At 39.3% G+C, this 125,630-nt stretch overlaps 5 protein-coding genes across 9 annotated transcripts; all 5 read right to left on the reverse strand.

Moving 5' to 3' along the window:
• Positions 1 to 3,615: 3,615 nt before the first annotated feature.
• On the reverse strand, positions 3,616 to 6,003 carry LOC129095397 (toll-like receptor 2). The gene is made up of 3 exons (XM_054603820.1): positions 5,767 to 6,003; positions 5,633 to 5,646; positions 3,616 to 5,110 (listed from the first exon to the last, which is right to left on the reverse strand). The coding sequence occupies exons 1-3, from the start codon at positions 6,001 to 6,003 to the stop codon at positions 3,616 to 3,618; spliced, it is 1,746 nt and encodes a 581-aa protein (XP_054459795.1).
• Positions 6,004 to 8,615: 2,612 nt separating this feature from the next.
• On the reverse strand, positions 8,616 to 42,327 carry tmem131l (transmembrane 131 like). The gene is made up of 34 exons (XM_054603819.1): positions 42,098 to 42,327; positions 41,309 to 41,382; positions 38,249 to 38,292; positions 29,854 to 29,925; positions 27,142 to 27,265; positions 26,864 to 26,980; positions 25,105 to 25,209; positions 23,376 to 23,453; positions 21,847 to 22,006; positions 20,625 to 20,683; positions 20,434 to 20,539; positions 20,206 to 20,308; positions 19,797 to 19,941; positions 19,441 to 19,611; positions 18,743 to 18,812; positions 18,520 to 18,643; positions 18,338 to 18,407; positions 18,119 to 18,228; positions 17,899 to 17,968; positions 17,571 to 17,704; positions 16,578 to 16,720; positions 16,255 to 16,441; positions 15,929 to 16,114; positions 15,101 to 15,250; positions 14,425 to 14,980; positions 14,182 to 14,294; positions 13,782 to 13,951; positions 13,396 to 13,602; positions 13,221 to 13,299; positions 12,653 to 12,759; positions 12,370 to 12,502; positions 11,420 to 11,490; positions 11,173 to 11,306; positions 8,616 to 9,172 (listed from the first exon to the last, which is right to left on the reverse strand). Exons 1-34 carry the CDS (start codon positions 42,219 to 42,221, stop codon positions 8,864 to 8,866), a joined length of 4,605 nt encoding a protein of 1,534 aa, XP_054459794.1. The 5' UTR covers positions 42,222 to 42,327; the 3' UTR covers positions 8,616 to 8,863.
• Positions 42,328 to 44,125: 1,798 nt separating this feature from the next.
• On the reverse strand, positions 44,126 to 57,503 carry mnd1 (meiotic nuclear divisions 1 homolog (S. cerevisiae)). Its single transcript, XM_054604661.1, has 8 exons — positions 57,328 to 57,503; positions 56,780 to 56,845; positions 55,896 to 55,953; positions 53,563 to 53,711; positions 52,348 to 52,422; positions 52,105 to 52,219; positions 47,986 to 48,030; positions 44,126 to 45,408 (listed from the first exon to the last, which is right to left on the reverse strand). Exons 1-8 carry the CDS (start codon positions 57,328 to 57,330, stop codon positions 45,302 to 45,304), a joined length of 618 nt encoding a protein of 205 aa, XP_054460636.1. The 5' UTR covers positions 57,331 to 57,503; the 3' UTR covers positions 44,126 to 45,301.
• A 587-nt stretch (positions 57,504 to 58,090) lies between these two features.
• trim2a (tripartite motif containing 2a) lies at positions 58,091 to 85,822 on the reverse strand. 5 transcript variants are annotated; one of them, XM_054604256.1, is made up of 12 exons: positions 85,674 to 85,822; positions 68,356 to 68,534; positions 66,744 to 66,981; positions 65,875 to 66,026; positions 65,500 to 65,680; positions 63,409 to 64,132; positions 62,448 to 62,551; positions 62,018 to 62,185; positions 60,814 to 60,994; positions 60,316 to 60,386; positions 59,944 to 60,084; positions 58,091 to 59,551 (listed from the first exon to the last, which is right to left on the reverse strand). In XM_054604256.1, exons 2-12 carry the CDS (start codon positions 68,487 to 68,489, stop codon positions 59,399 to 59,401), a joined length of 2,247 nt encoding a protein of 748 aa, XP_054460231.1. In that variant the 5' UTR covers positions 68,490 to 68,534; positions 85,674 to 85,822; the 3' UTR covers positions 58,091 to 59,398. The 5 variants fall into 5 exon arrangements, with proteins under 5 accessions (XP_054460231.1, XP_054460232.1, XP_054460234.1 ...); XM_054604257.1 differs by lacking the exon at positions 85,674 to 85,822 and adding an exon at positions 78,965 to 79,049; XM_054604259.1 differs by lacking the exon at positions 85,674 to 85,822 and adding an exon at positions 77,785 to 77,920 and having other exon boundaries at positions 60,826 to 60,994.
• A 10,222-nt stretch (positions 85,823 to 96,044) lies between these two features.
• fhdc1 (FH2 domain containing 1) lies at positions 96,045 to 111,573 on the reverse strand. The gene is given in 12 exon segments (XM_054604757.1): positions 96,045 to 98,476; positions 99,338 to 99,502; positions 99,667 to 99,784; positions 100,481 to 100,551; positions 102,932 to 103,039; positions 103,545 to 103,615; positions 104,734 to 104,834; positions 105,758 to 105,843; positions 105,954 to 106,056; positions 108,780 to 108,841; positions 111,042 to 111,316; positions 111,319 to 111,573. Coding segments are annotated over 12 exon segments (3,546 nt in total). The 5' UTR covers positions 111,515 to 111,573; the 3' UTR covers positions 96,045 to 96,286.
• Between the last annotated feature and the right edge of the window lie 14,057 nt (positions 111,574 to 125,630).

A 125,630-nucleotide genomic window follows, 5' to 3' on the forward strand; every position in this document is an offset into this window, starting at 1 on the left:
CGCCCGCTGGTTGTGACGGAGACCGAGTCGCTGTAGATGTCACAAGCTTCCTGATCACCAGAGCAGCGACCGAAATACCGCTGCACGTCACGGCTGATGAGATCTGCAAACCTCAGCAGCTGTTTGGTGACATCCAAAGCGCAGTGGGAAGGATTTAAGAAAACCTCCAAGCATTCCTCCTCTTCCTCCTGAGCTTCAGATTCTTCATCCTCCTCCTCCTCCACCTCCTCATCTACCTCTCTTTCCTCCTCATCTTCTCTCACCTCTGGTTTTTCCTCCAGCATCTCCACATCTTGGTCTTCCTTGCATGGAGAGTGCTGGAAAATCAGGGGGAAGTAGGCTGGAGTCGGGGCCTGAATGAGGAAGTTTCTAATGACGCCTGCCGCCATGTTGGCTTCTCAAAACTGGAGAGACAGTTAAAGAAGAAAAATAAAGTAAGAATCATTAATAAAAAGCAGTTTGTTGACAGGATAAAAGATTTAAATTGGTTGAAGAAGCTTAAGTTTTATTACCGTAGCTGCCAGTTTCAGGTGAATATCTGTTGAAGTCCGAGGAAAGGTCCGTCCTGGGTCACTGATGGATCCACTTTCCTGTATGTGTGTGTGCATATGTACTACTGGACCGTCAGGCTCGCCACTGTATATATACCTCAGCACACGGCTGCAGACGTGTGTGTGTCTCCCGTAGGATGAGGTAGCTTCCAGAACAAATATTTGCATGCCGGATTGGCCAAACACACTTTGTTTACTCTATCACTGGGCAACCGGGGAGGGGGTCCAGGGCTAATGGATCCTCTGCTAGGAGATGATGGAGAGTCGTAACACACACACACACACACAAGCATCATTGCTTTTTTCCGTCCCTGTTATCAGGCTAGTTAAAGGATAAAAGAGCGTGAAATCAAATCACATGCTGTTTTGACTTCTAAAGGGGAACACTCTGAACCCACATCAGAAGACTGAGATACAATGCAACCTGGTCGGACGTGACTCTCCTCCAAACATGATGCATTATAATGTTCTTAAAGTGGGAAGAATAAAGACACAGCATCAAACAAGAGTCAACCTGAACTGCCAATCCTCGTCTTCAAAAAGATCATTGTGTGCTCAGACACCCGTGGCTATTGAATGACTTGCTTAATAAAAAATTTGGACAGGTTTTTGGAAGAAAGATGCAGGTGATGTTGGATGAGGTGAACAAAGTGCCCTCGAGCAACAAACTGCTACTGATGAGCAGGTTAACACTTGGCATGGCAGGGCTGGTTGCATCATTGTACTCAAACCCATTGAGTGATAATGAAGGTCAGAATAAAGTTTATAGGCCTGTATTATTGTTTGTTTTTGTTAATGTTAACACATTTTTATAATGATACCAAAACCTTAATTGTGTTAGCAACCATCAGCATAAAAAACAGGTGGCAAATATTTAACTTTATCTAAAACAGGTTGTCACTGTAGTTTTTAGCGAGTTGTACTCAAATACTGTTGGGGACTACTTTCAGCCGTGTAATAATACACATGCGGTGCTCCATTGAGTATTTAAAGCAGCAGGACGGTGTTTGTGATCAACACAAATTAAAACGACAGTGCCCAAGTTTTTTCGAAATTAAGAAACATGTCACTCAATGCAGCGGAAAGCTTATTGCTGTGTTTTTAGTTATAGTTATTGGGCAACAATAGAGATTTATAGCAGAGGGGAATAAGTTTGATCAGGCTTACACACACACACAATACTTAATAAAAATGATCAAATCGTTTGTTTGTTTTTGCTGAGAGAAAGAAAATTAGAGAATATCATCTTTAGAATTTCAGAGTTGTACAGTAAGATAACATGATTATTTTTTTTGCTTCAAAGTTACAAAAAAAACTTGAAAATTCACAACAGCTTTCTAATATTTCCAAACGAAAAAAGTAACATGTAACTGTAATTTCTTTGGGAAATATTCCTGTCAAGGTCAAGGACAATTTATTTATAACCAACTAGCTAGGAACGTGTTCCTATTTTCAATTTATTTATATTTAGTTAATATATGCTGTTATATGTATATTACAAACAAAGGTAAAAAATGTATATAATATAATATAATATACAGTTAACTTTCCAAACATGAATAAATATAAGCTTTTATTTTAACAAATAAATTAGGTATAGTGGATTCGGATTCAACTTAAATTTGAGCTGCCAAATATTTGTAAGAGCCATGTTGCTTTTGGGAGATAAAGTCATGCTGGTTTACTTTACTGTAGATAACACAGAACAAAGTAAACTTATAGTGTGTTACTGTATGTACTACATGTTAGTGTACACATGTACTTATACACAACGTGTCAATCATTAAAGCAATGATTAAATGATTTTAACTCTCACCAACTAAATCCTGCACTTCATAAGATTTTACCGACCTTCAGACATCTGTAACTCTGTAAATATGTGCATGTGCTTCTGTTTATATGTGCATGTGGAGCATTAATGTATGTTTGTGTTTGTGTGTGTGTGTTATCAGGACACCCTGACTCCCTTGGCCTGCCTGTCATCAGTATCCAGGCTTCTGTGTTGATTTTAGGACTAAAGATCAATAGCGGCAATATGTCAGCTCTCAAGAGCCTGACAATGAATTACACACACTTTTAGGCACACAAGCACATGAACACACGCACGCGCACGCACACGCACACACACACACACACACACACACACACACACACACACACACACACACACACACACACACACACACACACACACACACACACACACACACACACACAACATGAAATTCATCATATAAATACGAGTGTATGGAAAAATCATTCCAGATATAACCATTTAGCAACATTTTGAAATTTTGGAATAATATACTGTAATTGTGTGTGTGTATATACACAATTATATATATATAGTTTCTCTGACATGATGAATAATTCATACTTATAGAATAAATTCAGTTTGTGAGATTTTAATTTGATCTATTTAACTAACTTTTCATGTCAACCCTTTCAGGTTAAATGCTCTCACACAAGTTGTATCTGTCATTAAACGTACATATACGTAAACGTAAATACATACTTTCACACTACATGTACTTTCCTCAAGGGCTTACTGACGGGAATTAACTTTTTGCTTAGTCATTTTAGATAAAAAGTACACATTAACTGGCCCCAGTTACAGCATAATAAGGCTTCTGCAGCTGTAAAGCATCCCAGGGAATCAGAGGGAAAGGCTAGATGTAGCTTAACCCTCTGATGTTAAACAAGACAAATATGCCCTGACCTTTGTTTAACCAACATACACCCCGAATAAACAACCTATTCCATTGGGTACATACATGTAGCGCTTCAATTGGCTAGAGGTAATCGCTAGAAGGAATTTAAACACAACAAATTAGTAGCACAGAAAAAAAAAGTGTAGGAGGCAGGGTTGCCGGGGCAGTACGCATCGGGGGAACCTGGACGGGATAATGATTTTAAAGAATTAATGGATGGATACAACAAATATTGGGCAGCCAAATTATTTGACCTAAAACATTTTATTGAGACTCATTCATCCAACAGAAAATTACATGCAAACATTTTTTTTTTTTTTTTTTTTTAAAAGCTGCAAAGCAAAACTCTGAAATTAAAAGTTCACATTGTCGAACTGTAAACCGTTCCCATTCTCAGGTCTTTTAATAGCCGATCTCAAGCTGTCCCAGAACCTGGGGATCTGGTCGTCCTCATCAGGCCACTCCAGGTACGTCCTTGAGTTCATGACTCTCCGCAGCTTGCAGAACTTTTGGGGGATGGTCTCTTTGTCGATGGGCTCCAACAGAATCAGCACCACTGTGTCGTCGTTTTGGTCGAACACTCTAAAATGGGAGTAGTCCAGCTCATACTTGCACCATTCGCTGTTGACAAAATGCTGAGAAAGCACAAACAGAGTTCTGTGACTCTTCTCGATGGCGTCCATGATGTTGTCCATGATCCAGCCTCCGGGAACAAAGTCTCTCTTGTGGAGGCAGAGCCGAAGAGGAGGCTCGGCCTGCTCCAGCTCCGGGACCAGATGTGCGTCCACCCAACCAGAGTCCATTTCACTGTAGGACACAAAGGCGTCATACTCAAGCTCTCCCTTTTTTAACTTTGGCTTCCTCTTGGCCCTCAGCCAGTACCAGGTCATCTTTATATACCACAGGACGCTGTATTTGTGGCACAAACCAGCGACGAGCAGAAACACCACCAGGATGCCCGAGCAGAGTAAAGAAAGCGCTAAAGCGGTGTGGCATTCAAACACCGACAACCTCGCATCTGCCGCAGTCTTTCCTCTCACGGCGTCAGGGGAGTCACAAACGTACGAATTGGAACCATCTCCGAATGTGACTCGACTGTTCTTCAAATGACTCGACATGAACGCTACAAAGTCACATGAACAGACGAACTTGTTATCACCAGCCTCCAGCATCTTCAAATCATTATAATGATTCAGACTTTTGCTGCTGAACGTCTGTAAGTTGTTGTTCTGGATGGAGAGAAACGTGAGTTGAGGGTATAAAACCCCGTCTGGCAACCTAGAGATCTTGTTGCCAGAGATGTATAACTCTGTGAGAAAAGGTAGTTCGATGTTGAACACGGTCAATTCATTGTCAGATAAATCGAGGACTCGTAAAGTCGCCGGTAAACAAGTGGTTACTTGTGGTAAATGTGTTGATGAAAGGTTTAAGAACTGGAGACTCGTCGGCCAGTAACAAGTCTCAGGCATACTATGAAACACATTCCCACTCATGTCGATGTTTTTAAGCTTATCTAGTTTGGTGAAGAGCTGGCTGTTGATCGACTGCAGGTGATTCCTGCTGACGTTGATGGTCTGCAGACTCCAAAGACCACGATTACCATCGCACAACATTTCGCTGAAGAGCAGATCACTAAGCAAGTTGTCACTGACGTCTATATAGTCCAGCTTTGAGAAAAGAGCAAAGTACCCACAAGGCCAGAGGAAAAATTTGCAGTTTATCATGGACAATCTTCGCACCATGGTCATCAGACTTTGCAGGAGAAGGATGGCTGGGAAGTTGTAAAACTGAGGGAGAGCAATGTTTTTGAAGACAATGGCCTCCAAATGTTTCATGTGTCGGGGAACTCTAATGCGTAGCAAACGATCTAGGAGGATTTTAGTATCTGCAAGTGTCAACTCAGTCAAATTAGAATCTGACAGAATATTCAGAAATGCCACGGAAGCCAAAACGGTCATGTTAACATCTTTGAAAATAACATTTGTAGTTCCGCCATAGTGCGCCACTTTGAATGGGAGCATTTGATTCTCTGTGAGGAACTGTGTGTCGGTTAACTTCAGGGTTGTGTTTGGGTGTACGACATCCGAAAGTACAGCTTCTACGAGAGTTTGATTTCTCCAAAACGGACCATTCAGACCAAGTGTGACATATTTAAGTGGGCCAATTTGTCTCAAACTTCCTCCTGCGTAGGCCTGCAGATTCTTTCCATCAAAAACAACCTCGTCAAGACCACTGAGGCCAGAGAAGTCACTTTTTCGGACAGATTGAAGGTCAGGTCCTCCAAAATGTAGGGTCTTTAATCTCTTCAGAGGCTGGAAAAGGTTGCCTTGACCCAATGTTTTATATTTGTTCCCCAAAAGATTCAAGTGCTGGAGAGAAAAAAGCTTTTCAAACCATCCAGTGGACAACATTTCCAGTCTGTTTGAGGACAAGTCCAACTTCTCCAAATTGGTCAGTGGGAACAATGCTTCGTCATGGATTGTTTGGATTATGTTGTTATTCACGATCAAAGATTGCAAACGGGCAAATGCAACAAAGTCATTTTTCATTATCGTCTGCAGTCTGTTGAATGAGAGATCAAGTTCAGTGATGAGCTTTGAAGGGGCTTCAGGGACCGTCTTCAGGTTTTGTCCTGAGCAGTTACAGGATGTTTGCTCACAGCTGTGACACTGTGCTCTGGAGAGTGAGAAGTTTTGATGCACAAGCAGCAGGACAAATGTGAGAAATGTCAGGATTTTCATCTTGAATCCTTATAAAACAAGAAAAAGAAAAAAGCAAAGAAAACCAAAATCAGGGCTTTTTCTTGCATACTGTTGTGCAACACAATCTTAGAATACAAACTACAATTGTTGGCTGTGGATAGAATTGACATACTGTATATATGGTCGTATATATCAAACCGCCCCTCCTTCATCTGAGATACATATTCAATTTAACACGTCTAATAAATGACTTTAAAAACAGAGAGAAAATCAATACTTTTGGGGGGAAAAACATTTGTATTTAACCTTAACTTTCACTAAACTATAGGTGTTTACACAGTAGACATTTTGACATAGTCATAGTAGGTGCTAATAATAACATTGATGGCTCTGTGTCCCAGTGAGCCTCGACAGGGTGACAGTGAGCCGGCATGCACAATACCAGGACCCTAAATAGAATTTGGCAACCATTCATTTTATTATTCACACCTGTGCTTTTCTGACTGTGACATTTATAAATGTCTTCCAGGAAAAAAAGGCCACTTATTAACTGTGTGTGTGACTGAAGTTGTCAAATGCTTTTTCAGTGTTTAAGGGATAATACCAACATGTTGTATGGTCCATTATTTAGCCAGAGTTTAAATTAAATGTGTGGTTTTCCTTCGAAAAAGGTTTTCATCTATTTTATTCTACTTGATGCTCAAATAACAAAAGCTCCAAGCTCTTTAGTTAAGCCCCACTGTTGCTGTCTTTACCTACAGTTCAATAATGACACATGAATCTGAAACACCTGCATCACAGGTGCGGTTACTAGAAAATAATCCACAACTGCCAACCAATCAGAATTGGGAATTTTCTGTGGCCATGGTATAAAATCAAGTAATAAAGTTATATTTTGGCACATCATGATTTTACACATGACTTTCTTTCTACCATATTTAATTGTCTTTATGTAAACGATGCATCAATAAGTGAAAAACATAATTGTTACTTTTGCTTTCCCATTTACAAAATATCAGTTTTTATATATTATATGAGTTTTTCATGCATCATTTTTACACATCAAATAAATAAGTTTGTAATAGCTTTTAAAAATGTGACAGTTTGTCATCTATAACACTGAATAAGTATATGGTTACTTGTATAGATCATTAAATAGGAATGAAAATAAAGCAAAAATACCTTTTTGAGTCTTGATGTCTCACAGCTGAAGTCTCCTCTCCCTCTTCCTCATGTCATGACAAAGATGCATTCACTGATTTAAATGTTTCCTGCATCACTTCTCTAGTTTGCTAAATACTTCCTCATGTGTCAAAATACATTCTGCTACATTCGGGTATACGCCTACAGTAATGAAGGGCACTTGTATATTTTATATGAACTGAATATTTTTGGCAAAAAAACAGGCGGAAATTACAAAAACCATGTAAATTCTTTTGAATTGGGGCCGAGAGAGAAATAGAACCAGCATCACTAGATGCATCAAGTAAGACTCTCAGCTGTCTGTAGGTGTGAATGTGAATTTGTCCATCTGTCTGTTTTTAGATAAATGACAGCAAGGAAAAGCTGCGGCACCCCTTTGACTCTGCACAGGGACAGTAAATATAAAGCATTGATGGATGGATGCACATAGTATTAAGATACTATGGATGAAACAGGGCCCACTATTGGAGATGTCCGTCAGTCCAGAACAAGATAAAGTATCTTAAACACTTTCCTCGTCCTATACTTTGTAAAAAGGTATCTGGAGAACAAACAGCCAGTTTGCTTTGACATTTGCTGTTAATATTCCTCCGAGGATAAATTATAGGACCAAGACAAATGTTACATTTAAGGGGAACTCCACAATCATCCATTTCACACATCGAGATCATTTTTTATGTATTGAATGTAGTTTAAAAAGACACAACAAATGTCACCAGGCAGAGAGAGATGTTTTGAGCAACATTATTGTAAATCCTGGTTTGAGTCTGTGCTTTTTGGTTCAGATTTTCCAGTTTGTTTTGTGAATATTTATGTACACGCACACAACCAGTGGTGGACTATTATAACCATCTTGTTGTTGTACCAGTCAAGTTGAGGTTTAGATCCATGGTTGTCCAAAATGTCATCACTTATTATTTTATCTTTTTATACATTTGTGTGAAATTGTCATTATTAGAATATGAATTATTGAGTTATGGCCAAAAAATGTGTTTTGTGAAGTCACAGTTAGCTTTGACCACCAAATATTATTTGATCTATTCTTGAGTCCAAGTGGACATTTGTGGTAAATTTAAAGAAATTCAAATGAGACTACAGATAAAACAACCTGATGACATAATACCTCAAGATCACTATCGCAGCTGTGTGATACGAAGGGCACCGGCTGCATGCGGGGGGGCACCAGCGAGCAGAAGGTATTCTAGCACCTAGGGCAGTGTACATGGCACTGCTTCACCTTTTCTCCACTGGAAGTACAAGTATTTAAGCCTGTTTCTGTGAAAAAATAAAGCAGAGGATAAAACAAAAAAAGACGAGACATAAATGGACTGGTGGGCTCTGAAATAGTCAAAGAGTGAAGCTAAGAAAGAAAAACAGACATAGGTAAAGAGATAAAGTTAAATACTACATTAATGTAATTAAAGAAAACCTGTTGAAGTACAAAACCTTTTTTTTTTATTTTCTATGATCAAAACTGCAAAACATCTAGAAAAATATACAACAAATGCTTATAACCTTTCACAACATTTAACATTTGAAAATGGGAACATAAAAGAGAAGGAATATTCACATTTTCCCCATTAATGATAAAAGAACATTCATTTTTTATTTCCTTTCTTTTACATATCAATGTTTTTATACGTTTGCAATTATCGTTTTAGGTCTGCTGCTTTGTTATTTTTTTTTTTTTGAAATCTTAAACATCTCCGCAGTAGCCAGAGTCGTTGGAGAGCTGTGAGTTGGAGCTGCGGTTGGAGGAAGAGTTCCATATGTCCAGGTTCATGTGGGGGCCGAAGGGGTTGAAGCTGGAGTACTGGATCGGTGCGCACCGCCCCTCTGGCTCCCGGGTGAAGGGGGAGTGAGGCGGGGTGACGGGGGACACGGGGGACATCGGGGCCGATCGCTCCGGTTGGAAGTGGCTCTGGTAGGGCTCGCTCTGAGGCGTCCAGATGGAGCCAAACAGACTGGACATGGGGGAGAGGCTGCGGGTACCCGAGAAGTATGGCTGTGGAGGAGGGAGAGAGAAAAGATGATGTTAGATACTTTGTGTGATGTCCTAAGATTGGACATCCATGATATTCTCTAACCACACCTGTCACTGGGTTCCGCTACCAATCGGTCTGTTCCCTTCACTGATGACGTTTCTCTGCTTTTTATTCACGTCTCTTCTTTTTCAGCCAAAATAAAACGACCTTCCCGCTCTAGTTTCCCTCAATCCTTCAAATCCAAATCTCTTCATGAGTCGTAGTGACTAGTGGTTAAGATGCATGCTGGGTAACAGCAACGTCTCCTGTTCAATTCTGGCTGGAGAGTTTTTCCTTTCCTGTCAGTTTTCTACACTTTCTAACATGCAAGAGCACTGAAATATTTATCGGTTACAAAGACACTATAAGTAGATGTTAAATGCCGCTTGTAACATTTGGAATTTAACAAGTTATTCTCTTGTGCAGTTATTTTAAGAAGCTGTGGAAAGAGGTACTCACGAATTATAGTTTAGTTTGAGGAGTGTTTTTAAACATCATCACATAGTGTTATTAGAATTATGACTTTATGGTATTAGGATCATCCCGACAGATACTGGAAGTTTGAGGCAGTTTTTAGAGACCAGTATTTGAGAGTAAAATAAAAAAAAATAAAAAAAAAGAATCTTACATCAGCCACCTTTTATTTAACACAGTTTTGGCTAGCATCCCTCAATTTTGGTTGAAATGATTTGTCCTGAGGCAGTTTATTTTACAGTTCTCAATAAACTTTTACTGAAGTAAGCAATTGTTAATTTAGAAAACCTCGAACAAGAAATTACAATAAGAACTAGAAATTTAAATGCGACAAAAAATGTGTTGCAATTTCTTTTTGCACATGTGATAAAATGCAAACTGATGCTGATATTGTATCTTTGATCGACAAGTTTATGAAAACCCACTTTCAGTAAAACTGAGTCAATTAAACCGGATGACTTTGTTCCTCATTTCTACTCTGACACGAAGAGCAGAATGATTAAACAACAGAGACGCCACTTTTGTCTTTAGTGTGTGTGTGTGTGTGTGTGTGTGTGTGTGTGTGTGTGTGTGTGTGTGTGTGTGTAGCTCTTATTGCCCTGGTTCATGTGAGACACTTGCGTGCCTGTCATGTGTGCGGCTTAACGAAGTTCTTTTTTTGTTAATCTTGTATTGTAACAACAGAAGTGCTGCTGTGCCAATGCATGTGGGACTGTTCATAGTAAATGTTTTGAGTGACTCCAGTGTAACTGTTACAGATTTAGTTCTGTTATTTCAAACAGTGTTTCTCTATTTAAATCATGATCTTAACCGTCATTTTATGGAAAGACCCTGCATGTATCTTTTTTTATTACACAACTTCAAGCACATCCTGAACATCTGAAATTAACTTCTCATTTTTTGGTCCATTTATAAAAAATTTAAACCAGCAAGAGGATGCTAGATTTAAAAAAATATCCAGCGGAAAACCCAGACCAGCGTATTTTTGTACCAGAGCACAAAAAGTTGCTAACTCAAGCAGGTAACTCGCCAAGTCAGCAACACTGACAGCCCAAGAAATAAACCAGTACTCATTTTTGCCTTATTCAAGGATAAATGCCAAACATTTGCTGGTTTCAACTTCTCAAATGTGAGGATTTGAATTTCTAAGAGTTATTGATGCAAGTAAACCGAACATTTGTTCAGGAGAAAAACTAGTATTTTTGAGGGTTTAGGGTTGCTAAGTCACTATTCTACAAACACCTTTGGTTATTTCTCTGAGTAAACTAAGTATCTTTAGGATTTTGAACTGTTGATCAAACATAAAAAAAACATTTGAAGATATCTCTAGGGTTCTAGGCAATGACAACAGGAATTATTTACCATTTTCTGTCACTTTATAAACAAAACAAATCATTTTGATATATAATCTGAAGATTAATCAATACTGAAAATAATCATTAGTACAACCCAGCTCCACCCCCTGACTATGATAATTAATGTTGAGTTCAGTACTGTGAGTCCTCACCTTGCTGCCCACACAGGCTGCTGTGTCCCAGGTTGAGGTTGATTCCTGAGGCTGCTCCTCGCTCCAGCAGGTCTGATTGACGTGTGCATTCTGGGCCTCCTGACCGGGAAAACCGCTCGGAAATGTTCCATTACCTGTGAGATGATTAGAACAAACAAGTGCTTGTCAATGCTTGTTCCAGTAACAAAGTAAATACATTTTAATTCTATAGGTAGTTATAGGAGAACTGCATGAGATGAGTTTGTACCTATGTAGTTGCTTTCCTCACAGTAGCTGTAGGGACTGTTGCACTGGCTGTTGGCACTAGTCCAAGTGAACCTGCAGGGAAACAAGGAAACATTTGATCCAACGGTTTTAACAGAGAGATAAAACCGCAACACTGAAACACAGAGACACATAACTGCAGCAGTAGATACACAGTATCTTACTAAAACAGCTTTTTTTAATCAGTTGTAAAGGCTGTTTAGACAGAGAGGGGTGAAGTGGCATAAAAGTAAGTTTTCAGATTAATGCACACATTTACCAAAGCAGCCGCCATTTGTATTTAGGAGCTTAACATAAGAAATGAATTAAAATTTAATATGTAATAATTTTGCCTCAAAAGAAGGAACAATGTTCAGTCCAGTTTTTAAACACTAACTCATTATCCTCCTATGATAAGATTCGATTATGAGAAATGCAGATATCTGTTTATAGAGACTACGGCAATAGTAAGACATTTTATAAAGAATAAAAACAGCTTGAAGTATGATATGAATACGGTGTATACACTATAGGTCAGATATACACAGTATAGAGAGTAGTTTATACATGAATAACTTAGGCTTCTTTAACGCTGAAACTGAACCCTACAAAAAATTAACAATTACAGAGTGTTACACAATGTTATTAAAGCTAACATTAGCAAACAAGTTCCTTTATTCACATGCAGCCGACACAACAGCATTAGCATTCATATGAAGTCATGTTTCTGTCCGGTATTCACTCGTTTATTAGCTGTTCTTGTCTCCGCCCACACCGAAGAATATATCTGACCTTTCAGATTAAAATAAGTCAAACTTTTTTCTGTTCTGTTACAAACTAGTATGTAAGTTTGGTTATGAATTTCACATTAAAAATAACCCTTTTACTTCAGTGATGATTTTTTTTTTTTTATTTATTTTTTAGAATTTTAACAAATCTCTATTAATCACTGACCCATTGTACGACGCGGTGGTTGCTGGCTGAGGTATGTAGGGCAGCGCTTCGGTGGTGTTGTATCTGAACTCGTTGGTGAGGGGGATGGATGGAGCCGACCACGTCTCTTCAGGCAAATACTGACCTGTCAGGTCTGAGGAAGCAAACAACAACTTCTAATCAGAAATCAGACAAACGTAATGCACAAATAACACTTGTCGAAGACAGGGACAGGTGTTTATTTTAGACTTTGATTTTCCTTAAAAACAAACACAAAGTATGTATTGACTATGAATGTCTTTACCCATGTTTCTGTCTACTCCTGCAGCAACAGCAGCAAAACTTGGGGCAAAGCTGGGCGCTTTGGGATCTGGGCTTTGGCACTTGTCTTTACGGTACAAACTGTTCATGCTAAACAGGGAAAAAGCAAAAGTTACAAGTCTTAAAAAAAATTATAATCTGACATTTTTCATCAGCAACCCGACTATGGTGCAATTTGGATAAATAGAAACATCAGATTTTACTCTTTTATTCACAATTTTAGTAAAAATCTAACACAGACACCATTTTGTGGAAATATAAACACTAATAGAATAGAATGAATAAATAGTTGTTTACAATATGACTGTATTTTTTGAATAGTTTTAGTGCGTTTTTATTTACCCAATTTTTGTTAAATAAATGTGCTTGGTACAATCAACATATGATATACATTTCACAAATAAATTAGTATCAATCTTTTGCTGACAACTGCTCAGAAAAGAGCATGTAATTCAAGCCAGTTATTGTGTCCAGTAGAGTGTGTGTGTGTATCAGTGTGTGTGTGTGTGTGTGTGTGTGTGTGTGTGTGTGTGTGTGTTTTGCTGATGTACCTGAGAGCCTTGTAGTTTGTATTCACGGTCTGGTAGCAGTCTCTCTCTACTGGGTAGGCACCGTACTGCATGGAGTCCCCTGTAAAAAACAATAAGACAGAAATCTGTTAGAACCAATGTCAAAATAATATAGTTGGCCGTTCTCATCTGTGATAAAAAATTGTGTGTCCCTTACTTTTTCTGGTTGAGGTAGTGCAGGCGTGTGTTCGGGCGTTGGGGTCTTTGTCTCCCTCTATGCTGCTGGCGCTGCTCCAGCTGCCCCAGCTCCCTCTGCTGGCCCTCACACTGCCTGACGAGCTGCCGGAGTCCGAGCCCGACTCACACATTCCACCACCACGCCGCTCTGTGGCACACTTCCGTCGAGTACGAACAGGACACACACCTGCCGGACATCAACAAGGGCAGTGGGATTAAAATCAAGTGCTCGGATTTAGTAGGGTTGCAGAGAAGTGTGTGTGTGTGTGTGTGTGTGTGTGTGTGTGTGTGTGTGTGTGTGTGTGTGTGTGTGTGTGTGTGTGTGTGTGTGTGTGTGTGTGTGTGTCGGGTCATGAGGATACACACCGTTCTGTTTGTGGGGGCTCTCAACAGTCAGTCCAGGCTTTGGTGCTTCGGACTTGGAGCCGTTGCAGCAGCGGTTCCTGTTGCGGGGTCCACTGAGGTTGCGGTCCCCTGTTTTCCAATCAGGTTCTTTCTCCCTTTCAGGTATCACTACCACATTGTGCTCAGGAGCACTAGGGCAGCAATCAGACAGAAACAGTTAGAACACATCGTATCTTACTTACTTACGTTTGGTGCTTTATAACAGTGATGGTCGTATTTAGTTTAAATGCAGTTTGATGCTCTTTGCTCACTTTTTAAACAATACACAACAAAGACTATAATTCTAAGGTATTTTACCCTGGAGAATCAGAATATATATATATTGATTCATGGATGAAAATGTAGTTAAAGTGAGGTCTACCTGGAGACATTTTCTGTCTTTCTGCGACTCCTCTTTCCCTTGTTATTTCCCGATGCAGTGCCAGTCTCTGCGATCTGTGCTTTCTTTTTCTGGCCTTTGCTCTCTTCTCTCAGCTGGAAACAGAAGAACATTAAGTAAAGATGGTCGTTATTTTTCAATGAGAAGTCATTAGGATTATAAGTTTTCCAAAAGACAGCAAATCTAAATGAATACAGACACAGTACAATTCAGCAACTTCCTTACCTCCATTTCAGATCTGTCCCTTTTCTCAGAGCTGACCTTCTCTGCAGACTGCTCAGTGCAGCTCTTCTCTACAGGACTGCACAGTAACAGGCCGGGTCTCGGTCCTGGACCCACTGTGACGTTAGCTGGGAAACCAGCAGGCATTTCCATGGGAAACATAACTGCTGCTGGAACTCTATCTTCTATAATGCTTATAGGGTCTTCCTTAAAGTCTGCAGATGTCTTTTTATCCATCACACTGATGAAAGCTGGTTCGTTGTTGTTGCAGATATCAGGGTCTGGGGTCAGAGGAGGGTCCTGTGTGAAGTCTTCATGGTCTTCATCCATCGTCACAGCACCAGGCAGTGCTGTGGATGAGCTTGCCTTGACTTTGGTGTAGTAGAGTGAAACCTTGTGTTTCTTTTGTTGTTGGGCCGGGGTGGTTAAGGAGCCTCTCTTTGAGGATGGCTGAGGACGCGGTGCAGGGATGTTGGCCAAGGCTGGAGAGCCACGCCCTTTACCCTTGTCTGAGGTGTGACAGATGTCAACATAGCTCTTACAACTGCCCTTCGCTTTACTGCAAAAACAAGACACAAAAATGACAAATTTAAGTTATTTAATCCACTTGCAATAGTCTTTATGCAAATAGTTGAAGTCTCACACTGTGTCTACTACTACTGATAAACGTTGGACTTACTTCACTCCATTGGGTGCCATATTGTTGACTGGACCGTTATCCCGGGACAGGACAGAGTTGTGGTTGCTCCTGATGGTGGGTGTGGAAAACTCACTCAGGATATACTGGGCCTGATGGAAGGCCATCAGACACACACCAAACAGGGAGAAGCTGAAACACAAACAGGTACAACAGACAATAAGTTACACCTCCGATATGAAAGCCAAAAACTAGAAAAAATAATGACTTATTACTGTGAATAGTTAAACTAATAGATTTACAAAAAAATGACTGGGACCTTAATCTGGCCCCTCCTTGAAACAAACTTTTATTAATATGTCTGGTTTGAGTGGCTGTGTTTTTGAAATCATGTAAGCTTGTTATAATCCTCAAAACAGAGAGTATTTGGACGAACTGTTGTAGGTGATACTTAAGACCTCTGGCATCTTAATATTGCATATTGCATAATTGTTTCATACTCATAGAATCTAAAATTCTCAACATTTGTGGAAACTAGAATTACCACCTTGCAGTTGCATGGCTCCACCAACAAGTCAAGTTGCAGATAACATCCATGTCTGTCCAAGATGTCATTACTCATCACATCAATCATTTGATCCTATTAAACATCTACCACAAATTGTCATTAGCATATGTATTCTAGTGTTATGGCCAAAAATGTGTTTTGTGAGGTCAGAATGACCTTAACCTTTGACCATCAAATCCTGAGTCCAAGAGGACATTAGTGCCAGGGACGTTCTAATCTGGACTAAATATTATTCAACACATTATTCACATGTCTTGTGAAAGGGATCAACAATGATCTAAAAAGTACTAAAAGGTACCAACCATGTGAAGATGAGGGTGACCATCCAGAAGGTTTCCTCCCAGCTGGGGCCAGGAACCACCTGAGCGCAGAGAGGCAACATGTGGTGGGGCAGCGTCACATTGAGGGTGAAAGGGAAAGAGGTGCCGCGTGACGTCACCAGGGTGAGGTCCCGGATCACCCAGGATGAGGTGAAGTCTGGGGTGAAGCTGAGGACACAGACAGGTAGAGAGTAAGACACAAAGAAATCAACTGAAAAAAAAGTAGTAGTATTTACCTCATAACTTTATTCAAACATTAAGTGTCGAAATCTTTTGTAAACCATAAAGCAGGCTAAAATTCCACTTACGCGATGGTGACCTCAGAGGAGGTGTTGTGGTCCAGGCTGAAGGGGCGACACTGCAAGACCTCAAATCCGAATCCCTGACACTTATATCCATTAATGTTCATTGACATGACCGTCAGAGGAAGCTCTCCTGCATTCTCCACCCTGAAACTCTTCCTGATGGCGAAAAGCGGCTTGTTGGTGCGCAGGCCTGTGAGAGACAAGCAGTAGCGTTCAACTTCTGTTTGTTTGATTCCCTTATCTTTCTGTTAAAAGTGAATACGTACCAATAAAGTTTATGACTGAACAAGTCATGTAGTGATATAAAGTTTAAACATTAATCTCACCATCACGACATTCCATGAGAGTGGATTGAGGAACATTGAAACGCAGAGAGGATCCTGGGCCGGGCAGTTTGCCTCCAATTCTTAGCAGCTCTTTGGCCCCGTGGCCCTGCACCGCCATCATGTCAAACACCGTTAGGTTGTTCCTGTAACAGGGTTAAAAAAGACAAACAAAGACCATGGTTCACAAACTATAAAAATCCCATTTAGCTGCTTTGGTTTCAAGGTCCTGGTACTGCGAGTCTCATTGTCATGGTTTACGTGAAAACTTGAAAATAACAAAGCCATCGTTACTGCTCGGGTGGGTTATGTATTTTAGAAACGTTTTTGTTAAAATGTCTTATTACAAACCGACATCAATCAATAAATCAAATGCTTTGACATAAAATAAATGGCTTTATCAGGACTGTTATAAGGCCATATAAAATTGTAAATTCCCACTGCGGGACTAATAAAGGATTATTTTATCTTATCCAATCATTTGGGCCGAATAAAATGATTGGACGGCCGACCTGTCTGTCTGTCTGTCTGTCTACCTGCCTGCCTGCCTGCGCACTCTGCTGTGAGCACTAACAATAGCCATGTTCGTTGTTTACGTTTTATTATGATCATTTTGGCTAATTGGCTTTGAAGGGAGACCTGGAGGGACAGGCTGTCAGTGTTCACCACTTTTCAACTTTCTTACTAGATTTTAAGGGACTTTTGGAGCTAGTGCTGCTAGTTACTTTAATTGGAAAAGAGTTTGCAAAATTTGGCTGATTGTTTCGGCTGGAAAGTGTTTAAAATCTATCCTTCTTCTGCTGGTTTCTTTCTTGTTACCCAACCAAGGTTTAATGTTATTAGTAACAACTTTGCTCTATGACACCTAAAAATGTCTGCCGTGAAAAAGGTCTTTGAAATTCTCCACTATTTCAAACATCTCTTCCAAAGTTCCGAAATCCTCTTAAATACACATTTGAACATGAACAAACTCATCCTACTAATATGAATCAGTACCTGATGATGATAATTGTGGTGGTGGGTTTGTGTTCAGAGGGAGTGAAGACCACAGCAACTTCTCTGGCCTCCCAGGGCTGCAGCAGCAGACGCAGGACACCCTCTCCTGTTATGCCCTTCACATTTTCCCACGCCTGCACACAAACAAACAGAAACAGGGGAAAAAAAGGTTTTGAGGGAAATCAAAATAGGCAAGACTGAAGTACAACAAGAATGCCAACAAAGTAAGATGATAATCACATGTTGGGAGCCAAAAATCAATGAGTAAATAAGAAAAGAATAAACAGTTGCACACCTTTATTTTCAGAGGAGCATCCTCAGGTCTTACCTTGGGCGGTGAAGCCAAGAGAGAAAACTCTTTGGTGCTGATGTTGACAGAAAGGGGGCTGATATTAAACCTGTTGATCAAAACGGAGAATACTGCTTGACAAATCATCTCAAGGGATGTGCTGGAGGAACATGGTACAATACTTCAAACAGTTGAGGCACAAAACAACTGTTGTAGACTAATTCTGTATAATACCAAACATATGCTCATAACAGCGTACCATTTGTTTAGGAGGTCCAGAGCCTCCAGGGGGGCCGGGTACAGGGAGAGGATCCGAATCTCTACAGAAACCACTGAAGACGAAGGATTCTTCAGCATGAATGTCTTCACCTGAAACAAAGAGATGTTTTCTTTTTGCTTCAGACAAATGTCACAAATTATAAATACAGCTTTAAATATATATATCATGTTAAGTGAGGTGTCATAAAATGTCACCCACCATGCTCTCATTGACAGGTGTAGCACCAAAGTCCAGAGGTAAGGACGTCTCTACGGGGAGCCTGGGCCACCTGATAACACAAAAAGATTTACAAGACCAATGATGTTAACTGTGTGTAATGATGGATAATAACACACATAATGGCATGAAAAATAAAGCTGCTTGTTGCATTTAAGACTGACCTGCAAGACAGTTTGTCTTTGTGGTTCTGCCATCGAGAGCAGAGCTCAGCAGCCAGTTTGCTGTCTATGGCCCAAGACGAGGGGAAAAAGTCAGGGAGGAGGGTCCGCTGCCAATCTGAACGCCCTGATGGGATATAAGAGAAAATGAATATATTTAGAACACTGAAAAACTAACAAAAACAATGACTTTTTCTCTCACAGGAGAGGTAAAGTGGAGTCTCACCTGTTTCAGACAATCTGAGAGGGCAAGGTCGTCCACAGTCAGGTTCCCCCTCAAACACCACTTCCCCCTGCTGATGACAGACACATCATCTTTTACCACATCTGATTCCGCATACTGAAACCACAATCCAGCACACTAACTAAGTGGAAACCGCTCTTAGAGATCAACCCCTTATATGTCTCAAGAAGCTTGGGACAGAATCATTCCTATACAAATGCGGTTTAAATAATTTGCTTGTAGAAATCAAGTAGTCTGCTTACAGAGTTCATTTTGGGTCTTTCCATACATGACAATATATGGTTACCCTAATTAAAAACTATGGTAGGCAACATATCTGCTTTCCAGCTGGCTACATGAGGCCGTTGCTGCATTCACATTGATAGTCATGATTTTTCAATGGAAATCCAATGCGCAAGGCGATTAGCCGAAAACCAAACAAAGTTCACCCCAAGTGAGGCCGTGGTGAGGAAAAAGCACAAGAATCATCAGCAAGCAAGTGAAGCTGTCCGTTTTTTTCGTATTCATGTAATAAATATACAAATGTCAATTAGATGGTTATCTGCACGAGAAATTAAGAAAAATTTTTAAATTACAATGATCCTCCGCTTATTGTGATCAATTACACCCAGACAGACCTGATCACTATAATCTGTTCCCACTGTACTAACTACTGTAGTTACTAAGGCTGGTATCTTTACCTTGAAAGGAGAAGAGTGGAAGTAAAGGGGGATGTGCAGGGCTGTGCCCAGGCTGGTGTCCAGACTCAGGGTGAACACCTGGTTAACAGGCAGAGCCCTGCTGAGCAGCTGGAGGGACAGGAGACGCCAGCAGCCCTGAGGAACTGTCAGTGGAGCGCTGAAGTTCATCACCTGACAGACAGGGGGCAGCAGAGACATTTGTATCAAGTCTTGTTCTGAACGTGGTATGGTAAAGGGTGAAGTGTGCCAGAATACACTTGGCATAAAGTAAGACAACATTTAATCATCATCATTTTCTCATCATCATCATCTAATCAGATCTGCTTCCTATCATTATTTGAGCTAATGATGCATACCTTCATTACTCCCTGCAGCTTCTGTGAGAGGCTGACATTCATCACAGTGACGGGTAGGAGGAGGGAGTTCGTCAGCCACAGATCCACCTGGTCCGCATCCCTTTGTTTCACCTGGAACAGGCTCAACAAATCCCCCATGGTCCTTCTGCAGAAAGAAACAACAAAATGACACCATAATCCACCCAGTAATTCAGTATCACATGTGAATGACACTTCCCTTTCATTAACAGGTTTTAATTATTCTGTAACAGAATTATCTTCATTAATATGTGGCCACCTGTCTCACCTCAGACAAAAGTACGGGGCGCTAGCTACAGTCAGTGTTTTCAAACAATCCGGCTTTGGCAATCGAGCTCGGCTTTAACTCTAAAGGTTTTTTAGCACGGCAAAGTGTGTGTAATGACATTACCTGTGTTTGATATGTAGTCCAGGGAAGCTGTAGGTTGTCCGGTTTCCCAGAATTTTCAAACTGATATGATTCATGCATTTCCCATCATGGCCCGGCGATGAACCTGATATATAAAAACAGAACTGTTGTTGACAAAAAATTCCAGGACATTTGGGTTGACTGCATATTATCCTTATAAGATATAATGTGAATTGAGAAGAAATTATTTAAATAGAAATGCGTGGTCACCTCTGCAGGCAACGGTAGCGACTTCAGTGAAGTTTTTTGCCTCTGGTCTCAGAAGAACCTGATTAAAATCCAGGCTGGCTTCCACTTTTGATAGCACCTGCATGTCCTGTGGAGTAAAGCAATCCTGTCAAAGCCCATAAATGACTGACTATAAACCCCATAATATAGCAAAACAATGAAAAACACCTCACCTTTACAGAGAGCTTCTTGCCTCCAGAATTTAACATATAAACTCCTATTTTTGGTTCCCCTGTAAAAACAAAAAAAAAGAGGTCATACAAATAAATAAGTGTAAATATGTACAGTTTAACATACTAAACTAATGGCTGGGTCCACACAGCTATATTTGATCCTGATGTGTGTACACGTCTAGATTTTCTACTCTGGAAAGGTCTCCCTTATATGTCATTAAGAGATCTTGCCACGATAAAAAGGGAAAATAAAAAATGACCTCCATGGGCTTTGCAAAAAAAAGAAAAAAAAGAAATGAGACTATACAACAAGTTATCATCTGCTTCTGACAGAAGTAATCTAATACTGCATGTTAAAACTGTGACACTATGAAAAGTTCTTAGAAACACAAATTTGGTTTGCTGATGTGGTTCAATAACAAAAGACAGAAAGTCTGTGTGAAAGAACATCACGACAAAAATATTGACAGTACTTGAACACCAATGCAGCTGCTTTCATTTGATCTTTGGTCTCTCTGTTAATCTGGACAGTGAGCCCAGGAGAGAACTGATGTCTTCTTATATTTCTTTCATCTGACAGCAGCAGAATCATTAACATTATTTCATCTTTTCCCCCCAGAGCCAAAGTAAAACAAAAAAAAGGCACCTCATTAAGTCTACCTCTAGCATCCAAATATAATCACTATTTCAACCTCTTGAACTTGTGCTTCAATAGCGTTCCACCACAGAAACAGGTCTAAAATATAAGACATATACTGAGGTTATTTGAGTGGAGGTTGCTACCCATCTGCTGAGTCAGTGATATCGGTGAGAAGAGGTGTCTGCGAAGCTCAAAGGATATCAAAAGACAACACCCACCCCAGCCACAGTCTTTGTACCCAGCTGCCATCTGGCAAGATGATACAGAACTATCAGCTGCAGTTCCACCAGACTTCAAAGCAGCTTCTTTCCTCAGTCTGTTTAACTGTCATATTTATCTCTCACCCTCTCCATCTAATATAGCTTAGCTTTTTTGGCTGTGTTTTTGCTATGTAGCCAAAATGGGACTATGTTGTACAATGACAAGAAAAAAGCCTTGTAATCTTTTAAAAAAGCAACAATACACTAGTGTCAGTCAGTATCAAGCTGTGCGGTATATTTTAAGTGACGTTGTGCAACACTGGCACATTCCCACTGCTAATGTGCATCCAGACTTTGGGTCAGACTGGTCAAACAAACCCACCTTCTGCAGCCTGTCCAGCAGTGGGGGCCATCAGCAGCACCAAAATGTGCTCAATGACGTAAGGCTTGAGCTTGTCCAGTTCAGTGGGCCGGTCACCACGCGCAGACAGATTAATCTGCAGACTGAGGCGTTCTTCGCTCTGGAGGCAGGACCCCTGGGACTTGACAGGAAAGACATACCAGTCACGCACCAAACAGAAGGACAAGCTTGATAACAAAGAGGAGCAATTTGAGAATTAAGAAATTCAGCAAATGGGAACAGACACAAACAGAGATAAAGAAGACAAATAAACAAAAAAAATAGAGGTTTAAGAGATAAAAGGGAAAATAATTTTAGAAATGGTTGAGGAGACGGTGGAAAGAAAACAAATAGTGTTGTTTTTTTTTGCTGTGACAGACAGAGTAACCAGATACTTGCTGTACAGAAACAAGCAGGCAGTACCACCCCCCACCCTGTGACTAACCGCCTCTTAAAGTTCATAAGTCTGTACTGGGAGAGTGAAAATCTCTCTGAAAGCCAGGGCTCATCTCAGTGGACAAATCATCACTTGACGACCTGTAGACGGACGCCTTGCCTTGGTGCCACCGGGGCTCAAGGACGCAATAACAAACGTAATCCCTTGAAACCGAGCCCACTGCTAACTGCCTCTAAGGCTCATTTAATCTGTGAGCAGCATCGACACTGACAAAGGCCAGCTCTCAGTTATTCTAGCGATGTCTTGAGAAATAACGGAGGAACAGGTGTTGAACTTGGATACGAGCCAAAGGTCACAGCTGAGACACTCATGCAACACAACGCCAGAATGATTTCAGTTTGTGTAATTATTACGATATCGTTAGGTTGTCTGCAGCCGCCCTTTTTGCATCATGTGTATTGTGCCACAAATGAACACTGGGAGCCCTGCGTTAATTATAGCTTCTCTGGAGAGAGCAATTAAAAGTCTGGCTAGGGATGTCACCCTCCTCGGGGGTTCTGGAGGAAACAGAAGGCGCTCGGATGACAAGCCCGGCTGTCTGTTTAAGGTTTAGACTAGCTGGCCTTCTGCTCAGAGGAGAGGGCGTGACGAGAGCAGTGACAAACACTCACTACAACGTAGGAACAAGCTAAAATAATTAGCAGGATCACACATCACAGAAATTAATTTGATTAAATGCCTTCCTGGTTTCCCCCCCCCCACTAAGTCTACCATATGCTCTTACTAAGACTGTGGAGTATCGGGGTGAAATAGTTCTGCTATGTCTCCACAAAAACACAACTAGTTTGTTAGCTAATCGTGGTCAAGTATGCAATCAGAGTGTGATGTGGAAACTTAAAACCTTCTGTGCACAAACACTGAGAATTGACTTTACAGTATAGTGGGAGACATATATTGTTTTGAACTGATAAATACGGCTTATTCGTAGGGGTAGTGCCATTTTAAGAATTTTAATAACATCTTTGGGTGTCAAAATCATTATAAGACACAAAAAAGTATTTTTTGTGTCTTATAATGTATTTTAATATGTCTTAGAACAACTTTGAATAAGTACCTGAGGATTGTTGAACATGCTCTTCGGTAAGCTGCACTCCAGGAGGAGACCCAGTATAGTGATGTTGGAGGCATCTTCCTGCAGGATAAACAGCATGAGAGATTATCAGCAAGTTGGGTGGCCATCTTTTTCCATTATATACAAAACATTCAATGATCAGTAGCTATCACAAGCCCACACATGACTGTACTCTAGTGGTGCTAGCCATGCACTACACATTCACATTATAGGAAGTCAATGAAACAAAGCAGCTTTGGTTGGTTTGGTCACTTATTGAACAAATTAAATGAAACAGAGTAATGTCGGTCTTATCTCACAGGTCTGCAAACACAGACCACAGAACAACTGAACACTCTGGTGATATAAACTCCTCCAATCTTTAAACATAGTTTAAATATTGTCTAGGGAATCACTAATTCAAAAGCTGACCTTGCAAGGGGGGGGATATTGGATAAACATTAAGTACATCTGCATTCAAACTGGCAGGCTATCAGTTATAACACTAAAGTCTCTACTACATCTACAGTAATTAAAATTTCATCTTTTAGTAACAAAATTAAAGTGCTGAATTCTATGTTTTATATATAATTTATACACTATCTGGTCCTATTTAATAGCTATTTTGTTCTTTCCAGAGAAAATACAGTAATTCTGTTTGCTCGACCCCAAAAATGATGCAGCGGTGGTGTTCATTGGGGTTCAGATGGCATGTTAAAGCATAATGTAATGCTTTTTAGCCAATTACTCAAACAACATATGGCCAATTCATTCTCGATATGGTCCGTGGTTATTACAGCCGCTCAGTACTTAGTTCTAGCAAACCTGGCATGGTAATTATGTCTAAACTGGGTTGATATTTCCATTTCCCCCTCTGTTGTTTCGAACTGAATACCAATGAAGGGACTTCCTCTTTTTTCAGGCACATAAAGTTTTATCACACATCACAACTATTTAATGACTTTAAAAACATATCCTACTAACAGACAAAGCTCTGCTGCCACCAATAAAATATCAGAAATGATTCATTCTTTCAAAATATATGTTTAATGAATCAGAAATTTAAATAAGGCAGAAAACTAAAACACTATAAATTTGGAGAAAGTGTACAGACTTGATGATTATAAGTATACGGTAAAGGTGGAGGACGTTTTGTTATCTATATGTTGAAACATGGGGAGCTTGAAGAGATGAAAAACGAATGCATTCAGCATAAGCAGCAGTCTGACTGATTATGACAGCTACAGTCTCTCTGCAAGCTGACATTTTGCAACTGCACACCGTACTTCCTGTTGTGGAGGCGAGGACTCCTTTCAGACGACGTCTCACACACACTTTCAATGCTTCTAAAACCGTGCACTAACTTGTCATTGGTTTTCAGTGTTTTTTGCACAGCTTTAAAACATGTGTGCAAATGAATTATTGTACAAAGCATGTGTCATTTTAAATGGATAGTTTGTGGTTATACTCTGCAAACTAACATTTACATTTTTTAAGCATGGAAAAAAAAAAACGGGTTTGTGTGACTTCCTCTATGCCGCCTGCACACACATTCAGTAGATTGACCACAGCAAGAGCTTGTCAGTGTGCATCACAAAGCCTCTGTGTGTGTTAGTATGCAGACGTCTGTTTATCAGCGTGGCAGGAAAAGGGAAATCAGCTGTTTCCAATGATGAGCTGTTAGTTGCTACTATGTATGGACTGCACAAACAAAGACATTTCAAATACATACCTGAGTTTGGGTCAGCTTAATGCTCTGGATGTGAGGGAATACTAGCAGACTATCCTTTCTTTGGACAGACTTTAATGAGCCCTGGTGAACTCCCACACCAAATACCTGGAAAAGGAAGCGTTCATGTTTAGAAAAAGGATTCTCAACACCATGCAAATCATAACAAAGTAGTAATGTTGTTTAGCGGTTCTTAACTGAGCAGTCTGTGACATGGAAGCTGATTATTTTGATTATGAAGAAAGAAAAAGAAGGTAAATTGCTAATAATGTAGCACCAGAATGCATTCAGCATTTTACAAATACATTTGACTGGTTTTTATCTGCTTCTTAAGGGAAACACAAAAAAACAAAAAGAGGGTGAAGTTAACACATGACAAAGGACTAACAAATGCTAAATTGGAGCAGGAGAAATATAGAAAAAATACTTTTTGCACACTGTTACACAAGCATGTCAAAGTATGGTGACAAAGAACCATATTAAACGTGTTCAAAATATAAACTGGCCTGCATTTAAGCTGACTATAGCAGAAATGGCAGACATTAAGCCCTAAAACCCTTGCTTATTCATTTAGCTGAGTTCCAGTCATTTGCATGTTTCTAATGCACAAAATTAAATTCAAGCCATATAACAACAGGTTTATAGCACCATAATTTCAATTGTACAGAAAATTGAATAGAAGGAAAAATAATGACTCAACAATTAGTCAACAGATATACTTGTTTTGAAAAAAATGAACCCAAGGTTTGTGTTGCTGGTCTCACTGGCAACATAAATAAAACAGGCAGTGACTGAAACATTTACATGTATTTGAGGCGTGTGAAGGGAGTGGCACTGTTTGAGGCAGTGCAAGGAGTCCAAGTGTCTGCACGTCTGGGCGTGTTCGCTTGCCATTTATAAGCTATATGTGAGGAACACTGCCGTGCTGGTTGAATGTGAGATGAGCAGACACTCACAACTGCAACAAAATACACATTTCTAATGTATTTGGAGTAAATCTCTTTATCTCAAATGTATTGAATTTGGTTCCTGTGCTGTTGGGTAACAGCCGAATAGATAAACTAAGTGGTAGCACAACCAGCTAGGGTGGAACAACAAGGCAGACTCAGGGACTGGAGTGCAAGAACGAGGAAACAGCAGCTTGAAGTGTGTGAACGTAGATTTACAGACTGTATTTGTATTATTCTATGTTGTCTACTAAGGTGAAGTAAAAGCAAAAACATTTACAATGTGATAACAAAAGCACTAGTTGTGTGAAACGCTTTCTGTATAATAATGTCTTCTACTTTAACAGTGATCTTCCTGTGACAATATTGATGTGCTTTTCAGGTCCTGATTGTGCAATGTGAGATCAAGGGCCGTTTTAAAAAGTTAATTTACATGATTTACAATTACCATGAACAATGGAGTTTTGCACTTCCTTTGTTTATAAGTATGTGCATGCGGGAGGGAAAGTGAAAACAAACATGGTGGATGCCAGCTATGTTCTGAGAAGCAGTCTTAAACCAGCAGTCTGGTCAGAGGCTATTTTGGATCACAATACAAAGAAATGCAAAGTCTTATATGATTAAAGTTTGTTTTGGCAACTCTGTCATAGCAAATTGAGGTAACACATCCAACATGTGTGCATTTTTTCCCCCACTCTACTTTCTCGACATAAAAAGGTGAGGAGAAGAAGGATCCCGAGTTGGGATTTCACCACATTATCCCAACAGAACGTGATCTGTGCGTATACAGCCGGAGGTGTATTAATGGAACTGACCTGGTATGACAGTAGCCCATGGGCCGATGTGTTTATAAATAATGTGTTTTCTACATTGCCCTCCTCAGACGGGAGGAAAATTAGTTTAAAAGATGCCTTCCCTCTGGGTGGGATCACCTAGGACAGAGAGGAAACATAGGACATAAAAATCAGACATTTCTACAAAGACCAAGGCACACATTTGAGAATTAATACTTTACATTGTTACTTGTGAATATACAGTATAGTGCAGCTAAAGGTGTACACCCACACACAGGAATGCATACATATACACTTACTCTTCTGTGAAAGAAAGGTATGTAAAACTGCCTGCTGGATGTAAACATTGACAGCAGTGTCACAGGAACTTCCTGGCTGGGGTTGTGTATATATATGGTTTCAGCTCTCGGCAGCCACAGCGGCCTGTAAAGACGGACAGAGCAGCAACATAAATAACAGGGCTCTCAACGCAACCTTTACCCATGGAGCACCATGGCATGATTTAAAAGGGTACCATATGGTTAACACACAATTATATAAGGGTTAGCTTATTCATGAGGCATCTAAGGAGCTTTGATCAAATGTATTGGTTGTGGTGGTCATTGGTAATATTACAAATGCATAATTAATTAATGTTAATTTTACATGAAGTCCCATTTCTCCACATGATCATAGGTTTTAGGTAATGTATAAAAAAAACAATCAAGAATATTGAATTTGTGATCTTACTATGTGTCCAGTGCAACACAGCAATTAACGTAAAAAGCAAAAACTGCTTCATTCTTTATGTCACATTTAATATGTAGTACTAGGGAAAACAATTACATATTTTCATTTTCATTTAAATAAAAGTTAAATTAAATTTAAATCCATTATGTGTCAGTGTTTAAAAGTTGGAGATTGGTTTAGTATTTCGGTCACTGCAATAAATAATGCGATTCACTGAATAACTAGTGTTTTGCAATCTGTCAATAATCAAAAGCCAAAAGAGGAAAAATCAGCTATTTACCTCTTTGTCAACAGATGGGAAACAAACTTAGCAAATAAAAGTTCATCTGTGAAAGGCCCCAGTGTAATAAGTCAAACCACATACACAAATAAGGACATAGGGGAGGCTATGAAAAAGCTGTGGGTTACATCAACACACAGATTAGCTCTCTGGGTTCGGTCATTGCTGCTATAATCTTTGACAGTGACATGTCACTACTCAACATGTTTTGCCTGGTGACACACAAACTAACTTCTAGTCTAAACCGCAAACAAGCATTTGCCTAAACCTGTTCGGTCTGGTCCGAGCAGTTCAAAAGGAGCAGCCTTTTGAGTTTGTTTTTTTACCCCACAAGTTGCTCCGATTACAAAGAGAACTTGACATCATATTTATACAAGATGAATCGTTAACCATTAAGATAAGGATTACACAATACAGAATCAATAAATGAACGGCAAATAGAGGAGCCTTCACAGATCCGGTGCAGCCAGTTGCATTAAAATTAAAATGAGAGCGTACCTGTTCTGCAAGACGTGCAAATTAAAAATGCGTATCACATGCTTGCGGTCCAGATGAGGAGGAGGCAACCAATTAATACATAATTGTCACATAAAAACATGATTTTATTATATTTCCAATTCGTCTAAAATACAAATCTCTAACTAAATTTGAATGAGTGCCCCTTCATGAAGGGTGTTTTATAAAATTTTCAATTTAACTTCCCTTTTATGTGGAGTAAGGTCAGTTCCATTTGGACAACTATCACTACACACTCTTGACATTTTCTTCTGAGCTGCCTCAACTGATGCATCTCTCACTTCCTGTTTGTATTTGAGCATTTGACCTTACTTTCACTTTAAGCCACTTTTACCAGAATAGAGAGAGACGGTCTTAGATCAGACGGGTCTAATCAATAAATTCTCCTTTTTCATTCCAGCGATCAATCTGGTCAAGTGTGCAGTGTTGTAGATGAATTGTCACACTGCATTGAGAGCTTCTGCCTTATAAGCACAAACACATTTGTGGACATGGGCAGACAGGATCTCTCCTTAACCTCGTCATAATGCAGTCTGATGCAGATATTGTCTGTAAAATAATAAAAAAAAACAGCAGCAAGCCAGACAGACACAGTGGTTGTCTGTAAATTTTACTTTGCCTTTCATATAGATTTATTTTGTATTGTTTAGTTAGACACATCAGCTGTATCATTGTAGATCTTTTAATATGTCTTCATTTCTATTTTCTATATCTGTGCTTTACAATAAATCGAACACATGATCTTTAGTCAGATCTTCTGGATTACATGTCTTATTTACTTACTACTCAACACTTCTGGTGTTATTGAATAGTATATTTAACACTGTTCACGAAGGCACGGAGAAAAGGAAACCACAGACCGACGTGTAGGATGTTTAGATTCATATTCCTGTTTTGCACTAAACTGCAAATTTCCTGAAGCTATGTTACGGTCTAAAAACATTTACCCAGTAATATGAGGATTTTTGGTGATTTGCCTGCTTTCTACATTCCAAATGTATGACACAAAGTACTACAAAATAGGAGCCCCTTGAGACTGTTTGGAGCAATGAGAAACTGCAGTCCAACCACAGCATTACGTCTGATATTCTCTCTGTTTTGGCAGTATGGTGGCAAACAGTGAAGTTCTTAACCCTTCTGACTGGGGGTCAACCCTCTCCAGTATGTGTCTGGATGCTGGGAAAAGGGGAGCTTACTGCCATACTTGGATATCCTGTCTGTTCTTTAAGGTCGAAGGGTCCCTTGCTTTATGAAATCTTCCCTTTCTGTGGCATTCCTCACGGCGACAGGTCACTTAATGTGACGATAGTCCTATTTTAACTCGGTGGAGTTTTCCCAAATCACTCAAGACAGCGATGGTGACATGAAGTCCATTTTGTTATTGGGCATATAATAAACGGGTTTCATCATTCTCAGAACAAAATGAACAACATCTATGCTTGTTGAGGCATGTCATATTAAACTAGGAAGTGAGAACAGTACTTACTGCGTCCCAAACTCTAACGCTGGGGGCTGAAAATGCAAAGGCCTCCCATTCTCTCGTGTATATAGAGAGGAGCTGGTGGAGGGAAGAAAGCACAAGAGAAAAAAACATGAGTCCAAACAGTATTTGAACATCATCAGTTTCATTATATGAGAGGAAAAACATGTATTTTTTCTTATATATATATATATATATATATATATATATATATATATATATATATATATATAGAGAGAGAGATAATATTTAACTAAAACCTTAAGACAAGAACATTGTGTCCCCTTTCCAACAGAGCATGTGACAGTTCACAGTCAAGACTTTTACTTCCTCAGGCTGCTTCTCTAACCACTAACTTCCCTGCCTAACAAAGGGACTACGATCATGCCAGCACAGAAATTAGATCACCAGCACACAAAAAGGGGAGGAAAGTACTCGAGGCCGTGGAGCTCAATATAAATAAAGCCTTTGCATATGAAAGATATTACATTACACTACACTAAAGGTTGCAACTAGAAACAAATGGCTCAATTGTGTTACGTAACACTTCATTTGACTCTATGACTAATACTGAACACATCATCAAAAAAAATACAATATTACAATATTACACAGTACAAAGAGATTCATACTTTCTAAACAACCAATGACCATTTTTTTTGGTTTGGGGGCTCATGTCCCAGACCTCGATCCTGTTCCTCCAATCCCCTCCAAACTTGCCAAACTCATTCAAGGGGCCGGCCTAGTTTGTCAGTGATTTTTTTCGACATTACATAAGATTTTTTACTTCATTTTTAATGTTACATAAACAACCACAGCTAAATACTGTCACCTTTCTTTATTTTTCATACTGTACACAAAGCAGCTACTTCTGCTCTGTGTCAAAATGTACGAGAAATAAAGCAGAAGAAAAAGAAACAATGAAAGCAGTTAAACTAACATTTGCATCATGCCTACAAAGAAGCGTAATTCACTGTCGGCAAGTTGAGACACTGCCAAACACAATGATTGATGTCGGGTATTAAATCTACAGGGAAGTCAACTATGAATTCTGCAGTATATTGCTGCATGCTAATAAAGTTGCAAGCTAGCTAGCTCAGAATTTGTGTTTAATGCTTGTTGCGGCAGGCTAATGCAGTCTCTATTTATAGATGCTCAATCCAAGACTAAGAAACAGACATTCTGATTATTTTCCAACATATCCCTTTGTTTTCATTAGTAACTACATCCTAGCTCACAACATTATTTTTGATATTTAATCAAAGCTATAGAAAAAAAGTCTTTAAAAGGGGTCTGGATAAACTCCTCTATGGCATCAAGCTGGGCGTCTTTTTGAAGATGAAGGCTAGAGTACATACTATTGAGGGTCAGATGAGGGGATTAAGGCATGCCGATACTCTGCTGCTCCTGCATGAGACTGTTGACGAGCTGTAGCACATGAGGTAGAGCGCTTGTCCCGTAACCACAAGGTTGGTGGTTCAAACCCCTCTACCGGCAACATGCCGAGGTGTCCTTGAGCAAGACACCTAACCCCAAGTTGCTCCCCGGGCGCTTCATTGCAGCCCACTGCTCCTCCGGGATGGGTTAAATGCAGAGAAATAATTTCCCCATTGTGGGACTAATAAAGGCTTAATTATAAGCTCATGCTGCATGGACCATGTGGTACAGCTAACCCTAACTGTCCCTGTACTGTCCACGGCATCTGTTTCCATCTTCGAAAGGTTGGAAAAGTTTTAGGCAAGTTTTGCAGCTGCAGCCAAAAGACATGACATTGCTGGACTTCTTCAAACTAAACAGGAGCAACACAATATCTTTACATGGAGATTCCACAACACAGGACCTGTGCACTATAAACAGCACGGTGAAGACTACAGAAAACCATGCAGCCTGAGAAAGAGGTTATTTTTAATGAGTTGACTGTACTTAACCCACAACAGGCAGATATCAATGTCATATAAGGACTTCCCACTGTAGGCCAATATAGCAGGTGCATACACAATCTATGCTGCAGTGCACAGGGTATAGGGAACGCTTATTACAAGTCAGAGTTAAAACAGGACCCTCTTCTCTCCAGCGTTTCTCCAGCAGCTACTTTTGGAGCTCCACTGTGTTTTATTGGTGACTGTGTGTGTGACATCCTGTGCTAATGAGCTCTGGGAAGGGGTGCCTCGAAGCAGAGAAGCAGCAGCTGATTTGTGAGTGTGAGTGTGAGTGTGAGTGTGTGTGTGAATGTGAGTGTGAATGTGAGTGTGTGTGTGTGCGCACATGAGCAAAAGGTAAGACTGTACCAAGTTGACAAAAGACTCAAACAGCTGTTGACCAACAGACAAAAGCAAGTTCAGCTCAAGAGTTCATGTCGCCATCTTTCAGGAAGTCACTTTTCTGTATTTTTTGCTTCACAGGATTCAATTCTCTTTTGTGTTTAATTTTATTTTATTCCTCAGAGCCTACATCTTTCCATTGCTCCTTGCCCACATTCACAGCTACAGCTCAGAAAAAGATCTATTGTAAAATTAAATAAATCAATGAAAATTCTGGAGTATCAATGAAACATCAAGCCAAAACCAAAAAATCCTAAAAGGTTTATAAGTGAACAGGTAGGAAACTGAGAAAACACCAAAAAAGATACTCCATCACAAACATTTACTTATTTACTTTGGTAGGATGTAAGGCCACTTGCAGACTTTTAAGTGATTAGGACTCCTGTCAGCATTTACTTATAAGTCTGGATAAACAACATACAATCTCCTTAACAAATTACACTTGAAGTGCAGGATGTTTCTCTCATTAGACTATATCTGAGCACAGAACGTCTTTTGTGCATTTTGTAACACGATATGCAGGCTGTGCAGGCTTAGTCTTGCAAGCTTGCATGATTTCAAAACACAAGTGAACACCAGTAAGAAAGAATTTCGTTAAGAAATACAAAGCCAAGGCAACTCACTTTACACAACACAACTACTACATTTATTAAATATCCGTTCTTCCTGATGTTGACCCTACCCTGACATATCCAACTTAAATGAGAGTTTTGTTGATTTATTTAATTTGAAAATCAGTTGTACCTTTGTCTCATTAAAAAGAAACTAAATGTGATTATTCTTATGGAGCATTTTCCAGTTTCTACCATGAATAGAAACAATTCCTGACACGTTCTCCCGCTGCTGGGACATGTCTCATAAAGCAATCCCTAATAACGCTAAGGAAGCAGCTGAGGGATTTGCAAGACATAACAGATTAAATGTGAAACAATTAATCTCTTATTGGACCAGGCACAGTGCTGACAGAGCTAACAGAGTTTAGCTGAGGGGCTGGGACGCCGTTATCAGCTGTACCCGCACAACTTCACATGCACTAAAAAGGTATGCACGGCCGGCCCAGCTATGTAAACAAAACACAGAGGAGCTTGGATTAGAGTACACACAAAAGCAGAGTGACTTCATTCTCTGCTCAGGCAGCCATTACTACCATTCTGTATACAATACAGGACCTTTAATATGCGCACACAACAAGGAAGAGCACAGCCCACAAGGTTATGTAATAAATGCAAATGTTAGAGAATGATCTAACTGGGTGGTTTAACTATTCTGTTAAGTCAGCAATCTAATTTGCCAATCATATTTACAATATTTGTATTGGATCCTATTCTCTAAAATAAACATTCTTACATATAATAATCCTGTTTGCATAACTTGTATAACAGACTACTGCTTGATAATAGTTGATAGAAATACTGAAGCTGGCCCAGTGCAAATGTTCCAACAGGGTGAGGTCAACGTGCAGCATATAGGACTGATCTCAGTTCACTCTGTTAACAGTGGGGACAGTCACAGTTAACAGGAAGGTCTGACAGTGTGGTACAGACATCTATCTTTTGTGGTTAGTGCTTAACAGCACAGTGTTTCTTGTCTACAGCTGGGAGACAAAATTAATAATTTGCCATACTCAACTGTTGAAAGAAATAGGAGGCGTGAAGCACAATTAATTATGTAAGCTCCTGTAAACTACCACAGGTTGAGAGGACATTTTAACTAGCGGGGGTGTGGATTTCAGAGAAGAGCTATTTCTGCAGAGGAAATCTAAAAATGGCAACAGTTTGCTGGTTGTATTTTACATCTAACTGCACATACATAGTTAATGCGCCACCTGTGCCAAAGCTCTTCTTAACTGAATGACTTTCTGAGCAGCAGCTCAGCCTATGTGGTAAATTGACTAGGAAGCAAAAAAAGAAAAAGGGGGTCAATGCTTTGTCAGCAAAAATGAAAAAAGCATCGACAAAGACTAAAAAACCCCCCAAGCAACCCTTTATCTTCCTTCCGCTGATGCTAATCAATGCTTCGGTGTCCCAACGAGCATCTAGATACGGAATAAAGAACAAGGATCTGCTCAGGCAACATGTAAAACTGCAATTTACTTCACGCTAAACTGAATTTACATGATTTTCCACAATGTATGATAATAAGAGCTTGAAACACAAAAGAATGTACGCACAAAGAATTCAACTAACCCTAACACTGTAAACCCGTTTTCTTTTCAAATACTGATGTCATGATAGAAGAGGTTTATTCACAATGACCTGGAATGAAAAACGTGGCTGTAACTCAGTAGAATAACGGCCACAGAAATGGCAGAAGTGTAAAAAGATGCACCCCAAGTTCCAAAATAAATTTTATTTTCCATGTAGCTACCTGTCACCGACTGTGTGAAAATAACACACACAAAAATGATTTGATTGTTATACGATTCAGATTATTGCAGAATTGGACATTGGAAGTCATTGGAAACCGATTGGAAAGGGGCGGCCATCCTAAAAAAAAATATGTGGCAGGCGATTGGATCAACCATCTGTCAATCAAACTCTTACTATGCGAGTCTGGACAAGAACAAAAAAAAACATATTTTCCAAGAAGAAAAACCTTCAGTTCCATTCTTTGCTCTTCTTTCAATGAAGAAATACTCTCCGGTTCTGACATAACTGATGTCATTGCAGCATCTATGCTAACCACATCTCGGGAGCCGCCATTGTTGTTTCTTTCACAAACAGCAGCCTCCCTGTGTTGTCACACACACACCTAAACCACAACCGAAGTTGCCGGTAGTTCCTCACAGGATGCCGAGCGCTCTGGCTTACTGATCACAAAGTCATTACTTGAAGCCATTCAAGATGGATTTTATGAGATATGTGATCCAGCCGACTCCAGCTGCCGTGCAAGCAAAGTAGATGTAGCTCATGATAAGAAATGCAATTCACGAAAACAAAGAAGAAATAAGCTGGCATGTGGCGTTTGACTTGATAAGAGGAACACTGTCTTGTCTATTACATAACAAGTGCTCCTATTTCTCTCATGTTCTGAGCGGTTCTAATTGTTTGTTAATTCATAACTTGCCAAACAGTACAACCTCAAACAGTGTTAGTCAGAGCGGAAAAGCTGTGTGTGTGTGTGTGTGTGTGTGTGTGTGTGTGTGTGTGTGTGTGTGTGTGTGTGTGTGTGTGTGTGTGTGTGTCGGTGAGCATAGGTGGTCAAATGTGAAGGGGAAATGAGGTCGTCTTCCTCTGCAGAGGAGTTCTCTGTGATGGCAGACAGTTGATATATGCAGATCTGGCATTGTTGTTTGAAATCTGAGGTCAGCAGTTTCAACATCACATAACCACTTATCTAATTAAAAGCAGATAACGATCTCGATCTAAAGTAAAAGAAAGCACACAATGTACATTCACCGATTAATGCAGGTGTAAAACTACGTTACAATATCCAGTGTCAGGCTCCTATGTGATTCTTTAAATGGCAGAAGAGGGCATTTACCTTGGGGTAGGTTTTTCTAACTCGGTTTTCTCTGAATTCAACAGCAGCTGGCCCTTTCTGAAAAAGTTAGCCTCAGAACAAGCATGCCACTGAGCCGTGGTCCAAGGGGTTCTGTCCACAGCCACAGTACAAAAATAACAAGTTATGTTTGGCGCTATTTGATCCCCTGGATCTAACTCAAATAAAGTCAATGTTAGCAGTGACCTCAGCCGTGCCGCGGGGGAGAGGTTAGGACCAGTGGAGAGTTAAGGTCAACCGGTTTTCACAAGCCTTTGTAGAAGACACGGAAGCAATAAGAGGAACTGTGAAATTAAAACCACATGTGCCACAGTATTAACACTAAACTGCAGTAAAGAGAAGGTGTGTCAAGAAGATATTCTTTTAATTATCAGAATGTAGCAGCAAGGATTGTGGTTGAGATTAAAGTAAAAAAAAAAAAAAAAAAAAAAAAAAAAAGGGCTTAAATGAAAAGTAAAGGTAAAGCCATTTGGACAGAAGCCTGGCCTCAGACAGGGATATCAGTAACCTCTGTATCTGCTTTGCTCTTTAGGCTACGAGAGAGTGATGGCAGGCCTGCCAAGTGCCTGATAACCCTGGAGGGAGCGGCCTCACAGCCCAACGCTCTGGAGGTCAACCAGCACTACGAAGCCTCCTTTGCCTCTCACCTCCCTGGATTTAAAAATAGCCGTATTCCCACACTGTTCAGCAACAGTTGGCTGCATGTGACCCAGATGAACTTTATATCAAGGCTGAAAGCTTGCTACTTGAGAGGAGCACTTTGGCGATTTAGTATTGCCCTTTCTTAAAGGTTGGGGGAATAACAAGATATATATATATGTTTTTTTAAATCTCACTTTTAGAAACAAACAACTTAAAACACAGAATCCAAAATTTCCCATAATAAACACAACTTAATATCACATCAATTCATTCAGACCCGGCTAGTAAACAACCACATTTTTAAACTCTACACCCCAAGATTGAAATGCAGGCCTTCTGTCTTCAAGCCCAAATTGTGATAATCCATTAGTATATTCAGACATGTTCAGACTTAATCAGTCTTGTGGTTCTTACATACAGTTGCAGGAGATGACATCATTTGCTAGGCTGCATTAGCACTGGTCTTTGAATTTGGCCAGCAAACTCATTCCGTACTATTGCAACTGTGTGATACTGTTATGTTGGGTTTTATAATACCATGTCATTGCAATAACACAGTAGTAGGATACCATTAAAATCAAGCAGAGCATTACCAACAACTTGGATAGACGAGTCGTACACCTGCTATTTGATAAAAGATGTGTAATTTAAGGTTGGCAGCATTTCTATTGCCTCCCAACGGCTGTCAACATGCCAAAGCGGATTGCAGCTAACACTGCTAACAGGGAAAATAATGGTAATAGTGCTGACAGAGCTTAAAGTGTTAACCCGAGGGAGAGTGACTTCATTCTCTGCTAATGTAGACATTACTCCGCTATATCTTTACAAAGCAAATAGTTGTATGCTGCTATATTAATGTTCTGAATGTCGTATATTGCTCCTTTAAAAAGGTACAAACTTCTAGGCCAGGAACACTTGAGTGTGGGGAACATATGAAGCCAGTTTAAGTACATGATGGGCGGGGTGCTTTCTTTACATTACTTCTCTAGAAAGATAAACAAGGAGCAGAAGCAGGCTCAAATGCAAAACATGTTTGACTTATTTAACAATGGATAAACACGACTATAGATGGCTCTGTTTCTGAGAAAGCTTTTATTACACAACACTATGAATTTTTGATATTTTTGTTGCAAACTGCTGGAACAAAAACAGCTGGGAGAGAAAGACCTACCCTCCTTTTTTCTTTCAAGGAGTTCTAAAATTAGTCAGGAATTTGGTTCTGTGCCTCTCCAACACACGCCCCCAGAACTCTCTCCGTCACACACCCCCTCACTCACCAACACAACATAGCCTGCATACAGGGGAAGACTTTTAAAAGCCTTTTCAGAAACCTTCAGTCCTATTAAACTGAAACCGCACCTCAACATTTGTCCGTGTGAATTTAAAAACATGCCACCCACAGCTACAGTTTAATTGTGCATATCAAAGAAACCACTTAACAGAGCTCTGCTACAAGTTGTAGTTTGTTGAATATGTTCACATTAACTTAAAACTTCTCATCTGTACTACAGCACACAAGCACACGACACAGCCCTGCTTTCATTCTGTGTCTTACAGTATAATTCTAGTCTACACTATACAAGGGAAAACACTTCAGTATGAGGCAATCTGTATGCTGGTTTGGGGTTTGTTGGTAATTATGTGGCTTGGTGGAAAGTCTCAACATATTCCTAAGTGGCACTCACGAACAGGTGGAAACCTTTAATCAACTTCATACAACTCTAAATATTCTTTTGAATCTGCTGGATGTATGTGTGACTTTCTCTGACCAATATTTGAACTAGCAAAGTGAGGTTTAAATTATACTAACTTTTCATCTTGGGTTGCTGTCACGAATGTGTAATGTATAACAAATGTGTGAAAAAAAGAAACCCACAAAAAAGAAACTGTTTTACTCATTAACCACAGAAGATTCAGAAACTAAAAAGAATGCTTACCCGTCTTCGAGTGGAAGAACGTCTTTTCTTCGTTCCTTCTCCACCTGAAACGGAAATAAAAATACACTTCAGTCGATACGGTCAAAATGGCAAACTGCAACCCATTTATACTACATGCTGTGGCCTAGAAAGCAGCACATCAGGAGGCTCTGTGGGTTGCAAGTCGACTGGTGATGCAAACTGCCTTCTGACTGCTATAATGATTTTCATAAGCAGGAGGATTGATGCACATTGACACACCACCAAGTGTTCTGATACATTTCACTGTGCATCTGCATTTTATTTCTTGAAATGTCGAAGGTTTCATTTATAAATGATGATTTCACTGTAAATAAACAAGGAAATCCGAGCTGAACACTGTAATAGCCTTGGAAAACTAAAACTGGCATTTCATCTTTTCCATCCTGACTCCAAGGGTGAGACAGCAAGCAACAATTTCTGCCAGTGTTGGAAGAGTATACTGTAGATCTCAGAATAAAACATCCAGTTTGTTGTACATGATCTCACACTGTGCATTGAGGATAACTGACTTCAGATCCGTGACTACACAAACAACTTGTTTTGATTGGTATTCAGGTTACAACGTGATACAGCACTAGAAAACAAATATGAAATCAGTTTCTTTATTTTAGAGAGGTACTTTTTACACAATGTATATAGTATGTTCTACATACTTAGTCTTTTTTTATTCATGAGTAAATGATAAAGTTTTCTGCAAGTTATGGTGCTGTGAGGACAAGAAAAACTCCTACAGCATTATTATTATTATTATTGACAACTGATGAATCATTGCCACAATGACTCGGCTTGGATCAAACCCTAATTGAGTCAAATGTGGTTTAATCTTCCCCACAGTTTCATAAATAAGGGAGGCCAGTCTGCCAAATTCATGCTCAGTCTGTCAATTACCCGAGGAAATCCTTTCAAACACAGCAGAACATTTCAAAATACACCCACCCATGAACACAGCGTTTTACTGAATGTTGATTACTGAGTAAGTGACTGAATATTACAATACAACTGTACAAACATTGTTAACCACAGGGCAGTAGGTCATGTGCACCATGCATGGCCTACAGAGATAAGCTTTGGGCTCTTCAAAAGCAGAACCAGGGGCTTCATCATGGCTTCATGATGTTACAGATTGGTCAACCAGTGAAAATAAGATTGTTTCTACAAAGGCAGCTACTAAGCCTTACATTTTTTCGGCCTTTATTTCCTGTATAGGACAAAAACTCTATCCATGGTTGCAAATCTGTTGGTGGAAAAGTTATAATGGGTGTCTGCTTGTGTTAGTCTGCATCATATCCTACAAGGCCCCCAGCAGCTTCAAAGCTTGGCATGTTGATGGCTTAATTGAACCAGACAGAACTGATTTTCCAGCTGATTGAGCACAACAATGACAGAACACATCCCGTTACAGCAGGTGAGCCATTAAAACTCGAGGAATATTCAAAAGCAGCACCATTTGTAAATTAATTGGATTCTAGTTCTAGGGACTAAACAAAACACGATGCTCTAACATGCAGAATAAGGAGATGAAAACCTGAATTACAGTAATCTAACCATCACTAGGGGACTGGAGTTCACCTACTTAGACTTGCAGCCAATACAAAGACAAGACCCTCAAATTAAAAAACAGAAGTAAAAGTTTGCAAAATCACAAGTAAGAGGCATTAGAACTAGTTATGCACACAATATCTGCTCAGTTATGAACTCTGCAGCCCAAATTTGATATCTGGTTGGATTTCTTTTACGATGCATCATGGCATAAAACACTGTATCTGTCTCCTGCCTCACCACTTCAGTGTGCCTGCAGCAACATACAGTACCCTACTTAACCAGCTGACCAGCAGAAGCACTGGGATGCAGATGAAAGACATCCATGTCATGCTCTATTTCACATAGCCCATGTAACTGAGATGGTTATTCCATTCACCACTGCCTATCTAAACATGACACCTAACAATGTCAACAATATTGCCATCTTTCAACTGGTCTGAATGGTAGAAATGAGTGGAAAAAACATGTCCAAACAATGGCACAACCCCCTTTCCCCTTCATTTAAACTATCTTAATATAGTAATCAATCCAGCAAATAAGAATTATCTTCAATGAATCAACTCCTTTTGTGTTATATCTGGTCTGGGCATGTTTATGGTAATTACTGCTCTGGGTAGATTGCAAAATAAGTATTTCAAAAACTGGGCGAAACTCTGCAACACAATTACCAAAGTATTTTTGTGGAAGTCAAACCGGATTTTTATTTAATATATGTGATTAATCACAAAATACACTTTACTCACTGATCAAACCTGCTTTGGTGCAACATGCATCATTTTTTTTTTTAAACTTATTTCCCCACAGTAACCACATTATTTGCACTGTTGCCATTTGTTTACAAAAGGACTGCAGAAAATGCCACACCCCCCTCAGGTAACATGACAGTCAGCTGGTGACCTCATGACAGGTTATCAGGAAGCACTGAACTCCTGGTGTTTGTGTTTGTCTAGCTCCATGATTACATAATCCTCACAGCTGTCTACCAGAAAATGTACAGAAAATTGTAACTCTGAAAAAACACATAACTAAAAAAAAAAAAAAACAAAAAGCATGAAAAGTATAAAATGCATACTAAAGAAGCAGGGAAATAATCTTAAAGTAGTATGCAGGAAAGAACTGCAAAGTAGCACTAAAAGACTGCCTCGTTCCTAACATGTGCTCAGTGTGTACTACTGACTGAACCCCACAATGGACACTATGTACAAAAGAAAATAAGGAGGAGCCACATGGCAGGTGGCCTCCCGCTCTGGTTTTATTTCACAGTGCAAACTAATTCTATAACTACAACATTTGCACAACAGTATAACCACATAGTCGCGTATGTAAACTTAGATTTCCCCTCATATAAATAAACACAACTTGCACAGCTAAACTGGCTGCAAACAATGGGCATGCACCAACCACACGTGCTCAGGCATCTGGCTGCATTGGTTGTAGCTGATCTGTGGGTTTTTTCTTCTCCATACAAACACACAGCAATAAGGACATTATGATTACCTGAAGTTGGACGAATGGGTCTGCATCCTCTGCTTGCCAGACCTCGACCACGCTGGTGGACATCTGACTCAAGGCTTTGTGGGAGCAAGAAATACACATTGTCAATGAGGTGTTTGGTGGGAAATTGGGCATCATGGGGTAAAAAAACCCCAAAAAAACCAAAACCCCTGCAAAATGCACCATTTTTTAAGCAAATACCAGTCGCCACGGGTTATAACAAATGAATAAACTGGAACTGAGTGTATGATAATCAAACAGACAAGTGAGGAAATGACTTCGCCCCGGCTGGCTGACAAAGGCAGAGAGCTAGCTGCTTCATTAGCAGGAGGCTTAGCTCAGCGGCTAACGAACTTGGAAAACACCTCTGCTGCTGCTGCAGTGCACACGGCTGTGAAGCCCTGGTGCAATGACCTAACACCGCTATGTAGCTTTATTTAAAAGAGGCAGCTCTGACAGTGAAGTGTCCTCTTAAAGACACTCCTCTGCCTGAACGGGTCATTGTTTGGTTTGACCAAAAGAGCGAAGGGAGCAGGGAGCTAGCATGGACTAGCATGCTGACAAAACAGTCGCTCTGCCTTGTTTGGTTAAAAAAAAAAATAAAAAAATTAAAGAAAATAATAATAATATTTAAAATAAAAAAATAGATATATATGATACGTGAAAATTAATTATTAACATTTTACTCCTATTTTAAAACAATAAAAAAATACTGTAAAATATAGCCTGTCAGGGTGGCTAATTTAACATTTTTACTTTCATTTTTCTCCTCCTCCTCCCCGGAAGACCAACCTTGCAGCTGAGCGCCTCCGTGCTGGACGCAGGGTAACAGTAACTGTAGTATTCCGAGGAGTATATTGATCCACGTTTTCCTGTGACAGTGGCTGCCTTGTTGGAAGTCCTGAAGCCCCGCCATGCTGCCCTCTCAGCTAGCAGCCGACCGTGTGTTTCGCTGTGTTGGTCTTTCTTTCTCTCACCCAGCAGCAGCCTCCTCCCTCCTCCCTCCTCTCTCTCTCTCTCTCTATACCTCTACCTCTCTCGCCCTCCCTCCCTTCTGTCCCTCCCCGCAGACACATTGGACAGGGAGGACAGACGACACTGACACTTGCAACGAGGCTGTTATCTTGTCTGTTGCTGAAAAACAAAACAAAGTTGACAACAAACACCCATCATGCATTTATATACATATTATATATATAGTGTACTCTACAGTGGTGGAAAGTTACTCAACACATTTACTGTAATTTAGAGGTACTTACAGTACCAGTCAAAAGTTTGGACACACCTTCTCTTTCTCTTTCTAATTTTATTTTTTTCTACATTGTCATCCAAACTATGAAGGAACACATATGGAATTATGTGGTAAACAAACAAATGTTCAACAAACCAGAATATGTTTTATATTTTAGATTCTTCAAAGTAGTTGAATGAGAAGGTGTGTCCAAACTTTTGACTGCTACTGTACTTTACTTGAGTATTTTCTATCTCATGCTACTTTATTCTTTTACTCTACTACATTTATTTGACACTTATACTACAATATGCCTGTATTATATGATGCATGACTATAAGGCTAGTATTTGCACCTACTACCACCACTTAAGTACAATTTTGACATACTCCATTATATGTTACTTTGTACTTCTACTCCACTACATTTCAGAGGGAAATACTGTTCTTTTTACTAAGAAAAAAACCGTACAGTTGTTAATGAAAAAAAGTTTTCTATAATATGGGCAATAGTATAAACATCAAAATATACTTAAAGTACCGACAGTAAAAGCTGTTTTGTGCTGCATCCTATCATATAAGAACATGTACTTACTTGAGTAAATGTACTTTGTTACTTTCCAACATTGCTTAGTTACCTTTAACATATAAACAACATATGATACTAATATTCTACACGTACACTTTGATAGATCAAATAATGTGTAATGACAACTTTTACATTTGACACTTAAAGTACATTTTGCTGATAATAATTCTTTACTTTTCAGGAATTCTATATTTACTTAAGTAAAAGATCTGAATACTTCTCCATACAACAGTGCCCTACAGACTTGAACACAGTGGTTGAAGTACTTAATAGTAGCAGTTTGTAGTACTTTTTTTTGTAGGTACTATGCTACTATTACGTAATATGATCATCATTCATCCGAGCCATTTTTCTGCAGGACCAGTACTTTCACTTTTGAGATTTTAAGAACATTTTGCTGATAATACTTATGTACTTTTACAAAAGCAGGGTTTTGAATGCATTTTTGCTAAGTCTTTTCTTGCATTGTTGTATTTGTACTTCTAATTTAGTAAAAATCTGTATTTAACCGACTTGAACTTTCGAGTATACCTTGCATGCAATATGTATATAAATGTTATATAATCATATGTCTTTCTTTGGACCTATACTTGAGAATTATGGCATTGTCGATCTTGTGAGGACAAGACGTGTTTGGCCAAAAAGCTGCAATTAACAGTCATCTTTAAGTGAGTGATGGTGAGGTAAAACTATGCACACCCTCTAGGAGTGCTATGACATTCGGCATGTCAAACTCGTGAATCACTCAGGACAGGTTGGGCAGGTACACACATGCACATACACTCAGGTTACTATTCTGTGGGTGTGGTAGTCCCAGCTAACTAAACTGCAGGTAAGCATTTTAAAATGATTTTTTGCTGGATCATTGTTGCTCCGATCACCAGAACATTTCAAACAAGGAGCTTATGATTTCCACAATAAATAAGAGATAACTAATCTTATGCATTTGTTAGCATTATAAACACTACACATGCATCTTGTTTGCAAAGATACATATATTTCACAAAACATTTGTCACTTAATACAAACATCTTCTTTGGTGCCTTACAGATACAAAATAACTTGCACTTAGTGACATTATAAATAAAAGAAAGTCCTGACTCATCCGAGAACTAACAATACGTTTGCGTATCATGCGTCTACTGGAAAGAAAACTTAACTGGTGAGTAAGACGAGACTCGCACATTTGAAATTTAGATCAACAAACCCAGACACACTGGCCTTGTCAACTAGGTCAGTGAGTAAACACTACGCACAGAACACACAACTACCTGTTTTGTCTCTGGTTTGACACAGGAAAAAAAAAAGGGAGGAAAATAACAAGGGCAATAGTCATTCTCGACATGTCATGACAACAGTATTCCTTTTTTTGTTCATGGTGTGTAGCTCTGAAAAGAATGTGCTTTAGTGACAGACTTTTCAGTGGTAATTTCTAAAGACTTGAAAGAACAAAAGAAAGGAGGCCTGTTGTTAATACATTTTAAAACTGCACACTAAGTTTGAGTATGAATACAACGGCAGTAAACGGCTTGTATAACTCAAAAGGGACATTTTATTTGCAGCACCATAAAAGAGGTTCTGCAAAAAGGTTAACATATTTGAAATATTTACAGCATTTGCACACGTAACATATCCTTAACGTATCCTCTGTAATTTAATTATCCCGTTGGTCCTCTGTTCACTTTTTTGTCAAACAAAGAGGACTGGATGTTGCTCAAAAATAGTTTTTCCTAGAAAAAAGGATTTGATTCTTCACCATCTGTTTGAACCATTTAAATTAGACCCATTGGCTGCACAGATGTGTTAAGTGTAGATTACTTTCCATCATCAGAGTGGGGCTCTCAGTTTTCATGCAAACAGGTGTCCATAAAGTCAGGCTACTAGGTTGTGTTCATCACGGAAGCCCCTCACCCTCCACAGCCACTAATGCTCCGTGCTGCTCTTCTCTGGTTGCACCAAAACAACATATCGGCTGATAAAGTCCATCTGCCACAGCAAAATGACTGATATCCGTCCTTAATCCAAGCCCATGAAAAGGCCTGGTCCTGGTGCATTTGTTTTCACTCTAATACACAGAACATAAATTATGACTGCTGGCTTCAAACTGCAGCTTTAACGCTTATTATTTAGCTTACTGTGACTATGAGCTCTGGTTAAAAAAAAAAAAGAGTAAGCTTTTAGTCCATGTAGTCGAAATCCTCAGGGATCCCAAAGGCTTTATCAATGCGGCTGTCATCAAAGGAGAACTTCTTCTTGGTCCATGACTTGATGGCAAAAATATTGTCTGAAAACAGAAAAAAGAAAAATCTTTATTTAATAAGCGAAAATGTAACGATGCAATTGCCCCTCCATTGTTTTAGTATTACAGATAGAACCGTCTGTGATGAGAATATTCTTGGATTTGAGAATGATGGTTGATTCCAAGAAGAAATCATCGGTCTCTTGGCTCTGAAGCCGAGTTATTTCTGCTGAAGGTATGATTATTGCTTTCTGAACCCGGAACATTTCCCACCAATGACCATTTAAGATTTCATTTGAGCAATTGTGTTGAATCTGGTCGAAGGCTTTAACGAGATTGTGGGCAGACTTGCTACCAAATATCTGTCAAAAGATAAAGAGAAAATTGTTGTGTGTTGAGACTTAATTGTGGTTTAGTTTTCCTGTTTTATTCATTCTTTCATTCATTTATAATTTGCATTTTTAGCACCTTCCCGCAGCCACCAAGATGAGGTGGAACATTTGCAAACCCTTTGAAAAAAATAGACTTTACTTTAACAATTATGACTATTTATTAACTTCACTTTCTTTTATTCAATTCATGTCCTTGATGATGAATGCATATAATCAGCCAAGGCTCTTTCCTCATGAACTTTATAAAGTATGAACTGTTGTTAAAGCAGATCACAATAGTACTTGAATTTGATAATGTATGATGGTGAAATTACCTCGATGGTCTAATTTGAGAATGTCTATGTATCTGATAAAAGTCAAGTCACTCATGAATAAAACTTCAAAATACATCAGTACATTAGGTACAAAACCAATATGACTGTACTTCATTCACATATCAGTCTATCAAGTCTACACGTAGCCTAGATAACTATACTATCAATAACTATTACTTTCAATTGCAGTTTATTTTACTATCCAACATGAGCTTCTATAAATTTAAGGAAAGTGCCGTTGACTAGAGAATCGAGAGACAAGCTGAAAGCTGTGGGTGAGTCACCTGTTAAAATAATAAATCAAATAGCTTGCTGTAGATTAACACGAGTCTTATCAAGATCTTGAGTCAATAAACTCGGTACTATGCTATTAGTAATGCCTTTCACTGGAATCCTGTTGGATCACTGTAATCCAGCTTTGATATGACAAAATACAGTTCAAGCAGAAGTGATTAACTGTGTCAGTGCTTGTACATGAGCCTTTCTGTGTGGGTGTGTCTCAGTGCGACGGGGCTTCAGGTTAAAGCCACCAGGTACGGTCTGCTGCCACAGAACAAGTCGCAGCCACAGGCAATTCAATACGTTAAGTGGAGTTGTTACTTGAAGCCTGCGGGAGTGTGTTGTGAGAAGCTGAAAAAGCGCCAGCTACACAGCAATTATAGCAGTTCGTGTTTAGTGTTATGTTTGAAAATAAAAAGTCGCAAAAAGAAGCAGCCACTTCTTCGAACATGAACAGAAGATGAAGCTTTGCTGTGTTGATTTTGGTGGACAACAATGGAACAAGTTTGTTAAAAATGCAGCTGATTGACACAACTGACAGCTGAGGACATAACAGCTCCTAGTAAGAAAATAAACATTGTAATTGGTCCAAGACAGCTGTTGTGCAAGGTACTGTGAGGAAACACTTCATGTATTTTTTTTTTTTAAGTAGTGTCCACCACAGATGAGGGAAGTAAAAGTCATGGAAGATGCAGATATGACTCATAGGTTCTTTGAATAACTATAATTATATGCACGTGAAGTAAAAATGTGGAAACGAAAAAATGACTGAGTGACTTTGTAAAGCAGTTAGAGGCAAGGTTGACCCTAAATAGTCAAAACACCACAGGCGCGGCTGGTTACCATGATCCCCAAAGGTCGGCTGTCTCCAAGGTTACCGCTCAGGTCAATGAATGCACACAGAGCGCCTAAGTGTTGCAGGGAGGTGACATTTTGGACACAAAGTGCCCCTTACAGATTGAGTGCTTCTAAGAGTAATCAATGGAATAAGACCTGCCAGGGATTCTTGAGGTATTTCTGTACTGAATATTCAGAGGCAACAAGCCTGCAACTATTGAGCACAGCTGGAAAGATCATTTATCAATTTGTTGATTGACAGAAAATGAATTGTTTTGCAAGCAAAAAATGTTAAATGTTCACTGGTTCCAGCTTATCAAATGAGACGATTAGATGAAAAATAATATTTATGAAGGAATCTGAAAACGTCATATTGTTGCGGTTTCAAATTTGGCATTTAAAAAAAAAACGTTTAACTGATATTTTATAGCCAAACGATTAATTGCTTAATGGGACAAATAATCTGCAGATTATTTTCAATATTGATTAATCTGCCTGAATGAAAATAATCCTAATATCAAATGTTTTATTTTGTCTGTACAACAGTAAAAAAAATCCCAAAATTAGTCAATCTACTACACTGTAAGAAAAGGACAATTAGCAAATTCTCACATTTGAGAAGCTGAAATCATCAAATGTTTGGCATTTCTGTATGAGAAGGGACTTAAATGATCAACCGATTATCAAAACAGCTGTAGGTTCTTTTACTGTTGATCCACTAATTGATTAATTAACTAATTGTTGCCGCTCAATTCCAGCCTTATTGAAAGTGCATGCCTTCAAGAGATAAGAGGACTCACCTGTCCACCTGGAAACAGCTTCTTTTGCTTCGACATTTGTCTTTCCTGCAAAACAAAACATACGATTAATATGTGCATTATACATTCTGTCTCTATGTGTGTGTTCACTTTGCAAGAGTGAAATATGATTTACACCAATGGTCAGAAAAGACTTGCTTAATCACTTAAAAACGTTTCTTTTTTTTTTTTTTAAATCATGGAAATGTAGGGTCACTTTTTCATTATTGCTCAAAACAAAGGCATCAGCTCAGATCTGTGATTAAATCTTGGAGACAACTTCTGGACAACAGATGAACAGTAAAAATGAGTTACACTTAATTACGCTTTCTGTAAAGAATGAAAAGAGTCGTGTTACAGATGAGAGAAACAGAACATCATGCTCCATTTTGTGTTGCAAATCGACAGCATGTGTGTGTTTCGTGACCCTCGTTTATGGAAGAACACTTGCATGCTGTGCGAATGTAAAATAGGCCAAACAAATAAGTGCTTAATGTGAAAGCCCAGCTGACAGTATGTTGACCTTTAGAGAAGGAAATATTTTCTGTAAGACACGTCTAAGTAAACTGAACACACGACAGAAAACATATTGTGAAAGTGGATATAAATGATGCTCTGCAGCAAACAATATCCTTTATGGGGGGTAGTGTGGTTGGGCTGCTACAGCCACACTGTATGAACATGTGGTGCTTTACTATCTAATTCAAGTGGACAGTTTAGGCGACACTTTTCTTGCAGCTGTGGCTGGAAAGAGCCCATCGAGAGAAACCTCACAGAGAGCTGAACAATGCGCTCTAACTGGATTGCTCTCAAGTTTTAGAAGTGATGCATAGAACTGGATCCTAGAACAACAGCAGGTAACAAATTAAGTTGCTAGGCAGCTGGAACAATCACTCTAGGAAATTACCTTTTGTTGGATCCGTAATAACTATCAACGGACACTTATTTGGCTGCTTTGCTACAAAGACTGGGCCACAGCGTCCTAACAACAATTCACAGCAGGTTTGGCAGATTTCTCCCCGATATGTCACTCAAGAAAATCAGAAGAGCGTTCTGGTCCAAGGACATGATCAGTGATTATGTAATTGCCTCTCAGCAACAGCTATTTCAGCATTTATTTGAGAATGAAAACAATGAAAACCCACATTTATATCCACAAAAGATAAATAGCAGCTGTAAGTGGGAGGGACTGAGTTAAATAACTTCTGACTCATGGACCTGTGTTAACAAAGATGACTAATTTTATAATCTGTTGTCCGTGGCCAGATGCTGAAAGGGCACACGTTACATAATCCTATAAAATCAATACAGACAATATAAATATGCACAAAATACTGTAGTGCACATCTACCAATAAATAATGCCACTGTGACACATATGATAGTTCACTACAACACATACATAACAAAGGAAGGATGAGAAAGGAAGGAAAGGACACACAACAATGTTTTCCTTTTGTAAACAAGAATTTTAAGAATTACAAAAAACATTAATAAACCGGTGTACTGTTATTTCCTTTCAATGCGGTTGTAAACAAGACATGTCCAACTTTCTAACTCATATAGTGTCATATCTGCCATGCACATGCCTGTGGCTGAGATTTCGCTGAGGTGTTTTTTAACCCCACCTTTTACCACATCAGCTCAGTGGTTTTGAAGGGAGTGGTAACCATTGTCAAACATTTTGCCCTGACAAATCCAACTTAAATCAAAAAGTTGTTTGTCCACTCGTTGAAGCATGTGTGACTAATACAGAGTCTGTCTGTAATGGCTGTAACCACATTGAGTTTTGCACTGATGACGAATTTATACCTAGCTATTGGGTCAACGCTTATTATATATTACTGTTTTGTTTAATTTGATACATTGATGCTTGTTTTTAAACTGCGCCTGTTTGATGTCCTTGAGTGCTTTAAAAAGGTACCTTTAATTTAAAACGAATGATTTTAGCAATGGAACATTTCTGTTCAAACTGCATAAGAAAAAAAAAACTAAACTTTCCTGGAGTTGGATTGTGAATCGAACACATGTTACAGTGATTAAGCTGGCAGTAAGTTTATCACAGGCACCAGAGTTACTGCACAGGGTCTGACAATGTGATCATGAAGTTATTTCTCTGAGGTTTTGGCAACAAGCTAAAAAATACTAACCTTTTTTTGTATTTTTACATATCAACCATACTGTGTAAAGAATATTAAGACGCTACACATGTGGCAGCAGCTGCAGTAAAAAAGATCATATAACATTGCCTTTTCTTCTTTCCTGGGTTGCTCTAAGATTACTTTCCATTTACACTTTAAATCAAAGTTAACTTTTATGGCTAAATTCTATGAGAAATGTTCCCATAATACTATAGATGTACTGTGTCAACTGCTCTATATGCTGGACATTCTGCATTCAGTGTATTAGTTAGATGGTGGACTATAATGAGTCTTCAGAGGCTTTTTTTGACCATGAGTGAATGCAGTTAGCTTAGCTGTAGCATTTATCTTTACTTTGCCTAACTGAGCGACACAATCAAACCTAATTCAACTTATTCCACAAAGCACAAATATCTGATTTGGACTACAAGTGATTTAGTCAGGAATTATAACCTTCATGTCTATGTGATTATCAGCAGACAAGCAATATTCCCATTATGTTTCAGTGGAAAATAACAGAAGGACTGTGTAAAGAGTAAATGCATGTCTGGCGTAACATTAGGAGGAGCAGGTAAACAAACCAGATATTTTTTATGCCACCACACATGTCACACGTGTACACAAAGTAACACACCCTCTTCGCCACAAGTCATCTGTAACATGAACTCAAGGCAGTATAGGATTTTTGTAATACCACTCCCAGCTGTGTGCATTGTGCGCGTACATAAGGAGTGGTGTGTCAATAAGTGATGGCCGGTGGCCTTGCCGTCGTCTTTTTATAAACTTTTAACTCAAAACCCTTTTAAGCTGAAAGGTTAGAGGCTACACGGTGCATTTAGACCGCAATTAAAACTGACATGCAAGTCAAAAGATGACACCTGACTGTGTGTCATCAGGAAGGCTCGCACAGTTCACACGTTACGTCTTGTATCAACTTGTAAGAAGTTTGTGGTTCAAGCTGACGGTTTAAAAACTGACATAACAGCATATTTAAATGCAGCTCGAGAGACCACTTGCACCAAGTTTTCTCTTCCTGCATTTGATTTGAACCGTGAGAAAATGTGACCCCCCGCCACGAGACCAAATACATGTTTGTTCTCAGCAGTATGATTAAATATAATCATAATCATTTACCAAGTTGTGTAACACAGACAAATGAAATATAATCCTCTGTGTTTGGGATAATCATTGTTCTATACACACACACAATTTAAATTGATGTAGCTTTCTTTCAATGCAGTAAGAGAAGCATTTTCATTCATATTCTGATACTACGTAATATGTGTGTAGTCATATGTTTTTAGCTAAAGCAATTGGATCCTTGTATCTCTTTTATGCATCGTATTTAGAGCTATCTAAACATCCAATATAACATGTGAGGAGGGAATTTAAGGGTACTTTTCCACATCCTGCTTGTGTTTTTTTAGCACTATAAGTAGGTGGTATTGATTGGTGGCAAAATTCATTGTTACACTTGTTATTGGAGGTTTTTCCTGGTATCCTACGCATCAATGTCTAAAATGTACATGTATGTCAGTGTGTATGATTAAAAAAAGCAGAATGTTAATGTCTGCTTTGTGCCAAAGTCTTATTTTTATCACTCCTATATTTGACAACATGTGAGAGGCTTCACTGAAATAGACCATCTCGTAATGCACAAGTCTACATTCGTTATCAGGTGTGAAACCACTTATTCAAGGAAGTTTGAGTCACGCTCAAGTTGTTCGTTTCTTGGCCGTTGCCCAAATCTTTCCTCTGCCTTTCTTCTGATAAAATATATCCTTACTAGATGCAAAATAAAAAAGCAACATCTGCATTGTGATGCTGGAATCCAGTCTGTATCTTTTTCTTTGATGAGTCAAATTTTTGGTGTGTGCAAAAAACACTCAAAGCATTTAACTAAAGTCACAAACTACAAGCTAACTGTAGTAGTAAATCCAGTTTTTGGTTTTTTTAAACGTTCATGTTGTATCTGTACTTACTCATGTCCTCAATGACCTCTGGGTCACATTCTCTGTACTTCTCCAACTCGGCCTGCAGCTGAGTTCGCTCCTCTCTCAGGGCCTGCAACTCCTTCAGCAGAGAGCTCCTCTCCTCCTACACACGGACACACGTCATTTATGTATTTTATTAGTGTAATTAACATGCATTTGTCTTTTTATTTTGTATCACAAATGTATACATTTTTGTAAACAAGATGTGGAAGCATGTGAAAATATTCTTACTGTATCTTGACGTCCTACTTTCGCTTTTTCAACCGCTTTCTGTGCAGAAACTTTCCGCTGCTTTGCTTCAGAAATCTTAAAAGTGAAAGAGTCTTTCATCAGTCATGTTTAACTTCTACCAAGGGGGAAAAAAGGGGGATTTTCTTGTAATCTGCAATCAAATGAACACAATGTTTAAAGCTGAAAGTGGTGGAACAGTTACTGAGAACACTTAATCGTAACCTGAACTGGTTTGCACATCTTTGATCAGAGAGCAGAAGCTATTTGGCCATTAAAGCTTGTAAATGCTACATACAACCTTAAACTCTTTATTGCTCATGACTGCACACCAGTGGGTTAGAGGCCAAAGGTTTATTGACATTAATAGCTAATAACAATGCTGTAAATTGTACTGTTAAAGAACGCTCTCTTATTAATTTAGCAGAAAAAAAAGGAAGCTGTGTTTGTAAATTACACGCCAGCTTTAAGTATTTTATTGAGCCAGTAATAACGTAAAGCATAAAAATTGCCGTGTTAACCGATAATATAATTTCAACGGTCACATTCCACATTAGGAGTCTACAGTTCATCTAACGATCATCTGCTGTGGCTCATAAAACATGCCTGTATGTTGTAACGCTTATGGTACTATCACACGTCAGATTGCTGCTCTACATCATTTAACTTCTGTCGCAGAAATCTGGTGGCCATCGTTCTCTGAGGAGTGGCCACCCTCACGCCATCTGTCTGCCGTGCAACAGGAGCAGGAAGTGAGACACAACCGACAGAGAAAGCCTAAAAGGCGAGCGGCGTTTCTCACTGTGGCTTTTTTTTTTTCTGTATTGGGGAATTTCTCTGTTTATTTTGAATATTACAAATGTGAAAATAAAATGAAATGAAGGCACAATAATAAAAAATCCATCTATAATTTAAACACTTCCAGTTTTTCTCTTCTCTTTCTATTACCAGAAGCACTGTCTAATCCGTTCTCATCATACGCTGACCTCATTTACTATAAACTACAGTGAGCACTGCCTTATTAAAATAGAAAACGCAACCATTTGTGAAAATCAGCTTAAATCTATCCTTCATGAAATACAAATATCCTCCATATCATAAAATTCATCGTCAGCTCTTGAGAGATGCTGTACAACACAGGCTGTTCAGAGCAAGATGATCTGTATTGATTGTGTTTTGTTTGGGAACATCTGCAGCTTTTTGAGATATGAGTGTCACCTGGGTTTGCAGATCCTCCAGTTTGCGCTTGCGAGCGTGCAGGGCCTTGCTGGGAAAGGCCCAGTAGTAGTTCGATGTACCCACTCGTTCACAGTCCACCATGCTGTCATCCACCAGGCTCTGCAGCACGTCCTTCACAGACATGGGAGCTTAAAGCAGCAGAGAGACGGGGGGGGGGGGGGGGGGAGAAGCACACCTCCTACATTAAAGACGCACAATGCTTCAGTTTCTATTATTACACTGCCTTCCCAGCAGTTAAAGCCATTTGTGGATTATTGATTTGATTTGTGGACGTCAGATTTATAGCAGAGCTATGATTGTTATAAGCTTAGAAGACTTTAGGTGATGTTAAATGTATCTGGTGTTGGATACAATAATGCTTTCTACTGAGGATTTAAAAATGATAAGTCAGCACCAGGTCTCATTTTTACTGGCAAAGCGTACCACTCAAATGTTCACACGACTCAACCCACACATCTGCAGCCTATCTGGCTGTTTTATGGTTATCTGAGCGAACGCTGCATGAGAGGATGTAACAGAGCAGGAGTTCCATCTTGAACAGTGTCAGCGGTGAAATGTGATCCTCCCACACGTTTAAGCTCAGCCGCGTTGCGTCCACTGTGAAACTGAAAAGAGCTTATCTGAGTCCTGAGAGGATGTTGAACAGCAGCAAAAATACAAATACGAGGGTTGAAAATGAATAAAAATAAAAACACTCTGGATGGATCGACTGTACTCTGAGTGTGTGCATGACTTCAGTCTTTTCATGCGATTCAAATTGCTTTTTTGCCCCTTTTTCAACTTCGGCCTTTAAATGGTTGCCAGTGTGTTATTACGACTCTTTATTCAATATAGCTGAGATCACTCCCTTGGCCCCTTTTCTCACATGTTCTCCCCTTTAAACAGAAAAATGTGCCCATAACACAGATCTCTTGTTCCCCCCCCCCTCCCCCCATCACTCAGTAACTACATCATGCCCAAGTAAGGGGGACAAAAACATGTGCTTTCAATCACAGCAGCACGATCCAGTTTCTCCAGATTTATGTTATGTCCACTTTAAAACTAAAATCCCTCCTCAGTTCACACACACAACACAGCGTTTTTCCTCTGCAGGTCTTAAAAATCCACTTTGTATTAAAAAAAAAAAAGTTCCCTTAATACTCTTAATGTCAGGCTCCATGTTGACAACAGTTGAAACCAAAAGCTTTCAACTGTTGTGCACTAAGAGGTTGCTGCTGGTGATATGTCTGATATGTCTGATATGTCTGATATGTCTGATATGTCTGGTGATATGTCCGTTTCTGCTTATACAGACTAAATACAGTTAAGATGGCAACAGCTAATCCTGGTTGCCATGGTCATGTTGCAAGCATGTCACCACAATGTTTTCAAGCATGCAACAGTGTGTATGGTCTTCGGAAATAAACTGATGGTATTTTACTTTAAAGACCATTGCTGGTATTCATCAATTATTTACACACTACAGTTCTATTCATAGTTTTCTAAAACAAATCATACTTTCTGTATCTTTGAATGTTCACCTATTTAGATAACAAAACTAACTTACTTACTTCCCTGCTGGACTAACATTCATGCCTATGTTTATTAGTCCTGAATGTTTTATTTAGTTCAGATTTTGTAGGGCTGCACCCTCTTAATCAGTTAGTTTACTAATTGGTTGTTTTGGTGTTAGTCGACTAAGATTTCTTTAGCTAATTAGTTGTTGTTTTATGCCTTTATTTCATGCTGAATTACTTATTTTCAAGAAACTTATGAGCACATATCGTGTGAATTTAAACTGGTGCTTTCCTGTGACCCTTGTGGAAAAACTCGGTTTTAAAGATCTGCTGATTAAATCAACTCATCCATATGGCGACAAAATCTTATGAGTGTTAGTCAACTAAAGAATTTTTTTTAGTCGAGGACGGCTCTGTTCAGTGTCAATAACCACTCAAGCACAAATATCTGCTGATTGACGTGATGACATTTAAAGACAGTTTGGTAAATTGGCTCAAACTGAAAGCAAAACAAAAAACATGGGAAAAAATAACATTTTAGTGCAATATGCTTTACCCCTACAAATCCCTGGAGTGTCTCCTGTTCAGCTCCCACGTTCATGTTTTTCTTTTCTTATAATAGAGTGACGTCTCTACTAACCTTTCGATTTGTTTAATTTATTTAGTAGAAGCCAGTTGGGGAAACGCACAAAAAGGCCCATATTTTCTTAAACATTCAGCCCAAACCCAAAACAAGCTGGACACAAGTTAACAGACCTTTTTAAAAAAACAGTCTTAATGAAGTTATAACGACTAAAACTGTTGATTATTACTCACTTATTCCCTTTGTTTTAGGGGCGATCTTCTCAATGTCTTTCAGCTGAAACACATCTTTCTACAAAGAGAATAGGAGAACATATATAAAATAAAATAAAGTCTTTATCATAGTATCATACAAAAAGGAACCATTTAACTCATCTCTAATCTTATCAGTAAGTCTGTACTGGTATGTCCTTACAGTATTTTTATTCAATACGAACCTATTTTAGGCAGCGTACAATAAAATAAAATAATACATTTCTGTCCATTTCAATTTGTGCCTGATTTTATTTAATTTGAGTGATAAAATGTTTTAAACTCGTCCTTGAAGAGCACTTTTTTAACTTTGTTTTATTACCAGTATATTGTTAATAGATCAAAATGACTTCCTGTACACAGACTTCAACATTCACTTTTTTGTTCAGCATCAGAAAAATAATTGTATTTATTAGAAGAATTATATTATTGACTTTGTCAGTCCAAATCTATCTGTTGTACAGATGATCTAACAAGGCCCCAATGACCAAGTAATGTGTTTATTTTAAGAACAAACTGTCTGTAGCCATTGTTTTTTATTATTTTTATTTTATTACAACACAAAAATCTATGTCATTACAGGTATATTTATGTTTTGGTAGTTGTTTGTAATTTGTTTGGTAATTTAGGGAGCCCTCACAAAAAGAGGGCTCCCTAAATCAATGATAGCGACATTAAATCAATACTCTGTTAAAGGAAATAAAATGCATACCAATACTGACTAGTGGGTCTATTGATTAGCTTTTAAACCCATGCAGTCACAGTGTAATCGAGACAGCACAAAGGGGACATGGAGGCCTCACATTATATTGACATGGTTCCTAAATTAAACCTTCATTTGCTCACCTGCAAAGGGGAAAACTCACCGTTTCAAAGAAAATCTCCATCATGCGAGTTCTCTTCTCCTCCAAACTGAGTCCTTTCTTCTTTGACTGAAACACATTTAAAGTAACATAAGGCCTGGGTTATTTCAGATAATATATGACATTATATTACAGAGCAATAAAGCATATGCAAGTGTCAGTAAACACAGTATGAAGGATTGATTTTCCTGGATTTGGACGACTGTGCTTTTGCCACATTGTTGTTGTAATACAGCCTCCGGCCACCAAAGGCAGCAGTGAGCAACAATGTCCTCGGCGAAGAAGACATTATATGCTACTTATACTGTATTTTTCACAGCTTGTCGAACGCCATTTGAGTATGTCTTCTTTTCATTAGGTTAGCAATGACGTTGATGAATGCTACGTTATCGATACAGATCCTGAATAGCTGCCAATATTGACCATGTGACACATACGTGTACAGATAACTGACGCTAGCATTAGCTTGGAGCTAGCTTGCTAATGCTAGCCTGTAGGTGAGCGTCAGCTGTGTCTCTGAGAGCACTATCACATCAGAAACATCTGCTTACCATTGTATTGCGTTGGCTGTGCCAGCAACGTCAGCTGATAGTAATAGCTTGCTTCACAATATGTTGTATAGCGCTGTTGTTATGTTTGTAATCCAAATAGGAAACAAATAATTCCGACAGTACTGAAATTCCCGCGGTAGGGAGTCACGGGGCCTCTGCTGCCTTCACTGATCCTCGTAAACTCCTAAATTTCCGTGTTGAGTGTGGGCATGTAAGTTAATAACAAACTGTTGTTGCCACAGTGAATATGCTCACTTTTTATTTATTTTAAAAGCTAGTAGGCACATATATTAGTTGTGCTGCAACGTTACATGACAGCGTTGTGTCATAGTAAAACAGTCATGTTTGCCACCGTTTTGGATCGTTAGTGTCTTGTTCGCTTGATTACTCATAATTTCCGATTTCAAATGAAGGCAGCATTACTTTAAGGGGAGGAGCTATGTTGTTGGACTTCACCTCATGGTTTCCGACGCCCTCTGCTGTCTAAGAACATACATTGATCAAAAAGGGACAGGACTCAAATAACTACTTGCAGGGAGGAATACCTGTGAATCTTAACATATGTTTAGAATCATGAACATGCAAATTACATTTCTGACCTGATTAATGTCGGATCTTCATCATCTTGATTTAAAAAAAATGTATATCATCATAACACTGTTTTCAGCAGCTATGCAAGCTTATAATAAATGCATCTTATCATAAAATGCAGTAAGTACACCATAAAATCAATAAAAAAAATCAAACAATTTTTTTTCCTATGGGCACTTTAATTCCATTTGGCATTACAAATATAAACAAGACAATGGAAACAAATCATTTGTGTAGAAAATGGAGATTAGTGCATTTTTTATAACACACACCTCAACTGTTGAACTACATATTGCATATTTTGACAATGGACACATTGTTTTTTGTTCACTGAAATACAACTTGTTAGTAGTTCTACAGATTTATTTTGGAAAGACATAAGAGCATGTTCAAAGGGGTGAAGGTGATCACAGCTCTCCGTCTGATTATTGATTTAACCTGCATTGCAGCATGATGAACAAACCTTTTCACTGATGTGTCTGAGGACTGACTTTATTTTCAGCATTTCAGCTGTTGAGACGTTTGCACATAATCATACCAGATTTAAAAGTCAACATATCAAGTGGCTTTTGTTTGGTACCTTAATTGATCACAACACAATCACTACTGTCCTGCACACACAAACGCACTGTGTGTTTTTAGAAAAAACAATTAAGTAGAAGTTACAGCATACTTTAATAACCACATGTGTATTAATCTAAAGTGATTACGAACTACATGGACCAGTCATTTTCACATAGTAGATATAAGTATTGTAATTGAAACTGTTCTTCCATTCAAAGTTTATTTTTGTGATTTTGTCAGCTTAAAACATATTCATATAATGTGCACAGCAGCTTTTCTGGTGTTTATTAGTAAAGACAACATGCACAGAGATGCCTAATCATGCTCTAAATACCCTGCTACCTACAGTGGGTGGAATACTTTTCTCTAATATTGAACAGGCAAAATGTGAGTACTCTTAAGAGCATTTAACAGGAATCATTTAACAGGAAGCTGCAGTCGCTGGAACTAGAATTCCCGTAACTTTTCAGGTGACTTAGATAAGTCTTTCCTTTAATTTCCATCTCCCTTGACAGTGTCCAACCAGTATCTTTAGGAACAAGTGCAATAGCTTTATTTTTTTCCAGTTTTCTCACCACATCACAGCAAATAAAAAGGTCTAACATATGTACAATACTTATGCTTTATTTATTTAAAATCTGTGTAATTTAGATGGAAGTTGAACAAAGTTATGAATAGATCCTCTCACTTCATTCAAACCACAATTAATTCTCTCTATCGGGATGTCACAGTCACTCAGATGGAACAACATGATTCATGGGTGAGTGCAAATCTGCCGGTCGCTCCATATTAATGAGTGCATGTGTGTGTGTGTGTGTGTGTGTGTGTGTGTGTGTGTGTGTGTGTGTGTGTGTGTGTGTGTGTGTGTGTGTGTCTATACACAGTATGTACAGTTTGTGCGCAGAGAGAAAAAGGGCTACTGCAAATAGCGGTAGATTTTGAAGCAGTGGTTTCCAGAATCTGCAACAACAACATGTCCGTCTGAGGTGAGAGCCAGACCCTGTGGGCCGTACAGAGGGTCTGCTGACGTGTTGATATAGGACAAGAACGAACCGCTGCCATCAAACACCTGAGAGAGAGACAGAGAGAGACAGAGAGAGAGAGTGAGAGCATTTACTTTACAGACAATAATCAAATTTGTGTTGTTTTTCCATATAACAGCAGTGGCATTATGTCACCACAAACAGGCATTTGAAGGGGAGAATATTTGTTTGTTATTACTCTGCCATCAGAGCAACTTTTAAAACGTTTTAAAACTTTTTTTAAAGAGAGGAGTTAAATAATAACTAAATTCAAATAATATTTGTGTGACATCACATCACATTACATTTGACGGAGAAATCAGCCATAAAGACACGTACTGAAATCCAAACACCTATGAATGCAGCATGTTGTAAAAGTCTACATCTGCTTGTATTTTCCTCATAACTTGTTCAGTTGAGAGGTTTTTTTTGTCCTGACCTGTATCCTGCTGTTGCCCCAGTCGGCTACGATGATGTTTCCATTGACATCCACTGCCACTCCTGTGGGGGCGTTGAACTGGCCGTTGCCCTCGCCGTTCGAACCAAACTTCAGCAAGAATTCACCTTCTGTGTTGAACACCTACATTTTGGTTTTGAATAAAAACAAAAATCATTGATACATCAACTAAAGTATTGAATTTATACAAATTTGATCTGACGCTTTAAAGGGGAATAACTACCAAGAATTTACAATAGAAGAGGAAAGTCTGACAAGTATCACCATAGCCACCATTTCTAGTACTACAGTATGAACTTATCATCTTCTTTGCAGACTGAAATATTACTTCCACCACTCGGATATTACACTCACCTTGACTGAGTGGTTGTGGAAATCTGTCACAATTATTTCATTGTTGTTGTTGACAGCAGCAAAGTGAGGTCCTTAAAAAAAAAAAAAAAAAACAGACAGCAAAGTGTCAGCTTTGAGCCGTCTGTCCAAATCAAACACGCCGTTCAGTTTAGAAAACAACATCACAATGGATGTTTTTTCGAAGGACATGCAAATTAATTATTTCCCGTTAATGACAAAACAAGATTGTTCAGAAATGTTTATTCCATGATCAGTGGTACTACATGCTTTTTTGAGGACGGTTGAGTTACTAGTATATTAAAGTTAATTATATGTTTTTAAGTGATATCAGTTAAAATGATGCATAGCGAACTCCTGTCCCATCTAATTATAATAAACCCTCAGAAGTCAAAGGATAATGGGATCTTTATGGGTCCTGGTTCTGCATTCGTCCACATTCCACATGCAGGTGTGAGCCGGTTGTAGTGAGACTGTAGCGGGGGGAAGTGCACATATTACCGTTGAGTGTACCTGCAAACTGCCTGTCGCCGTTGCCTCGGTTACCGAACTTGGTGACCAGCTTGCCGTTGAGCTGGAAGATGAAGACGCAGCAGGCCTTGTTGTCCACCACGATGATGTGGCCGTTTCTGTCCACCGACACGCCTTTAGGGCCCATCAGCTTCCCCGAGCCAATCTTGCTCTGGAGGAGTCGCAGATTTAATATTTCGTTTAGAAGTTTTTTAATCCCATAGTTTATAGTGGGAACTTCAGGGAGTAAATGTGTATGTATTTTAATCCAAGTTTGTTATACATGTAGTTAAATTTGTATTAATCCTACATTATTTTCTTAAAAAACATACAGGTAAACTTTAACAGAGTGCAAAATCAGACTTCCCACGGTTAAACACACACTACGGATAAACAGCAGTTGAGAGCATGGCTTCATTCAGTGAATAAATTATAGGCTGACCTAAATGGAACATGGCAGTGTTTGACATTTTTGATATTTCAACCTGGTAGTGACTGTAAGTAGGAAAAAGAGAAAAGTTCTATGAGTCTATCCAAAGCACAAGGCTAAAACTGTTGATTTTCACTATGAAATCTGCACTTTTACTGATTTACCTTGAGCATTTATGAAATGGACTAAAGAGGGAAGTGAAAATCCCTCAAAATGTGTCGATGTCGCAGGTGTGGAAAAGGCAAATGACTCACAGATGTTAATCAGGGCATAGCATGTAAAGTAATGCATCTGTTTTTCTCCATTTGAAATAATCTTATTCAAAAGAGTCCATCATTGTAAAAGGAAGAAGGGGTGTTAAAGGGAAAATAACATTTAATACCAGTATTTATGGCAGCAAACACTGTGCTATTATCTAGCAAGGCTGCTTTATTCAAGCATCCTGGCACTTGTATCTTCATTTCATTGTTGTAGTTTTTTTGTGTTTTATGTTCATATATATACTTTTGCATTTTTATATTTCATGTTGTACATAATAGTTAAATGTTTTTCCTTATATTTGTCTGATTCTGTGTACTAGTGAGCGGAAGAAACCGGAGTCAAAACTCCTTGTATGCATACATGGCCAATAAAGCTGATTCTGATTGTTATTGTTGTCCTTTTGGTTACTTTGCTTTTTTGACTGTATATAAAAGATATTATAACACTTTGTCCCATTGACAGTCTTAGTATCATATTAAGATTAAACATTCAATCATGACTTACCTTGAACTTGCCTTCACTTGAAAAGATGCTGACCCATTTGTTGTCGTAGTCTGCAATGATGATGTCACCGTTTGGGTGGATGGCCACTCCGGTCGGCCGCTGCAGTTGACCCGGAGTCCTGCCGCGCACGCCAAAACGACTTTTGAACTGGCCTTCGTTGGAGAAAATCTGCATCACACAAAACACGTGTTAAAAATGTTGAAATAAAAACAAGAGATTTAAAATGCATCTGTTTGGTGTTGAGTATTTTATACTAGCAAAGCTCTACAAAAGCCTTCTACGGTTTATTCCAGTGTGATGGCAAAGTGCATAGGCAGCGCTGTTTAAGGTAACTGAGCAATACTCATTTATAGAGCTCCTCTAAACATACAACATCCTGCTGTATCTGTAGGCTGAAAGCAGCTTCAGCAGATGTTCTTGTTATTTGTACCTGGACACACTGGTTGTTGCTGTCGGCTATCAGCACCTTTCCCAGAGAAGAGGCAGCGACTCCCTGCAGGTTAGTGAACTCCCCTTTGTTTCTTCCCTTTGTGCCTTAAAAAAAACATGAAATATATTAGTTGACTTTCGGTAAATGATAAGACTAAAATATATTCATACTCAATCAAGGTGTAATGTGTTAACTGATATAAATTTGTGTATAAATATAGATTTTGTCGTGTTTTTTAATATATTGGCATTTAGATAAGACTGTATGTGCGCAGTTATTTAAATTGTTGGATATCTCTTTTGACACTATATACATATATACACACTGTAAAAGCTATTCAGTCTATGGGTCAAGCATTTTGTTGTTGGTTTTGACCTTAATGTCAAACTTATATTCAAAATATAGTTTAAGTCAAGTTACTTGGAAGATGCAACAGTATGTAAAGGTGTAAAGGAGGCGACACTTCCAAATCAAGAGACAAAGGTTACATAAAGCTCATTTTTGCCCAAGCATCTTTTAGTAAATGCATCTTGTCCGTTTCTCTCAAACCTGCACTTTAAACTTTTTGAAAAACATTTATGTATTATTGAAAATTGTATAGTGAAAAGCTGCAACAACTTATAATTTTATCATTTGATTTTTTTTTTTCTTGTCGGTTTCTCTCAAACCTGCATTTTAAACTTTTTGAAAATATTTTGTAAAGTCAAAATATATATTCCAAATATATTAAATCTACAATGATAGAAAACAGAAGAAGTCAGTTAAATCAGATTTTAGAAGCTAGAATAAGTATTTTTCCTTGATTAATTAATTGTCAAAATAGTAATTCATTAATATTTTGATTTATACTTTCAACACTAATATAAGGATTACAAGATTACAAGAGGGCATGGTTTGATATGGTTTTAAGGATTTTTAACACACGCACACACACACACACACACATTTAAATATTTCTTACCGATTCTGAAGATGAGGTCATCCTCGATGGGGTTCTCTTTCCTCCTCCCTGTGCTGTACATGCTGGCCGGTCTCTTGATGGCCTTCTGCTTGATGTGTCCGCTGCCCGGAGACTTCAGCCTCTTCTTGACGCCGTCTGAACTTTGCGACACATCTATGGATTTGGTGGCCTTAATCTTAAAGGGGCTTCCTTTGATATGTTGGTCATATAAACGCAGCGATAAATTAAAAGTCCCCTCTTTAGGAGCCGTGAACAGGTACTCGTAAGTGCCGTTCTTGTTGTCCAGTATCTCCCCTTCACCTTTGCTGCCATCAGGTGAGAACATTTCAGCGGTGATGACTGCGTTGCCCATTTTACACAGCTCTCTGTCTTTGTCCTTGGTCGTTATGGTGATGGAGGTGGGGACGCCCACCACACAGTGTCGTAACCCTTCGCCCGTCGCCACAGTCTCAGAGGCCACTGCGTTGGTCGTCACAATAGTGCCCAGGTTGTGGATGGACTTCTTCAGTCCCTCCGTCTCCACGATGAAGTCCAGCTGGTCGTTCTCTCCCGGCTGCAGAGGAAACTCCTGTCTGGCCAGCTCCACGAGACGCTCGCTCATCTGCTTCTTCACCAGCAGCACCTCGGCCTCGGTGCCGTGGCTCAGGGCCTGCTCCGTGAAGTTACAGCTGCTGTTGATGCCCTCCTGGCCCTGCATCAGAGTATCCAGCTGGGCTTGGAGAACCTAATTTACACCAACACACACCAGGGGGCAGCAGAGTTACCTTGTGGTCAGAGACAAATTAAGTACAAACAGTCAGTGAAAACAGGATTCCTCCTAAGAGATCAACAACTTTGCGAAAACAAAGCATACAGCATGACTTGCCAGGATTAAAGGGGGTGGAGTCTTAGCTCGTTTGGTTTCATGTTGGCGTAAACACAACCTCATGTGATTCTGCAAATCTAATAACCGCTTTCAGACACAGCAGCTGACCATTAAAACAGATATCTGTCAGATATTGTTATGTCATCCTGTGTTGACTTGCAGGGAGTTGGCTGTGAAATTAGTCACTAATATACTAAACACATAAATCAATATAAAAAGTAAATTATTCATTGATAATCCATTAAGTGTTAACTAATCACACAAACTCATTGTTAATTGCTAATTTAGCAATGCTGAACAATAGGAATGTATGATGCATACTGCAGTAGTTCATGCATTAAATTGTCATGAGTCATGTATTGTTTAGTAATATAAGAATGAGTTACTATATCAGCTGATAATTAGCAAACACAAGTCACATTTAGATCATGGAATCTCTCAGTATGCGGTATTTCAGGTGTTTTAAAAAAGGTTCTTTGTTGCTGATGCTTTTTTAAGCAGAGTCTCATTGTTCCTCCTCATTACTGTGACATCACCACGCCCTCTTTAAAGCAACAAAACAAGACTCACCCTCATCTGACCATCACAGTCCTCATCTTCCCCAACAAGAGAGGCCATTAAGCCATTTATCCCTGGAGTCTAATGTTTCAGCCTCCACTATCTCTCTTTCTATTCAAAATCTGAAGCTGTGAAAACTAGCATACTGTCTGAGAATATAGGTCAAGCTGCAGAGGAAGAGGAGTATAGAGTGTTTCCATGAAGAGCAGATCTGTACGCTGCCTCCTCGCTGCACTTGACACACCCAGAGTTTGCATACAGAACACTGGCTCCATCTAGCTTCCAGCCACAACACAGCTGAACGTCATATATCTGACTTTCCCTCTGGGCTCCAGTGTTTTGACTGCGCACCGGCCCATGAATTGGAAATCATTAGCGACCCATGTGACTGGCCCCCCCCTCCTACTGCCTGTCAGACCGGCTGAGACACAGATCAGCAAAAAACAGCCTGATGAGTAGCCTCTAATGGGTTAAATGCTTTCCAAAAATTGATTATAATTAGGTTAATGGTCATTGATTATTTCTGGATTATTTCCTTTTGTTGTATATTCAAATAACGTTGATTAAAAAAACACATCAAACACTTATCATTATTGTGACCAAAGTCAAAGCCAAATAATCTGCATGTGTCAGCCAAAATAACCTAGTTTCAGGCCGTGTTACCTCACCTTCTGCTTGAGGCCGTAGTTGACCTCCAGCTCCATCAGTAAGACGCTCTTGCGGACATTCAGAGTCTTCTGCAGCTCGTCAAAGGTGGTGTGGATGCCGTCCTCAATGGAGCTCTTTTGATTGGTCAGCTGCTGCAGGATCTCCGACAGCGTCTGCAGCCCTGAGTCGATCTCTGGCAGCCTGGGAGAAACAGAGTAACCGGAGGAATGAGGAGGCATTTTATTTTTATTTTTTTTTTACATACTGAGCCAACAGTCACATGACAGAGCGTGCACATAAAAGAGGATAGTGTTTGTTATGATGGATGTTAAATGGGTGTAATGAGATTTAAGTCTGTTCTGCACTAGGAGGTCTACATAAAGCAGCTGTTGTACCTCTTCTTGACAGCGTCTAGCTGGTCCTGTAACGAGGCCTTGTGTTGTTCCACCACGTCTTTAAGAGGCACAGTTGGATGTTCTCCATGTTCTCCACTCGTACACTCCTGACACATGGCCGTCTCACAGGGCGGACAGTAGAACTCCATGACCTAAGGAACAGTATAAAGGAACGATTAGACATAAATATGGGGTTGAGGCCGAGTACATTTTTAGCCACGTTTGCAGCGTTGCTGATGGCAACATTTGTTGGTCTACCCCTTTGGTCCTGGTTTTTCATGTTCCCCAGGGGATGAAGCCCACAGACTGTGATGATCCCCTGACTGTTTCCTCTGGTGCCACCAGCAGGCTGACATTTTTGGTTGAGCGAGTGTAATTCCTCGACACCAACGGGATGGTTTTTCCATGAAATTTGTTACACAGATTTCTGTTCCTCACAAGGTGAATTCTAATAAAACTTTGGGGATCCCTTAAACTTTCTTGTATCGCCATCTCCAGGTCAAATTTTTTGAATGTCTCCAATAATTTGACATTCTGGTTAATAAAATCTCTTCAAAACAGTGAATGTTAGGCCGACAGCTAACCTTTAAAATAATTATTATAAACCTGGACAATGTAACCAATGAACTTGACATCAGAGCTGTCCATTGTCAGGTCTTTTTCAGATTTGATAGACAATATTCATTCACTATAAACTCTGCACACAAGTGAATGCTGTTTCCTGTGTGTTTAAACTAACGCCCAGCCATGTTCTGCGAAAACCCAAAAGCCAATAAACCTATACTTGTAATGGCTTTTAGGTCTGAACAAGTCTAACTAACTAACTAACAGAAACAGAGAGACAGACCGACAGTGGATATGACTCTTACGTTGCCTCCATGGTTGGGGCAGGAGAGCAGTTGGCCTGTAGCCACGGTGGTGATGTTGTTGAGAGCTGCGGCCTCCTGGCTGCAGCTGGCCGGCGTCCGCTGCAGCACGTCCATCAGGTTGGTGATGAAGAAGTTATTCTGCAAGGCCGCCACACCTTTCTCCGGCAGGATCGAGGTCTGGCGGCACACAGGGCACGACAGTGTGAGGCTGTGGGCCGGGATGTAATTCTGCAGGCACCTGGAGGAGGAAAACAGGGGGGGATTAGAGAGAGGGAGAATCCTGTAGAAAGGTATGTGAAAGAAACGGCCTTGAGAAAGGCGTGGGTGGTGTACAGTAGTGTGTGTGTGTGTGCATTGAGAAGACATATAAAGTGAGCGATGATGTACAGTAGATATGCAGTTATTACTCAAAATCAAGTTTTTAAAGTGGTAATTTATCCATTTTTGAACAAGGAAGTGTCTTTTTCATAAGATACTTGGTCAAAATTGCAGCTCTGCTCATTTTCAAAGTCATCTTTTTACACAACTACCCTTAAATGAAAATAATTGAAAAGAAAAAAACACATAACACAATCTCCCATTTCATTTTCAGGTATTTGACCTGTAAAGTGGTTGAGGACAGGTGAAAATGTTGCATTTGATGCCATCTACTGGTGATATACAGTAGATTTCTACAAACTGAGTTTCAAGGACTACTTATTATCATTATGTAACACAGGGTGGCATTGGACTGCATTTGATTGGACAAGTGCACTTCATAAACTCAATGTGGAGCAACATTACATTGTTGACCAGTGTGGTCATAAATGCACAGACCACACCCAGCATCATGCTTATTGTCCTCAGAAAGACATTATGGTAGAGTAAGCTTCAGCTCAATGCAATAATGCAATGATGCTAATGAGGATTTAATGTTATATTACATTTTATACATTAATTTGCTCTAGGATCTCTTTGGCAATAATTATAAATTATGCTTGAATATAGTTTTTAGCTTGCCGCAATCAGGCAGATAAAATAAATCAAAGCCAAAGACAGAAAAGGATGAAAGAAAAAAATAGATACAATTTTTATTTAACTTCACAACAAATGTGATCTGTTCGAATCCAAATAATTAAATTTGAAGTATTTATATAACTATTTTTCCTCTAACCACTTCAGGAAGGTTAAACTCTACTTTGGACGACCATGTTTGCAACAGATTTACCAGAAGAAAAACTGCTATATTGTTCAATCTGACAGATAAATGGCTCTCTAGAAGCAGCCAGAGTAAAAAAAAAAAAAAAAAAAAAAGGGACAAACAGTCCACAGTTTCTCTTTTGTATCAGAAACAAAAGGCCGGTTGTCAGAGAGCATGGCACCAACACACCCAAGTCAACAGTAGAGATGTGTTTCATGTAAAACAATACTTTAATTTACAAAAGCACTACACTGTTTTTTCTGCATCTCCAGCCTGCAGCATCCCTTCTTTGCAGAAAACATGCTTATCATACATTTAAATTTTAGACCCAATAAATTTGCGTTTGCTTTGTTGTCTGTCCAATACACATAATTCACATGATAAAAAAACATTTAGATTTCTACTTAAAAACATCACGTTAACTCCACTCACCTCTCACAGAAGGTGTGTAGACAGGGCAGTACTTTGGGGTTCTCGTAGCGGTCCAGACATATGCTGCAGATCAAGAACTGCTTGTCAATCTGGCGGACCACGGGGCTGGGAATAGTGGAGCCTTCAGTGGCCATCCTAAAACTCTGACATAGGAGTCCCTCTTCCTCTTACCCAGCACCCTGCAGAGAGAAACAGAGGGAGGATGAGACACAGCGAGGACAAAAGACACGACGTATGATCAAAACCCACAGGGGTGAGCTGTGGAGGTGAGCGGAAATCTGTGTGGTCGTAAAGATCAAAGTTTGAAGGAAAATGCCTTCCTCCTTCCTTCACTGAGAGAGGAAATGCCAAACGCACAAACAGACAACTCAGAAGTATTAAAGTTAGAGACAGTGACTGAAAACATCCTCTGCAAATTTTTATTTAGATATTATATTTTACTGTCATCAGTCAGTTGGACCAACAGCCTGGGATTAGATACAACATCTGAGAGTCTGTGAAAAGAGGGAAAGGACAAACTGAGGTTGTGGCTTCAACATCAAATGATTGCAAAAGTGTATTGCGATTGAAAGTCCATTCTTGATCTTTGGAAACAATAATCTCACCAAAAAGTTTTTTGAGTGACCGTCACACAATCTTTACTCAGCAGACAGATTTCCATTCCTCTGAAAACTAAAAGTTCAGACTGATTTGTTCAGTGTGTCCAGAGATTGGATATCTTTTGCCAGAGGTTTTGTTCCCAAACTTATTGGGTGATGGTGATTTTAACATCCATGGCGACAATAAGGAAAGCCCCAAAAGATAGAAGAAAGAAGAAAAATTATAAAAGATGTCTGTGAAACTTTAAACAGGACATCTCTTACTCTATCATGAACTTTTAATTTATATTCATATTATATTTGTAAAACTTTCCCAGGGGCAAAAAATGATAAGCCGGACATCATCTTGTCTGACGAGCAGTGGGTTGGACAACGTGGTAGTTTTGGCTTATACGCTCAAGCGAGCAAGCGATTGGCAACCGTCTTTTTTTTTTTAAACCATTATTATTAAGGCCATTTTATGCCTGTATTTTATAGCGGAGGTGGAGAGAGACAGGATATGTGGGCAGAGAGAGAGAAGGACTCACTACTCTTGCTTGTTTTGGCCCGTGCATGCAGTATGAGCCCGAACCACGCGCTCCTGACCAACAACCTTTGAGTATTGATCCAGTTAAAGGCTAATTTACTGCCATCGTACAGCACAGGGAGGCACAACAAAACAAGTTGTAGTCCCTTTATGCTACACAAGAAAAACAAACCTATGATATGATGGATAGTGGATGATGAATGCTATAATGTTATAAGTCTATAATGCATCCATACGTGCCAAAGGTTGGCTATGTCCGGGGGTTGCAAGTAATTCAACAAAACCCACGGCTGCATTACAAACAAGGCAAAGCAGCGCCGCCCCCCTCCACCCCCAGAATCATGTGTCAGTTTGTGCTTGCTGACTCATTTAATTGCACATTTGTTACAAAGCTGCAGCATATGTGCTATCAGAATTGGTACTGAGTTTTATACAGTCTAATCTATGCTAGAGGCCTAAAAAAAACTCTGAAAGAATAAGCATGGCAGAATTTATCTTGCTCTGCTCTCGACCCCGATGTAGTAGCAGACAGTCAGAGTAAAGCAGAGCTGCAGCTGTGGCTGGACGTTCCTCATAAAAAGGCACTTTGAGTGATAAATATTTGATTATAAAGTGAAAGCAAGGCACTCTGTGTTCAGCACCCAGCAGTGAGAGACAGAACGCTGAACCGACAAAAATAAACGCTTTTAATACCACCATACAGCATATTTACACTGATTATATATTATTGAGAAGAACTTGCTCTCCCGTTTTATCTGAAACATCCATCTACTGCTTCCTGTATTTCAATGTCGGACCTTTCTGTAACCTTATCTGGCAGCTAACTTAGACACAGAAAGTGTGTCAGTGCTTTTATTGTCCCTTCACATTCAAGACGGGCACAGAAACAGGCCACCTCTGCTGCTGCTGCTGAGAGGAATCCCTCAGGGAGACAACTTCTTTCTACGGTGTATGCTCCAATTCTCCTCTTCTCTAAATCCCTCTTATACAAGTCATCGTCATCCTTTTCACGCTCTGTGAAAGCAGATATGAGAGCCTCTAACTACGATGTTGTGATTTGGTTAGCCTAAAATATGAGAGCGGTGGATAAAATGAAGCCGTGATGCCGTCAGTAGGTCATTACCAACATTTCAAATATATTATGTAATGTGTTTGCTGCCAGCTAACCAAATAGTTATGTGCTGAGCAGCTCAAGTCAGCTTCACAAAGCTGGTGAAACAGAAACAAGTTACTGAAGAAGTAGAGTAATGATTTAAACAGAGCCTCAACAATCACAATCTAGCTATAATCTGACAACAAAAGAGTTTAACCACATTCATAAATGTGTCATAAAGGAGAGATTTGAATGAGAAGAGATAAAGATGTACGCCAGAACAGACGTGCACAAACACACAAGCTCAGATCTCTGGATGCATGGCCATAAATAACCAGCTCCACGGGTCAGATTAAACAGATTAACGAAGCATCAACTGTGTCACTGATTATAAAAGTAAAAATTAATAAATCCTGTAGACAGCCACAACAGAAGCAGCTCTGTGCCGACGGTGCACAAGGTTGCAGCAGCCTCACCACGCTCCACTCTTACATAACCAGAGCCGCACCAGCTCAGTGGAATGATTCCTGCTGGATGGAGATGTCAGCGAACACGCAGCAAAGGACACAAGTATTTGTTTGAATTTGACACTTTTAGCATCAAGCGACTCCAAGAGAAACTAAGTTAGACAGCAAATGTTTTTAGCTTGAAACAACACCAGATATTCCAGATATTTGACTCATAACAACATTGATTAAGACTTACAGTGCTGCATCTATAGGCCGATCAACAGGCGTCATCCGCTTCAGAACACGGACAGAAACATTATCTCCATGTGACTGAAACAGGCACTAAAATCCCTCTGAACCTGCCTCCATGTCGGCTCTGACATGAAACGATGCTCCGCTCCAGGTAGCAGCAACGAGAGCCAAACGGGAGACAACAGGGTGCGTTTGAGAGAGACGCCTCCTCTGTGTGTTTATGGGTGTGTGTGTGTGTGTGTGTGCGCACACACACACACACACACATGTGAGAGAAGTTGAGGAGGGGCGATTAAGGGACGGATTGTATTTATTTTCTTTCTTTTTTTTTTTACATCCTCTCTTCCACCCCCTCCCTCCTTCACTCCCCCTCACCTCCTCATCATTCTTGCATTCTTGGCTCAGTCCGTCTCATCACATCCATTCATCTCTCTCTCCCTCTCTCTCTCTTGCCTTCCAGTTTTTCTCCCCCTCTCTCTCCCTCTCTGTCTGAAAAAAAAATGCTGGCTCACTGCAGTGCAGCGAGCATGTGCAGCATCAGGAGCGTGTGAGCGAGTGCTGGCTGAAGGATGGTGATCTCATAAATGGAAGGGAAAAGAAGAAAAAGAAAATAAAGAGACAGCAGTTATTGGTCCCCGCTACGACCAACATAGATAAAGCCAAAGGGATCTGTCTGTGTGTCTGTGTGTGTGTGTGTGTGTGTGTGTGTGTGTGTGTGTGTGTGTGTGTGTGTGTGTCTGTGTGTGGGCTGCTGACTCACTGTACATGCAGTGACCGAGCAAAAAAATAAAAAGAACTGAAAAAAAAGAGAGGGAAAGCTAGAGGATGAATTTGAAAGATGAAATAGAATCATGATTACCAAGTATAAGGAAATGAAACATAAACCAGAGGCACTCTTATATGTGCATGAACACATGTGTGCACACAACAATATAGTATGTTGTAAGTCCTTCATAGTCTCTTGACATAACAATGAGGCCTCAGAGGGCACGTTGGATTTTCAGGATCTCAATCATCACCATGCTGAACTCTATGAAGCTTTTCTACATTCTACAAGAATAGATCACCTAAACCATGAAACAAAAGCCGTAATCTTCAGACAACAGTGACCTTCTGATTAAAGCCAATTCTGCATATTTCAGCATCATCCCAGCTCATTATGTGCTGTATGCACATGTGTATGTAGTGGAGGTTAGTCAACAAAGCTGGATGAGACGCATCAGGGTTTGAAGTTACTACAATGTGAATCCATCTATGTCATTGTTACACGCTCAGAGAAAATGATCCGGGATTGTGATGACCTAGTATATTGACGAGGAAGAGAGAGGAGTTGGATGGGTCAAACAAACACAGGAGACTGGTGTTTGTTTCCTGAAAATAATGTCAGGCTGAAGTGTAACAAAATCATTTAATCAGATTATCAGGATGATTTGTCTTCATTGTTTGCATTTAAGAACTTTAAATACATGTGTTTGAAATGTCTCAGTTAAAGATCAATCTGCTCAGAATCTTAAGAGGTCTTCTTGAGGAAAGAAAACAAAAACATACGACCGAATTTCTGCTGTTCTTTGGTATTTCCTTCTTCACTAACAGAAAAGACATTATGACACTGTAAAAAAAAATTAAAAAAAATGGCATTAAATATGGTTTTTGTCCCATCTAGTTTTTGCTGCTTGATTTAAATGATGTTATCTTTTTATATGCTGAGTAAAAATTCTTCTCTTTTCATCAGCATATAACATAGGGAGATTTCTCAGATTTTTCTGCAGCGTTTCTACCCTTTCCATTTAACAAATAACCTCAGTTGAACTTTATGGAGTTGTGTCACACATTTCATTATGCCTGGCAGCTTCCAGGCTGTTCCAGTGACCTCATGTCAACGTCTGCCAAACTCAGTGAGTCAGTCAGAGGAGAGGGACACAAAACAAAAGACACTAATGCAACTCTGGAGGAAAGACAAAAACATAATAGTCATTGTTGTGTTTGTGTGTGAAGCATTAACATGCAGATGCACAATAAACTTTGATTCATTACTCTAAAAGGAGAAGCTTGAATGCATTGAGAAAATGATAATTTCATTGTGGGTTTTGGTCTTTTAATGGGATTTGTCATCAGTCGGAAAAATATAGCATGTTATGCTCCGACGGTACCCTGATAAACAAAAACAAAAACATTGCTTCAAAGCCCGCAGATCTCCACAGGACACCTTTAATGAAAGGTTACCCAGGCTGCTTTCAATTTGGATAATGCAAATAACAAAGCCTCCAGCTTCTATGAAAAACAATGCTCGTCTTCCATGACTTTGCTTATGATTTGTGAAAGGCAGAGTCTGCAATCTGAATGTAAGCTATAATCCAACACAAGAAATCAAAACACAGGACTGGAAGCTGTTATGACTTCCAAAACTGATCCATTATCTGATGATGTTGAAGGTTTTATTACATCAACAGTGTTTATAAAATAAAATCTATTTTCCTGCTTTGTTTACAATAAGTTACAGTGAGTTAAAAAAATATATTTAAAGTCCCTTACTGTCACAGGTCCAGCAGGACCATCACTAAAAAGGCCTGTGTTACGGGGACACACATTCTGGTTTTGTTCTTAAACTCTAGAGGAGGTCTTAGTGGAGTTTACAGGATCAACACACATCTGTGAAACTCGAGGTGCAGGATTAATTTACTGTTTAGATCTTGTTTCTTTGATGCTTTGATTTCTTCATTTAATTCAGGGCAAAATACAGCATTGGTTTGTTTCCTTTTTTAAGTTAAAGCATGATTATTGCGTCTTCAACAGCTTAATTACTTTAGTTTTAATCTCAAAACTAGAGCAAACTGCTGGTGTGGATCTAAACTGTTTGAATGTAACTCTTAGTTTTAGTTTTATAGCAGTTAGTGTTACCGTTAAGTTATTTACAGTGAGTCTGTGATTGTGCACTGCATGCTAAGCAGGTGTCCTTTGACTGTGACCACACACACACACACACACACACACACACACACACACACACACACACACACACACACACACACACACACACACACACACACACACACACACACACACACACACACACACACACACACACACACACACACACACACACACACACACACACACACACACACTCTTAACTCATCTTCCCACAAGGAAACAGCGTTAAACATTCAACTTTAACTGCTGTATGTAGAGAATCTAGGGCACCCTGTCATTTTTTTAACCAGCTCATTTCAGTTTTCAAACCATTCTCTTATGTTTATTTTAGGTTATATTTTGGTTTACATTGTGGCTACAGTTGCTTGTTTGTAACTCTGGGTCTCCCTCTGGTGTCCATCCATCTTTCCAGAGCACTGACCTCAGCTTTTTTTCCACCACATCTGTTTCTAAAACACACATAATGCCATGTCACCCTGCAGAATAATGACATGTGATGATGTTTTATGACGGAGGACTCAGTTTGTCGGGTCAGAAGTCCGAGAGTCAAGTCACATGCAGGTTTACTGATGCGTTTCCAAGTTGGTATAAACTGAGAGTCGAGTCACAGGACAGTTTATTGCTGCTCTTTACACGCAGATGCTTTGTTTTTAAAATCAGCAATTTTTTTATTGTCTGTGTTTTTTTAATTGTTTCAATTGGACTTTTATACATTGTTATGGTATATACACCTTACCAGAGTGAGTCGTATTTTGTTCTGTATTTAAGTGTAGTTGATGAAGGTAAAACTCTTAGAGACAGGAATATTTTCAGATTGAAGAGCTTCAGTTAGTTTAAGTTACCACAACATACGTGTTACAAAGACTCACGTGCTAAAAGGAATGCTGACAGCCAATCTGCTTCTGTCTGAAGTTCAAATGTTCGCTTACTATCACCTGTGAAGCTCACTAATAAACACGTATCTCATTTGTTTAAAATGTAAAGAAACAGCAAAACTATTAGTCAAAGCACAGCTGCACCTAGCATGACGCTTAGTTTACCAATTTTTAGCATGCTAAAATTAGCTCATTAGTAATATACATGAACTACAGCTGAGGTTTATGGTATTTTGGTTGTAAAAGTATTGGATGATTTTGAATTTTGATCTGATGGTGGCGCTAGTGGAAAAGTTAAGGGATCACCTGAGGGGAACCTGAATGTGTCTACCAAATGTTGTGGTAATCCATTTCACATTTCACTCAAAAACACAAATGTGAACCTAGAGATTGCATTTGACCAAAGGTCATGTGGTCACCAAAGTCATTAGGATTCATCCTCTGGGAACCATGACTGTCTGAAGAAAATTCGATACATTTTACATGCTTCAGAGAAAAAAGGCTGTACTCTGAAAGAATAAGGATTTCAATGCATCACTTGGCTGCATATCTGCCAACCCTCCATTCTGGGGGCACAAGATAAGACTTAAATAACTTTTCCAGTCAGGCAACAGTCATTCATTACACATAAAATCACCCTGATCAGGAGAGGACAATATGAACTGAAATGCTACACTGACTGTGTTGACACTAAAGACTATAAAAACACACTATATCATTATTATGACTGATGCGGTTTGTTTGTTTTCAGCAGTTATTGTATTTTAAATCCTCTCAGCACCTAAAGCCAGATGGTCTGTCTGTGAGGTTTATGGCCATGGTCACATTTTCATCAGCACTGAAACGGTTTTTATAACAAAATACATAAATTCTGAGATTACCATTCTCTAGATGTTGTAATTATTTAGCAGCAGTTCCAGGAAGTTACAGCTAAATAATTAAAACCTCACTTTTAAACAGTGGAGTGTATATGTAACACTTTTCATCATTCAGTATCAGTGGAATCGGGGGAGTTGTATGCCTCCAATGCTGGAGAGGGTGACATAACTCCCTCTCCTGAATTATAAGAACACTCTCATGCTAATCTAAAGCATCCACTGGGAACAGGATGATGAGAGATTACAGCAGCAGAGCGGGCCTTTAGCTGCAGCATCTTTGCAAACCACAGATGAAAGTGTCGTGGTAGACAGGGTTTTAGCCCTCTAAAGCAATTTAGTGAACACTGTTTTAGCGGTTTTCTTCGGGCAGCTTTAAGAGATTTTGGGGATTAGAAAACTATATTAAAAAAAAGGGGTTAGTACTGTTGAAAAACAGAACTCCCTACCAATCTTTAAAGTTTCATTTTTCAGAGAAGAAGGCTGTTCTCTGAGTGAATATAACTAATGTCACTGCGTCACTGGGCTATATATCTGTCAACCGTGCGTTCTGGTAACACAAGATAAGACAGTGTTCTGTCTGGGTGTCTGGGTGTGTTAACTACTGACCTCTTATTAAGGCCGACAGATGTGCTAGCCTAGTGCTGTCTGTCAATGAAGCCTAAACACTGACTTAACCTCCAGACAACATGCACCATGAATGATTTAAGTTTTTGATTTAGTTGATCCTTAATCCTCCTGCATGGCACTTATAGCCATAATAGCAGAAAACATTATTAATATGATTAAAATCTAAAGTTTTTACAGATTATACATACATTGTTATATATAAAACAATCTGCCAGCACCTAAATTAAATTAAGTTAAATCCATTCACTCAGTGTTTAGCTAGGAGCTACATAACACTTTGCACATTGCATTAGCAGTCTTATCATGTTTGTTTTCAGAGTTGTTTTCCAACTTTCTTGGTCATTAAAGTCGACCAACTTGCAGTGAAAAAGTTTTTTTACTTATACCTACTTCCTGAAAACAGTTGTAATGCAGTCAGTAGTAAGATAGTTATCAGTTACAGTGTGATTAATAGGTCAATGCATATCGCCTCGACAGTTGAATGATGTAGATGGATGTCATATTTAATCAGCTGATCATCAGCTTTTTATTGCTGTTTATTCTACCTCACACTGATAAATAACAGACTGACACTTTGAATGATATGTAATGGATCAATAAACTGCTTTTTCAGCACATCGAGGATCACATACGGTATTTTGTACACATTTTAAAGCCCTTGGAGAAGAACCTATGGGTTACATGATAAGCTTGACTTCACTTTCTCTCACTACATGTACAGTGCACCTTCTTGGTTTCCAGACAGACCAGCTGAGGCCACTGAGCATGACAAACAGTATACAGGAAACGAGAGCAAAGCAAACATTTTCTTGCGAGCATACAGTAAAGTATTACACCTGCACACTTAAAGCACATCTGCTGACACTAAGTAATATGTATTTCCCTTCAGCATGTGAACACCTGAGACCTTGTGAACTAACCTGTATTTCTAGTATTAGCTCACAAGACTTCAAGGGGACAAACCTGGAATAACAGAGGCATCTTTTGATAATAATCTTTTCCTGCTACTGAAACAGACTGAAAGTAAAATAAATTCATCAACACTGAACTCTACAGCAGGACTTTCCCAAAACAACATCTGCACAGTTCCACTTTAACTATAAATCTTTCCTTTTCTCTTCTCTTTCCTCATGTTATGTTTCCATATATTACTCACTCTTTCCTCCTCTCCATCTTTAAATCCCAAACATCCCACTTACTTCGACTCCATGGCCGCTCCCCTTTCCTTCCTCTCTTCTCTGGGGTGAAAACAAACGCTGCTCTCTTGTCACCTAATCCTTCTCATCTCTGATGTACCGTAGTAGTGAGTGCAGTGGGCAGAGAGGAGGCCTGAGCTGTTACAATAATCCAAACAGACTGAGAGGGAGCCACTAGGGGAGCGGGGACGGAAAGGGGAAGGCTCTACGGGAATGTAGAGGGGGGGCTCACGACCAATCAGAGGGTTTAGTGAGGCTGGAGGAGGCGGGGCTTAAAGCTGGTCTTTAACCCCAGTGAGGGCAAGAGTCCCAGAGGCACAACGAGGAGAAACAGATAAGGCGTGACGGAGGATCACAGAGAAAGAGAAGAGGACCTTTCCAGCCCGAGACAAATTATTTAATTTAACCCCGGTACAATAGGAATCTGATTTGTATTACACACTTAATGCTGTTTTGTCCTTTTTTTGTAAAATAAAGATGGATTAAGTTAAACTATGATGTCATGAACAAAATTATGTCTCCATTTCAAAGAAGGGTCCCAAGTGCACCTGAGCTTTTCCCTACAGAGAGCTGCAATGACATCATTTTTTTTAAAAAAGGGCATAAATCTAAATTGTCAAAGCTAAAATGCACAATGTGCCTTGATCTGTTGGACATTTGCATAATCTACTGCAGAGTGTAAAACAAACAGAGTATTTTAACATTGCCATTCCTGAGAGTTGCTAGGAGAATACAAGCGTTGTCCAAAGTCACAGTAATTGAAACAAGATGGTTCACAATGAAAGCCACAATAACCATAACAATCCTCTGAATAATGAGTCATACACAAAACATGAGAGTTCAAAGATTGAAACTTTAGTTATTCAGCAGCTAAACAAGCGTGTTACTATCTGTCCTGTTCGCCCCGGGGGACTCGGTGCACTGAAGCAAAGCTGGTAAACAAGACAGAAGTGACACAGCAGAACCAGAGACTTTACCCACAAATCACCAGGATAAACCAGATCAACACCTTTTTTAACATTTACTCGAAAAAAAAAAAAAAAAGGACATTCTTTGTCACTTAGCTCAACATGTCACAGGAGTCACAGGATGCTGTATACGGATTGGCTGTCGGTTCTCTCTCTGGCCACACGTTGCTGCTTAAAGTTAAACTATCCCCAAGTTTAAATTTTGACGGACTTACTTCACTGCAGATTGAAAAAGGTTGCAGCTTGCTGAGCTCAGAGCAGCCTTGCATGGCAGCTCGCTGCTTCTCTGGTGTGTTTGTTAGAATACTTTGGTTTATGGCCTGATACAGAGCTGTTATGCCCCCCCTCCCCTCAGCTGTAGTTCATATTCATTGCCAATAAGCAAATGTTAGGATGCTAACACACTAAACATCACTTCTTATCAGCATGTTGACATTACCATTAAGAGCACAACAGTTTTCTGAAGTTAGCTTAGAGCACAGCTGTGCTAAAGTAAAACCTAATTCAGCCGCTTGCAAACTCATATTCATGTTATTTTAGCTGTACTCTAAAAAGGCAGTCGTGCAAGAACTCTTTATGAAAAAAAAAAAAAAAAAAAAAGAGATGTGTGTCAAATTGTATTCTCGACCTTAGAAACAGCAGTTGATCAAACAATTTCACCAGTGAGTGATTTTAATCAGATCAAGTGGGGATTTTATCGGAGCACTTTAAAAAAAGAACAATTTAACAACAGCTAAGCAAACTGTTTGGTGAGGAAAATAATGTGAAAGGCTTGAAAGCTCCAAAACAGCTTTCCACAACTCAACCATCAAATCAAAGAAGAAGACTTTTTAATACTATGCGATGGACATATTATTGGGAGTGCCAAAAAAGTATTGACATTTGGGCCTTTTTGCAGTATTTACAATAGTGTTTCAATTAGTATCTCAATACTGAATGTTTGTAGACTTAAGTTTAAATAGATCAACACACAATGGCAAAATGTGCAGCCCTCCCCTCATTGTTTCCACATTTTTCATACTTCCATCTTGGCAGAGAAACAATAACAAAATCACTCAGTCTGACACACGCACACGCACCTCGAGATTTCCCTCATTTCTGGAGAGCTTTAATCTTATTGGCAGGCCACAAACAATGTTTGAGGAAATTATCCAAATACATCTGTTTTCCTCTCTACATCCACTCCCACTTAACTGGATTAGTTACAGCATAGAAAATGGCTCCATGTGGACACAGGCATACTATGAATCAATTATTTTTAAACTTGGCTTTATATGATGCGACTGTCATTTGTGTAACCAGGTAAAGGAGTCTGAGTAACTAAAGGGATTCCAATGATTAACTGTGGCCCAGTGTGTAGAAAAGTTGACATATATAAAACAAGAATACCATTTGTGGATTTGCAAGTGCTGTTATGACTACTGCTTCTCTCGTTCCCTTGAGCAAAGCAAACAAAGACTAGTTGCTCGACCTTGACGCAAAAGAACTGAAATGCAAACAGTGAATCTGATATACAAACAGAGGTCAGCATGGACACAAACACACTGTGCACACTAATGCTGGCTACTATGAACAACCTGGTTTTGTTTGTTATCAAATAAAACCAATTAGCTGAGAAAAGTCATCAAAATCCAGGTTTGTTTAAGGAGCACTGTCGCACTTTTCTATGGTATCTTATGGTAATTATTTGGGTCGGCCATGTTGCTTTAGTGCAACGCTGATAGCCCCTGCTGGCTGGATCACGACATGCACTTCACATTATGATGGTAAATGTTAGAGAAGGCAGATACAAGTTCACTGAGCCGGAGCTGTGACAGAAGTCTTGATTTAAAGCTAATTTATCACTTCTCGCATAATCACAGCCTCAGTCCCAAACACTATAAAGCTGGATGGTACAGAATAAACAGTCTGTTCAATCGTGTTCAAATAAATAGACAATCAATTAGTCAATCAAAATAAAATGAATTGAAACCAATCCTGATAATTGCTAAATCAATTAACTCCTCTCAGGATATTTTGCAGAACATTTATGTTTTTTTTTTAGCAGAAATGGCAAACATTCAAGCTTCTTAAATGTGAGAATTTGCTGCTTTTCAATGAATATGATTATTTGGGGGTTTTGGAATTTTCCACAATTAGACATTTCATACATTTAATGATTAGCTCAACATTTTGGAAAATATACTTATTTCTTGCCAAGCATAAGATGAGATGATTTGATACCACTCACATGTCTTTGCATCAAGTAGGGAGCTCGAGCCAGGAGATATTAGCTTAGCATAAAGACTGGAAACAGGGGGAAAGAGCTAGACTGGCTGTCTACAGTGTTTATAATACCACCAACTCCTATGTATCTTGTTGCACAATTGTATGTTGGTCAGCCCAGCACTTCTGTGCAGCTCCTCAGCTGGTTGCCTGGCAACCACCAGGAAGTCACTGCACCCGGCCCTTATTTGCCAAGAAATAGTTACAACACGTAGCTCCCCTTAAAACCACAAATTAGTGTTTTCAATTTGTCCAATTTGTGTACAGATTAAAAACAGTTCAGTTTGTTTCAAAATTAATTTACATTTTCAACAGATTGGGAAGATGTTACAGTTTAGACGTTATGTCGAAGACGACTATGTATTGTGTTGCAGTGATATCTACTGAAATGAGCATGCTGACCAGCTAGACCTGAACCGTCCTGTCTCGTAAAACCACTTTTACCTCGAGTAGCAGCAGTGATTTGATGAACTAGAGCCGCCCCGAGGGCTGTGTATTTTTTGATGGTTTGTTTATTGGATTAAACACAAAATGACAAAAGAACAACTTGTTTTTTCTTTCTGTCCTCTCTGCCAACAGGAGATTACTTTAGCGGGAGACAGACCTTTACTTAGCGGTTTGTTATAGCAGATTATTTAATTTTTTTATAACTGATGACTGTAAATTTTGATTGGATTGACCCAGTGGTAGAGGTGAAATGCTGCCCCCATTACTTTGGAGCAGGTGACTCCAGTTTAAACGTTACACCTTTACACAAAAGACAACTAACTTAATGACTTAATTAATTGATAATAATCATTATAGTTGCAGCTTTAATGTCATTACATTATATATCTGGTGGTTTCTACAGGTAACAGCTGAAAATAATAATAAAGACAAATAAGTAAAACAAGAAAATAAACCCCAACATTGTAAATATAATGTTAGTGAATTCTTGGCTAACCAGATTAACACCACATGCTTTGTGGCACTCTGGTTTTGCTACAGTTTTTGCAGCATCCACTTATTGACCAGCTGTCTTAGTGAAAGAGTGTCAAGCCCTGAAGTTCCTTTCGTGTTTTGCAGTAAACGTTATAAACCTTAACACACAAACACACTGAGCCTTCTCCAAATCCTCCACAGTCAGACACGCTGAGCTACTATTCAGTCGAGAGTCGCTAAGCTGGCTGATGACCTATGCTAATCAATTAGCTTTAACCAGACGTGCGTCGCTGTAGAGCTCACAGCACCCGATGCCCATTGATCCTGAGAGGTCAAAGTGTCACAGGGCAGCAGGGCCTCCGGTCACTGGACAAGCTGAACTAAAACATCAATAACACCACCAGTCGACATTTGCAATGGAAACAGATCTGAGTCTTTATCTGGGTGATCAAACGCTCACTGATACCTTACTATACAAACAAACACAAATTTCATTTGATTACCATTTTTAGGTTGGATTAACTTCACTAAATTACATTAACACAACTAAATGCAAGTAAACTTAGCAAGTAAATATCAAGTAATCATAACTGAAGAAGAATAGTTATATTTAGTAACCTTTTCCAAGGAATTCTGTTTCCTAGATTTATTAAGTAAGATAGACTTGTCAGATTTTACAATGTACATTAAGTTATCAGTATATTTAGTAAAACCTGTACAATAACACAACAGCCCTGAAATAAATCAAACCTAAATCTATTGTATTGCTTTTCATTTTTCAACACTAGTGCTGATATGAAACCTTTGTGTTTTTCTATATCAAATCAATACTTTTTGATACCTTTATATAACTTCATATTCGACAAGTTTTTTTTAAAATTTAGATTTAGACAAATGTTGTCTTAACAAAAACAGACATACAAAAACTTTTCAAAAATGATTTCAATCAGAAAACAGAGGATGCATTCGATGCCAGCTTTCAGTACTCGACAGGTTTCGATACTCGATGCTGTAATACATTTCTGTCCGTGACAAATTGATTACCAGCACTAATCTAACCTTCATTAAGCTTGTAATGTTTAGTATTTGTGGGCAACCACAGTCTGTGGTGATTATTGGACAGGAGTATTAACTAAAAGGTGTTACAGAAGACCGCATGTGTTTAATCAAAGAACCTGAGCAGCCTTCAGGTATGAAATGTAATGCATTGTGACAAATCAGCCAAGTATTATCTACGCAGGGCTGCACGGTGGTGTAGTGGTTAGCACTGTCGCCTCACAGCAAGAGGGGCCGGGGTTCAATTCCCGGGCTGGACAACCTTCTGTGTGGAGTTTGCATGTTCTCCCTGTGTCAGCGTGGGTTCTCTCCGGGTTCTCCGGCTTCCTCCCACACTCCAAAGACATGCAGCTTAGGTGCATTGAAGACTCTAAATTGCCCGTAGGTGTGGATGTGAGTGTGAATGGTTGTTTGTCTCTATATGTCAGCCCTGCGACAGACTGGCGAACTGTCCAGGGTGTACCCTGCCTTCACCCATTGACAGCTGAGATCGGCTCCAGCACCCCTGAGACCCTTAACTGGATAAGCAGGTTACGGAAAATGGATGGATGGATGGATTATCTATGCAACAGTGAGGTTAAATGTACATGTTTCATTACTTCAGTGCGCTGAGTCATCTAGGCGGCTTCCTAGACCAGTAGGAGAATACAGCTGCAGCACAGCGTACTGCAGTGGTGGGAGAGTTATGCAGCCTTCACTGAATCACCTCTACTTCCTGTTCCCAGAATCACTTACTGCACACAAGCACCTCTAATGTCACAATGACTGAAAAAACAGCAGCATATATAAAGTATATAAAAATGATGTATCAGACATCGAATGGAGGAGACGGACTCTCTCACGTACTGAGATAGAGGCAGAGGAGGGAGCAGTCAAATGTGATGTGACGTCAATCCACTTTCTGTTTATCTATGAGGATGAATGGAGCCATCTAATTACGTGAATATGGATCTGTGATGTGCTGCCGGAACAATGTTACATAAAGACTAAGTGATGTCAACAGTACTGCAACTAAACACTATCTTTATGGAGTAATGCATAAATAATTGTTTCTATCAATTAATCATGGTTATTGCATAATTATCCAGTCCTTGCGGTTTTCACTTGAAAAAAGTGTTCAAGCAGAAAGTTAACAGTTCGGCATTTTGGGAAATGTTTTTATATTGGCTTTCTTGCTAAAAGTTTATTGAGAAGGCCCCATTTTCATATTTAACTATGATGCAAGAACCAGGAGTTCATTAGCCAACCTTAGCAGATGGACTGAAAGCAGAGGAAAGCAGCATTAAAGTCCAAATTTGGTAATTTTACAGTGCCGTTTGTGTACAAGGTAAACAAAAATAGTATAATTGGTGAGCTTTAGAGGTGCTAGTCGGAATAATCTTCTTGGCGGGCAGAGGAAATCGGCTTCCCACTGCTACAAGTCGTTATGCTAAGCTAAGCTAAGCTAGCTGGCTGCTAACTCGAGCCCTTTGCTTTAGTAGGGTGAAAAATCTAGCCTGGTTCCATCCAAAGATAGAAAAGCCTCTAAAGTTCATTAAACAACATGTTGCATCTTGTCTGTACAGTACGGATATGAGAGTGGTATTGATTTTTTCATCTATGCAGACCACTAACTATAGTGCAGAAACTAATAACCAAACTAGCCGACATTGATTCAATTAACATCATCAAGAAAATGAGCTGCACGTTTCCTTTAGAGGAATATTTCTGGTGTGCAACTGAAAAAAAAAAAAGTTTTTACAAAGACTCTGTTACTGTATATTGATCGGGAAGTCAAAAGCATGATATGACATGACATGATATTTTAAGAGTTTATTGACGAGCATCAACTGCCTTTCTTTTTTTTACCTGTCAAGTCTGTCCATCTTGGATTTTACATGCTTTTCTTTCGGAATAAATCTTAATAGGGTGAATTTTGCAGAGTACTTATTTCCCCAAATAAATCACACTCTAAGCAGACATTTTGACCTGTCAGTGCCAGAAAAAGCACATGTGCAACAAACAATATTCATTATGGCTATAATCAAACATTAATGGAAGCTGAAATGCACCAATTATTCCCATTATTTAACTTGTGCGTAAAGCAACTTTAATATCAAATCCAATTGCACTTTCTCAAAAGTTAAATTAAAGTGATATAATGATCACTGAAAACAAAATATCCCTTCTAAAAGTGCAAAAACAACCAATGGCTCCACCTTATGTGCACAGGTAACTTATATCTTAAGTCTCCTGTTCTGACACTACATCAAAATATGTACTGATACTGAAAATATCTACTGATACTGAGTGTATGCACATGACATGATGCACATAAAACATAAAACCACCAAGCATGTGATACACAAGATCCAGTAGACTCACACCTCAGGAAAGTGCATCAATACAGAGGTCCATTCAAGTTTTCTTGAATGGACCTCTGACACACACTAGAGCCTGCTGCTCATCATGCTGCAGACATGTTCTGGGAAAAAGGTTGCTGTAAATTGATTATTGAACCCATCAATTAGCTCACAACACAGAAAGGGGAGCACTTTGTACGATTGGATGCATAATTAATGTTAATCCAGAAATTTAAATCTGCATTTTTAAAAGCTTCCTTCTGGCTTTGTGCATTCATCCAAAAAGTCTCACAAAGAATCAAGTGGACAAAAACACGCAATAAAGATGTGATTCACTCACCTAAATGTTATTTTATCTGCCGGTGTGATAACTACACTGACGCATGCGGATGTGTCTGATGACAGAAGGCGGTGATCCTTACTGGACTTTTCCCAGTTAAACTGCTGTGGTCGTCTCTGCCTCCACCGTCCTGTCTGCTGCTCTGCAAACACACACTGAAGCTGATCTGGGAGCCGCTTCCACTCGCATCCACTCACTTATTAAAGGGATCCGACCCGCCGACAGTAAAAGGGAAAGGCAGCCGGATGCAGTCAGAGCCAATCCAGTCAGGAAAAAAACAAAAACTCATCAATATTACATTCACTTGGATAAAAATAGCCTTCGTAAATTATTTCTATTTTTCCCTCCAGTGGTTATACAGGCTGTTTGTGTCGTGTCATTTGTGATGTACTTAAGGAAAAATAACATAAAACATTATGTTTTTTAGTTATAGGGTATCCTACAATCTATATGTAAATACATATTAGTATTTTTTTTAAATGATATTTAAGAGTGTTTGATTGATTTTAATAGTTTTTTTAAATGGGTTAGAAACAAAATATTACAAGTAGTGACCACTAAATAAATGGTTTAAACATGTCTACAGCTGAGTGGAAGTTAACTGATGAGGATAACAAGAGACATAGTAAAAGAAAGACAAGATCAAAATAAAAATGAAATAAAAAAACAAGTATTATAAATAAGCAATAAAAGACAGTAAATTAATAATATAATTGCACAGTGTATTGAATTGCACATGTGTCATGTGGTCTGCTGGGAGCAGAGCTGGTTGTGCAGTCTGACAGCAGCAGGAAGGAAGGACCTGCGGTACCTCTCCTTCACACACTTGTGATTTCTATTTGTAAAGCCATGTTTAGCAAATGATAAAGCTTCAGTGAATTTCACTGCAGTCAGATGCAACTACTGAAGTGTTTGTACTGTATCTTCATTACTTCTTTTTTGATGCAATTTGTTGATTTGTTGTATATTTCTCTATTTTACAAGATCAAATTCTGTGAATCGTTTGTTTGTTTGTATTTCTTACGTGATCATGGCACATTCATATCTTGTAATCATAATCATCATAATCACTACTATTACCATCAAGTTGATTTTTATGTGATTTTGTGTGGTAAGAATTTGAGAGCATTTATGATTTCTCCTCTTTCTGAGGCTGTACCTAATTGTGCTGTTATGTATTTAGCATTTTAGTATTTTACCCATTTCTAGTCACAACTGATGTTTGGCCTTTTGTACACCTCTGACCTCTGACCTCTGTCTGTTGATCTTTACCTCTTACCTCTTTTTACCTCCAGGCTAGTTAACCCACTGGATGATTGGTAAAGAGTGAACTCAAGGTGAAAAAAGATTTCGCCCTTAAATTCAAATCTCCACCACTGATGTGGAAAAGAAAAGATCAGAGAAGAAGAGACCGTTTGATGCTTCTGGTGTGTTTATTGTAATTTATGTTAATGCTGGAAATATGGGTACTGGTTTTATTATCGCTATTATTATAATTATTAAGTTGGTTTTATTTTCTATCCTATGTTATGAGTTTTATGTATTTTATTTTATCTAATTGTTGTGTGTATTTCTTTCCATCTTATTTTTTAGTTTTTACAAAGTTTAATTCTAAGGATATTTTCCCTTATTGTAAAGCACTTTGTCCAGCATTTCTTTTTTGAACAGTGCAATGCAAGTAAATTTTGTCATTATTGTTGGTATCTCAGACAGTGAAAAATAATGCTTCCTAAAATGTCAAACTTTTGGTGAGAACAGATGCATGGTGTAGAAAATATATTAACAAAAATATATTTTATAAACAAGAACTAATTATTTAAAGAAAACGTTTAATAAGACAAAATGTGTGAAGATCTCCTGATGGGACATCCCAGCACCAGTATAGTAACTGTGTTTTCCAGTGAAGCCCCTCCCTTCTTATGAGGGATGTTCCCATGACAACTCTACATTATGCAGCAGTCCATGAAAGACTCTTTTCAGATAAAAAAAAAAAAAAGAAAAGAAAAAAGAAAGACAGAAACAAGTTATTTGCATTCCTTTTCCATTACAGAATTTGTGTGATAGAAAAAAAGGCGGCAAGGTTTATTGTTTGGATGTGTGGGGGAGGGAGCGATACGTCTGAAGGCCTCACAGCTATTTAAGAAAACTAATGCCCTGTGTTTGTGTGTGAAGGTGTGTGTGTGTGTGTGTGTGTGTGTGTGTGTGTGTGTGTGTGTGTGTGTGTGTGTGTGTGTGTGTGTGTGTGTGTGTGTGTGTGTGTGTGTGTGTGTGTGTGTGTGTGTGTGTGTCGGTGTCACAGTCAAAGGACACCTGCTTAGCATGCAGTGCACAATCACAGACTCAGTGCAAAGATTTCTTTTTCCTGTAAATAACTTAACGGTAACACTAACTGCTATAAAACTAAAACTAAGAGTTACATTCAAACAGTTTAGATCCACACCAGCAGTTTGCTCTAGTTTTGAGATTAAAACTAAAGTAATTAAGCTGTTGAAGACGCAATAATCATGCTTTAACTTAAAAAAGGAAACAAACCAATGCTGTATTTTGCCCTGAATTAAATGAAGAAATCAAAGCATCAAAGAAACAAGATCTAAACAGTAAATTAATCCTGCACCTCGAGTTTCACAGATGTGTGTTGATCCTGTAAACTCCACTAAGACCTCCTCCAGAGTTTAAGAACAAAACCAGAATATTTAGACCATAATTCGACCATCATTTCATCCCGCTCTGTTTGCAGCCGCCTGCAGCTGCTGCTGTCATTAGTCCAGTGGAGCATGGTGGGATTAGAGGAGAGAGAGTCCCGTCTGATGAATAATTGATCCATTTTATTGTCTCATTCATGCCGCTTTGATTGAACATATGTCAGCAAACCAAATTGCAATGAAAGTTTGATGTGGGAATGGTTAATATAGGGATTTTTAATAGTGAAACAGTTACGAGGAAGGCTGCTAAATGTACAGTACTACCTATATGACTGTAACCAGGAAAAACAGCAAATGTGCATTTTATTTGAAGTAACTCTACAATTAATTTACAGCGATGTAATGTTCTGGTAGTAGAAGCAGCGAGAAGAACAGGAACCTTTAATTATCACAACCTTTGTGCTATATATATATATATATATATATATATATATATATATATATATATATATATATGGGACTTATTATAAAATTGGACCTTGACTCAGAGAATGCGTTTACAGAGAGGACTTTCTTAACTCATGTCTAAGAAGCTTTTAAAATTCAAGGATAAAATAAATCATATCTTCAAACTGTATACTGGCTCCAATGCGCTGCCAGAAACCACTTGTGATGCAGTTAGTGGCACTTAAATATTTAATTTAAATATAAAAAATGATAATATGTGGAGTGAATCAGCAATAATTTGGCTGTAAATCTCAATATTAGAGCTGCAGCCAACAATCATTCAGATTATCTGCAGAATTATCTGCTCAACCCTTTTTTTGTTTTTTTAAATGAGTGTCTTCTTGTTCTTAATACAAAACCAGAAGATATAGGATAGAAAAGCAGCCATTGCTTATAAATGTCAAGCTGGAGACAGGAAATATTTGGCATCTTTGCTGAAAAATGACTTATTTATTATTGAAAATAGTTTAAATTGTTGCACGACTTTAAGATGCCAAGCCAAAGAAGGAGACAACATTTTCAGCACTGTAATCCAACATGAAGGAAGCAGCCTACAAACAGGAAAGGGAAGCAGTTTATCACATGAACTGTCAAATACAACTGTATGTGTCTCACCCCATGTCTACTTCCTCCAGTTTCCTCACCCTGTCCCGTCTCTCTCTCAGCGTCCTGACTCTCACCATGAGTTCATGTCATGTAGATCTGAAGACAGAAGGAAGAAGATGTGGACAAGCATTTGAAAGTGTGTATTTTTATTGGATAGATTTTAAAAAATGGACAGTCTGGACAGTCCTCTACAAATAGGCTGCTGTATTTAAATTGGCTGCTAATCCCAGAGGTCTTTTGTTGACCTCACACTGATAATCCCCGTATCTTTGTAGTAGAATGAGTCCATGAAATCCCAGCATGTTGGGATATATATATATTTATTTATGTTTATAGTGTATTTGTTAAAGGTCAGACAGATTTGATGAGACACTCTGTGCTTTAAAGCGACAGGGAGTAAAGGTCATCTACGGGACACTGAGGTAAAGCTCTGAATAGACTGTCACCTGATGTTACAAAGCAAAACCATCTCTTAAGATTGAATTTGAGATTGCATGCTTAAAAAACATGCAGTAAAAGGTCACAGCCTCATATTTTCATCTTAAAATGTTCTATTTTGGTTGTCAGAGAAAATCAGGCTGCAAATAGACAAACATTCAGAGCAGGAGGATTTGAAAGTGACTTGAAGAAGATGTGATTTTTATTTCTAAACCCCCAGAAATGGCTGCTTTAGTGAAAATTGCTCATAAAACAGACAGAAGTTGCGACTCACTCTCTCTGAGAATGCTGCTGCTGAGGCCTCCCTTCTGTCCACGCTGTTGTCTGATCCCATTTGTCTGCTTCATGACGTACTTGACAAGCAGAACAACATCCTAAACCTGCTCTTTTATCCATTAAAAAACAACAACAACAAGGAAGATATATGTTGTGGATGACGTGTAAAAAAAGTAGAAGACCCTGTGAAAGTAAAGATCCTGCTCCTCAGGTGTCGGGTTGAGCTGCAGGATAAAGAGGGATTGAGAGCATAATCCCTCACACATGGCTACAGCAACGTTGATCTGGAGACAAACATGCCAAGTCACAAGCCGTTTGACATCTCATGCTATGCATTACATGCTGGTCAGTGACTCTAGAATAAAGCCTATATAGTACTGGACACATCATATTACAGGATGTGTGATATTCTAGCTTTTTGTCCATTATGGTAATAGTTTATTTCTAATAGTTTTTAAGAAAACACGTGTTATTTGAGGTTCACTGGTGTGGTTGTAGTTTACAGTCTCTCAAATGATCACAAATCTGTTATATCTGATCATGAAACCATCGTTTATAGGATGTGATTTACTCTCTGAATCTGTTGTCTGGTCCTCTCTGGAAACTTCAGTTCTGCTTCTGGAAGGAAAAACCTCAGAGGATTTTATTAATTCAAAGATGAAGAGATTGGCATCGACATGGCTGAATAAAATGATAAAGCTCAAGAGAGAATGTAGAAGACAATAGTATGTTCTGCAATATTATAAAGAAACTCACAAAAAGCCAGAGTGACTTATTTATAACTCCTCTCTAAGTTACACAAACAAACTTTGCTTGCAAACAACATACAGTAAATATAGTGGGTGTGCAACTCCAGATCAAACCTTTAAATGCTGCTAAAGTCACATCTCTACATTTACTCAGTCCAACATGATGCCAATGTCTTATAAAAGCCTTATGTCAAAAACTGTATCTACAAAGACAAAATGACTTGATATTCTAAAGCATGCAGCTGCAAAAAAATGCATTGAGACAAATAGGAGAACTGGATGAGGGTCTTTAACAGGGCGGCTGACACACGAGATACTCTGCTGCACTCTGGTGGTTTAGAGGCAGAGGCTCACCAATTAAAGGGGTTTTATTCTGTTCTGCTGCAAGAATGCGTTTCACTATAAAACTGTACAGTCTTCATTTGGTTTGTGTGTGTCAGAATATCAGATTTTTACTACATGATTATCATGGCCAAAATAATTCATGAATTTAATCTCTAACTTTGTTTATTGTGTGTTTTGTCTCTTTTTAGGGAAATTAATTATACTCAAAATCTGAGTTAAGAGTCTGTAACCACAACTGTACAAAAAGAACAATTACACATTAAAACCACCACTCCTAAAATCTGCCATTTTTATGACAATGTCATTGTCAACTGAAAGAAAAACCCATGTAGGGAGAAGGGGACAAAGAGTTTGTATGTGAAAATACAGGATGAATTTGTTCCCTATCTTTAATTATTTTCCCCAAAATACATTATATTGCAAATATAAAAAATCTGCCTTTTTAGAATAAACGCATATACACAGTCTGGATTAAATTGACAACACTTCCATTAAAATAACCTGGATTTTTCTGGATTTTTTGTAAAATAGTTTTCATTTCAATTCATTTTTACATATTATTTTTGTTTGAAATAATACAGACTACTTGTGATTTGTGACCATTTTGTTTTAATTTAAAGCTTGTAATTAGTTTCCACATTGTGGCCACAAGACTATTTTAAAATCAGCCATTTAAAATAATCAGACAACATTCAGGAAAAAGTAAAACCAACAAACAGTTTTCTGTTTACACAGCAACATGTGATTTTTATTCATTTCTTAGATGTCATCATCAGAAATACAGAGGACATTACAGTCATTACAGTTTGCAGCGCTGCGGTCTAGTGATCAGAGTGTTTTCTTTTTCATGGTGAGACTTCAGATTGTAAAAGACGGAGCAGAGAGGTGGAGCACCTACATGTATTTGACTCAGGTGTGAAAACTACAGCGGACACGTCAACCATTATCATAACAGTAAAAAAAACCTAGTAATTTCTTTTCAGTGTACAAAAGACTTCCTTGGGGGTAAATTAATGCAAAAACAAGACACATCTAATCATTTGGTGAAAGATAAATGGATGAAATATATGTTTATACTACTGGAAAATCTGAAACTCTGCACATAATGGTTAAAAAAGATTCACTCTAAATAACAGAAAGTCACACATTGTGAGCCGGTTTGGGCAAAGTGACGTGAAACATTGTCACATGACAAACGTTTGCAGACTCCATTGACCTCTTTTAGCTTTACAGGGCCTTTAGTGAGCAATGGTAATTGATGTGGGGACTGTTGCCACGGTAACCATCCCTGTAACAAGGAAGTTGTGGTGAAAAGGGCGAGTACGTATTCAAATTCCTCAGCAGCTCTTCTGCTTCAGGGCCAGTCAGATGAAAAGTAAAGGGCAGCCATTGTGATGCTCGGGGGCTGTTAGAGAGGAGGCAGCAGGGGGCATTGTGGGAAACACAAAGGACGACTCTGAGACGGGCGGGAGATCGAGATTTGTGTCCAGGTTGGAGGAACAGCATCTCTACAGCTGTTCAAGTTGCAATATGAGTTGGTGTGTCCTTTTAAAAAACAGCCTGATGCAAATGATCCAAGTGTAAACCAAAGTTGATTCAAATAATTAAACCTTGAGACAAATGTAGATATTTACACTTAAGACACATTCATATTTGGTTTTAAGTTATTGTTTATAAGGTTTATAAAACTGTTAAGAGTAGATTATTTTCAACAATATTTGTGATTTTAAGTTTGCAGGAAGTTAAACTTTTGAGGATTTTCAATGGGTATCACAGTCTTTGCTAAAGGTCCACTTACGCGCTTTCTTCCTGCATGGTTTTCCAAGGTGAATTTTAACGCTCAAATTAAAGATGTCTCTATTTTCAGGCCAATTAAAGTCAATTCTTTACAGCTGAATTAGTTTTTTAATAAATTTATCCATCAGCAAAACAATAATAAGTGCATTCTGACAACATCAAACAATCATGTTTTGTGATTTTTAAGTTTACAGGAAGCTAAAATGTTAGAAGATGTTTAATGTGGATCACAGTCTTAACTTAAGGTCCAGATAATAGCATTTTTCCAGAGCTCTCAATCACGTTTAACTGCTTGGTATTACAAGTTGAATTTAAAAGCTCAAATTAATATCTTTATTTCAGGCCAAGTAAAGTCATAACTTTAGAGCTGAATTAGTTTTTTAATAAATCTATCAATCAGCATAAAAATAATTAGTCCATTTTGACAACATCAAACAATCATGTGAGGGATTCTTCTTTTTATGCAAAAATGATAAAATAAATTATCTTGTCACAGCTTTTTAAATTTGCTTAGAAAACCAGCAAGTTTTTTTCCATAATTATAAACTGAATATCTTTATTTTTGGACAAGATAAGCATTTTGAATATGTCTACTTGGGCTTTAGGATGTTAATCTGTGACGGCATTTTGTGCAATGTGACTTTTTACAGACCTAACGATAAAGTATCTGTCAGATTGATGGAGAATCAGGAACTTTAGGCCACACACACAGTCACATGTCACACTTGGTCTTTTGTCTCATCGGCTCATCACCTTCATTTGCATCACAAGGAACAGGAAGACACCCGCCACATGTCAACACACTCTGATACAAGATACGGATGCTTTTAAAACATCTGTGTGCTCAATAAACTCTTTTCCCCTTCATGTTTTAATGCTATGTAAACGTATTAACAGTCAGAAAAATACTATGTCTTTACATTATGTACAAAGTGTGTCACTAACCAACGCTGTTTCAGCTCTGTGCGATGGAATACAGGAAAAGTTTCTAATCTCCTTTTTATAATTGAGGAGTTTCTACTGGTGATGGGCCGGCTACATTAAGCTGTAAGGCAATGCACTGGTGAGCGTGTTGCTGCCATCGAGGCAATGGCACAATGCAGTTTGAAAGGCAAGTGGTGTGAAATGGTCAACAGGGCTGAACTTTAGCTACAGTTTGTGCCACTCGTGTTAAACCATAACAAACGAGTTACCGAGTTGAACATCATTAAAAAAAAAAAGATAAATAATATGTATTTCTCATTCAGGTAGCCGGAAATGATATAAGTCCTTCCTCATTTTGTACGTCACAATATTTACGTTATTGACTTATTATACAATGTATGACCTTAACATGACCTTGATCATTTTTGCTGACCCTGATATGCTCGTTGTGTTTACTTGAAATCCGAATGTCAAAAATATCTTTGTCAACATGATGGCAGAATAAACAGCAAGGTTTTCCTAACCTTTTATTTATTGTTTTGGCTGTGTTGTTTTATTTTATCTATGTCTTATGCATTTCAAATATCTTCATTGTAATTCCAATTTCTTTAAGAATTAAAAGTTCATTGCTCTTTCAAATGTCGTACGTGCATTTCTGTGCTAATATTTTATCATTATGTGAATTGCATACATTAGTCTTAAAATCGCAATACAATTGTTTATTTCAAATATGTCTGGGACAACATATCATCCAACACTAGTAGTTAATGTGACAGACATAAACCAGTTATTTTGTATAAAAATATTTATACAAAAAAACAATTAAGAAATATTGACAATTTATAAATCAAACATTGCATTATTGTGCAGCAGAGTATTTATATTTAGAAACAAATATGGTAGCCGCAAATTACATATGTTCATGCCCAATTTGTACGACATGAAAAAAAAATCTATAACCTTTATCTTATTCTTTTTAAATCAAATTTGACTCTTGTGACATACAAAATCAGTTATTTCCAGCTACCTGCATAGAAAATGAAGTCGGAACTTTGCAAACAAATGTTTTTTATCGTGTTTTTAACAAATAGAATATATTTACCTCCATGTCATTATAAGAGATTCTTGAAATACCTTTAAAGCAGCGGCATTTGTTGTTAAACAACCTTCTGGTCTGTTTATTTTTCAGAATAACAGATGCTCTGTGATTCATATGTAATGCCGATACATGAGAGACAAAAACTGTGGCTGCGCTGAGTCATGACCAGTTATTGTTAACCTAGAGAACATCTGAGATGACGACATTCACAGCAGACTGTCAAAATAATCACATGACTGATGATCATGTCCGTGTTGTTTCAGAAGTGTTCAATGCTTTCCTCTCAAAGCATCAGCGTTGATCGTGTTTTTAGCCTAGAGTATACAGGAAACGTTTCCTACGTGCGCGTCTACTCCATGATATTATGGAGGCGTTTCTAACACATTTACAAACTACTGACACTTACACACACACACAAGGTACAACAAGTACCACAGTCGGTATACACTGGTTTATAATCTGTGACTTTATATGTTGTAGTAATATTAATATACCAGGGATTTGTAAAAAAAGTGACATTGCAGTTTAAACCAGTTTATCAGATCTACATCTTCATCATGCAGAGCCAAATGAATATACTCTACGTTTACGTTCTCTGCTGGTACAAGGCCACTGAGATCTTTATGAGGTATCAAGCAAAGGGAACAAAAGGAAAACAGGAGTGATTCTCTGCAGGAGGACGCCACGCAACGAAACTAAAAGACACCATTACAGCAGCAAGATAGGACAAAACAAATCCTGAACGAACCCTGAATAAAACGGACACTAAAACTCTCAAATTGTCGGAGCTACTTAGCAGCATCATAAAGTCAGTGGTGTTCAACGACGACATCATCACAGACACCTAGCGTATACAGTTACTAGACAGCTAAGCAGGCAAAGAGGCTCCTGGGTAAAAACAACAATTTGCCATTTGTCAGTTTAGTTAATGCCGCCCTCCCTTAGCAAAAAAAAAAAAAAAAAAAAAGGGAGGTTGTGAAAACAACAGCAACAAAAACAGGAACTTGCGGAGCAGTTCATTGCATCGTGCTCTTTGTAATTCGTAAACCTGATACAGAATCAGCTACTGGAGGAACCGCAAGTGTGAGAATAGCTTAAAACGTCTTTTTGGATTCCTGTCTTTTGCATGATATGAGAGGATTCGTCTGCATTGTAGAAGGCGAAGAACGTTTACATCAAAGTGTCTCTTCTTTCTGGTCTTTTTGCAGTCTTGTTTCTACCACATTTGCTTTATTTCCAGCCTGGTTTAGCACCTCTGCCGGGCGTCATCAGGTCTCTAGAATATACAGACTTTTCAGAAAAGCTATGAGTCTTGCGAACATCTTCCCGCGTTGGGGGTGGCGGTGGAGTCTCGCTGCGGTGGGCGCTGCGACTCGTTGCCTTCACGCTTTGCACCCGTCGCAGGCTTGTCCCTTGTGGCCGCTCCTCGCTGGTCTGAACCGCTGGCGACAACCTGTTCTGCTTCACCGGGGTTTGCCGACCTGGAAGCGAGGGGCTGCGAGACGGGGTGGAGGGGACGGACGGTGCAGCCAGCTCCTTCTTGGTCCTGGAGGTCGAAGCCACGGTGTTGCGGGCGAAGCTGGGGAGGTCGGAGGAGGTCTTCGCACTGAGCGTGTGACAGCTGCTGGTCTCAGAGGAAGCTCCACCCTGAGCCTGAGCCTGGGCCTGAGCCTGAGCCTGAGCCTGGGCCTGGGCCTGAGCCTGGGCCTGAGCCAGCGCTCTCATGGTGGAGCGACACATCTTCTCCTCGGGCGCAGCCTTGGGGATGTTCCTGAGCGGTTTGGCGCTCGGCTTGTGCGTGGAAGCCTTTCTCGGGGTCGAATCGCGTGCCCATCTGGAAACGCCGGCCGTGATGCCTCCCCTCTGAGCTTTGGACTCATCCGGAGGCAGACTGGAGTGTCGAGGAGGTCTTGTGGTCCTCTCGCTCCGTCCTCTCGCCGGGGTGCTCTGGTCACGGAGAGGCCGGCGCAAATCTCCACCATCATGCGCCAAAGTTCTCTCTGCTGCCTTGATGCCGCCCGTCCTCGTGAGCTTGCTAATGGGCACAACTTTCCTCATGCCCTGGCTCTCGCTGCTGGTCAGCGTTCGCACGATGCGTCCTCCGCCGCTCTTCGTCGCTTTGCTCTTTGCATTCGCTGGTTTTCTGCTGCTTCTCTGTGCATCTTTCTCCGCAGCTTGTTTCCCCTCAGCCGTGTCGCAGCTCTCCGAGTCCCACTCTTCTGTGATAGCAGACGGGGTCATGGATGCTGCGTCCACAGATTTTGGAGCCGAAAGCTCACTGGTTGAGGTGGACTGGTTGTTTGGCGACATGGAATCCAAATTAGAAGACAGAGAGCTGGGATCGGATCTCCTGCAGCCAGTCGTTCTGAAGTGAAGTCCCTCTTTCGTTAGAGATAAGCTTTCGACCTCAGAGTAATCAGAGGTGACAGAGCAGTCTGTTTCTGTGCAGTCTAGAATATAAACCATTGGTTTCTTATTGGATACAGAGGGATCTAGTGGGAGGGGAGTATCGCAGGTTGTTGAGGAAAATGTGCTGTTGTCCTCTTCTTCTCTCTCAGGAGACACGCCGGCCTGTGTGAGAGGATCTATTTTTCCTCCCCAGGCCACCTTGGGATCTGCTCCTCTTTCTAAACCGTTACCATGTCGGAGGATGTCCAGATTTACAGGAAGTGACTGTCTCTCCTTTTCTAAATCAATCACCACGACATCCCCGTGGTTGACAAAGTGCATTGGATTACTGTTATTGTTTGGACTAGGGAGGTCAAAAGCTTGGGGAACTCTAACTAAAGTGTGCGTCTCCAAACTGACGTTCATGTGTCCGCTAATGGTTGGGTTGGGGAGATGGGCGGATTTCTGAAAGACACCAAAGGGACGAGGCAGAGCGCTGCCCTCTGACACAGATGAGTAATTATTGTTGTTGTATGGTTCGTTATCATTCAGCCCAGAGGAGGAAAACCTGGCCAGCGGGCTGATGGGCTCGGTTTCCGCACATGGAGACGTCACCTGTCTGTCGCAGCCCAGCTCACGGTTGTCGTCCTGGCCTAAGATCCAGGGCGTCGTCCTCCGCTGCACGGCCCGGCCCGACCGAGGTAGGCTGTTGAACTTGGAGTAGTCGGTGGGATTCCCAGAGCCTCCGAATAGCTCCAGGTATCCATGGAGATCTCGGTCCGCTATGGAGGTCATGGTGTGACGGTGGCGGCGGGCGCTGGCGGAGCGTCCCAGCGGACTGTTTGGGCTCTGAGACCTCTGCTGGAAGAAGTCCAGCAGGCCTTCCTTGGTGAGCATCTCCACGTCGTTCTCGCTGCTGCTCCGACCAAATCCACCGCTCTGATCTGCACCCGACCAGGCGAACCGCTTCTCCTCCAACTCTCGCAGACGACGCTGTCTGGCTGCTTCCTTTAACTCACGGTCCGCATTGTCCTGAGAAAGGTGGAAAGTAGAGAAATGTTTAGACTCAAGTAGGAAGACAGGGATACAAATATATCGTAATATCAAACAGGACGATATCCACATTTCAAGCATATTTTAACCTCTAAATTCACTCATCTTTATGAATATTTTCAAGTTATCTCAACATGGCCCTTACTTTTGTAGTTTTAGCTATGATTTATCACAGCACAGTGCTTTGTTCGACTGAATAGGAAGGAGCCACCAATGCTTGGTTCTCACGAATGCGTTGGTGTTGATTGTTGGTGCATATGAAATTCTCCAACAATGGGAAATGTATTTATGTGATCAAAGCTCCCCCAATAAAGAGACATTTTGAAAGGAGATCAATGAATGACATCACACAACAACTTCCAACAAAGTCTGATTAGACAGGTTGTAAATAACTAATACTTTAGCCAGCACTTAAACCACGTAATTTGGAATTAAAACCTAAAGTGAGCCCACAGAATGTCAGTAAAAATCCGTAACTGCACAAGAAAATCGATTGAATCAGGAAGTAATTCTGTGTTGAACCTGGCTGTGAGACAATATTCTCCCAGGGGACAATTAAGTTAAAGCTGCAGTTGACTGCAGTGGACAGTTTGGCTATTAATCTTACTGTTACATGTTTTTTTTTTTTTTTTCATCTTGCAATTAAATTTGAGTAACGTGTTTTTTTTAAAACCTGTGTTTTTGTCGCATTGTGTTTCCTGCCCAATCTGACCTCTTTTGACAATGTTTATGTATTCCTTGATCACAGAAATACAACGTTACTATTACCCTCTAGAATGAGGTACGACTCGACAAAAAAGTTGTAAACTAAACCAGAATCATCATTTCCCCAAAACCGACCTTCACAGCTTTCTTGAACTTGATGCAGAAGTCCTGGAAGATGCGGAAGCACTCGTCCAGCTTAAAGGTGTCCTTGTCTTCACAAAAGAAGTCGATGAGAGCGTTGCCCTCTTTACGCAGGTCCAGCCTGCATCTCTTCAGGTCCTGCAGCGTCCGCGCTGAACTCTGAGACATCAGGCACATGCATATTTCATTATAACACTCTTATGGGTGTCTTTATCTAAAGCACTTGAGTCAGCAGGGCCAGAAATGTACAGTGGCCTGGATCCAGCTTTCTCTACATGTGTCTGTGTATATAAAGTATTTCATAACTACTGCTGCTGCTTCACCTGCAGAAACGGCTCCAGCATCTCCAGAAGCTCCTGGTCTCCTTGAATTTTCTCCTCCAGGGTTTTAATCCGAACATATAAGGAGGAAAACTCCACCTCGATGTTTTCCACTGAGATTCTACATGAAAACATTACAGCAGGGACATTCAAGTCAGGAAAATGTGTTTAGAGACAGTGCTTTGTGATTATCACATTGTCCTTAATGCTGAGCGTGATAGAATTTGACAGCAATTTGCTGAACCCACTATCAGCATGTCATTCGTTGAAGGTGAAGATAGGAACACTGTGAGAAAAGCGTTCACATATCCTGAGGGAGGGAGGGAGGGAGGAGTATTCTTGGCAGTACTGGAGCTGTACTGTCTCCACTCAAGAGATGAACTTGTAAAGCTGATGGAGCCTGACAGCCACCAGCATCACACTTCATGACTCTCAAAGTTCTACAAGCCTGAGTAATGAGACTGGACGTTGTTGTCAATTCAGCAATAAAGAACTAGGTATTCAGCTCACTGCATGTAAAACATTGAAGAGAGGGTATTATGGGAAAATAATAAAGCTAAACTTGTAGTAAATGTTGGAGTAACGGGTGTCATTAAATAGCATATGAAGCTGTTTTAAATGTGATGGGTTCAGGACGATATAACATAACTAAAGTTCTTTAACAAAACGACAAACCAAATTAAGTGTGTTATAACTGAACAACATTTAGGGGGAGAATATTCTAAACTTAACAGTCACTATAGATGTGAATTGAAAAATTGCGCCATTTAATGTGTCTTTTGTCACTACTATGTTTTCGACTCAGTCTGAAGTTTACCTGGTTGCACTCTGGACATCCTGCAGTTTCTCTGGAAACTTGAGCAGCTTCTCGTCTTTTTTCTTCGCCTCCTGCGTGGAAAGAGAGTGAGACGGATCACATGGATTAGATCCAAACTGATTTGGTTGCTGAGCATGATTCATAGGCGTCATTGCATTGTGAAGGTAGGACCGCTCTTTGTTTGGTTATGTAAGTGCCTCTCCAGCCTCTCTTGGCTCTTTTCTGTTTCCTGTCACCATCTGCTGTCCACCAGCCCTCCTGCAGTGTGTTTACTCAACTACCACTTCTGAGAAAGATTTATATAAAATGAATTATTTGTGTCTGACAAGTGACTGTCTCTTATTGGACTGAAATGTGTGTCTCACTTTACTTTCATTTCACATATTTGAAGTTTTGTGTGATTTAACTGCAGTGATCAGGATAGACTAATATAAAATATTAATAGGATGAAATCAGTGTCTACTTATATTAGAGATACCTGATCATTTTCTACAAAAGAGTTCCTATATTACAGTACATTAATTAGTACCTCAAAGATAAAGTACGAATTCAGTACATTAACTTTTTCACATGTGAAAACAGTGCTAAGTACAGTGGGGCAAAAAAGTATTTAGTCAGCCACCAATTGTGCAAGTTCTCCCACTTAAAAAGATGAATGAATTTTCATCATAGGTATACCTAAACTATGAGAGACAAAATGAGAAAAAAAAATCCTGAAAATCACATTGTCTGATTTTTAAAGAATATATTTGCAAATTATGGTGGAAAATAAGTATTTGGTCAATAACAAAAGTTCATCTCAATACTTTGTTTTCTACCCTTTGTTGGCAATGACAGAGGTCAAACGTTTTCTGTAAGTCTTCACAAGCTTTTCACACACTGTTGCTGGTATTTTGGCCCATTCCTCCATGCAGATCTCCTCTAGAGCAGTGATGTTTTGGGGCTGTCGCTGGGCAACACGGACTTTCAACTCCCTCCACAGATTTTCAATGGGGTTGAGATCTGGAGACTGGCTCGGCCGGCTCATCCTCCTGTATACCGGTGTGCCGGTGTACCGGTGTTTTCACGGTACCGGTGGACCGGCCGGCTCATCCTCCTCTAGCTAGCAGAGCTAGAGGAGGATGAGCCGTCCGGGAGCTAGAGCAGCCGTCCCGGTAGAATCCCGGTGACCGGAGCACCCGATGGAAATAGGTTCGTTCACCGGCGATCACCGCGCATTGCATGCTGGGTAGATATATATTTTTTTTTTTAAATTCAATAACTTTATTGAGACATTTGTTCATACATATAAAACACAATATCTTAAGTTGATGCCACGAAGGCTGCAATATCATCTATTATCTTTATTTAATGTTTTATTATCTTTATTTAATTTTTCATTAAATTAAATTTTCTTTATTTAATGTTTTATTATCTTTATTTAATGTTTCATTTTCTTTATTTAATGTTTTATTATCTTTATTTAATGTTTCATTTTCTTTATTTAATGTTTCATTTTCTTTATTTAATGTTTTATTATCTTTATTTAATGTTTTATTTTCTTTATTTAATGTTTTAATTTCTTTATTTAATGTTTTATTATCTTTCCGTCCGGGAGCTAGAGGAGCCGTCCCGGTAGAATCCCGGTGACCGGAGCACCCGATGGAAATAGGTTCGTTCACCGGCGATCACCGCGCATTGCATGCTGGGTAGATTTTTTTTTTTTTTTTTTTCTTGTTCAATAACTTTATTGAGACATTTGTTCATACATATAAAACACAATATCTTAAGTTGATGCCACGAAGGCTGCAATATCATCTATTATCTTTATTTAATGTTTTATTATCTTTATTTAATTTTTGGTGTCTTTTATACTGATAACAAGTTCAAACAGGTGCCATTAATACAGGTAACGAGTGGAGGACAGAGGAGCCTCTTAAAGAAGAAGTTACAGGTCTGTGAGAGCCAGAAATCTTGCTTGTTTGTAGGTGACCAAATACTTATTTTACCGAGGAATTTACCAATTAATTCATTAAAAATCCTACAATGTGATTTCCTGGATTCTTTCCCCCCATTCTGTCTCTCATAGTTGAAGTGTACCTATGATGAAAATTACAGGCGTCTCTCATCTTTTTAAGTGGGAGAACTTGCACAATTGGTGGCTGACTAAATACTTTTTTGCCCCACTGTATACACATTCATGGCTTCAAAAACACAATAGAAGGTATATTAATCCTTTGTAAAGTATATAGATTAGGTTTGATTTATGCAACCCAAAAAGTAAACCTGCAACAATCAAAAGCACTGTGAAGCTTTCATCATTAAACTTTATGCTGACATTGTGTCAGAGAAGTGTTGACATAGCAATTTTCTGACGCACTCACTTTGCCGTATCGTGTTCGTTTACAGACGATAGTGCATCTCTTTAAGGTATTGTGTGCGTCATATTCTATAACCGAAGCCTTCACTCACCATGGCGACAAAGTGCAGCAGGTTCATCCCCGGCTTGTTGGCTTTGGTGTCGGCCAATGAGAGGAGAGATGAAAGCTTGAAGCCCACAGCGTTGCCCGCGTAACCGCCCTAAAGAAGCACAGAGGGACCAATCAAAGATCACACAGAGACACAGCAGGATGTTGAAGGATAAAGCTGGTCATAATCTGTATTTCTTCTTTGTGCCAATGATCCAATTAGATTTTTTTTAAAGCAATAATTTGATAATTTTCTTTCCAGGAGTTTAAAAAGAACATCACAAATTCTCATTTTTCTAGACTAATTAGCTTAGCTTGAAGACTGGAAGGTAGGGGTAATTATTGAGCTTTAAAATAAGTGATTTCTTACCTTAAGACAGAGTATTGTCTTTATGCTATGCTCAGCTAAACATCCCTTTAAAATGCACAATTTACTCCTGCGTAAGAAACAATAAACAGAATCTAAAGTGTCCAGCTGACTAAGGAAAGAACTTCTACCTTTACATTTAAAAAAAGAAAAGTAAATTATTTGTACAATAATGCCAGCCTTTTCCTTTAAATCAGACAGAAAGGAGAATGATGTTTGTGTATTAAGTGAACATAACTATTGTACTCACAGCGTTCATGATGTTTCCGGCTTGCAGCACCAGATGCAGGATGGCATGAAGCTCCTCGCAGCTCATCAGCTCTATATGATGAGATCAGTATAAACTCACTTAAAGAGAATCCAGAGCAGAATCTCGGCATCCCATTACAAAGTACTTCACTTTAGCAGCACCACACAGAACGACTGTCAGCAGGAAGAATGAATCCTACTCATAGAAAGATGAAATAAATGTATTTTTGCATTTCGACCAGCTGCCCTCATAGTTCTTAAAGAGAGGATAAATGCAAAATACTGTTGAAAGTTTGAATTAATTGGTGTCACAAAATTCGACTAAATTTGTCCCGCGGGGTGTTCAGCTGATGTCTCTGCATTGCAGTGAAAAGGTCAAAGTACTGTAGAATAGGGTTTAAGAAAAATCCAATAAACCACAGAGCAGCAGGACAGAGTGACTCAGCTGAAATGACACAGGCTCAAGTGATGGCTTCATTAAAAAAAGGCACTGTTCACAGTTTCTTGGTCAGTTTATACATTATTATAGTTTATAAATACCCAGAACATGTTTGATACAGATATGTGTGTATAAATGGGTGTGTCATTTTACTTTAAATTACACATTTAACAGCACATGTCATTTTTAGCATGTTAGCGGCGTAGCTCAAGGGATGCGATGTTAGTCGGTCAGACTGAAATAAAACTTATGATGGATTGTTGTGAAATTTAGTTCAGACTTTCAAATCTCTCATAATTGAATTTAACAAATTTGGTGAACCCTTAACTTTTTCTCTAGTGCCATCACCGGGTCAATAGGTCCAATACTTTGGTTTACCAAATAGTAAATAAGTAGACAGTAGAAAAATAATAAATAATGAACTTAAATAAAATATAGTCGTAGACAGAATGATCAGACAGAATGTATCATTTATATGTAATAAAAAAATCAACAGTACAAAGATGACACAGACTCTTCTTTCCATTCTGTCCCCACATCATCATATCTCAGGTGACACAATCCTACTTCTTGTTAAGCCGCACGTTGACAGCTCAAATATCTGGGTCACCTGTCTGAGCACATGTGACTGTGTGTGTGTGTGTGTGTGTGTGTGTGTGTGTGTGTGTGTGTGTGTGTGTGTGTGTGTGTGTGTGTGTGTGTGTGTGTGTGTGTGTGTGTGTGTGAAGGCAGCAGAGCCGTGTGTTGTTACCTTTAGTGGCGACGCGGACGACATCGATCTCGCGGCTCATCACGGTACAGGAAGGGAAGAACTCTTCGCGGAGGACAATGGCCTCGATCCGAACCTCGAACCTGTAAGAGACGAAGAAGAGAGACGTTAAATATGTGATCTGAGGAGAAATAACATTTTGAGGATGATGGATGAGGAAACAGGAGGGATTGTTAGTGGAACATTATCTATTAGTGACCTTCACAAACTTGTAGAGCGTGAACAATTACAAGTTGTGAGTGGATTCAAATTTTAATTGACTCCAACCTCTCCTTCAGATGTTAACAAAAACTGTAAAAGTCCAGTTATTGCTAATTTCTGATTCATTAGATATCACATGTCCACAGAGGCTGCTAAGACGTTTCTACTTACGTTTCTATTATAATATAATATAATGTAATATAATATAATATAATATAATATAATATAATATAATATAATATAATATAATATAATTCCAATTCATATCAGACAACTGAACACTTAAGATCTTTCAGTAACCAATTAAAACAAAAGATGATTAATACATACACATGTCAACACTAAACTCTCTTTTTGCTGCTGCTATCTTTATGTCCTGCTCATTTTCAATGTTGTTACTTCATTTAATTATTACTTCTCAATTATCTCACCCCGCACCTTTTGTACTTTAATGTGATATTACAGAGAAAATGACAGGAAAAAAATCCATAAAATTGGAAAAATTACTTAGCAGAAGTAACTTAGACAACCTTTGCAGTTACATTTTATTAAGAGATGACAAATGCCAATTTTTGCCAATTCTGGTGCATTACAGATTAAATGCACCGTCCCCAGCAAAGAAATGCTTACATACAGATACAACACTTTTTGTAAGAACACATGTGAATGAGGTACAAGTTCCCTGGAAAATTCCCACAAAATGCAAATCCTTATTCACAAAATCTACTGTCCATCCTTTTCTTCTTTCATCAACTCTCCCTTTGACTGAGACAACACTATGTACACACCATTGAAATGTACTTACCGAGGCACCTGGATCAAGAGGAACATAAAGGAATCCACCAGTGTCAGCTTGTCCGGGTCTCCTTTAAACGCCTGGAGTTTCTTGATCTGATCAATAGAGAGAGAGGAAGCTTTGTTTTCTGTCTACATTCACAGTCTGTCATCATCAGGTTTGGTCTTTTGATTAAAAAAAAAAATGGACATTCATAAACACAGACCTCCTCTATGTCAGGCAGGAGCTTCAGCAGGTCTCTGAGCAGCTCCGCTCCATAAGTCTTCCCTTCTCCTCGTCGGATGTCTTCAACAATGGAGCGGTTGGACCTGAAACAAATTCACGTTTATTTCAATTAAAGTCGACGATGAACAGCACAGGTGCTCTCTTTTAAATATTCCTCCCCTGTGTTTACAAAGACACTAAACAAACCCCCCAAAATACTGACGCTGACAATGTTCAACTTTATATGTGAGCATTTCTGTGCTCCTTCTTACAAACGATATTCACAGTTCAACACGTCTTATCAATTATGTATCATTATTTGTAGTGACATTGATCCAGGACACGCCCGACTCACTAGTGCTGCAACACAATTCCCGATTACATCACCGCTATAAAGAAAAAAAAAAAACCTTCATGGACAATATCCAGTAAGCGGACACCTCACAATATGACCTAATCCGATGATGCAGCAGCTCGGTGATAACCTTCGTGAGGCTTATAATATTCAACCTTTGTTGTATGAGATACATGTTTATCCAACTCTTCAGGCCACGTTTGGATCAACAATCATAGTAGTTGTAACAGTAGGACAGTCATTTTAGACAATATAGATTTTGAAACTGGCACAGCGTGAAAACTCTTTTGTTACTACATAGGAGTTATATGCTGTGTTTTATTTTTGAGTCTAAATTCAGGGAGTGTTGCATGATTGATTTAGCACTTACACATATTTATAAACCCTTATAAGAGAGGATAAGATATTAATGTTAAAGTAAGGGGATTGCACACACATGAAAACAAATTCTTGAATATTATACTACATTTCTACAAATAAACCCCTTTAATCAACACACTGCTCCTTTAAAGTTACTAGAATGTTATTTTTAAAGTGATATTTTGTGGTAATGGCCGAAAATGTTTGTTTTTTGAATGATGTATGATGAGTTCTGCACTTTGAAATGATATTGCTAACTGACTCAAAGCATTATTAGGAAGGAAAAATTTCCCCGCAGCAGGATAAAGGATTCTCTTATCTTATCTTATCTTATATTAGAGCTGAAAAGAAACACACAAAAAGAAACACAAGCTGTGACGAGGGCCTGACTCAGTGCAGTGAGGCTGACATTCAAATGTCATTGAAATACAGAGGGGAGCCATGCAAATACACCGTCATGCAAAAAAGATACCGAACACACTTTTTGTTTCCCTGCTCCACACGACAGACTAAAAACACCACGCTCAGTCTGGTCTAACACATCTCCAGATTTCAGAACCAATTAATTATTAACAATTGAGAGCTTTGAAATAAGAATTATAAGTTTAGAATAACTGACACAGATTTGGACTCAAACCTCTGTCAAGATTTTATGGATTTTGTCACCTGAAACTGAGATTCAGAATACCATCAGTGTTTTGGTCTCATATCTCCTGGACAGCGGTGTGAAGAGCTCAAACACAGTATAATCAAATGTGGGATATGGAAGTATGATTATAAAAAACAATTAATCATTCTTATTCCTTTTCTCCTGAGTCCTGTATTACCTTTAGGTCAATGAGTGTTTTCCTAAGTGTTCGTTAGCTATAGAGAAAACTGTCTGATACAGAAACAAATATCTCTCTCTCCTCAGTACCTGTGAGGACAGTTTGCCAAATTGTATATCAATTTACCACCCTACTTCTTCCTTGATCTTCTGTACTAATTCTTCACTGTTGTGTCCTCATAATCTTGATTTAAAGACTGTAACATCTCTTAAACAGGGAGATCATCATGAGTATGCTGTATCTGCTGACATTTGTCAGTGAGCTGACATGACGGCCGAGTCACAAACGCTAAACACTAAAATATGTTTATGAAAACATTTGAGGCGAGATATAGGCAATGTAGTTACAATAACCTTGATGCATATTTAATCAGAGCTGCAGAGTTTGACAGTCTGATTGGAGTTCACAGGCAGTGATTGACAGCTAATGTTAGAGACTCCTCTGCTCTGATTGGTTGGTTGGTTTTTATTCGTGGGCGTTGAAATCTTAGGAGCACTGAAAGGAGGCAGAGAAACATGATTTTTCTGCACAGATAATCAGTCTCATGTATTGCTTTCTGGATGTATTGAGGGTTTAAAGCAAAAATAACTAAAACCTTTCTTTATTGAAGTTTGTTTTTATGTTTTTTGGGGGCAGTTTTTTCTTATCCTAACTGAGGGTTTAAGGACAGAGGGTGTCTTTACTGTACAGATTGTGAAGCCCAAATTTCTGATTTGTGATATTGGGCTATATAAGTAACATTGACCTGACTTACGGGGGGATACAGAACAGTGGCATTTCCAATCAAACTGATAAAGTGAACTCACATTTCAGCGCCTATACATCCACCGGGTAAAACTTATTCATGAATAAAATGAGGACAAGTGATCGACGGGGTGTGCCGGATGTTTTCATCCGACACATCTGCACATGAGACTTCTGGAGCATTATTTCTAATCATGGATGTATCAACTCCTCCTCCATAAAAGCAAAAGTTATCTGACCATATTTGGCCTTTAGATCAGTACAAGCCAGCCATTGTATGTTGATGGTCATCAACTGATATACGGGAATTAACAAAAAGCTATGCAAAGCAGTCTTTAGAAAGCACTCTCCACCACCATCGTTAAAACACCAGTGAGGGAATAACAAGTCTTATTAGACTCCAGAGAGAATCTACAACAAGGAGCATCAAACCCATACTTGAGAGTTACTAAGACGTTTCAGGTTGTTTTTTCTTTTCATTTGTCTGAAACCTTTAAATACTCCTCTTCAGTCAGGCAGTGAAACAGAGGGGAAGACTTACTTCTTGAACTGCTTCAGGAAAATTCCCACATTCATCCCCCTCTTGGAGTCAAGGATGCTGATCTGAAAACAAATGAGAGAAGCGATTCATAAATGTGCTGTAGCTTTGGTCAAACACACACACAATGAAACACACACATATGAACACAACCCTCCCTTCTTTTAACCACTCCTGGTCGTTGTTGCTTGTGTTACCTGCGGTACAAATCCCCCCCACCACACACACACACACACTATGGGACCCTGAATTTCCACCGGGCCACACATGGTTCACGCCTCCTTCATCAACAATGGCCTGTACTCTAACAGGTTACAGAACAGTATGTACATTTTTAAAAAAGGCTCCCTCACAAGGCACAGTAAGGGTGTCATATAGCAATTAGACATTATTGTGGTTTGAATGAAAGACGGTAAGTACAGGTGAGGAGGAGGAAGACAAGAAAAGAAGAACAATTACCTTAAACATACAGATATAGAGCTTAAATAATCAATTGCTGACAATATAAACTGTTGTATGTTGTACGTACATATACGATAATACAAACAATTCATTGTTAAATACTTTTTCTAACAAATTAATTTATTACAAATTGAATATATGCGGGTTTTGGACTGTTTGCTGGACAAAACAAGTTACCTGAGGACTTTCTGACAGCATTTTTGTCACATTTCATAGACTGAACAATCAATAAATAATTGATTAATTGAGAGTGACACTGTTTTAGCCCTAATATAATGAATATAGATCTTCTTCCCTAAAGTTTGTGACAGCAATATCTTTAGTATCAACTGTCCCCAACAAACGGCTCACTTTGAGGTTTGACCAGTTGCAGCCAGCTCATTGTGAGAATTATTCGGTTCGCATCCAGTTTAAGACTCTGGTGCTAGCCTACAGGGCAGTGAAAGGAACAGCTCCTTCCTATCTCCAGGCCTTGGTCAAGCCCTACACCCCCGCCCGACCACTTCGCTCTGCTGCCTCGGGCGATGGTTGCCCCGTCGCTCAGAGGTCCCTGCGGCCGATCCACCCGGTCACAGCTTTTTTCTGTCCTGGCCCCTCAGTGGTGGAATGAACTCCCCACTGACGTCAGGACAGCAGAGTCGCTGCCCATCTTTCGGCGCAGGCTGAAAACTCACCTCTTCAAGAAGTACTACCCTGAGCCTTCCTCGTAGCACTTATTGCATTCGTATTAGTTGTTGCACTTACTGTATTCGTATCAGTTCGCTGCACTTATTGAATTCGTATTCGTTTACTGCACTTATCCTATTCGTAGTAGTTTGCCTCTGCACTATACTTTTGCTCTGGTTTATGCTTTAAGATGCTTGTTTAAGAAAGGAGATGCACTTATGACTTCTGGTGACTAGTAGTTCTCTTGAATACCTATGTTGAATACACTTCCTGTAAGTCGCTTTGGATAAAAGCGTCTGCTAAATGACTGTAATGTAATGTAATGTAATGTGTCATGAGTCTCCCTTTGTGTCACGATCGTATTGAATTACAGTTCACATGTTACTTTCCAGGAGTCCAATACATCGCAGGCATGCTTTTGTTGTGTTTATGAACACAAATAATTTCTTACACTCGAAGAAAAGCTGTAACTGAGCCCTGGTACCTAACTTATCCCTGTAGGGATATCTGAATACATACTGGGATCGGGTTAAAGTTTTATACTATAGCATTGTATGGTCATGAATCTGGGACTTTCAGCACGTTATGCACGTGTTTGCAAAAACAATGGAAGTGGATGTTTGTAGGCATAAGGACTCCATATTTACACGAATCAAGCTTGTGTGTTTTCTCGAGCTGAGATTTGTAATGACAACTTCAGGGGCTGAAACAGAATTACAATAATCTAATATTGTCAATTACAAGTTTGAAGGCATTCTGGTTTGTAGACCTTCATCAGGTCAGATTCAGGCCTGACTGTGACTGATTTCTGGTTTCTTCTCAGTTTACAGAGTTTCCAAGGAACAATGAGACTCGATTGTGTGCAAAACTTAAAAAAAAGAAAAGAAAAACTATATAAACCTTACACTAACACCTAACACTTTTCTCGAGTTCTGCAAGTAAAAAGCTGTAAAAACATCGGCACAAAACACAAATAAGGGCACTTATCTCGTAATCTTATTGGTCTAAAGTAAATCCAGGGAATTATTTACCAGACAGGGGCCACTTTCATTCTAAGAGGATTGATGTATAATCACTGTGTCAGCACTCTTAACTCCACCAAAATTTTTCCAGTGTTGATGGTGTCAGCAGACTCACCTCATCCTTGCTGCTCTCCTTGAAGGAGCGAGACCTGGAGACCCGGGTCGAGGATCCAGAGTTCAGTGTCCCCCCTCGTATACCCGTCGCCGTGTCCTCCTGCTGCCCGAACAGCTCCTCCACGGAGCGAACATCTATCTGGTACTGCTGCTGCCGCACCGCCATCGTCCAGATGTTGGGCTTCCCTCGCACCTTCTCCTCCGGTATCGGCTTCCAGAAGAAGCTGCGGACGCGGCGCTTCTTCCGGGCGTTGTGGTTGGTGGGGGGCGGAGGGGCGGCGGCGGCAGCGGAGGAGGCGGGGGAGCTTCATGCTTAGAGGTGTGAGGGGCGTCGCCGAGGGAAGGTGGGGCGGTGCGAGTGTGTCCGGACATAGAGGACGGGTCAGAGGTGGTGATGGAGGAGGTGGTGCAGCTGCTCCCCTCGCTGCTGCAGCTCTCTGGCTCATTGGTTGTGGGTGAACTCATAACAAGCATCACAGAGATAAACAGTCAGCATATGAGCTCTATGCTGAGAGACTGAATATATCTGACCAAGTTGGTTCCTCTTTTTATAAAATTATTTCCAAAGGATTTTATTTTTTAAGTGCGTCAATTTTGCTCTGACGAACATCAAAATGCTGCAGTGTGCGTCCCCTCACTGCCGGAGGAAGGTAGATGTCCCTTCATCTGGTCACAATGAAGGGAGCGCGTCCTTTGATTCTGTCCGTCTCCATCACTCGGCTGGTCGTCCATCGTGCTGAGCGGAGCCTTTGAAGGTTACCTCCCAGTGGGAGAGGGCGGGCGGCGGCGATGGCCATGGAGCTAGGAGAGCAACAAGAACATACATAGGACAGGATTACACAGAGGTAGTCATGCGTGTTGTCGTGGACAATCTGAAATTAGGGGGAAATTAAGGGGGACAGATCAAAAGAGAAGGGGTACCAAGTCAAAGGGGCTCACAATGAGGGGAAATGGCAAATCCTATTTTTTTTTTCTGTTTTTGAAGGGCTTTGAAGTCAGGCTCTGGGGTGTGTAACGGTCAAGAGACATTACACCCACAGCTTAGCTTCTGTTACACAGTTTGGTATCATTTTCATTCTTGAAGAGTTCTCATGTAGCGGGCCACTAAGAGAGATAAAAAGTTATTGCAGGTTAAAACAAAAACAAAAAAAAGTCTCCGCTGCTCTTGCATCGGACGGACACATCAGTGAATTTGTCAAATACATAAAGAAATTCAATGCAAATACACATTCAATAAAACGTCTGTATGTCTGTTCAAATACTGGCTGTTGACTCTTCAGCATTAATCTAATTAATTGTATTAATTTATTTCTTGCAGAGGCAGTACAAGTGTTACCAAGTGAAACGCAACAATTACTAAAACCCTCTGATTTAAATCAGAGGAACAGATATTGATTTTCAATCAGCATCCAGGACTGACTGTAGTTTTATGGAAAACAACCAGCTGTCTCTTATGTATTCAAATCCACATCATCTGTTGCCATGAGAGCGTGTCCCATAGCAACACTATTAACAAACAACATAGGGCTCCAGAAAGAAGTTGAAACGATGCGAATTCTGTCAGATTGCTCTGCAAGGTCACCCTGGAAAAAGATGTTCTGGCAAGTCCCACTGAAGCAACTGAAAAGGACATTTATGTCTTGATACGGGGCCAACAAAAGATACATTTTGCTTGATAGCACAGCTTAATCTGTAATCTGCACACTATTAGAGGATTAAACCGCTAAAATTTGAGTCATTGTACAAACTTTTCTCGACAAGAACAGTTTTTTCAAAAAGACCAGAGGATAATTGACTTAATTTGTTAATTGATAATGTTGCTAATGACTATGGGAGAACACAACAAGTATTCAACCTCACTAACCAGAAGGAAAGGAAGTACTTCCTCTCTCTCTCTCTCTTTGTCAGCGGTTATGGGTACCTCTCAGTTGGAGGGAAACTGATTCTGTTTCAGGACAACTCATCACTCACTGCCATAGTTGACGTGGCTACAGTGATCTGATACTCTTCTTGGCCTAAACAAAGAAATGAGTGGTGCTTCTGACAAGAAACAGGAGATAAATCAGATGCATGGTGGTGGATTATTGCTGTCAGCACATTAACTGAAATCTTTTGGATGCGTTCTGATAAAAATAATAATAAATAATTGGTACAAAACACTGCATGCATGGCCAATTTGTTGTTTCTAGAATCGACTCTCATCTTATAAAACTAAGTGATATGTTAGTAGTAACCTCCCATTAGTTAGCAGCCTTCTCCACCTGATACCTCGGGATTATGACTAATTAATAAAGCAGACGTCACTAATGGCCTCATGTTGCAAACATCAGCCTGCACGCTCAGCTGTCCCGTCCTCAGAGCTGGACCTCACCGTCGCTCATTTCTAATTCATAAGGCTGAGTGAGAGCATCTGACCTCACACTGAGTCATCTTCTTCTGTGGTGTTAAACACCTGTCGACATAGTAACAGATGCTATGGAGGCCTAAGGAACAAAGAGTTAAACTGTCCTTCTCTTTTGTTGGTTTTTCTTTTATTATTCTGGTCATCTCAGCTGATAAAAAAGGAAAATAAATTTTTAGCAATTAATTAATTTGCTTTTTTTGGAGAGAGCTAGCAGTCTCATGTTTGTACGCTAAATATAAAGCTGCTGCAAGAGGGTGTTTTTTTTTTACCTTCAGAAAGAGCTAAGCTTACTCCCCCTTAGCTTCATGCTACGCTAGGCTAATCTTCTGCTAGCTCTAGCTTCATTTTTTATGCATAAGGGTAGTATCAAACTCAATATTAAACTTGTCTATTCTTACTGTTGTAATATAAAGTAATCATGACAGCAGTATTAACAAACACGCTTTACTTTATTACACATAAACTCAGGCACTCAGAAAGAGTGGAAAAGTACTGTAGAAGGTCAGAAACTGCGTGAGAGCATCCCCGCGTCTACACGCCAAGTGCAGAACAGTCACACAAGAACAGGGAGGGCCTGAGACACACACATACACACATGATGAATCAACCACCTGGCTTAAGGAGTAGGCAAGGTCGTACTCTACGAGGACAATACCCTCACTGTAGAAAACTGACAGTAACAAGATAAGGAAATAGTACAGATTGCCCGAATAAAACCAGTCCAGACCAGATTCGCACATGTACACTCGACAACATACACACACACTGAAAGATGACAGCAACCAATGGGACGTGAGCCAGTGTGGGCGGATATGCCCAGAGCTCCAACCAGGCCGCTTATAGCTAAAACAAGCTCCGCCTGCTACTTTAATATTTGACCAATAGGCTCCCTAACGGAGAACCTATGAAATCCGCTGCGCACCTTGTCCAAGGGCCTTTTTCCGGACGTTCAACCCTGTTGAATGTTCTAATTAGGTCCGTGCACGTATAACTGCTCGGAAATGCAATATTCATGCAAAGCTTAAAATAAAGCACTTTTGAACTTAACTCAAAACAAATCCTTGTCTCTGGTGTCTGACGAATCCTCAGCACAACATTATGCTTCAGTTTTTGTATGAATTAAACAAACTAAATACATCCTAATGTGTTAATTAATGAGATTCACTGTTGCTGCAACACATAATTATTATTTTACCATTGGACAGAGCTAGGCAATGCTAAGCTAGCTAACACGACGATCACAATTGAACGCAACTTTTTTAATCTTTCAAAGCCTGAATGCAATCGTCAGAGGTAAAAAGCTAATAACTACACCGGAGTCGCATGACTTCTTGTTACCACCATAAAAGCTAAATGTTGATAGTTAGCTACTTGTTAGCAACCAGCCTTTTAAACACATGTTTTTAATGATGTTCAAAACGTTAGAATATTTTAAGCTCTATTTAACCACAGACCTTATTTCAGGCCACAAACTCATTCAAACTCATTGGGCGGCTGTGGCGTAGTGGAGAGCAAGGTAGTTCTCCAATCAGAGGGTCGGTGGTTCGATACCCGGCTTCGGCAGTCGATGTGTCCTTGGTCAAGACACTTAACCCCAAGTTGCTCCCGAAGGCTTGCCATCGGTGTGGACTGGATGTTGCATGAATGTTAGTTACAGTCTGATGGTGGCACCTTGCATGGTAGCCTGTCATCAGTGTGTGAATGGGTGAATGATATGTAATATATACTACTGACTGTAAGTCGCTTTGGATAAAAGCATCTGCTAAATGACTGTAATGTAATGTAATGTAATTCAAAAAGTACACAACTAGTTTCCGGGTTTTAGGACTCATTCAATGTAGCACCATATGTGTTCAGGCTCCAGGTTCATTAATCCTACCTCCCTAAAGAAATCAGATCTGTGACAGTGATTTGTGGTTATAATTCAACCAACCAACTAGGCTTGAACTGACATCCTTTGCCTAAAATGAGTCACCGAAGAGGAAACACACCCATTGGTAACCCTATACAGAGAAGCCCTGAGGGAGAGGAAAGCAGTCTGTGTGTCCAGATCCATCACATCCACCTGCTGCCATGAATGAACATAGATTGTGGGGCTGAAGGTCCACCTGTCGTCGACCCCGAGGCATCAGGCCTATCAGTCTTCATTAGTGACAAGATATACCCCACCCTCTGTCATTAGTCTTTGGCAGGTAACACAGCCCAGATCAGCAGGTCAAAGTTAACATTAATGTATAAATGGAGAGTAAAGGTCTCAAGGATTTAAGACAAATTAGACTTTTTTTATTAGAATATGTTATTATTTTGTATGGGTAGTGGCCCTGTTTGTGTCGTTTTTGTACGTCAGTTAGGACTACAACTAACCATTATTTTTATTGTTGACTCATTTACTGATCATTTTCTTGAGTAATCAATACATTTTTTGGTCTAAAAAGTCTCAACAAATTGCAATTGTAATGTTTTCAAATGTCGTTTTGCCAGACTAACTGTCTAATACCCAAGGATATCTAGTTTACTGTCATAATAGAGGAGGAAAAACAGAAAATAATCACATTTGAGAGGCTGAAACCAATTCATTTTTGCTTATAAAATTATTTAAAATTGTTTGCCGACTTATTATCTGACTATCAGCTAATGAATAGTTTGATTGGGTATGAAAATGATGTGGATATGCAACTAGTGGGCAAATATCTTTTAGAAGAATGCCATTCATCCCTCAAGCCAAAGTCTAGTCTAGGAGAATCTATGCCAAATTCAAGTCATGAGGTCTTGTACTTTCATTTGTCACCTGTCTTTAGTTTCACAATAAACAAAAAGTGACGCACAGAGACCTCTGACTCCCGGTTGGGTGATTTTCCTTTTCTTGTTCTATAAAAAAAACTCATTGTGAAAAACTGACAAAAAGGGATTTTAACCGGAGGTAACTGTCAACAAGCTTCCGATCCACCAAGTCCAAAACAAATAAAATCTGCTCTCACTCACAACTTTGTAACGCTGAAGGTCAAGGCACCAGCTGCTAATATAATAATCCCCTGTTGCTAACTTCCAGTTAAGTTTCCTGAGGGTCAGTGAACGCCCCGCGGAGCCGAGGTCTTTCACTGACACCGTGGGGGCAAAGAGGTGCGTTGGGTAGGAATTCGGCCAGTCGTGCTCCATCATCATTACCATGGGAACGCTCGTTAGCAGAGAGACGTTCTCCGTAGGGCTCAGTGGGATGTCGCTGTCAGACCTGTTTGTTTTTGATCCCTACTTGTCCAAACTGTGGTGGTGGTGTGTGTGTGTGTGGGGGGGGCAGCCAGTGATGGGGTTTAGTGGCACTGAGGCGTTTTTTTAACTAATTAGTTGAACAACTATCTCAACTGTTGTTGATTGATTTTCTTGTTGATTGACAGACTAATGGAACTTTTAGCACAATTCTAAGCAGGAAACAATCTTTCTGAATTTGCCATCAAACTGGGGATTTGTTTGTTTTGGGCTTTCCTGTCAACCAATTATAATCAACTTTTTGTTTCCCTCCTATCAAATAAACGAATACAATCATTGAAATGACTGAAGCACAGATACAGACTTGGAGTGTGTGTTTCTGTGTTTTGCAGCAGCTCAATTTGTTTTCTGGGACTTCCTGGATTTAAAGGATTTCATGTCCACTTGGCTTATCTCTCTGATTTCCATGTCTTGTTTACAATAGAGAGGAAACACAATAGAGAGAGTGTTGAGCAGCAACAAAACACACACACACACACACACACACACAGCCACTACTGCCCAGATACCAAAGACAAAAGGACTGCGTTGCCAAAAATGCTCTTTTCACACATGGAGGATATGAAATGACACCTTTTAACTGCGTGAAGCAAACACAGCCAACTGTTTACAGTACAGTAGTTCTTGGCAACAGAAGGACTGCAGGTCATCATTCAGATGTAGCAGAAGGTGACAGACTGCAGCACTAATGTATTCAAGCCATATAAATCTGGTCCGTCACATAAATTACAACGGGCTTCCAGCCTCTTCCTCAAACACGATGTACCTCAGTTAAATAGAGTGTACATTGCTTCGGTGTAAAATAATTGGACAAAATGTGCTTAAGTAACCCACTAAACATAAAATATGTGGCGAACTGCAGGTAATTTATTACCTCGTGCTACGGGTTGTGTAATGCGCCACAATACCAGAACAAAACACAGCAGAAAAAGTAGTCTAAGTGGTAAAACGCTGAGAACAAGGAGCCTATTATTCAGGAAATCCTGGATTTGTCAAATATTTTGAGAGATTGAGCGCTTGGTACCGTTATGACTGTATCTTCTGAGTGAACCCTGGCAGAACCTGACGGAGTAAATTATTCATGTCCCCATGAATAATGAAAAGAAACCCCCTCTTCTAACCAAACCGCTGCTGTCCTGAGCAGAGACACACTCAAATGGTGCTGACCCAGGAGCAAGTCACCTGTGTACATCTATGGCTTAGTGTAATATTTATGACGCAGGAAGCAACATGTTGTTGAAGAAATGTAACTTTGGGGCTTATCTCTGAAAATTGAAAAGTTTTCGGCTGTGGCAGGGTTCCTGCAGAGTTCAAGACCTTACATTAAAGACTTTTTCTTTTACCACAAAGAATGCAATTTAATAACTGTTTCATGGTCATACTGGTATGACGATATCAGTGAAAACCAGTAGGGATGCTATGGCCTAATATGATTCACTAAGTGCATGGATTCATTGATGTTTATATCACATATGTGTCGGTGCTTCCCGGTATTATAATTTCTAATCATTTATTCATAATTAAACCCGACCTGGGCCTGTTTTAGCACCAGAAAATGGAAGGATAAATGGATGGATGGATTTTATTTTTTCAAAAATATCAATTAATTTAAGGTCAACTGATGATTTTTGCATATATGTCAGAGATTTTTGCTAAAATCCCATACAGAAACTTCTTATAACCAACATTACTGACCCCCAACAGAATATCTGACACCTTTGAAAATGTGTGTATTTTATGTTTATCCCCCTTTAAAATTGCTCTATAATACTGTTCACAGTCTTATAAACACCGTAGGTACATATTTAACACATAAAGGCTAAATTAGCCCCTAATTGGCTTTTAAGGATGACTAAGTTAAAACACCCAAGCTTCAGCCATATTCCCTTGACACAAGGCAATCGAGATTCTGACTCCGGATGAGCAAATACATCAATAAACACGTCAGTTCTTTGTCCACAAGCGGTCGGATCAGATAATCCTCATCTCCTTCATTCCCTCTACTCACTGCTACCTGCTGCTTGGCTTTCAACTTGTGTTCAAACGTTGCTAGAGGCTCTTTGTTTCCTAAACCATCCCTAATTTAATCTATGATAAAATCCCGAAGTCAGAGGGAACTCTAAAACTAAAACTACTAGATGTGACATGTAACTTTCAAAATAAAAGTTGCAGAATGAGTCAGGCTACATCCAGAATTATGGCTGACCATTTTGCTGCAAATACAGGCCAACTACCACCAAAACAATGATACAGTAGGCTCTACGCGGGGGATTAAAGTGGCTCGAGCAAAACTGAACAATTTCTTCACTCTCAAATCTGTAAAACTGGTGTTAAGGGGATTATTACATGGTGTTATGTGTCTGGAGTGAGGAGGCCAAGGTTCAGAATTTAGCACTTCATGCCATGTGAAACTAAACCTGGAGAACATGGATCTCTGCATCACAGGTTTATCTGATAAATGTCAGCAGAGGATGATCTCTGTCTGGCTTGTCACCAATAAATTAATATTCTAATTTAATGATGTTAAGAGGCAGGAGATAGGAAAAAATGCTCCTTAAAAAGTGAGACATCTGCAAAAAGCATATTTTTTAAAGTCTGCAGTGCGCTTACCTCTTAAATTGGTTTCAAAACAATTAAGGTCCTGCTCGATCATCAACGCAATTAAATTTGCCTTAAACTGTCCTTCATGTACCTCTTCCTGGTCTCAAAATTGGCACACAATTCACAATGTTACTAGAAATAGACTGCAATCTTGCTTCCATCTCTCTCTGCATCAAAGCCCCATTTAGTGTGAGAGGAAAGCTGTCAGCTGGAGGTGACAGGGCTTCTTTTTAATTCATAAAGATTGGTAGGCAGCTTGATTTCTTTTTTACTATTATCCAGCTAAAGATACTGGGTATTTTTTTTATTGTTAAGGACAATTAGACAACAATTAATATTTTGTAACCGAGTTGGTAGAACCTTTAACTAGAGAGTTTTAGCCGTGAGTTTTTATGGCAACAATGTGGGTTTCTGGGTTATGTTGTGCAGTCTGGAAAGTATGAAACACTTAAGAGGCTATTTGGGGCTCTTAAAGTTCTGATTAATGATCACGTCAAATAATTATAGCATTTTGTTCTTCTGCTGCACCGAGTCCTGTTTAATGAGTCACGTAATGCATCCGTATCATCCACTGACTGAGCTTCTCTTTAAAGGCATGACGGGGCTCTTAATTAAAAAAAAAAATGTCCATGACCTAAAATATGTAAGGTGTGTTATAAAACTGTCATATTTTTGGTGCTAAAGTAGTGTTTAATGAAGTAGCACCATCATTTTACTTTTTAAAAGGATCGTTTTTTAAAGTCTGTCCTAAAGCAATAGTCAGGTTAAGAGAACCCCTAATGTGGTTTAATGTAAGCGATAAAGGGCAAAGTCAGTCCTTCTGTTCAATAAGTTTTCAGAAGTTTATCTGATGTCAATTTAAGGCCACAAGAGTTTGATATCCGCTAAAGTTACCGTCTTTATTTTGTTTATTTTGATGTATCTTTGTTACATTGTTACTATTGTTGTCATTTTGAGTCTTTCAAAACTCTAAAATGTATGTATTTTCATTAATGTTGTCTGTGCTGTTCTTGTTCTGTGAAGCACTTATTGCTGCAAGATTGTATGAAAGGCGCAATAAAAATAAAGATGAGTTGAGTTATTTACTTTATCAACAGCTACAGTTTATGGAAGAACTTCCTCTATAGTTATGAACACATTGATCTCGAACAGATCTATTTTGGAAATCTATACAAAAAGGAAAAACGCAGCACATTAAAGCTCTTGTTTTGTTATCTTTGTTGCAGCCTGCAATCTGCTGAATCAGTCTTACTAGGCAGTTCTTATTAGGAGCCTTTACGAATGAAAATCTTATAAATAATAAGGGATATATTGGAATTAAAAGCTTGAGATCGGCTAAAACACAAGGAATGCCAACACAAATCATTTCATATCTTACATCAGCTCTGCAAAGCACCATGTAATAAATAATGTTCTTGCAGAGATGCATATTGATAAAATGCAAACCCTTGATTGCAAAAATAGTGTAAATTGCAAAACCTGTCATGTGAGTGCAGTCGCCTCACTGTGCCTCGTCTTGCTGCACAAACACCTGCAGAGCCAGAGAAGGAAGGATTTTGTAAAGACTGTGTGCAGATGCAATCGCCCCCAACACAACATATCCCCCAAGCTTAGCTTAAATCTGGTAATAACGGCCTCAGTCTGAAATGAGGTTCTCAGATTTTGAAGATTAAAGCTGCCGATTTGCAGAGCACGCGATGCTTCTCCGGCAATGACTGTTTAAAGAGGCTTCAGACGGGTTCAGCTAAGACTAATATGAAGGACTATCTCACCTATAACACCGGTTACAGTCAGCTAACCTGTAACTGAGGAGGGAGTTCATCTAATCATATCACCAAGAGTTAAACCTTTGTAAACCCCGATTCAAACAAACAGGGAATCTGTGCTTATGCAGAAAATTGCATTCATTAAAAGTTTTGTTGGTAAACACCTGATAATTCAGAACTATGTGTGTGTGAATGTGAGCTAAGCATGGTCATATCCCACACAATACAGGAATAATTATTTGATATAATGACACACATGAACCTTAAACTTACTTTGGAGAGCATTTCCAACACTGCTGCAATGATAGGATGAATCTTTGATTATAGCTGATTTACATGTTTTGATTGATTCATCATTTATTAGGCAAAGATGTCATATATTTGCTGGTCCCAGCCTCCCAAATGCAAGGATTTGCTGCTTTTCTGTGTTTGACATTGTTGTAAACTGAATATATTTGGGTTTGGGGCTGTTGGTCGAACAAAACAAGAGATTTGAAGACGTAAGCTTGAGCGCTGGCACATTGTGATTAGCACTTTAAACTATTTTCTTACATTTTAAAGGCTAAACAACTTAATAAAAAGTGAAGAAAACACTGTCTCGTTCCCAAAGGTGTTGGTGGAGACCAAAACAGAGCTATAAGGAAAGCGAATATTCACCTTCAAATCGTCAGGTGGACACAAAAAAATTGTGTTTTCTGAAGTTTACTTTATATATTGTTAACACAATCAAAACCAACACGGAGGAATTAATCCAAATGACCCACTTTCTAATAGGAACGACACTGTCGCATACATGACACAGCAGCTTCAAACTTACATTTTCCAGAAGTACAGTCCGCTTCAGATCTTAAAACAAACACTGAATCTCCTAATAAAAAACACAAAGGCATTACTCACCCAGAGAAAAAGAAAACCAGGTGAAACAGAACCCACCCAGGCGAGGTAATGACAGGAAGGAGGGATGAGATGGGACAGACTACACCATCTGCGAAGCTACGGATCAAAAACAGAGCTTTGACTCTTCTTCTGTTTGTTCTTTTGTTAACAGGTGATCGGTGTCTGGCCTGCAGCACAACACTGCGTCTGCATCACCTCTGGTTCTGCTCTCCAATTGTTGCTCAAGCAATCTGAGCCCGATGCCAAGATCAGCTTTAGGCAAATCTCGCCGTACCTCTTAGCTTTTTTTTTCACAGTCTTGTGCGGCATTAAACCAAAGTCTGCCACGGAGGCTTACAGATTAATCGCACAGTTTGAAGCAGAATAACACGCGTGCTGTTTGATTTAGTTCAAAATCGCTAAAACCAACAGATCCTGAGTCAGGGTTTTATGATCCAAAGGTGGCAAATAAAGCAGGTGTTCATGTCACCATAGAGACAACAGCAGGGACACATGGAGGGAATGCAAACATGTTTACATGGCGGTGGGGAAAAGTGTTTGCCCATGGGCCCAGAGACACAGCAGGCTTCATTAAGATACTATTTAATACCTGCAAAACACTACTTACAGGCACACCGGTCACATTACAGACACTCACAAAAACACAGGAGCCACTGAGCAATGTTCATAAATCCCCAAAACAACATTTATCGAAACAGTTATTGTAATATTGTATCTGGGCTTTTATGTGAGCCCTTAATCCTTTTTTTTGGCTGAGAAGATGTGTCAGGTTTGACACTTTTCTTAAGTTTTATTTTGGGCTATATTTTCTTTATTAGACAGTTTATAGCTGAGAGATGTGGGTGGTAACAGGTGGGAGTTTGGGGTGTGACATAAAAGAGAGGCAAGCAATCAAGAACATTTTGACTCTCTTCCTCTTTTCTGTTTTCTTTTGGTGCATAGTTTTTTTTTTTTAAACAGTTTTTCAGAGAAGACTAAAATTGCATTTATAAGACAAGGACAGATTTTCAGGCAATAAAGACCCCTCTGGTTGACCCAAGTTGACAACAACTATTCAGCACCTCTCCTGCTCCCACAGAAATAAATCAAGCCCCCCCAGCATCTTCCTCCTCGGGGATGACGTCAGAGAATTGAGTTTTCTGTGTTAAGCTCGGCTTCCACAGCAACCGGGTGGGTGGGGGGTGGGGGGTGACACCGCCCCTCTCCCTTGACCTGACCCAGGGAGGAACCCCCTTTTTTTCCACGGGGGTATTGTTCCCAACACTTGAATGGATTGCCCTCTAATTCATCTCAGCATGTATAGTAGTGTACAAAAGCCAAGGAAGCCGGGGTCTGAGGTGCAGAACAAAACACACAGGGGCAGAGTTATAAAGCCATACATGCCGAACTAACAGGGCTGTAAGTTCTGTTGGTGAATCCACAACAACCACCGCAACTCTGAAACACTGCCTCTTACTCCAGCAATCACTTCAACGTGGGATAAAAATGTCCATCACACAAGCAGAGCTCTGTTTAAACCTTTTGTTGCAGCAAATAAAATCCATCTGAGGCACCATAAAGTATAAAAAAAAAACAGTAAAGTACTGAAAATTAGCATCAAATGCCTCGACAGATCAGAACAGAGAGTTTTGTTAACTTATTTTTTTAGTCAGATAGTTCTGAGGTAGATTTTAAAAGTTTAAAAGTTCTCGTATGACTGGCTGTGAAAAGACGTTTGAAATGTGAGAACTTTGGCTAATTTAGTTAATTAAAACAAAGTAAGTAAGGATCGGGAAAAGTATTACATTGTTGTCAAATACCAAAATATATGATGCAAATATTGGAACATTGCAAACTACATCCAGCCCAAGCACAATATGTATGGATCATGCCAAACATAAAAGCTTCAGTCATCTGCAAAAAAAGAGACTCTTGACATAAAGTGAACACTAGAAACTATTAATCCTACTACTACTATAGTAGTATACCGCCTACTATAGAAGTATAGTACTACTACATTGCCTTAGTATTCCGGTGATGATGTTGTCTTTTTCTGTTGATCAGTGTCAAAAAGCTTAAATTGTTAAATGTTACAATGTAACACAATTAAACATGAAAACTACCCAAAGGGCATTTTATACTTCTTATAGGCTGTGTGTCACTACTTCTTTAACATTGCAATGACATTTACACCTTTAGGTTGAAAATGCTTCATTTATTCAGTAATAGTTAGCATTTTTGGTCTCACTAGTAGCAGAATCGATTTGATACAATCCAATTATTAAATCAAATCTTCAAAATACTAACAACAACAGCACAATGTTTACATTGTCAATAAACAATAGAGCAACAGATTCAGGCCTCAAACTGCACTAAATCTTCATTATGATGTAATTCTGGACATTGACTGCAATGCAGGACACCTTCTGTTGTCCCCCTTTAAAGCTATTAAAAAAAAGACAATGCAAACAGAGGTAGGAAGGTCAAACGCTCTGCTTTGCTAAAGATGTACAATGACTTTTTTCTCCCCACAGCAGAGTTGCAGCAGGTCGTTACATATAGTCCTCATCCACACACACACACACACACACACACACACACACACACGCACACGCACACAGCCAGCGTGATGCGGCGGTGCCGTCCTGCCTGACTTACCGGAGGTGATGAGAGGTTCTCGCCGGGACACGTCACGCTCTCCGACACCGTTGTTGAGTTAGTGGTCGATACTTTTCAGAGGAGAAAATCTGCGCTGTGTTTCAGGTTATCCGCCGCTGCTGGCGTCCTCTGGCTGCAGGACAGACAGTGCACAGACGCTCGGCAGCAGCAGCAGCAGCAGCAGCAGGCGGCGGGGCTGCGCGCTCCCTCGTACGTGATTGGGCCAGGTGGAACAGGCGCGTTCACGTGTCGAGCTCTTGTGACCACTGGTGCAATCCCAAGACTGCAACCAGTGATAGCAGGTGAGTTCATGTAATAAGGTGCATTTAATAAGGTTTGAGAAGTACTTTTAGTCAAGCACTGCAATTAAGTACACAGTTGAGGTACTTGTGCTTCAATTTAAATTTTTACTCCACTAGATAAAATAATCCTTTATTAGTCCCGCAGCGGGGAAATTTGCAGGCTTACAGCAGCAAAGAGTAAAGTGCACACAAGAGACATAGTAGAAGAAAGACAAGATAAAAATGAAAATAAAAAAACAAGTATTATAAATAAGCAATAAGAAACAGTAGAAAAACAACAATAACTATTTACAGACAGAAAAAACTATTTTAACTATTATTGCACAGTGTAATGTATTGCACAGGTTTTTATTGTCATGTTTTTATTGTCATGTGTCCTGTGGTCTGCTGGGAGCAGAGTTGGCTGTGCAACCTGACAGCAGCTGGAAGGAAGGACCTACTTTTTTACTCCGCTGCATTTATCTGGCATTAGTTCAGATGAACTCCATCTTCAAAAACTGCAACAGTAAAATGCTGTGTTCATGTTAATGCATCTGTGATATTAATCCAATAATATTTATAAAGTATAAGATACCACTCTGAATGGGGCCGATGTGCATAATGCACACTTTTTACTTTTAAACACACATCTTAAAGTTGTAACAGAGTAAATGTACTTTGTGCTATTGCTCTTTACTGACTACTTTTCCAGCACTGGTTTTGAGATATTAGCATTTTAC

Source organism: Anoplopoma fimbria, chromosome 9 (assembly GCF_027596085.1).
Source record: "Anoplopoma fimbria isolate UVic2021 breed Golden Eagle Sablefish chromosome 9, Afim_UVic_2022, whole genome shotgun sequence".
NCBI lineage: Eukaryota > Metazoa > Chordata > Actinopteri > Perciformes > Anoplopomatidae > Anoplopoma > Anoplopoma fimbria.

Bases quoted from the DNA above. Each gene is read 5' to 3' on its own strand.
- LOC129095397 (XM_054603820.1), bottom strand. From the start codon at position 6,003: ATGAAAATCCTGACATTTCTCACATTTGTCCTGCTGCTTGTGCATCAA.
- mnd1 (XM_054604661.1), bottom strand. The intron at 48,031-52,104 runs GTAAGTACAGAT...TTTGTTTTGCAG, and splicing joins AGAGGTCATTGAGGACATGA to GAAAGACAAATGTCGAAGCA. The intron at 45,409-47,985 runs GTGAGTCCTCTT...TTCTGTTTTCAG, and splicing joins AGCTGTTTCCAGGTGGACAG to ACAATATTTTTGCCATCAAG.
- trim2a (XM_054604256.1), bottom strand. From the start codon at position 68,489: ATGGCCACTGAAGGCTCCACTATTCCCAGCCCCGTGGTCCGCCAGATT. The intron at 60,085-60,315 runs GTGAGTGTAATA...ACCAAAATGTAG, and splicing joins TCCACAACCACTCAGTCAAG to GTGTTCAACACAGAAGGTGA. The intron at 59,552-59,943 runs GTCAGGACAAAA...TCTCTCTCTCAG, and splicing joins GGGGCAACAGCAGGATACAG to GTGTTTGATGGCAGCGGTTC.
- tmem131l (XM_054603819.1), bottom strand. From the start codon at position 42,221: ATGGCGGGGCTTCAGGACTTCCAACAAGGCAGCCACTGTCACAGGAAA. The intron at 17,705-17,898 runs GTAAGACCTGAG...GTTTGTGTGCAG, and splicing joins TCTTGGCTTCACCGCCCAAG to GCGTGGGAAAATGTGAAGGG. The intron at 13,952-14,181 runs GTAGACCTCACT...TTGCTGCCCTAG, and splicing joins AAGACAGAAAATGTCTCCAG to TGCTCCTGAGCACAATGTGG.